The sequence below is a fragment of the Spinacia oleracea genome, chromosome 3, assembly GCF_020520425.1.
Source record: "Spinacia oleracea cultivar Varoflay chromosome 3, BTI_SOV_V1, whole genome shotgun sequence".
NCBI classification, from domain to species: domain Eukaryota; kingdom Viridiplantae; phylum Streptophyta; class Magnoliopsida; order Caryophyllales; family Amaranthaceae; genus Spinacia; species Spinacia oleracea.
In genome coordinates, this window is record NC_079489.1 from 74,611,876 (window position 1) to 74,756,054 (window position 144,179).

Sequence of the window (144,179 nt, forward strand, 5' to 3'; positions counted from 1 at the left end):
ATTTTTATTCTTGGAGTAATAAGGGGCAGGGTGATATGAGAATTAGCTCTAGAATTGACAGAGCATTGGGAAATGCAAGCTGGCACCTCATTTTCACTGATGCAATTGTTGATTATCTGAATCCTGGTCTTTCAGACCATTCCCCTCTTATATTGTCTTGCAATATCAATGTTACTACAGGAGGAAGGCCATTTAAGTTTTTCAACTATATGGCAGAGCATCCTAAATTCTTGCAGACTGTCCAAGATGGGTGGAACACTAATATTCATGGAAGTGGGAAGGGGCTTGCTCAGGTGTGGGCTAAGCTTAAGGTGATTAAACAAGGTCTTAAACAACTTCATCAGCAGGAATTTGCAAAGTTGGAAGAAAGAATTGAACACATTAGAGCTGAGTTGAGTCTTGTTCAAACTCAGCTGGCTAACAACTTCACAGATGCATTGTTACAAGGGGAAGAGAAGGAGTGTACTGAAAAGCTGAAAAAGTTCCTTCATGTGCAGGAATCTGCTTATAGGCAGAAATCCAGAATTCAATGGTTGCAGGCTGGTGACTCCAATACAAAATTCTTCTTTAGTGCAATGAAGGAAAGGCAATCCAGAAACAGCATAGATGTGTTGTATGACAGTACTGGTAAAAAACTAACAACTGTGGATGAAATCAAGGGTGAGATCTGTCAGTTTTATAAAGGGTTGATTGGCACTGCTGCTCCTTTCTTAACTGGGATTGATGTGAATATAGTCAGGAAGGGTAAACAATTGTCTCCTAATGAGGCTGATGCTTTGATTCAACCTGTTACAGAAAGTGAGATTGATGCTGCATTGAAAGGAATTGATCCTAATAAGGCTCCAGGAGTGGATGGCTTTAATAGCCTTTTCTTTTTGAGGGCTTGGGGAGTTGTTAAAACTGATGTGTACAGGGCTGTACAGGAGTTCTTTATTACTGGAGTTATGCCAAAACATGTTAATAACACCTCTGTTACCCTCATTCCAAAAGTGCAGAATGCTTCAAATATTAAAGACTTCAGGCCCATTGCTTGCTGTTCAGTTTTATATAAAATTGTCTCTAAGATTATTACTTCTAGAATGCAGAAGGTGATTGGTGATGTTATCAGTCCATCCCAAGCTGGTTTCATTCCTGGTAGGAACATTTCAGATAATATCTTATTGGCTTGTGAGCTGGTAAAGTGTTACACCAGAAAGAATATTTCCCCTAGGTGTATGTTGAAGGTGGATATGAAGAAAGCTTATGATTCTTTGGAGTGGTCTTTCTTACAAAGTATGCTTGCTGAGTTGGGCTTCCCAACTAAATTCATTGGTTGGGTGATGCAATGTTTGAATACAGTTTCATATTCTATTTTGATCAATGGCATCCCTTCTCCTCCTATTTCTGCAAAAAAAGGCTTAAGACAAGGAGATCCAATGTCTCCCTATCTTTTTGCTATAGGGATGGAGTATCTGTCAAGATGCTTAGCTGAGCTCACCAAGAACAAAGCCTTTAAGTTTCATCCTAGATGTAAGAGAGTTGATTTAACCCATATGATGTTTGCAGATGATTTGCTGCTCTTTTCTAGAGCTGATATCCCTTCTGTGTCAGCTTTATTTGCTGCTTTCACTCAGTTCTCAAGAGCTTCTGGGTTGGAGGCTAATCTTCATAAAAGTGAAGTATATCTTGCAGGGGTTAATGATCAGATGGGGGATCAGTTAGTTGCTCTCTTGGGGATTGCTAAAGGTACTTTTCCAATTAGATATTTGGATGTACCCCTCACAACCAGGAAACTAAGCTACAATGAATGCAAACCTCTCATTGAGAAAACATTTACAAGAATTAAAGGGTGGTCTGCTAGATTTCTCTCTTATGCTGGTAGGCTGCAACTTATCAAGTCTGTTTTGTTTGGTGTCCAACTGTATTGGTGCCAAATTTTTGTGATGCCTAAAAAGGTTATGAAAGAAATTCAGAGGTTGTGTAGGAGTTTCTTATGGACAGGCAATGAAGTTGGGTCCAAGAAGGCTCCTGTTGCTTGGGAAAATCTCTGTCTTCCCAAGACCTGTGGTGGTTGGAACTTGAAGGATCTCATTACTTGGAACAAGGCTGCTGTGCTGAAACACTGTTGGGCTTTATCTATGAAGCAGGATAGGCTCTGGGTTAAATGGATGCATACCTACTATATACAGCAGAGAGATTTCTGGACCATGCCAGTTCCTAATGGTCTTACTTGGTCAATGAGGAAAATTTGGCATCAAAGGGAGTTGTTGCTGCAAGTTGGAGATGGAAGTCAGTTTGTGGTAGCTGGTAAATTCAAGATTCATAAAGCTTACAAACATCTGCATCAGAGTGGTGTTCAGGTGCCCTGGAAAAGATTGGTCTGTAACAGTAAGGCTAGCCCTAAGAGTACATTTGTTGTGTGGTTAGCAGTCCAAAATAGGCTTGCTACCAAAGATAGGCTGATCAAATGGAATGTTAGTGTTGTTAGTACTTGTGAGCTGTGTCAGCAGTATGATGAGGATCTGAATCATCTATTCTTCTCTTGCAAGTATTCTTCTGAAGTTTGGCAGTTGGTTCTGAATGACATGGGAATTCACAGAAGTGGTTTACAGTGGCATGAAGAAGTGGATTTGGCAGTTAAGAAGAGTAGGAGCTCAAGGAAGACTGATGCTACCTATGCTATGGCTTTCATTGAGACTGTTTATGGTATTTGGTTGCAAAGAAACTCCCAAATTTTCTCTAGCAAGGTGGACACTCCAAAGGTGGTTGCTAACAGGATTCTTTTCTGTGTAGCTTGTAGACAGTAGTTCCTCTTGTTTAGTTGTTTTTGTTGTTGTTTGTTGCTGTTGTAAGGAGGTGTGTGGACTTGGTGTTTTTGTCTCTTTTGGTAAATCAATATAATCTCTATTTGCCAAAAAGAATCTAAAATTTTAAATCGTTCTAAACATTTAAATTTCAGATTTTTACCAATTTGGTTTAAGTGTTGATTAAAATTAACGAATCTAACCATAATTTTAATCCAATAATTTTTAAAAAACTTCCACTTTATATGAAATTATATTCCCTTTCCCAATTAACCAAATTTCCAGATCTAAATTATTTAAAAAATCAAGTAGCGATCTAAAATTTACAAATTTGGGGAAAGTGAAATTAGAATTTATACTTAACATTTATGGCCGAAATTTTTACCATAATTTGAAAATATACCCAACAGCATTAGGGAAAAATTTCAATCAATTCCGAGTAGTTTAGGTCGACCAATTAATTGAAAAACTTTCCGAATTTGTTAATTTTAATTCGTAAATTAACAAAAATGCCCAAAACTCATACTTCCAGGCCTGTTTTTGCAATTCCGTTCATAAGAGTTGATCTTACAAAATCATTTTCAATCAGATTAGGGTCAGAAAAATCGAAATTTCGACAATTTTTGAATTCAAAACTGTTTCCTGCTATCTATCCAATAATCTAGAAACATTCGAAAAAATTACGAAAAATATAAGAAAATTCAACAACATGCAAAAACATATAATCATGCTAAAAATGCTTGGAATACATAAGGCTCATGATACCACTGTAGGGGAATACAGTTAAATACATATAACATGTGCGGAAGATCCCCAAAGCCAGGAAACATGTATAAAGCACAGATTAAGCAAACTTACATTCAAAGCGTGTTTTCCCGAGTTTAGTATCAACGAACATGAACAAAGAACTCCAATTGTTGTTCCTCTATTTGGTTCACCGACACGTTCAGATCCGTCTTGATAATCGTAGTTTAGACAATATTCAAGAGTGTTTGCTTTTGGGAAGAACAGTTTTGTGTAGAGAGCAAAACTGAAACAACGTAATTTCAGAATTAGGTTTTAGGTTGGAAAACTGATTAGTGTTTGTGGAATATAATCCTAAGGTTATATTTGTGTAACCGGCCAAGACACAAGGCCTTGACCGACCACACACACACACACCGCAAGCCACACACACGCAAGCCCACTGCAAGCCAAAGCCCACAGCAGCCGAGCAGCAGCGATGGGCCGCGGGCCTCGCTTGCTTGCTCGCTGCTGCCCCTTGTGCGCGCGCACTTGTGGAGCGGGCCGGCTTGCTTGCTGCACGCGAGCTTGCTGGCTCGTTGGACCTTGCGCGCATGCGCGCTTGGCTTGACGGGCCGGTAGCTCCATTGCGGCTCGTATTCGCGGCAAACGCCTTATGGCTATTATTTATTGTATCGTACACGACAAATCACCGCCGTACGACATACGATTATTCGTTTCGCCCAGCTTACTAATATTCGTGATACGACATACGATTCCGATGCAACGTCGTATCGTATATTAAGTTTTTCCGAACTAATTCCGAAAAGCTATTAAATGAATTTCCGATTTATTTAATCCGCCGATCTGTTACATGCCATTGGTGTGACCTTATAGGTTCAGTCAAGAGTAAGCGGTGAGTCTAATATAGATCAGAACTCACTGATCGGAAGCATTGCTCCAGCTAGCTGTTCCGATCACTTGATCTCACTGAATTAATTGTTCGTAATTAATCTGAACCTTGGTATTAGACTTAATGCACCTTGGGTGAAGGACACATTTCCTTCAATATCCCACTTGTCATTCAGACAAGTGTGCATTCACATTCCTTTGTCGCTTAGTGTTACTTAATGAACATAAGGTAAGATCCAAGCCATCCTTATTAGGTCCAGAAGTGTTTCTCAGATTACTAAGTTCAATTGTTAAACTTTTATAGAAGGTTAAGCCTTAACCATTCTGAGCACGGCCATGCATTTTCACAGTATCTAACTCTCCGAGAGGCCTTGTTACACAACAACACCATATCCTATCAAAGATAGGATAGGAATCGGAAAATATTGTCGGGATCGGAAATATTAACGGAAACGTCAATATTGTTCGGATCGGAAAAAAATTCCGGAATCGAAAAACGAATCAGAAGCGCGACGTGCGAATGCTCGACAAATGAGCTTGCGAGACGCAAGGCCCAGCCAAGGGTCAGGCCCAGTGCCAAGCAAGCCCGCGTAGAGCAAGCAAGCTTGGGCCGAGCAAGTGCAGCAACGCCCAGTTCTTGGGCCGCGTGCTATGGCTTGACGCCAAGCATTACGCAACAACGTGGGCTTAGGTCACACGCTGCAAGGCCTTTGGTCGGTCGGTTGCTTGCATGCTAAGCAAGCTTGTGCGCCAAGCTACTTACGAGACAAGTAGTTTGGGCCGGCCACAAGTTATATTTTTCCTAATTCTACTAAAATTAGACATTAAGGGTAGATCTGAAATACTTAGTATTTGATTGTCCTTAGAATTCTAATATTATTAATTAACTAGAGTCCTAATAGATTTAGTTAATTGATTCCTAGTAGGATTGTAATTCCTTATTTCCACCCTATAAATAAGTGATTCATGGTCACAATTTATGAACTCATTCACAACCATTCCAACACATTAAATTCAAGGGAGAATTTAATACTTGCCTATCACCGTTGTGAGTTTCCCGAGTGCACATAAAACCTTAGAGAATATTCTAGTTGGTTGAATCTAAGGCGGATACGAACGTGCTGTGGACTATCTACGGAGGGGCGACAATTAGAGTCTTGTACTTGTTCTTGTTCGGTACGGGAGCAGCTAGGGAAGGCACACATCACATTGTATGTCACCTAAATTATGCTAAATTGACTATGTGGCAATTAATTTGAATTCCTGGCTTTATGGTTTTTCCGTATGAATTATATTGTTTATATTGTTCATAACCTAACAGTGGTATCACGAGCCTCTAATTAATTCCATAATCAATTATAGTTAACATGACTAAATTTTATAAATTTTGAATGAATTAAAGGGGTGATTAATTCTGTGTATGTAATTAATTGCAAATTTGTGCGATTATTTGATTATATGTTCGCATGATTTTTTGGCAGTTTTGTCAATAATGGTCGAAATCTTATGTTTTTATAGTGAATTTCGCATGTAAACGACGTTTTAAAATTTTGACAAAAATCAAAGATTTGACGCCGAACCCAGAATTCCCAAATTCGAAGCCTAACTATGACTTTTCGGAGGTTTTAGTTCTTCGAATGCAAAATTTGTAATTTTTATGATGTTAAATTAAATATTTGTGAATCTTGTGTGTAAATATTGAATCTATGATTGACCTATTGTATATGTTTAACAATTTTAAGGCCTAATCTTGTTAATTATACAACCTAATTTGTAATTGTAATTAATTCGTTGAATTTCAAATAATTTAGAATTTGTTTTGCATTTCTTAATTAATTGATAATTTAATTAGGATCCTATGATTAAAAACCACCATAAAATTTGTTAAAATTGAAAAGTTTTAAAATTTTATGACCCAGATTTTAATCCCTAAGAATATATGTAATCGGAAAATAATTTGAATAATAAATTTTCGATTTTTTCGCCAAAATTTAGTGAAATTAATATGGATTATTAATTTGTCGTTAAATTTAAATATAAAAGTTATTAATTTTTATAAATCGGTCACCAATCTTGCACGCACGAAGCAATGGAAGCTAAGTGTTACCCTTAAGGGGTGTTGCATAGTGCGGGAATGCGACGACGAGCAAGGGAGCTCGTCGCCCATGCGGTACGAGGCAGCGAACAAGCACGAGCATGCGCGCGCGGGCACGGGCCTGTGCGGTGTGTGTTGTGCGGGTGATCGAGCAAGGCGACGATGCGTCGTAGCGCAAGGCAAGAGGTAGGCCAGCAACACAACGAGCAAGGGAGCTAGCGTGCCACCGCGCCAAGCCCCCTGCCCAGCGCACAGCAGCAAGCACAACAAGGGCTATTGCGTTGCTTGTTGTGGTGCATCACTCGGCCAGCAACAAAGCAGGCCATGGGAGCTGCACTTGTGAATGCGGCCCATGGGCGCTGCTGTGTGGCTTGCTTGGGCGAGGCGTGGGCTTCGGCCTACGGCCTTGCCTTGGCACGTTGGGTCGTTTATTTGATTTTCGGTTGAAAACAATTTTAATTAAATATAATTTCGTAAATTAATTTTTCTCGAAATTTAATTTTAATTAATTTAATTATTAAAAATTATTTTATACTAATTATTTTAATAAAATTAAAACCTTGATAAAATTATAATTAATTAATTTTAATCAACTGAAAATAATATTAAGGGATTTAAAATTATTTTATATGAGCTTTAAATTTTAATTAAATTTGTAAGTTTCCGGTTGGACTAGGAAATACAATTTTATATTTAAAATTTGTAAAGCATGTAAATTCTTGATTTTAGTAGGATCTTTTAGTCATTAAACTCTTGATTAGGTCTACATTCCTTTAAGGTTAAAACAACTTGATTAGAACTAATAAGGTTGAATAATTTGTAGATTGTTGGAACCTTTGATTAATTGCTGCAAATGTTTATGTGATGCATGATTTTTCTACTAACTTGCTATGTGAGCCATTCATTGATAAATGAATGGATGAATGGTATATTGTAAATGGAAAGTAACTAGTATGTCCCAAATAGGATAGTAAATATGGTATGCGTACCATTAATTTGAATGTAAAATTGGTCTTATGCACCAAAGTTTTTATTTAAATATGGTCTGCGTACCATCAAATAGTTGTAATTAGTTTTAATTATAGCATATCCTTTTTTAAGAAAATGGCGCCTCCCATGGTGAAATTCAAGACGGAGTTTCCAATCCATTTTCAAAGACGAAATTTGAAGTTGAAGTTTCAAGATGAACTCGGGCCATACTAGATCACATTTAATCTTATGCATGCTTTAAGTTATTTATTGCTTTAAATATGTCTTAATAATGCATGAGATTATGGCTTGATTATGTTGCATGATTAAGGATTTTAGTTCACTTAAAATCTAACCAACATAGTAAGACCTTAAGTTCCAAACTTTAAAATTTGAGTTAAAAGGTGCCATTTCAAAATAACGCTTACTTGGATAACCTTTACATCAATCTAAGTAATAGTTTTCCGCCATAGCTAGGTGTTACTTGTTGATTCTAAAGGGGTAAGGTACACAAATAATTGTGAGTACATGTTAGTTTTGGTGAAACTCAACGATATAAGAAAGGAGTCCTTTTATGTCCTGGCAAATGGGATAGGTTTACCTAATAAGTTCTTAGTGTTAGGTTATGATACATATGAAAAACATAAATCATGCGGAAAAACCTTAATGCCAGGAAACATATTATTTACACATAATCAGTTAGCATAATTTAGATGCATACACTTTGTAGCGTGCCCTCCCTAGCTGCGCCCGAACCGAACAAGAACAAGTCTTTAGGACTCCAAGTGTCGTCCCTCCGTAGATAGTCCACAGCACGTTCGGATCCGCCTTAAGATTGACCAACTAGAATCGCCCTTAAGGTACTATTATTTTCGGCTAATATGGGCAAGTAATGTGACTGATTTTTCTGCTTAAAAATCACAGCTTTTATTGTATGAATACTTGTTAAAAAACTCGTGTATAAATTTATGACCCTAGGCATATATTTATAGAACCATGGAAAAGGATTTCAAATCCTGTTAGAATACTAATTAATTAATTAGAATCCTTTTAGAACTCTAAATAATTAATTTTATCTTTTAGGATTAGGATTTAATCATAGCACGAATTCCGATAGCTTTAGGATTTGTATAGCACGCACACGAGCACCGCACGAGCACCGCACAGCCCGCGCGCATGCCTCGCGGCCCACGTGATCTGCACGGTGCCTGGCCCATGCTCGCAGCCCACCTGATCTGTGCGCGCGCGCCAAGCCTTTGTTGGGCCTGGCCTTGCGCTGGGCCTGGCGAGGCTTTGGCGTGTGTTGATGCGTGTGGCTTGCTGGGCGACGGCCTGGCTTCGTGCTGGGCCTTCGTCTAGCAAGCCTCGTCCGATGCTAATTCGTACGATACGCTTCCGATTAAATTCCCGATTCCGGAATTCATTTCCGATACGAACAATATTTAACATTTCCGATTCCGGAATTAATTTCCGTTTCGAACAAATATTTAATATTTCCGTTTCCGGAATTATTTTCCGATTACGATAATATTTCCGACTCTGACAATATTTCCGTTTCCGGCAATATTTCCGATTCCGGCAATATTTCCATTTCCGATAATATTTTCCGATACGTACCATGTTTCCGTTTCCGGCAACATCTACCACTTGGATAATATTTATATTTCCGATACGATCCATATTTCCGTTTCCGGCAATATCATCGTTTCCGGAGTATTCATTTACTTGCCTTTGACGATCTTAGCTCCCACTGAAACCAAGATCCGTCTCTTCCGAATATCTATAGATGGAGTATTTAATGCCATTAAATACTTGATCCGTTTACGTACTATTTGTGTGACCCTACGGGTTCAGTCAAGAGTAAGCTGTGGATTAATATCATTAATTCCACTTGAACTGAAGCGGCCTCTAGCTAGGCATTCAGCTCACTTGATCTCACTGAATTTATTAACTTGTTTAATTAATACTGAACCGCATTTATTAGACTTAACATTAAATGCATACTTGGACCAAGGGCATTATTTCCTTCAGTCTCCCACTTGTCCTTAGGGACAAGTGTGCATTTCCTAATTCCTTTGTCGCTCGATGCTTGCTCTTGAACATAAGGTAAGAGTTGTCATCCTTATTATGTCCAGAGGTGTTTCTCGGTTTCAGAGTTCAACTGATCAAATAAATAGATAATCATAGCCTATGATTCATCTGAGCACGGCCATGCATTTTACAGTTTCTAGCTCTCCGAGTGGCCTTGTACAACTTTCAGCATCTCATCCCAATTTATGGGAGGACAATCCCAATCTTGCGATCTTGAGATTAGACTTCGTTTGATAGGTGATTACCTGAGCGTTGCCTTTATAGCCTCCTTTTACGGTGCGACGGTTGACAACGTCAAAGTAAGCAGTTCTCAAACAAGTAATCTCAAATCACTCAGGTATTGAGGATTAGTGTCTAATAATTTAAATGAAATTTACTTATAAAAGATTTTCATCTCTTACAGTAAAGTTTCATAGGTCTGTCTGATACTAGTCTTCCCAAAGTAAGTATCTATGCAAATGATTACGACATTGCCATTTCCACATAGTTCAAGAAACAGAACTACTAGTCATCTTGCATTCTAGTCGTCTAACGTTTTCTATGCGTCCATCTTTATAGAAAACTACGACCAGGGACCATTTTTAACTTTTGACATTCAAGTTCACTTAATAGACATTTCTTAGTCACAGGACTAGTCCTGACAGTCTATCTTGAATATATCGTCAAATTGAAGGGACTCATCATTTAATACTAAACCAATATTAAATGGAATATGAAAATATATTTCATATATGATAAATGTTGAACCCCAATGTTTTACAACCATGGGCATCAAACCCATCTTTGAAACAGTTCATGAAATTCAAAGCTATGCTTGATTTCCAGTGCTACAACGTGAGTGTTGTTCCTCACTTGTTGTATAGGTTTAGTTATCATGCTTTGCCAATCTTAATATCCTTTTCATCGAATGTTCTTCGAGATAGATGATAAGATCTTTTGAGTGTGTTTATTTTGTGATCTAGTCTTTCTTGCTACAATAGTGGTTCTACACATTTCGCAATGAAGAACCATCAAGTCAGCAGACATGTGATTCACCCAAGTTCAGAGAAGAACTCTTTAACGTAAAAAACCCTGTTTTATTGCTTCTTAGGCAATAAGTACTTTTACTTCAACTGTTTAGGTTGCTAGTGATGCTTTGTTTGGATTTACTTATCCAAGCAGTCCATAGATATGTGGAAGACTTTCCAGCTGTATCTTAGAACATAGAAATTAATATTTAATTTCCCACGCAACAACTCATGGTCTCCAATCCATGTTGCCATTTCAAAACACGATGCTCTTTAGCTCGTCCTTGCCAATGGATAACTCCAAAGGAATCTTGCTTGATCCTTTGCTAGTATTTATGCGTGTAACATCAATTATTTAGCATATCTTTGTTTCCTTGAATCAAAAACTAATCTTATGTACCTTTTCAAGTACCATAAGTTTTTCTTGATCTCAATCTAGTTGATCTTCACTTAGATCAATTAGAGACTGGTATATGTTCGTCATGCCTAAAGTCATACGATACGTTTTTAGCGATCCTCATATTATATCATACATGATAAATGAAGGAAATAATGCCCTTGGTCCAAGTATGCATTCTATGTTAAGTCTAATAAATGCGGTTCAGTATTAATTAACAAGTTAATAATTCAGTGAGATCAAGTGAGCTGAATGCCTAGCTAGAGGCCGCTTCAGTTCAAGTGGAATTAATGAACTTAATCCACAGCTTACTCTTGACTGAACCCGTAGGGTCACACAAATAGTACGTAAACGGATCAAGTATTTAATGGCATTAAATACTCCATCTATGGATATTCGGAATCGACGGATCTTGATTTCAGTGGGAGCTGAGATCGTCACAGGCAAGAAATGAATGCTCCGGAAACGAAGATATTGCCGGAAACGGAAATATGGATCGTATCGGAAATATAAATATTATCCAAGTCGTAGATGTTGCCGGAAACGGAAACATGGTACGTATCGGAAAATATTATCGGAAATGGAAATATTGTCGGAATCGGAAATATTGCCGGAAACGGAAATATTGTCAGAAACGGAAATATTATCGGAATCGGAAATTAATTCCGGAATCGGAAATATTAAATATTGTTCGTATCGGAAATGAATTCCGGAATCGGGAAATTAATCGGAAGCGTATCGTACGAATTAGCATCGGACGAGGCCTGCCAGACGAAGGCCCAGCACGAAGCCGGGCCATCGCCCAGCAAGCAAGCGCGCCACAACGCACCAGCCAAGGTTGCGCCAGGCCCACCGCAAGGCAGGCCCAGCGCGCGCAAACGTTGCGGCAGCGTGTGGGCCTCGCAGCAATGGGCTGCGAGCTCGCGGGCTGCGCGCGCGCGCATGGCGCCCCTCGTGGGCTGCTGTGCGTGCGTGTGTGTGTTGGTGTGCTATACGAATCCTAAAGCCATCAGGTTTCGACTAATGATTAAATTCCTAAACCTAAAAGGATGAATTAATTAAATAAGAATTCTATTAGGATTCTAGTTTAATTAATTCGTATCCTAATAGGATTACGATTCCCTTTCCATACCTCTATAAATAAAGGCCTAGGGTCATTAATTTGTATCGAGTATTCAAGTATTCAAAGTGATTTTTGAGAGCAAAAATTCAGTCATATAATTGCCTACAATAGCCGAAAATTCTAAGTACCTTAAGGGCGATCCTAGTTGGTCAAGCTTAAGGCGGATCCGGACGTGCTATGGACTATCTACGGAGGGACGACACTTGGAGTCCTAAAGACTTGTTCTTGTTCGGTTCGGGCGCAGCTAGGGAGGGCACGCAACAAAGTGTATGCATCTAAACTATGCTAAATGATTATGTGTAAATAATATGTTTTCCTGGCTTTATGGTTTTTCCGCATGATTTATGTTTTGTCATATGAATCATAACCTATCAGTGGTATCACGAGCCTCTTATTATTTTCATAATCTAAATTGCATGAACATGGTTAAATATTACAAATTTGCAAGAATTAAAAGGGGTGATTAATTTTCGTAATTGTTAATTAATTGCAAATTGCGTTTATTTAATTATACGTACGCAGTTTTTCGGCAGTTTCTTCGTTACTCATCCAAATCGAGTGATTATTGTGTCAATTCCGCATGTAAAAGTCATTCTAAAATTTTGACAAAAAGAAATATTTTTCGGCCGAACCCAGAATTCTCAAATTCGAAGCCTAACTATGACTTTTCGGAGGTTTTAGTTTTTCGAATGCAAAATTTCGTAAATTTAAGATGTTAAATTAAATATTTGCGATTCTTGTTGATAAATCTTGAATTTTTTATTGACCTACTGTATATGTTTAACAAGTTTGAATGCCTAGCCTTGTTAATTATGCAATCTAATTTGTAATTATGATTAATTTGTTGAAAATTGGAATAATTTAGAATTAATTTGATTTTCATAATTAGTTATAATTTAATTAGATACCTATGATTAAAAACCACCATAAAAATTTAAAATTGTAAATTTATGTTAAAATTTTAAATTTTTATGACCTAGACTTGAATTCATGTTAAACGGAAATCAATTGAATAATAAATTTTCGATTTTTCGTCCTAAAATTATGAAATTAATATTATTTATTAATTTGTCATTAATTTTGAATATAAATTTTTAATTTTTTATGCGACTCGCTCATATAACTTGCACGCACAAAGCAATGGACGCTACGTGTTACCCTTAAGGGGTGTTGTATAGTGCGGGCATGCGACGACGAGCAAGGGAGCTCGTCGCCCATGCGGCACGAATGCAATGAGCAAGGCCATGGTGCACGAGCACAAGGCAGCAGCCCTGCCTTGTGTCGTGGGCTATGTGCGATGGGCGAATGGGCGAGGGCGAGAGCAAGGCACGAGCAGTCGCGTGTGGGCAGCAAGCGAGCTGCGCCACAGCGCGCACTGCCTCGCGCAAGCGTGCGGAGCCTCGCGCGCAGCGAGCGCAAGCTCGCGTGCCACGAGTGCTACGCCCAGCATCGACCGCTCGCGTGCAGCGAGCGCTGTTGTGCGTGCGACAAGCGCTGCGCCCAGCGATGGCAAGCAGCGTGCTTGTTGCGACGTGCGACGAGCGCTGCGCCCAGCGATGGGCTGCGGCAGCATGCTTGTTGCGTCGAGCGCTGGCGCGCGCAGCGAACACCAGCTCGCGTGATGCCTTGTGATGGTGAGCAGCAGCAATGCGACGCAGCGCATGGGCTGTGCGCACATGGCCAGCGATGGCTGTGTGCGTGTGGCCCATGGGCGTGCGTTGTATAGGATTGTTGCGTTGCGATTAGATCGTTTTGAAATTTTAATTTGAAATTTTCAGTTTACGTAATTTTAATTAATTTTAAAATTAATAATTTAAATTATTTTCTTGGATTTTAATTTTGAATATTGTAATTATAATAAATTTTATTATAACTAATTATTTTACTAAAATTAAAATCATGAATTAATTTAAATACGACTGAAATTAAATTAAACTTTTTGGATTCAATTATAAATTTATATGAGCTTTAAATTTTAATTAAATTTGTATGTTTCCGGTTAGACTAGAAATACATTTTTATGTTTAAAATTAGTAAAGCATATGAATTTATTGGTTTAAGTGGGAGCCCTTTTTTAGTCATAAACTCTTGATTAGGTCTACAAATCCTTAAGGTTAAAACAACTTGATTAGAATTAATAAGGACTGAATAATTTGTAGATTATTGGTGCCCTTGATTAATTGCTGGAAATGTTTATGTGATGCATAATGTGTTTTACTAACCAGCTATGTGGGCCATTCATGATAATGAATGGGTGAATGGTATATATTGTATATGTACTGTTTTGCAGGTTATGAAGTGACTAGTATGGCCCAAATAGGATAGAAAATATGGTCTGCGTACCATTAATTTGAATGTAATTGGTCTAAAGTTCCAAAGTTGTTTTTCAATTCAAATATGGTCTGCGTACCATCAAATAGTTGTAATTAGTTTTAATTATAGCTTATCCTATTTGAAGAAAATGGTGCCTCCCGCGGAGATTTTCAAGACGGACTTTGAAGGTAAAACTTCAAGATGAAGTCAGGCCATACTAGATCACATTTATCTTATGCATGCTTTAAGTTATTTATTGCTTTAAATATGTCTTAAATATGCATGAGATCAAAGCTTGATTATGTTGCATGATTAAGGATTTTAGTTCACTTAAAATCTAACCAACATAGTAAGAGCCTTAAGTTCCAAACTTAAAAAATTGAGTTAAAAGGTGCCATGCCAAAATATACACTTGCTTGGATATCCTTTACATCAATCTAGTAATAGTTTTCGCTCAGCGAGGTGTTACTTATTGGTCCTAAAGGGGCAAGGTACACAAATAATTGTGAGTACATGTTAGTTTTGGTGAAACTCAACGATATAAGTAAGGAGTCCTTTTATGTCGTGGCAAAATCGATAGGTTTACCTAATAAGTTCTTAGACGTACCTATCAACCAAGAATAGTTTCTAGACTATTAGCAAAAGGCTTTTGCTTACCTAAGATGTTTTAGGATTAAGTCGACAAACTGTTCTTAATTCTTCAATGATTTTAGGATCTTGGAATCATTTTATTCACACCTGCCGGAACAATAAATTCGAATAAAATGCTAATAACTTGTTTAAATTGCATGATTGCTTTTCAAGTTATTACTCATGATAAATGTTTAGACTTTGCATGCTTTAATGTATGTTTTAATTATTGTTTATAATTAAATATCTTGCACTGCAATAAATCCTTTTAGAAAGGTAACAGTAAATTTCCTCGATTGGTAGTGAATCCAAGAACGATTCACGGAAATGAGAGAAAATGAGCAATTTAAAATGTACGTTTCTTATATCGACTTTTATGGTTGTTTTCGAATATCAAAATCGAATGGCAAACCAATTGGTGCTTGTGAATTCAAAATACAATGTAGTTTTGAGATCATAAAGCATTGAGTTTAAACGCTCAGCTTTACCAATGGTTAATAACCTAAAATATTTTTTCCATTTAATTCTCGAATGAGTCTAGTCCCTAGACATTCGAGTAGATCGATGCTTAGAGAACTTTAGAAGCTTCTAGTAAGATCATCTAGTTGAAACAAAATATTCAACATAAATTAAAATGGTAAAGAACCTTGTTGGTGACATTGGACATGTCTAACAAAGTATAAAAGTCAACACTAAAGAATTCAATTCTTAAGACTATAAGAAAGGGTACAAGAAATAGGAAAACGAGGAACAAATGAAAGGAATTTACGATTCCGTTTCTACCTATAAGTTTATGTTTAAAGAAAAGTGACCTAGCAATCAAACTTCCTTTGTATCATATACCGCTTGAGGTTCTTACTTCGGTAATAACTCAAACAATGGAAGCTAGGCTACACTAATGACCTACAAGTGGGAAATGAAGCATGGCAATGCTACATTAGTTGTAGGGTCATCTAGTTTGTTTTAAGTCCTTTCAAGGCTGGAACTTAATGGCTATTTTGTTCCATAATCAGCATACCTAAATTTCTGCTTCAAACACAGAAAGACTCACATTCAGAAGAACAAAAATAATGCTTGTGTGTTTGTTTATTTGAATAAAATGGTCATTTACGGGTTGAGTCAATATGCTTGATTAAAACAAACAACTCTTTAAAGAACTTTACTAGGTTCAAATCAACCCCTTGATTTGAGTTCCACTAATCTTTGGCATTGTTGCTTAGACCATATCAATAAGTTAACATTCAAAAGCTCTATTTTGATGGACTTTTGAAAGTTCATTGATTTCTAAATCAATTTAAGACAACTAGTCTTACTTGTTGAAAGTAACAAAAGATATGAACTATTGTTAGAACGCCTAGACAGTAGAGTTCAAAGCTAAAAAAGATTTTATGACTTTATTATTTCACATGGATTTGAGTGAATATAGTTTTATTTACTCAAATGTGATATAAGTTGAATCTGTTTGGCTAGTTCAAAGATTCAGAAGTATAAAATCCACTTGGCAAGAAATCATAAAGATCTAGGTTAGATCATGTTGATGATTACTTGAGACCAAATATGATCATCAATGATTGTGTGTTGTAATTTCACAATTTAGCTCCATAAGATATGGCATATCTACGTTGGAATGATCGAAGTCAATTAGTACTTGATTCGATCAATGATGAATCATAAAGACTTTTCCTATAATTTCTAAAACAAAATTCTCAACTACCACCAAACTAAACCAAATTCGTCAAAGCTATTGAAAAGAAATTTCAGAATAACTTTTCAGAAAATATATCTAGAGAGTTGCAAAACTCAGTGGGAGCTTAGTGTTTGTCATTCGACAAACTAAGGCCCAAGTATAGATATATGTTTCATTGTGATTTATTCAAATGAGGCACAAGGGTATTGTTTCTACCACGAATTTTGAGAACATAATGTTTGTTTGCTCGAAATAATGTCCTTTTGGAGATTCGTTTCCAAAATGACAAGTGGGAGAAAATAGACCTCGAAAGTCTTCGAGGCGAACAACAAACATAAACGGACATTCCGGAGGCTTTTCGAAGTGCTTCAGAAAATCCGAACTTATTCTTTAAGGACTTTAGAAGTGGCTTTAAAGAATAGACATCTCTTAGAAGACTTTACAAGTACTTCAAGGAGAACAGAATATTCAAAGGACTTTCAAGTGGCTATTGATATTCTATTGTTTGATGTTCTATACCCTAGTAGGCATAGAGTTCAAGTCACTGGAACTATGAGATTCTTCTATTAGATAGTGAAGAAACATGGAGTTCAGGTCATTGAAGCTATGCGATTCTTCCATTAGATAGTGAAGAAACCTACAACTTGCAGTCAAACTATTATCATGTAGATTAATGAGTTTGTGACCTGTAAGAAAGCTATGACGAAACCCAGATTCCCTAAAATGGTTAGAGGCCATATATAGACTCAAATGTTTTAGATGGTTAAAGGCCATAAAACATAACCAATGTTTTGATGACAAAATTGAAATTTTGTTGATTTGCAAGAATAGTTTCACACCTATTGGTTGCAAGTTTATTTTAAACCATAAAACATGGAATTGTGTTCACACACAAAGCTAAATTAGTTGCTAAAGGTTACAAGCAAATTCATGGCATGGATTGTGTTGAAACCTCATGCATAATCGTAATGCTCAAGTCTATAATTCAAGCAATGATTGCACATTGGTACATATGACAACTGGATGACAAAACGTATTCCTCAGTCAAATGTTGGAAGAAACTATGTACATGGTATGTCATAGGATTTGTGGATCCAAATAATGCTTGAAATGAATGTTAGCTTATGAAATCTAAGTATAGATTTAAGCAAGCAATTGGGAATTGGAATTGTATTTTAGTGAAACTAATAAGTATTTTAGTTTCATAAAATGTACATGATTCTTATAAATATATAAGAAGTTTAGTGGGAGTACATAAAAACTTGATTGGTCCTATGTGTATCACACACATATCTCTCTATTGTGAAATAACATTCAAATGATAATGACTTAGATTTGAAATTATTCATCAATGATGGACCAAGGCGAAACTTAGAACATACTGGGTATTAAGATCTATTTACAAATATCTTATATTAATGTTTTAGATTAAGTAATGGAATTTACTAAATCAAACATGAAAGACTCCATTGGAGATATTCGACCCATGTGAATAAATCTAAGTAAAGAATGTTTGAACTATGTATAAGCATTTACTAAGTTAAACATCAAAGGATCTAAGTAAGATTCTTAACCTATAAGAATTTAGCTGGATTTAGTATCTACTGAAACTAGATGAGCTAAACTTACATGAATAGAATTCAATTGGGAATTATTCTGCAAAAGAATTTATCATGTATGATATAATATTAGGATCGCCAAAAACGTATCGTATGACTTTAGGCATGACGAACATATACCAATCTCTATTAATCTAAGTGAAGATCAACTAGATTGAGATCAAGAATACTTATGGTACTTGAAAAGAGTACATAGGAATAGTTCTTGATTCAAGGAAATAAAGATATGCTAAATATTGATGCTACACACATAAACACTGGCAAAGGATCAAGCAAGACCCTTTGGAGTTAACCATTGATAAGGACGAGCTATAGAGCATCGTGTTTTGAAATGGTAACATGGATTGGAGACCATGAGTTGTTGCGTGGGAAATTAAATATTAATTTCTATGTTCTAAGATACAGCTGGAAAGTCTTCTACATATCCGTGAACTGCTTGGATAAGTAAATCCAAACCAAAGCATCACTAGCAACCTATACAGTTGAAGTAGAAGTACTTATTGCCTAAGAAGCAATAAAACTGAGTTGTTTACATTAAAAAGTTCTTCACTGAACTTGGCTGGATCACATGTCTGCTGACTTGATGGTTCTTCATTGCAAAATGCGTATAACCACTATCGAAGTAAGAAAGACTAGATCACATACTAAACAAACTCAAAAGATCTTATCATCATATCTCGAAGAACATTCGATGAAAAAGGATATTAAGATTGGCAAAGCATGATAACTAAACCTATGCAACAAGTGAGAAGCAACACTCACATTGTAGCACTGGAAATCAAGCATAGCTTTGAATTCCATGAACTGTTTTAAAGATGGGTTTTGAGGCCCATGCTTCTTAAACAATAGGGTTGAACATTTATCATATATGAAATGTATTTTCATATTCCATTTAATCTTGGTTTAGTATTAAATGATGAGTCCCTTCAATTTGACGATATATTCAAGATAGACTGTCAGGACCAGTCCTGTGACTAAGAAATGTCTATCAAGTGAACTTGAATGTCAAAGGTTGAAAATGGTCCCTAGTCGGAGTTTTCTATAAAATTGGACGCATAGAAAACGTTAGACGACTAGAATGCAAGATGACTAGTAGTTCTGTTTCTTGAACTATGTGGACATGGCAATGTCATAATCATTTTCATAGATACTTACTTTGGGAAGACTAGTATCGGACAAGACCTATGAAACTTTACTGTAAGAGATGAAAATCTGTCATAAGTAAATTTCATTAAAATTATTAGACACTAAATCCTCAATACCTGAGTGATTTGAGATGACTTGTTTGAGAACTGGTTGCTTTGACGTTGACCAACCGTCGCACCGTAAAAGGAGGCTATAAAGGCAACGCTCAGGTAATCACCTATCAAACGAAGTCTAATCTCAAGATCGCAAGATTGGGATTGTCCTCCCATAAATCGGGATGAGATGCTTAAAAGTTGTACAAGGCCACTCGGAGAGCTAGAAACTGTGAAATGCATGGCCGTGCTCGGATGAATCATAGGCTATGATTATCTGTCTATTTGATCAGTTGAACTCTGAAACCGAGGAACACCTCTGGACATAATAAGGATGACAACTCTTACCTTATGTTCAAGACCAAGCATCGAGCGACAAAGGAATTAGGAAATGCACACTTGTCCCTAAGGACAAGTGGGAGACTGAAGGAAATAATGCCCTTGGTCCAAGTATGCATTCTATGTTAAGTCTAATAAATGCGGTTCAGTATTAATTAACAAGTTAATAATTCAGTGAGATCAAGTGAGCTGAATGCCTAGCTAGAGGCCGCTTCAGTTCAAGTGGAATTAATGATATTAATCCACAGCTTACTCTTGACTAAACCCGTAGGGTCACACAAATAGTACGTAAACGGATCAAGTATTTAATGGCATTAAATACTCCATCTATGGATATTCGGAATCGACGGATCTTGGTTTCAGTGGGAGCTGAGATCGTCACAGGCAAGAAATGAATGCTCCGGAAACGATGATATTGCCGGAAACGGAAATATGGATCGTATCGGAAATATAAATATTATCCAAGTCGTAGAGTTTGCCGGAAACGGAAACATGGTACGTATCGGAAAATATTATCGTAAATGGAAATATTGCCGGAATCGGAAATATTGCCGGAAACGGAAATATTGTCAGAAACGGAAATATTATCGGAATCGGAAATTAATTCCGGAATCGGAAATATTAAATATTGTTCGTATCGGAAATGAATTCCGGAATCGGGAAATTAATTGGAAGCGTATCGTACGAATTAGCATCGGACGAGGCCTGCCAGACGAAGGCCCAGCACGAAGCCGGGCCATCGCCCAGCAAGCCAGCGCGCCACAACGCACCAGCCAAGGCTGCGCCAGGCCCACCGCAAGGCAGGCCCAGCGCGCGCCAACGCTGCGGCAGCGTGTGGGCCTCGCAGCAATGGGCTGCGAGCTTGCAGGCTGCGCGCGCGCGCATGGCGCCCCTCGTGGGCTGCTATGCGTGCGTGTGTGTGTTGGTGTGCTATACGAATCCTAAAGCCATCAGGTTTCGACTAATGATTAAATTCCTAAACCTAAAAGGATGAATTAATTAAATAAGAATTCTATTTGGATTCTAGTTTAATTAATTCGTATCCTAATAGGATTACGATTCCCTTTCCATACCTCTATAAATAAAGGCCTAGGGTCATTAATTTTTATCGAGTATTCAAGTATTCAAAGTGATTTTTGAGAGCAAAAATTCAGTCATATAATTGCCTACAATAGCCGAAAATTCTAAGTACCTTAAGGGCGATCCTAGTTGGTCAAGCTTAAGGCGGATCCGGACGTGCTGTGGACTATCTACGGAGGGACGACACTTGGAGTCCTAAAGACTTGTTCTTGTTCGGTTCGGGCGCAGCTAGGGAGGGCACGCAACAAAGTGTATGCATCTAAACTATGCTAAATGATTATGTGTAAATAATATGTTTTCCTGGCTTTATGGTTTTTCCGCATGATTTATGTTTTGTCATATGAATCATAACCTATCAATAAATTCTTTTGCAGAATTATTCTCAATTGAATTCTATTCATGTAACTTTAGCTCATTCAATTTCAGTAGATACTGAATCCAGCTAAATTCTTTGACATATAATATAGGTTTAAGAATCTCACTTAGATCCTTTGATGTTTAACTTAGTAAATGCTTATACATAGTTCAAACATTCATTACTTGGATTTATTCACATGGGTCGAATATCTCCAATGGAGTCTTTCGTGTTTGATTTAGTAAATTCCATTACTTAATCTAAAACAACATTATAAGATCTTAAATAGATCTAAATACCCAGTATGTACTAAGTTTCGCCATGGTCCATCATTAATGAATAATTTCAACTCTAAGTCATTAGCATTTGAATGTCATTTCATTAGCAGATATGTGTGTGATACACATAGGACCAATTAAGTTTTATGTACTCCCACTAAACTTCTTATATATCTATAAGAATCATGTACATTTTATGAAACTAAAATACTTATTAGCTTCACTAAAATACAAATCCAATTCCCAATTGCTTGCTTAAATCTGTACTTAGATTTTATAAGCTAGCTTTCCTTTTCAAGAATTTATTTGGATCCACAAATCCTATGACATACCACGTACATAGTTTGTTCCAACATTTGATTAAGGAATACGTTTTTTCATCCAATTGCCATATGTACCAATATGCAATCATTGCTTGAATTATAGACTTTAAGCATTACGATTTTGCATGAGGTTTCAACACAATCCACACCGTGAATTTGCTTGTAACCTTTAGCAACTAATCTAGCTTTGTGTGTGAACACAATTTCATGTTTGATGGTTTTTATCCTTAAAACAAACTTGCAACCAATAGGTGTGAAACTATTCTTGCAAATCAACAAAAATTTCAATTTTGTCATCAAAACATTGAGTATGTTTTATGGCCTCTAACCATTTAAAACATTTGAGTCTATATATGGCCTCTAACCATTTTAGGGAATCTGGGTTTCGTCATAGCTTTCTTACAGGTCACAAACTCATTAATGATAATAGTTTGACTGCAAGTTGTAGGTTTCTTCACTATCGATCTAATAGAAGAATCGCATAGCTTCAGTGACCTGAAATCCATGTTTCTTCACTATCCAATAGAAGAATATCATAGTTCCAGTGACTTGAATTCTATGCCTACTTGAGTATAGAACATCAAACAAATAGAATATCAATAGCCACTTGAAAGTCCGTTGGATATTCTATTCTCCTTGAAGCACTTGTAAAGTCTTCTAAGAGATGTCTATTCTTTAAAGCCACTTCTAAAGTCCTCAAAGAATAAGTGTTCGGATTTTCTAAAGAACTTCGAAAAGCCTCCGGAATCTCCGTTTTATGTTTGTTGTTCGCCTCGAACACTTTCGAGGTCTATTTTTGAAGGAAATAATGCCCTTGGTCCAAGTATGCATTCTATGATAAGTCTAATAAATGCGGTTCAGTATTAATTAACAAGTTAATAATTCAGTGAGATCAAGTGAGCTGAATGCCTAGCTAGAGGCCGCTTCAGTTCAAGTGGAATTAATGATATTAATCCACAACTTACTCTTGACTGAACCCGTAGGGTCACACAAATAGTACGTAAACGGATCAAGTATTTAATAGCATTAAATACTCCATCTATGAATATTCGGAACCGACGGATCTTGGTTTCAGTGGGAGCTGAGATCGTCACAGGCAAGAAATGAATACTCCGGAAACGATGATATTGCCGGAAACGGAAATATGGATCGTATCGGAAATATAAATATTATCCAAGTCGTAGATGTTGCCGGAAACGGAAACATGGTACGTGTCGGAAAATATTATCGGAAATGGAAATATTGCCAGAATCGGAAATATTGCCGGAAACGGAAATATTGTCAGAATCGGAAATATTACCGGAATCGGAAAATAATTCCGGAAACGGAAATATTAAATATTTGTTCGAAACGGAAATTAATTCCGGAATCGGAAATATTAAATATTGTTCGTATCGGAAATGAATTCCGGAATCGGAAAATTTAATCGGAAGCGCATCGTACGAATAAGCATCGGACGAGGCCTGCCGGACGAGGCCCAGCACGAAGCCAGGCCATCGCCCAGCAAGCCAAGCGCGCCGCACAAACAGCGCAAGGCCAGGCCCAGCGCAAGGCCAGGCCCAGCAGGCTGCGCGCAGCGCGCAGCGCGCACAGCACGCGCAGCGCACAGCGCGCACAGCACGCGCAGCGCGCAGCGCGCGCGGGCGCTGAGTGGGCTGCTGCTCGCGCGCACGCATGGGGCCCATCGTGGCTGCCGTGCGTGTGTGTGCAAGTGTTTGTGTTCGTGCACGTTTCCTAAAACATGCAGAGTTCGGTTAATGATTAAATTCCTAATTCTATTTGATAAATTAATTAAATTAGAGTTCTTGTAGGATTCTAGGTTTAATTAATTTGTATCTGAATAGGATTTCGATTCCCTTTCCATACCGCTATAAATATGAGGCTAGGGCTCACAATTTATAACACAAGTTTTTCAAAGTATTCAAAGTGAGTTTTTGAGAGAAAAATTCAGCCACACATCTTGCTCAAAAGTGCCGAAAATTCTAGTACCTTAAGGGCGATTCTAGTTGGTCAATCTTAAGGCGGATCCGGACGTGCTGTGGACTATCTACGGAGGGACGACACTTGGAGTCCTAAAGACTTGTTCTTGTTCGGTTCGGGCGCAGCTAGGGAAGGCACGCAACAAAGAGTATGCATCTAATCTATGCTAAATGATTATGTGTAAATAATATGTTTTCCTGGGTTTATGGTTTTTCCGCATGATTTATGAATTGTCATATGTATCATAACCTAACAGTGGTATCACGAGCCCCTTATTATTTTCATAATCTAAATTGCATGAACATGGTTAAATATTACAAATTTGCAAGAATTAAAAGGGGTGATTAATTTTCGTAATTGTTAATTAATTGCAAATTGCGTTTATTTAATTATACGTACGCAATTTTTCGGCAGTTTCTTCATTACTCATCCGAATTGAGTGATTTTTGTGTCAATTCCGCATGTAAAAGGCATTCTAAAATTTTGACAAAAATAATATTTTTCTGCCGAACCCAGAATTCTCAAATTCGAAGCCTAACTATGACTTTTCGAAGGTTTTAGTTTTTCGAATGCAAAATTTCGTAAATTTAAGATGTTAAACTAAATATTTGCGATTCTTGTTGATAAATCTTGAATTTTTGATTGACCTACTGCATATGTTTAACAAGTTTGAATGCCTAGTCTTGTTAATTATGCAATCTAATTATTAATTATGATTAATTTGTTGAAAATTAGAATAATTTAGAATTAATTTGATTTTCATAATTAATTGTAATTTAATTAGAAACCTATGATTAAAAACCACCATAAAAATTGTAAATTTACGATAAATTTTAATTTTTTATGATCTAGACTTGAATCCATAACAATCGGAAATCAATTGGATAATAAATTTTCGATTTTTTCGCCCTAAAATTATGAAATTAATATTATTTATTAATTTGTCATTAATTTTAAATATAAATTTTAAATTTTTATGCGATTCGTTCATAAAACTTGCACGCACGAAGCAATGGACGCTTCGTGTAACCCTTAAGGGGTGTTGTATAATGCGGGCATGCGACGACGAGCAAGGGAGCTCGTCGCCCGTGCGGCACGAATGCAATGAGCAAGGGCGTAGTGCACGAGCACAAGGCAGCAGCCCTGCCTTGTGTCGTGTGCCACGACCAATGGACGAATGGGCATGGGCGTAGGGCGAGCCAAGGCAGTCGCGTGTGGGCAGCAAGCGAGCTGCGCCACAACGCGCGCTGCCTCGCACAAGAGCGCGCAGCCTCGCGCGCAGCGAGCGCAAGCTCGCGTGCCACGAGCGCTGCGCCTAGCATTGCTCGCGCGCACAGCGAGCGATGTCGCCCGCCCAGCGAGCGATGTCGCGCGCCCAGCGAGCGATGGCTCGCGCGCCCAGCGAGCGATGTCGCGCGCCCAGCGAGCGATGGCTCGCGCGCCCAGCGAGCGATGTCGCGCGCCCAGCGAGCGATGTCGCGCGCCCAGCGAGCAATGTCGCGCGCGCACTGCGAGCGATAGCCCGCGTGCGATGAGCGCTGGCGCGCACAGCGAGCACCAATGCGTGCGGAGGCTTGCGATAGGGATGCAGCAGCTATGCGACGAGCGCATGGGCTGCGCGCGCATGGCCAGCGATGGCTGTGTGCGTGCGGCCCATGGGCGTGATACGCGTAGGGTGTTTGCGTTACGATTAGATCGTTTTGAATGTTTAAAATTTCAGTTCACGTAATTTTAATTAATTTTAAAATTAATAATTTAAATTATTTTCTTGGATTTTAATTTTGAATATTATAATTATAATAAATGTTATTTATTCTAATTATTTTACTAAAATTAAAATCATGAATTAATTTAAATGCGACTGAAATTAAATTAAACTTTTTGGATTCAATTATAAATTTATATGAGCTTTAAATTTTAATTAAATTTGTATGTTTCCGGTTAGACTAGAAATACATTTTTATGTTTAAAATTGGTAAAGCATATGAATTTATTGGTTTAAGTGGGAGCGCTTTTTAGTCATAAACTCTTGATTAGGTCTACAAATCCTTAAGGTTAAAACAACTTGATTAGAATTAATAAGGACTGAATAATTGGTAGATTATTGGTGCCCTTGATTAATTGCTGCAAATGTTTACGTGATGCATAATGTGTTTTACTAACCAGCTATGTGGGCCATTCATGATAATGAATGGGTGAATGGTATATATTGTATATGTACTGTTTTGCAGGTTATGAAGTGACTAGTATGGCCCAAATAGGATAGAAAATATGGTCTGCGTACCATTAATTTGAATGTAATTGGTCTAAAGTACCAAAGTTATTTTTCAATTCAAATATGGTCTGCGAACCATCAAATAGTTGTAATTAGTTATAGCTTATCCTATTTGAAGAAAATGATGCCTCCCACGGAGATTTTCAAGACGGACTTTGAAGTCAAAGCTTCAAGATGAAGTCGGGCCATACTAGATCACAAATATCTTATGCATGTTTTAAGTTATTTATTGTTTTAAATATGTCTTAAAATGCATGAGATCAAAAGCTTGATTATGTTGCATGATTAAGGATTTTAGTTCACTTAAAATCTAACCAACATAGTAAGAGCCTTAAGTTCCAAACTTAAAAATTGAGTTAAAAGGTGCCATGCCAAAATATACACTTGCTTGGATATCCTTTACATCAATCTAGTAATAGTTTTCGCTCAGCGAGGTGTTACTTATTGGTCCTAAAGGGGCAAGGTACACAAATAATTGTGAGTACATGTTAGTTTTGGTGAAACTCAACGATATAAGTAAGGAGTCCTTTTATGTCGTGGCAAATTCGATAGGTTTACCTAATAAGTTCTTAGACGTACCTATCAACCAAGAATAGTTTCTAGACTATTAGCAAAAGGCTTTTGCTTACCTAAGATGTTCTAGGATTAAGTCGACAAACTGTGCTTAGTTCTTCAATGATTTTAGGATCTTGGAATCATTTTATTCACACCTGCCGGAACACATAATTTGAATAAAATGCTTAATAAACATTGAATTATGCATGTATGCTAGAATTTAAAGTTTATTAAGAGAAACTGTGAATGGTTATTTATTTGTTTATTCTTTTCAATTGTAGTTTTAATATGGCAAACAACAATCAAAACATCATCATGGGTTCTGAGCTTATGGTCAAGCTGAACCTGACAAATTTTCTTGAATGGGAAGCTAAGCTAGTTGAAATAGTCAAACTCAATGGGCTTGAGTATGTACTGTCACATCCCATGCCAAGCTACTATGCCAGAGACATGACCCCTGAGAGATTTTACGCCTAGGATGCGGATCTCAAAAAGGTTATGAGTCTCATGCTGAACAATATCCCTGATGATTGGGCTAGAAGGTTTGTAGCCTATGAACCTTTTACGCTCATCAAAAATCTGAGGGATATCTGTCGTGGAAGTACGGAGGACAGGGACCTGAACGTCCATGAGTTGATTGAATCAATGTCTGGTCTAAAGGTTAGTTCTCCCAACAGGTGTTATAGGATGGAGGTCCAAGAAACACATGTTCAGCTCCTTCGCACTAAACAAAGGGTAGGCGTCCCACTGAGGTTCCATGTGGATCTTATGTGTTCATATTTTGATCGCCTAAGTCTACTAGGAACACCAATAAGCGAAAGGATGGCAGTCTCTGTCTTTCTCAATTCACTACACAGTGGGTTTGGTCGCTTCAAGCAACTATACCTAAGTGAACCAAGAGAAGAAACAGTTGCAGAATTTATTTACCTTGTCAGAAAGGCTGAAATAGTACTGGACTGTGAAGCCAAAGATTTACTCAAGGCTAGAAAGAGACCATTCAAGAAAGGTGGAAAGTCCAAGGGCAATGCTAAATCAAAGCAGGACAAGTCCACATCAAGGTGTCTTTATTGTGATGGAATAGGCCATTACAAAAGAGAATGTCCAAAGCTAAAGGAAGATCAGAAGAACGGAACAGTCGTTCCATCTTCAGGTATTTTCGTTATAGACTGTATACTTGCTAATTCAACTTCTTGGGTATTAGATACAGGTTGTGGCTCACACTTATGTTCCAATCCACAGGGACTAAGAAGAAGTAGAAAGTTAAGCAAGGGTGAAGTCGACCTACGAGTGGGAAATGGAGCACGGATTGCTGCATTAGCTGTAGGAACTTACTATTTGTCGTTGCCCTCCGGGCTAGTTTTGGAACTGGAAGAATGTTTCCATGTTCCAAGTCTTACTAAAAACATCATTTCAGTTTCTTGCTTAGATGCTAAGGGATTTTCCTTTATAATAAAAGACAATAGTTGTTCGTTTTATTTTAAAGAGATGTTTTATGGATCTGCTAGATTAGTCAATGGACTTTATTTATTAGATCACGACAAACAAGTATATAACATAAATACCAAAAAGGCCAAAAAGGATGATTCAGATCTCACCTATCTGTGGCATTGTCGATTAGGCCATATAAACTTGAAACGCTTAGAAAGACTTCAAAGAGAAGGAATTCTAGAACCATTTGACTTAGAGGATTATGGTAAATGCGAATCATGTTTACTTGGCAAAATGACAAAGCAACCTTTCTCTAAAGTTGGAGAAAGAGCAAATGAACTATTGGGTTTAATCCATACAGATGTATGTGGACCAATGAGTACAAATGCTAGAGGTGGTTTCAGCTACTTTATCACTTTCACTGATGACTTCAGTAGGTATGGTTATGTCTACCTAATGAAGCATAAGTCTGAATCCTTTGACAAATTCAAGGAATTTCAGAGTGAAGTAGAGAATCAATTAGGCAAGAAGATTAAGGCACTGCGGTCTGATAGAGGCGGTGAATATCTGAGCTATGAATTTGATGACCATCTGAAAGAATGTGGAATTCTATCAGAATTGACTCCTCCTGGAACACCACAATGGAACGGTGTGTCAGAACGGAGGAACAGAACCTTGCTAGACATGGTCAGGTCAATGATGGGTCAGGCCGAACTTCCATTAGAATTTTGGGGACATGCACTAAATACAGCTGCACTCACTATAAATAGAGCTCCGTCTAAAGCTGTCGAAAAGACTCCATACGAATTATGGTTTGGAAAGCCTCCAAATGTGTCTTTTCTTAAGATTTGGGGATGTGAAGTATACGTCAAACGATTAATTTCAGACAAACTTCATCCAAAATCTGACAAATGTATCCTTGTGGGCTATCCAAAGGAAACAAAGGGGTATTACTTCTACAATACATCTGAGAACAAAGTGTTTGTTGCTCGAGATGGTGTCTTTTTGGAGAAGGATCACATTTCCAAAATGACAAGTGGGAGAAAAGTAGACCTCGAAGAAATTCGAGTCGAACAACAAACTCTAGAGAATGCTCAAGATGACATTCAGGATGAAACTCAGAGATCTTTAGAAGAATCTGGTGAGAATCATGGTCAATCTAGAAATGTTACCCCGCGTAGATCGCAAAGATATAGATCTCAACCGGAAAGGTACTTAGGTATTTTGACGAACGAGAGCTATGACGTTCTATTACTTGAAAGTGATGAACCTGCGACTTACAACCAAGCTATGACGAGCCCTAGCTCCAAGCAATGGCAAGAAGCCATGCAATCTGAATTAGACTCCATGTCTGAAAACCAAGTATGGGATTTGGTCGATTTGCCAGATGGCTACCAAGCCATTGGAAGCAAATGGGTTTTCAAACTGAAAAAGGACAAGGATGGGAAACTTGAAGTTTTCAAAGCTAGATTGGTTGCAAAAGGTTACAGGCAAGTCCACGGTGTGGATTACGATGAAACCTTTTCACCAGTTGCAATGCTAAAGTCTATTCGAATAATGTTAGCAATCGCTGCATATTACGATTACGAAATATGGCAGATGGATGTCAAAACTGCTTTCTTAAACGGCGTTTTAACAGAAACTGTGTTTATGACACAGCCTGAAGGTTTTGAGGATCCAAAGAATGCTAAAAAGGTATGCAAGCTAAAGAAGTCAATCTACGGATTGAAGCAGGCATCCAGGAGCTGGAATATACGTTTTGATGAAGCAGTCAGTGACTTTGGTTTCATCAAGAACGCGGACGAATCTTGTGTATACAAGAAGGTCAGTGGGAGCAAAATTGCTTTCCTAGTATTATATGTCGACGACATATTGCTTATCGGAAATGACATTCCTATGTTGAACTCTGTCAAGATTTGGCTTGGGAAATGTTTTTCGATGAAGGATCTAGGAGAAGCACAGTACATATTGGGCATCAAGATTTACAGAGATAGATCTAAAAAGATGATTGGACTTAGTCAAAGCACTTATATCAATAAAGTGCTTGATAGGTTCAAGATGGCGGACTCCAAGCGAGGCTACCTACCCATGTCTCATGGAATGACTCTAAGCAAGACTCAGTGCCCAAAAACACTTGATGAGCGTAGACGAATGAATGGGATTCCATATGCATCATTGATTGGTTCAATAATGTATGCTATGATATGTACACGCCCGGATGTTGCGTACGCACTCAGTGCTACGAGCAGATACCAGTCAGACCCAGGAGAGGCGCATTGGACTGCTGCCAAGAACATTCTGAAGTACCTGAAAAGGCACAAAGATGACTTCCTGGTCTATGGTGGAGATGATGAATTAATTGTTAAAGGCTATACGGACGCAAGTTTCCAAACCGACAAAGATGATTTCAGATCACAGTCTGGGTTTGTCTTCTGCCTCAACGGAGGAGCAGTAAGCTGGAAAAGTGCTAAGCAAAGCACCATTGCGGATTCTACAACTGAAGCGGAGTACATTGCTGCACATGAAGCAGCAAAGGAAGCTATATGGCTAAGGAAGTTCATAGGAGAACTTGGTGTAGTCCCCTCCATTAAAGGTCCAATAGCCCTGTATTGTGATAATAACGGAGCTATTGCACAGGCAAAAGAGCCTAGACACCACCAGAGAGTCAAGCATGTACTTCGTAGATTTCACCTTCTACGAGAGTTCGTTGAAAGAAAAGAAGTCGAGATAAGCAAAATTGGAACTGATGACAACATATCAGATCCATTAACTAAACCTCTGCCGCAGGCGAAGCACAACTCGCACACTGCAGCTATGGGAATCAAGCATATTGGAGAATGGCTTTGATGTCTCTGTTTAATGTTTTAAAGTTTTAGAGTTTAAATCTTTGTAAAACATTATTGGTTAATCATTCACAATAAATGAAAAGAATTCATTTTTCCATTTAATTTGTGGTTTATTAAATGATGAGTCCCTTCAATTTGACGATATATTCAAGATAGACTGTCAGGACCAGTCCTGTGACTAAGAAATGTCTATCAAGTGAACTTGAATGTCAAAGGTTGAAAATGGTCCCTAATCGGAGTTTTCTATAAAATTGGACGCATAGAAAACGTTAGACGATTAGAATGCAAGATGACTAGTAGTTCTGTTTCTTGAACTATGTGGACATGGCAATGTCATAATCATTTGCATAGATACTTACTTTGGGAAGACTAGTATCGGACGAGACCTATGAAACTTTACTGTAAGAGATGAAAGTCTGTCATAAGTAAATTTCATTAAATTATTAGACACTAAATCCTCAATACCTGAGTGATTTGAGATTACTTGTTTGAGAACTGGTTGCTTTGACGTTGACCAACCGTCGCACCGTAAAAGGAGGCTATAAAGGCAACGCTCAGGTAATCACCTATCAAACGAAGTCTAATCTCAAGATCGCAAGATTGGGATTGTCCTCCCATAAATCGGGATGAGATGCTTAAAAGTTGTACAAGGCCACTCGGAGAGCTAGAAACTGTGAAATGCATGGCCGTGCTCGGATGAATCATAGGCTATGATTATCTGTCTATTTGATCAGTTGAACTCTGAAACCGAGGAACACCTCTGGACATAATAAGGATGACAACTCTTACCTTATGTTCAAGACCAAGCATCGAGCGACAAAGGAATTAGGAAATGCACACTTGTCCCTAAGGACAAGTGGGAGACTGAAGGAAATAATGCCCTTGGTCCAAGTATGCATTCTATGTTAAGTCTAATAAATGCGGTTCAGTATTAATTAACAAGTTAATAATTCAGTGAGATCAAGTGAGCTGAATGCCTAGCTAGAGGCCGCTTCAGTTCAAGTGGAATTAATGATATTAATCCACAGCTTACTCTTGACTAAACCCGTAGGGTCACACAAATAGTACGTAAACGGATCAAGTATTTAATGGCATTAAATACTCCATCTATGGATATTCGGAATCGACGGATCTTGGTTTCAGTGGGAGCTGAGATCGTCACAGGCAAGAAATGAATGCTCCGGAAACGATGATATTGCCGGAAACGGAAATATGGATCGTATCGGAAATATAAATATTATCCAAGTCGTAGAGTTTGCCGGAAACGGAAACATGGTACGTATCGGAAAATATTATCGTAAATGGAAATATTGCCGGAATCGGAAATATTGCCGGAAACGGAAATATTGTCAGAATCGGAAATATTACCGGAATCGGAAAATAATTCCGGAATCGGAAATATTAAATATTGTTCGTATCGGAAATGAATTCCGGAATCGGAAATATTAAATATTGTTCGTATCGGAAATGAATTCCGGAATCGGAAAATTTAATCGGAAGCGCATCGTACGAATAAGCATCGGACGAGGCCTGCCGGACGAGGCCCAGCACGAAGCCAGGCCATCGCCCAGCAAGCCAAGCGCGCCGCACAAACAGCGCAAGGCCAGGCCCAGCGCAAGGCCAGGCCCAGCAGGCTGCGCGCAGCGCGCAGCGCGCACAGCACGCGCAGCGCACAGCGCGCACAGCACGCGCAGCGCGCAGCGCGCGCGGGCGCTGAGTGGGCTGCTGCTCGCGCGCACGCATGGGGCCCATCGTGGCTGCCGTGCGTGTGTGTGCAAGTGTTTGTGTTCGTGCACGTTTCCTAAAACATGCAGAGTTCGGTTAATGATTAAATTCCTAATTCTATTTGATAAATTAATTAAATTAGAGTTCTTGTAGGATTCTAGGTTTAATTAATTTGTATCTGAATAGGATTTCGATTCCCTTTCCATACCGCTATAAATATGAGGCTAGGGCTCACAATTTATAACACAAGTTTTTCAAAGTATTCAAAGTGAGTTTTTGAGAGAAAAATTCAGCCACACATCTTGCTCAAAAGTGCCGAAAATTCTAGTACCTTAAGGGCGATTCTAGTTGGTCAATCTTAAGGCGGATCCGGACGTGCTGTGGACTATCTACGGAGGGACGACACTTGGAGTCCTAAAGACTTGTTCTTGTTCGGTTCGGGCGCAGCTAGGGAAGGCACGCAACAAAGAGTATGCATCTAATCTATGCTAAATGATTATGTGTAAATAATATGTTTTCCTGGGTTTATGGTTTTTCCGCATGATTTATGAATTGTCATATGTATCATAACCTAACAATTTTCTCCCACTTGTCATTTTGGAAACGAATCTCCAAAAGGACATTATTTCGAGCAAACAAACATTACGTTCTCAAACATTCGTGGTAGAAACAATACCCTTGTGTCTCATTTGAATAAATCGCAATGAAACATATATCTATACTTGGGCCTTAGTTTGTTGAATAACAAACACTAAGCTCCCACTGAGTTTAGGAACTCTTTAGATATATTATGAAAAGATATTCCGAAATTACTTTTCAATAGCTTTGACGAATTTGGTTTAGTTTGGTGATAGTTGAGCATTTTGTTTTAGAAATTATAGGAAAAGTTTATATGATTCATCATTGATTGAATCAAGTAGTAATTGACTTCGATCATTCCAACGTAGATATGTCATATCTTATGGAGCTAGATCGTGAAATTACAACACACAATCATAGATGATCATATTTGGTCTTAAAGTAATCATCGTCATGATCTAACCTAGATCTTTATGATTTCTTGCCATGTGGATTTTATACTTCTGAATCTTTGAACTAGCCAAACGGATTCAAACTTATATCACTTTGAGTAAATAAATCCATATTAACTCAAATCTAGGTGAAATGATAAATTCATAAAATCTTTCTTTAACTTTGAACTCTATTGTCTAGGTGTTCTAACAATAGTTCATATCCTTTGTTACTTTCAACAAGTAAGACTAGCTTGTTTTGAATGATCTAGAAATCAATCAACTTTCAAAAGTCCATCAAAATAGAGCTTTTGAATGTTAACTTGTTGATATGGTCTAAGCAACAATGCCAAAGATTTGTGGAACTCAAATCAAGAGATTGTTTGAACCTAGTAAAGTTCTTTTTGTTTAAATTGTTGTTTGTTTTAACCAAGCATATTGACTCAACCCGTAAATGACCATTTAATTCAAATAAACAAACAAACAAGCATTGTTTTTGTTCTTCTGAATGTGAGTCTTTTTGTGTTTGAAGAAGAAATTTAGGTATGCTGATTATGGAACAAAATAGCCATTAAGTTCCAGCCTTGAAAGGACTTAAAACAAACTAGATGACCCTACAACTAATGTAGCATTGACATGCTTTATTTCCCACTTGTAGGTCATTAGTGTAGCCTAGCTTCCATTATTTGAGTTATTACCGAAGTAAGAACCTCAAGCGGTATATGATACCATGGAATTTTGATGGCTAGGTCACTTCTCTTTAAACATAAACTTATAGGTAGAAACGGAATTGTAAATTCCTTTCATTTGTTCCTTGTTTTCCTATTTCTTGTACCCATTCTTATAGTCTTAAGAATTGAATTCTTTAGTGTTGACTTTTATACTTTGTTTAGACATGTCCAATGTCACTCCAACAAAGTTCTTACCATTTTATGTTGAATATTAAGTTTCAACTAGATGATCTTACCAGAAGCTTCTAAAGTTCTCTAAGCATCGATCTATTTGAATGTCTAGGGACTAGACTCATTCGAGAATTAAATGGACAAAGATATTAGGTTGTTAACCATTGGTAAAGCTGAGCGTTTAAACTCAATGTTTTATGATCTCAAAACTACATTGTATTTTTGAATCCACAAGCACCAATCGGTTCGCCATTCGATTTTGATATTCGAAAACAACCATAAAAGTCGCTAAAAGAAACGTACATTTTAAATTGCTCATTTTCTCTCATTTCCGTGAATCGTTCTTGGATTCATTACCAATCGAGGAAATTTACTGTTACCTTTCTAAAAGGATTTATTGCAGTGCAAGATATTTAATTATAAACAATAATTAAAACATACATTGAAGCATGCAAAGTCTAAACATTTATCATGAGTAATAACTTGAAAGTTAAAGCAATCATGCAATTTAAACAAGTTATTAGCAATTTATTCGAATTTATTGTTCCGGCAGGTGTGAATAAAATGATTCCAAGACCCTAAAACCATTGAAGAATTAAGCACATTATGTATTTAGGCTCAATTCTAAAATCTTTTAGGTAAGCAAAAGCCTTTTGCTAATAGTCTAGAAACTACTCTTGGTTGATAGGTACGTCTAAGAACTTGTTAGGAAAACCTATCGAATTTGCCACGACATAAAAGGACTCCTTACTTATATCGTTGAGTTTCACCAAAACTAACATGTACTCACAATTATTTGTGTACCTTACCCCTTTCGGATCAATTAGTAACACCTCGCTATGGCGGAAAACTATTACTAAGATTGATATAAAGGTTATCCAAGTAAGTGTTATTTTGGCATGGCACCTTTTAACTCAATTTTTAAACTTTGGAACTTAAGGCTCTTACTATGTTGGTTAGATTTTAAGTGAATTAAAATCCTTAATCATGCAACATAATCAAGCCACAATCTCATGCATATTTAAGACATATTTAAAAGCAATAAATAACTTAAAGCATGCATAAGATAAATGTGATCTAGTATGGCCCGACTTCATCTTGAAGCTTCAACTTCAAAGTCCGTCTTGAAAATTGATTGGAAACTCCGTCTTGAATTTCACCGTGGGAGGCGCCATTTTCTTCAAATAGGATAAGCTATAATTAAACTAATTACAACTATTTGATGGTACGCAGACCATATTTGAATTGAAAAAACAAACTTTGGTGCATTAGACCAATTACATTCAAATTTAATGATACGCAGACCATATTTTCTATCCTATTTGGGCCATACTAGTCACTTCATAACCTGCAAAACAGTACATATACAATATATACCAGTCACCCATTCATTATCATGAATGGCCCACATAGGTGGTTAGTAAAACACATTGTTATGCATCACATAAATATTTGCAGCAATTAATCAAGGGCACCAATAATCTACCAATTATTTAGTCCTTATTAATTCTAATCAAGTTGTTTTAACCTTAAAGGATTTGTAGACCTAATCAAGAGTTTATGACTAAAGGCTCCCACTTAAACCAATAACTTTATATGCTTTACTAATTTTAAACATAAAAATGTATTTCTAGTCTAACCGGAAACATACAAATTTAATTAAAATTTAAAGCTCATATAAAATTATAATCGAATCCAATTAATTTATTTTCACTTGAGTTAAACGAATTTAAATTAATTCAAGGTTTAATTTTAGTAAAATAATTAGTATAAATTAAAATTTTATAATAATTATAATATTCAAAATTAAAATCCGAGAAAACAATTTAAATTATTAATTTTAAAGTTATTTAAAATTATTTCCGAACTGAAAATTTCAAATTAAAATTAAAATGAACCAATCGTGTCAAGACAAGGCCATGGGCTTGCGCCCATGCCTCGTCAAGTCCAACAAGCAACAAACCCCTTGTCACTCGATTGATCGTACAGCAAAGCCCAAGCAACAAAGCACCAATGTGTCAGGCCCAGCGAGCCACGCTTGCGCGCAGCCCACTCGCCCATCGCCTTGGCGCGCTGCTGGGCAACGCTTGCTGGACAAGCCAGCCAACGCTGTCTGCGTGCACGTTGTGCTGCGCTTGTCGCTGCCTTGGCTACTGCCTTGGCGTGCTGCTGGGCGAGGCAACGCACGTTGTGGCGCAGCATCCATCGCTGCCCACGCGTTCTTGCTTTGCTCGCTGCACTTTCTTGTCATCGCCCCACACGCGTAGCACACAGCCCCTAGGCAGTCATTGCCTTGTGCATTCCACGCTCGTTGCTCGCTACATTCGTACCGCATGGGCGACGAGTTCCCTTGCTCGTCGTCGCGTGCCCGCACTATACAACACCCCTTAAGGTTAACACGTAGCTTCCTTTGCTTTGTGCGTGCAACAATTATGAGCGTTTTTCATAAAAATTTAAAATTTTTAATTCAAAATTAATGACAAATTAATAAATCATATTAATTTCATAATTTTAGGGCTAAAAATCGAAAATTTATTAATCAATTAATTTCCGATTAACATGGATTCAAATCTAGGTCATAAAAATTTAAAATTTATCACAAATTAACAATTTTTATGGTGGTTTTTAATCATGGATACCTAATTAAATCATTAATTAATTATGAAAATCAAATCAATTCTAAATTATTCGAATTTCAACAAATTAATCATAATTACAAATTAGGTTGTATAATTAACAAGTCTAGGCATTCAAAAATTTTAAACATATACAGTAGGTCAATCAAAAATTCAAGATTTATCAACAAGAATCGCAAATATTCAATTTAACATCTTAAATTTACAAACTTTTGCGTTCGAAAAACTAAAACCTCCGAAAAGTCATAGTTAGGCTTCGAATTTGGGAATTCTGGGTTCGGCCAAAAACTAGTATTTTTGTCAAAATTTTAGAATGCCTTTTACATGCGAAATTGACACAAAAATCACTTTATTTGGATGAGTAACGAAGAAACTGCCGAAAAACTGCGTACATATAATTAAATAAACGCAATTTGCAATTAATTAACAATTACGAAAATTAATCACCCCTTTTAATTCTTTGCAAATTTGTAAAATTTAACCATGTCATGCAATTTAGATTATGTAAATAATAAGAAGCTCGTGATACCACTGTTAGATTATGATATATATGAAAAACATAAATCATGCGGAAAAACCTTAATGCCAGGAAACATATTATTTACATATAATCAGTTAGCATAATTTAGATGCATACACTTTGTAGCGTGCCCTCCCTAGTTGCGCCCGAACCGAACAAGAACAAGTCTTTAGGACTCCAAGTGTCGTCCCTCCGTAGATAGTCCACAGCACGTCCGGATCCGCCTTAAGATTGACCAACTAGAATCGCCCTTAAGGTACTATTATTTTCGGCTAATATGGGCAAGTAATGTGACTGATTTTTCTGCTTAAAAATCACAGCTTTTATTGTTAAAAAAATCGTGTATAAATTTATGACCCTAGGCATATATTTATAGAACCATGGAAAAGGATTTCGAATCCTGTTAGAATACTAATTAATTAATTAGAATCCTTTTAGAACTCTAAATAATTAATTTTATCTTTTAGGATTAGGATTTAATCATAGCACGAATTCCGATAGCTTTAGGATTCGTATAGCACGCACACGAGCACCGCACGAGCACTGCACAGCCCGCGCGCATGCCTCGCGGCCCACGCGAACTGCACAGCGCCTGGCCCATGCTCGCAGCACACCTGATCCGTGCGCGCGCGCCAAGCCTTTGTTGGGCTTGGCCTTGCGCTGGGCCTGGCGAGGCTTTGGAGTGTGTTGATGCGTGTGGCTTGATGGGCGACGGCCTGGCTTCGTGCTGGGCCTTCGTCTAGCAAGCCTCGTCCGATGCTAATTCGTACGATACTCTTCCGATTAAATTCCCGATTCCGGAATTCATTTCCGATACGAAGAATATTTAACATTTCCGATTCCGGAATTAATTTCCGTTTTGAACAAATATTTAATATTTCCGTTTCCGGAATTATTTTCCGATTCCGATAATTTTTCCGATTCTGACAATATTTTCGTTTCCGGCAATATTTCCGATTCCGGCAATATTTCCATTTCCGATAATATTTTCCGATACGTACCATGTTTCCGTTTCCGGCAATATCTACGACTTGGATAATATTTATATTTCCGATACGATCCATATTTCCGTTTCCGGCAATATCATCGTTTCCGGAGTATTCATTTACTTGCCTTTGACGATCTTAGCTCCCACTGAAACCAAGATCCGTCTCTTCCGAATATCCATAGATGGAGTATTTAATGCCATTAAATACTTGATCCGTTTACGTACTATTTGTGTGACCCTACGGGTTCAGTAAAGAGTAAGATGTGGATTAATATCATTAATTCCACTTGAACTGAAGCGGCCTCTAGCTAGGCATTCAGCTCACTTGATCTCACTGAATTTATTAACTTGTTTAATTAATACTGAACCGCATTTATTAGACTTAATATTAAATGCATACTTGGACCAAGGGCATTATTTCCTTCACTTAGACGTACCTATCAACCAAAAGTAGTTTCTAGACTATTAGCAAAGGAATTTCTTACCTAAAATATTTTAGAATTGAGTCAAAATACATAATCTGCTTAATTCTTTAATGATTTAAGGATCTTGGATTCATTTTATTCACATCTGCTGGAACAATAAATTCGAATAAAATGCCAATGACTTGTTTAAATTGTGTGGTTGCTTTAATTTTCAAGTTATTACTCATGATAAATGTTTAGACTTTGCATGCTTCAATGTATGTTTTAATTATTAATAATTAAAACATACATTGAAGCAATATTGTTTATAATTAAATTTCTTGCACTGCAGTAAATCCTTTTAGAAAGGTAACAGTAAATTTCCTGGATTGGTAGTGAATCTAAGAAACATTCACGGAAATGAGAGAAAGTGAGCAATTTAAAATGTACGTTTCTTTTAGCGACTTTTATGGTTGTTTTCGAGTATCAAAGTCGAATGGCAAACCGATTGGTGCTTGTGAATTCAAAATACAATGTAGTTTTGATATTATAAAGCATTGAGTTTAAACGCTCAGCTTTACCAATGGTTAACAACCTAATATCTTTGTCCATTTAATTCTCGAATGAGTTTAGTCCCTAGACATTCGAATAGATCGATGCTTAGAGAACTTTAGAAGCTTCTGGTAAGAGCATCTAGTTGAAATAAAATATTCAACATAAATTAAATGGTAAGAACTTTGTTAGAGTGAAATTGGACATGTCTAACAAAGTATAAAAGTCGACACTAGAGAAGTCAATTCTTAAGACTATAAGAAAGGGTACAAGAAATAGGAAAACAAGGAACAAATGAAAGGAACTTACGATTTCGTTTCTACCTATAAGTTTATGTTTAAAGAATAGTAACCTAGCAATCAAACTTCCTTGGTATCATATGCCGCTTGAGGTTCTTACTTCAGTAATAACTCAAACGATGGAAGCTAGGCTACACTAATGACCTACAAGTGGGAAATGAAGCATGGCAATGCTACATTAGTTGTAGGGTCATCTAGTTTGTTTTAAGTCCTTTGAAGGCTGCAACTTAATGGCTATTTTGTTCCATAATCAGCATACCCAAATTTAGGTCGAGCTCAGATGACACTACAACAAAAATATTAATTAGGAAAATTTGGTAATATTAATCCAACCTTTGGCCGATTTTCTTTTATTAATCCTACCTACGACATATTTTTTAATAATCCCACCTTTACTACCCGACGACTTTTATTGGGCTTAAGTGGCCGGTAATCGGTGAAAAAGTCAACGAGATGGTGATGAATTGATGATGATGACTGAATATATCGAGAGAGAGTACTGCCATGTAGAGAAATAATGCCGCTTACAACAGTTTTATGACCTGTTGGGCCCAATAAAAGTTGTTGGGTAATAAAGGTGGGATTATTAAAAAATATGTCGTAGGTGGGCTTAATAAAAGAAAATCGGTCAAAGGTTGGATTAATATTACCAAATTTTCCTATTAATTAACAGCGTCTAATTAATAGCGTTTATCAAAAAGCGCTATTATTTATAACAAATAACAGCACTTTATTTTATATTGTTGTTAAAAAAGCAATCTTAATTGTAAACTTTTTTTTTTTTAGCATCTATCTTAATTGTAAACTTAATATAATACGTAGCTTTTCTTTAAACTATGTGATAAATTGTTACGCGCTCCCTTTCTCAAAAAAAAAAAAAACCACCCAAATCTCCCCTCACAATCTCCTCCTGAATTAAAACTGCTAGCCCCATTTCTCTCACTTTCTTCCGTACAAAACGAATTCGAAGTTCGCCCTTGCTCGGCGATTGTTCACTATCCTCACCCACCCTTTCCCCCCTCCTCTGTCGCGCCGCCGCTGAGCTCTGCTTGTCCTCCTTCCCCCCACCGCCGCCACACTTCTCTCCTCTTATGAATTTTAGGTTTGTAATTTAAAACTTTACTTTTTATTGAATTATTCTCTGCTTTCTTTTTTTGGGTGGGATTTTTGTTGATGAGCTTCTGCGATTACGGTGGTGTTGGTAGCTGCAGACTGTTGTCGGTATGTTGTGCTGTTGGCCAGGTTGCCGCTACATTTATGTTCTTAATTGTGCTTTTGCAAATGCATCATGTGAAGGTTGAATACCTCAAGTTTAGGCTTTACTATCTTTCTCAATTTCAACCTTGCTAGCTACTAAAGCCAATACTATGGCCCGTGAATTTATTTTGGGTATTCCCCCCTCTGACCTCTTATTAATCAAACCGATTAGTTTGTGGGTGGTTTCGTTGAATGGGATTTTTTTATATTTTACTCCTGTTTATAACATCTGATATGGTTGAATTTTTGAAGATTTTTCTTGCATTTGGTGATTTCTGACTGAATATAAATTCATATTGTTGTTTTGATAGCTTATCCTAAGTCCTAACCCACGATAGGTAAGCTGTATATAACTAGACTTTGCAATATTTGCGAATACTGAGAAAGTAAATTTACCTTAACCAGTAATACAAAAGCAAAGTAAACAGTTAACGAGAGATTAGACCCTAGATATTAGGTAATTTCATTAGACTTAGATGCTACTGCTTGATGGCATTCACAGTAACAACAATTTGACTGCTATCCCTGAAATCACCTTGTAGTGGGCTCTTGTTTTTCAATTTAGGAGCTTAAGGTACTTCACCTTAGACAATGTAGAAGTTTTTGGTAGATTATTAGGCTTTCTTAGCATTGGCTTTTCTCGAGTTTTGACACGTTTTATTCTATGTTTCAGGTTACTTACATTCTTGAAAGTGTTGGTCTTGAAGGACTATGCTATACTTCCATTCCGAAGTAATATTTTAAGGTAATACCCCACCGTGGATATTATTATTGCCTAAATTAACAAATTGTGATAAACCGTAACCAACACTTATCGAGTTCTTTTTGTCATTTTGGTAGTGGTTGGTTGAATGTGCTGGATATTGTGAAGGGTTGAATCGAGCTCTAAAACTGATGCTTGTATTTTGCCAAAGGTTTCAATTTAAGAAAGGATCTTTCCATGTAGTGGAAGGGTTATTAGAGGAGGTGGTTCTAAAGATCAGTTGTTTCTTTTAAAAGACAATCTGCCACTGGATTAAAGTGCTAAGTAGCTTAACTCAGGGGAATATGATAGTTGATCATGTAGATGAGGAGAATTTGTCTTTACTTTGGGGAACCATATGTTGCATCTCGTATCTCTTACCTGTTGAGGGGAATGTGCAACTGATGGGCTTGGTGGATGTGATTGATCAGCTATTGATAGCTAAAGTAGGTACAATTTTAACTCTATAGTTTGAAATGAGCTACAGAAGCTTGTTGAAGGACTATGTTTGGATTCTTCCCCTTAAGAATATCAATGGGTAGTTACAACTTACAACTAGGTTAATGCCTTTTTTCCCCTTCATTCTATATTAATGGGGAAAGGGGACCAACTTCATTACCAGGCTGCACCTCAAAAGGCCTAGTTTTGTGGTTTTCCTACATTATGTTAATGGCTACTCAGTTTGAATGAGGAACTGTGACAACAGCTACGCAAAATTTTTATGTTTTTTATGCAAATAGTTGAAAGCTCTAACTGTGATTCGTAACCTTATAGTTTTTATTGTCATGTGCAATGAAAAAAAACCTTATAGTTTGTATAGCCTTATTTCGGTGACAGCCTGTGTTGTGGTCTTAGTGGAAGTAAATTGTTTAGTCAAAATTTGGTTCTTGAGTTGAGAACAAATGATAAACCAAAAGAAACTAAAACTAGCTTTTTTCACAATTACCACAAAGTTTCACTTCTCCATATCTAAAGACGATTGTATTAATTTCTCATAGGCATCGAGTTTCATTGCATAATTGGTGAGTTAAGTGGATATGCTATCAACATATCACTAAAGAGTATTGATCTCAGCTGGCATCTCGACAATTTGTGGTGTTTGTTCTTCTATTTGATATTTTTTTGATTTTTCTAAATGATGAAGCTTTCGAACTTTTCCTTCTTTTCTTCCTTGCCCCCCCCCCCCCTCCCTCTCCTGAGGTGGCCATTATTCAGGCCTCATTGAACACAAGTATTTCTGCACACCTGATATACGTGCGCTCACGTGTTATTTTATTATATATTATAGAAGGTCTTTTACCATGTAATATTTCACTGCATAATCTTGAGCTTAGTTGTAGACTCTTACTTTATCTCTAAGTTGGCTTTTCTGTAAGATTTTGGACCTTGTGTTGTCAATTCATCTATTTTTCCTGACCTTATAGAAATGGAGCTTATTATTATTTTGGGTGTTGCTCAGGTGGCTTGTACATAGGCATCGAGGCTCAAGACTAATAGGCATTGGCAAGGGATTCTTCTACTAGAGCCGACAGATACTGGCTTGTTGTGTTCCATTCCATATTTGCAGTCTTTCCCTCACATGTTTCTTTCAAATATGTTTCTCACATGAAAATAAAGTGTTGCATGACTCTCTGGATACTGTGTTTAGCATTTAGTCCTAAGTTTTAGCTGACCAAAGGAGAGCCTTGAGGTTTAAACTTAATGTTTTTTTTTCAGATGTTGTTACTGGGGTTCCCAAAAGAGTTTGGCAGGCTTTAATTGGTGCTGCTTTACACAGTTATCACAACAAAGGAAGACCTCAAAAATGTGAACTTGAAAATATCAGTAATATTTTGCGTCTTGGAAAAAGTTATAAATCATCCCAACAAATACTGTCAATTGTTGCAGATTATTTGGATTCGAGTTGCTGGTAAGCAATTTGGTTATGTTACCCTTATAATCAGCCATTTAACCTTATTCTACTTTGATGTTATTTGCAGTTTTAACACAGCTGACATTCTGTCTCATAATGCATATGCAAATGTCAGGTCTAGTAACAACAATATTGTGATAAGACATCCAAAGCTTGAAACAACATAAGTGATAGATGCTTTGAATTATTTTCAGAAAACTTGTGCAATCGTAACAAGGAGCTTCATGTCATTATGAACTCTTAAGTCATGAACTGCATCAGATGAATGCATGAGTTTCTGAAGAAATTTAGACAAAGTTATTTCTGCATCAAGAGACCATTTTGATTTTAAGGTTCGCTTCCTTTATTCCTTATGTAAACTTAACCGAATCCTTTTAATTTTCCATCTTCGGCTCTTGTTTAAGTCATTAGCTTATTTTACAGATCAAGTGTCACACTTTCTTCATCAGTCCTCTGCCCCAAAAGAGGCTATGAACAAGAGAGATTTTTATGGACAAAATTTTGGTGCTTGATCTGAACATATAATAACGCAAATGACATATGCGGAATTTTTATTTCTATTTCAATAGGACTAGTTGATTTAGTACATGCCGCAACCTTACATGCCGATTTATAATTGCAGGTATTATTCACTGGGCTCGGTTTGGAATACAACATAGATGGGCTTACGTAAGGGAATATCGTATAATTAACCGTAGTATTTTTTTTTGTTCAACAACTCTACAAGATAATATTAGCATGGTATCCAACCATCCATAACATTTGGGATTGATATATGCAAGGGAATCACTTTGGAGAGTCATGGACTTGTATATTATGCTGGTCAACAAGGGCTTCACAAGCAACATGATCTTGTCGAGGAACTATTACTTATTAAAAGTACTATGACACAAATACTTGTTACTTTTTCTATTGTTTTTTTTCTAGTATGTTGATAACATTTCATATGATTTTAAGTTGCGAGACATTGAGAAGTTTTATGATAGAAATGAAATTGGATGTTATTTTTTTTTCTTTTTTTTTACTATTTTTATTTGTGGGAGCAACATATATGTATATTCACTCTAACTCTTACATTACTGGCGCTAAAATAGTTGTTTTTAATTTTTATTATAGGTATTTAAAAATTAAAATTAAAAAAGATCCTGTTAAAAATTAAAAACCGCCTCTAATAACAGCGCTTTTTAGTAAAACACTACCAATTAATTTAAATTAAATTAGTTGTTCGGTGTAAAAAATTCCCGCCATAACCAGAGCTTTAATAGCGCTCATATATTGAATGCTGTCAAATTAGACAATATTAACAACGCTTATAAAAAGCGCTATTATTCTTTTAATAGCGCTACTATTTAACAGCGCTTTAAAAGCGCTGTCTTTAATTGAAAAAATCGCTATTAAAAGCTTATTGTGGTGTAGTGTGAATCATAGGCTATGATTATCTGTTTATTTGTTCAGTTGAACTCTGAAACCGAGAAATACCTCTGCACATAATAAGGATGACTACTCTTACCTTATGTTCATGAGCAGGCATCAAGCGACAAAGGAATTAGGAAATGCACATTTGTCCCTAAGGACAAGTGGGAGACTAAAGGAAATAATGCCCTTGGTCCAAGTATGCATTCAATTCTAAGTCTAATAAATGTGGTTCAGTATTAAGTTAATAAATTCAGTGAGATCAAGTAAGCTGAATGCCTAGCTAGAAGTCGCTTCAGTTCAAGTGGAATTAATAATATTAATCCACAACTTACTCTTGACTGAACCCGTAGGGTCACACAAATAGTACATGAACGAATCAAGATTTAAGTGAATATATTATTCATTAAAGTACTCCATTTATGAATCGGAAACGACGAATCTCGGTTCTAGTGGGAGCTGAAATAGTCAAAAGGCAGAATAAAGAATACTCCGGACATGATGATATTGCCGGAAACGGAAATATGGTTCATGGCGGAAATATGAATATTATCCAAGTCGTAGATGTTGCCGGAAACAGAAACATGGCTCATATCGGAAAATATTATCGGAGATGGAAATATTGCCGGAATCGGAAATATTGCCGGAAACGGGAATAGTACCCGAATTGGAAATATTATCGGAATCGGAAATATTGTGGGAAACAGAAATATTACCGGAATCGGAAAATATTGTCGGAATCGGAAATATTAACGGAAACGTAAATATTGTTCGAATCGGAAAAAAATTCCGGAATCGGAAAACGAATCGGAAGCGCGGCGTGCGAATGCTCAAAGAACAAGCTTGCGAAACGCAAGGCCCAACGCAAGCGCCAGGCCCATCGCCAAGCAAGCCCGCGTAGAGCAAGCACGCTTGGGCCGAGCAAGTGCAGCAGCGCCCTGCTCTTGGGCCGCGTGATGTGGCTTGACGCCAAGCATTACGCAACAACGTGGGCTTAGGCCACACGCTGCAAGGCCTTTGGTCGGCCGATTGCTTGCACGCTAAGCAAGCTTGTGTGCCAAGCTACTTGCGCGGCAAGTAGTTTGTGCCACAAGTTATAGTTTTCCTAATTCTACTAAAATTAGACATTAAGGGTAGATCTGAAATACTTAGTATTTGATTGTCCTTAGAATTCTAATATTATTAATTAACTAGAGTCCTAATATATTTAGTTAATTGATTCCTAGTAGGATTGTAATTCCTTATTTCCACCCTATAAATATGTGATTCATGATCACAATTTATGAACTCATTCAAACCCATTCCAACACATTAAATTCGAGGGAGAACTTAATACTTGCCTATCACCGTTGTGAGTTTCCCGAGTGCACATAAAACCTTAGAGAATATTCTAGTTGGTTGAATCCAAGGCGGATCCGAACGTGTTGTGGACTATCTATGGAGGGGCGACATTTGGAGTCTTGTACATATTCTTGTTCGGTTCGGGAGCAGCTAGGGAAGGCACGCATCACATTGTATGTCACCTAAATTATGCTAATTGACTATGTGGCAATTAATTTGGATTCCTGACTTTATGGTTTTTCCGCATGAATTACATTGTTTATATTATTCATAACCTAAAACTAACCACCACCGCCGGTCACCACCTTTGGCCACCATCGCTGGCCACTACCATCACGTCGTAGGCGACAAAATGGCCAAGTCTTGAAAAGAGTTTTTTTTTTGTCCAGAATTTTTTTTAGAAACTTATGCATTTTTAGCTTGTACCATGGTACAGGCTTATGAATTTTAAGCTTGTACCATGGTACAAACTTATGAATTTTTAGTTTCGACCATGGTATTGACTTATGTAGTTTAACCTTGTACCATGGAAGGAGCTAAATTTTCATAAGCTTGTACCATGGTACAAGCTGAATATTCATAAGTCAATATTATTTAAGATTTTGATTTGTTGTTGCATTTGATTGAATGTAAATGGAAAAATAAGTGGAGACTTATGAATTTTTAGCTCCTTCTATGATATGGGCTTATGAATTTTAAGCTCCTTCCATGGTACAAGCTTAAATTGCATAGTCAATACCATGGTCGAAGCTAAAAACTCATAAGTCTGTACCATGGTACAAGCTTAAAATTCATAAGCCTATACCATGGTACAAGCTAAAAATGCATAAGTTTCTAAAAATAATTCGGAAAAAAAAAAACTCTTATGAAGACTCGACCATTTTGTCGCCTACGACGTGATGGTGGTGGCCGGAGGTAGTGGCCGGCAATGGTGGCCGGAGGTGGTGGGGTGGTGTGAGAGAATTGGAAAGTAAGATTAAGTAAGGGTACTAATGAAAAATAAGGGAAAATTGTGGGGCGGTTTTGAGTAATATGGGGCGGCTTTTAGCGCTTCACTTTTTGATTTTGTAAATATCTATTCTCAATTATCCAACTTTTTGGAAAGTTATATTAAAATTACATGCGTAACGAAAATTATATTTCAACTATATTTTAGCCCGTGCGATGCACGGATTCTAATAAATTGTTATGTTAAAATAAAGCTTTTATATATACCAACTACTATTTGGCATCTGCAACTGCTTGGCTAAGGGATTGGAACTAGCCAGGGACCTCGACATCAAGAAGCTGAAGGTGCAAATGGATAATATGGTTTGTATTCAAGCTCTTAATACCAAGGACAGTGGTGGTGGAGAATGTGCTCATATGCTACAGCGTTGTATCAATCTGATTGAAGAACATGACTGGACGGTGGAGATATCACATGTCTACCGTGAAGGAAACCGGGCAGCGGATTGGCTTGCGAATCAAGGTGTTGTCCAACACATTCGAGTTCAAATTTTTCTTTTGCTCCTTCTAAGCTTGGTAGAATTCTAGTAGAGGATTCTAGGGGTGTGGCATTTCCACGCCTAATTCCTCCTTAAGTCTGTTGTTCTAGCTTTAGTTTAGTAGTTTGTGTTTTTTCTCTTTGCCCTTTGGAATTGGTTTCCTCATTTGAAGCAAAAAAAAAAAAATACTATATTTATATATTAGATTAGATTATTTTTTATTTTGGATTGAATTTCATTTTAGATTTATTTTTTTAATTATTAGAGTGTTTGATTTTGGATAAAATTGTATATGCATAATATTAATAATTAATTAATAAAAATATCTATGTGGCGCCTAATTATTTATCTACGTGGCACTCGACTTTTTTAATTCAGAAATAATTTCAAAATATTATTTTTCATTGGCCGAAAGCATTAGATTTCCTACGTGGCGCTCTAATTTTGGATTAGTGTTTGATTTTATATTTAATTTTATTTTAGATTAGTGTTTGATTTTGGATGAATTTTATTTTAGATTAGTGTTTGATTTTAGATGAATTTTATTTTAGAATTATTTTTTTAATTATTAGAGTGCTTGATTTTGGATGAAGTTGTATATATTAGTAATTAATTAATTAAAATATCTATGTGGCACCTAATTAATTATCTATGTGGCACTTGATTTTTTTAATTCAAAAATAAATTAGAAATCTTATTTTTCATTGGCCGAAACCAATAGTAATCCTAGGTGGTGCTCTAATATTTCAGCAAATATGTCTCCTTTATATATATATATATATATATATATATATACTAGATTTAAGCCCGTGCGATGCACAGGTTAATTTTCATTTAGATACGAAATATTACTTACGTAATTAATAGAGTAGTAACTCGATCATATACTAATATCTATACCTAGTCTATACCTAGTATTTAAAAACCTAAACCATGTACACCATATTGACACGTGTCATTATACACCATATTGACACGTGTCATTCTCTTTGTTCATCATTTTTTTCCTTTTCCCCGTAAACTCTTTCCCTTCCTGTGATGTCACTTCCTACCCGTATCATCTATTCATCTCCCACCACTTCCATCTTCTAGCTCCTTCAACCTTCAAAATCAATTCCCCATTCAATTCAAATATTCCTTCAACAATCAAATTACACAATTTATTTAATTCAGTTCTCATTTCTTTGTCTCTTGAGTACAACTTAACCGTTTTCATAATTGAATTGGAACTATTAATTGATTCATTAAGGGACATGAATTAGAAACCCTTAGTATTTTGACGGTTTCTTCTTTATTTTTAGCCATTTAAATCCAATTTTGTACATTCAAGTTTGATTAGGTACATTTCTTTGCTTTCATCTGTTGCCACAAATGATTTTAATTATTCTATTGGGTTATTTTTCAGGCAATTATATGAATTTGAAAAGGTGAAGCTAGCTCAACACATACCGATATTTTCGCCAATTTGGGATTCAAACCTTCTTTAATTTCTCCACTAAACTCTATATCAAGTTCAGCTTTATATATATTTGAGTATATTTGGAAATTTGCAACTTCAGGTGAATATATGATGAACAATGTATTTTTCTTGATTGGTTTTTCGGATGTTATACTTAGTATCTTTATTAAATTGAGGTTCTTGCATATTTGATTATTAGTTATTTGGTAGCTTTTAGAATTTTATTTAAAATTTAGCTAACATGCCAAGTTTTGTATCTGGAATGGGTTTATGATGAATCAATAATAGGGTATACGGTGAAGAAGAATGGCACAAACCATCGATGGCTCTCTGAACTCGTAGCGACTGAATTAGTGATTTATTTTATCTGAGTTGTAGGGGCTTCTCACTTTATATGATGGCTAACTTCCTCTTTAATTGATCTGATTTTATTAGCTAACTTCCTCTGTTGTCGTTGTTGTGCAATATTGTTGATTAGGTACTAACTCCACTATAGCTACATTATGGGCGTTGGGTACTTCTGCACCCATTGTCTCATTGCAAGATGATGTTTTTTCCAGATGCCAGTTTAAATTTTATTTATTTATTCGTCTTATAAATTAATTTGGATATGTGAATTCATATCCTAAGATTTTTACCCATTTTTCTTCTGAGCTAAATCCTCATAATCAATTTTTGTTTCTAATCCAGTCAAGTTGAAAAATGCCGCAATAGCATCAAATCTTATAGCTACTACAAAGTCCTCACAATGTACAATATATGTATTTATATATGCTACTACATATTTACATTGTTTAGCTTTGGCAAATAACGTGTATAAACTGCAAAGACTACTTTGTATTAGTGGAATTTAACCTTGAGGCTTAAGTTCCATTTTTCGGTGTAAACATGTTAGTGTTGGTGGAACATGTTCTGCATGCCTAGGTATATAAATAGCCCGTTCATCGAACGGGCCAAAGAACTAGTTTAAATACAAAAGAACTCCATGAATTTCTATCAAATCTTATCCCAAGTTTTGATAAATTTTGTAAACCAATTATTTTCTATCGATTTTCTATCAAATCTTATCCCAACTTTTGATGAATTTTGTAAAGCAATTAATTATTTTCTAACGATTAATGTACATATTAAGCTTATTTTGAATTGTTTATTGATTAAATTCTATGTTTCATTTATCCTAAAATCTAAATACAATAATATCTATATTTATCCCAAATCCAATTTGATCTCATTATTTATCATTTAAATATAAATTAATGTTTGATTATTTGGCTGGACAATCTTACGTGGACGCTTTAAACGCTCTCCAAAAAACTCCCATTTATATATATAAATACTAGATTTAAGCCCGTGCTATGCACGGGTTTACATTGCTAATCAAACCATAGATCTCATAAATATTTTTAGTTGTTATAGGAATATTTATTGTACCTATTTCATAATTAAATTTTATTACTTTATCTTTTAACTCTATGTTAATTATATCATTAATTTTTTTCTTTATTCTCCGTGTAAATAAATAACAATCTTTGCCTACATTATTGTTGATAGTTTGAACAGTATAATTGAGTTTTTATTAATCTAGTTCTATAAATATCATCTTTACTCTCATTTTTCAAATCTTCCTATGTTAATTATCTCATTGTACCTAGTCTTTATCTTAAAATATTTTTTTGATGGAAATCTTTATCTTAAAATACTACTTCCTCTGTTCTTAAATATTAGTCTCATTTTGACTTTTTAGTCCATTTCAACTCATTATTTAAACGTAAATATCTCCAAGTACGTATGTTAAAGAAATATAAAAATTTGATATTAATAAACTACACATTGAGACGAACAAAACAAGATCTCACATGAATATATTTTGAAATACATATTGGAAAGAAATTACAAGATTCTCTTCAATTGTAAATTCCAAAAGGGACTAATAATCGAGAACGGAGGGAGTTTTGTATATTATTACTTTGTATATCTTATTAAATTCTCGTATAAGATTGCATAATTGATAGTATAACTTTAAATAACTTATAATTTAGGTAATAAAAGATAAGTAAAATAATTGTGAGAACCTTTAACCTTCATATAGAACTTTTTGATGTTTTTCGAAACATATGAAAGCATATAATGTAATGTATTGTCTTCCCCATGGAGCTTCCCATCGCCTACTTCATCATGTATCCCTTCATTTGTATATTTGTATATAGAAGTACGTCGTACTTATTTTTTGGTTTCATCTGTGTGTGGAATTGTACAATGATTTACTCATTCACATACATCAACCATATATATTTCGTGACACTAATTGATCGTTGTCAACCAAATAATAAATTAAGATACTAAATTAGAAGGATAACGTGCATATAAAGTAGTGTATAATCAACAAATTTTCAATCACTAATGGAACTATGGAAGGACGTAAAGACAGTTACAGAACTTCAAAATTAATTAACAAAGTAATGCTGAAGAAGTGGATCATGGTAGTGCAACCGAAAATTGGAAAAAGCCATGATCTCTCTTGTATACGTTCAATATATATTGGGTAGAGACTATCTTATACTGAAATTCTTAGAATTTTAATTTTATCTCATTATCCTCAATACTTATCTTATACATCAGTATTGATGCCCGTGCGATGCACGGGTTTGTATCTTATGTATGAACTTAAAATAAAATTAATTTTGATTATGTGACTGTACAATCCTACGTGGACGCTCTAAATGTTCTTTAAAAATCTCCCCTATATACTAGATTTTAGCCCTTGCGATGCACGAATTCTATTAAATTGCTAAGTTAAAATAAAACCTCTATGTATACCAACTTCTCTGTTTTATACGAAGTATATTAGATTAGATTAGTTTTTTATTTTGGAATAAATTTCATTTTAGATTTATTTTTTAATTATTAGAGTGTTTGATTTTGGATGAAGTTGTACATGCGTAATATTAGTAATTAATTAATAAACATATCTACGTGTCACCTAATTATTTATCTACGTGACACTCGACTTTTTTAATTCATTTCCGAAATCTTATTTTTCATTGGTCAAAACCATTAGATTTTCTACGTGGCGCTCTAATATTGGATTCGTGTTTGATTTTGGATTGAATTTTATTTTAGATTAGTGTTTGATTTTAATTGGATGAATTTTATTTTAGATTTATTTTTTAAATTATTAGAGTGATTGATTTTGGATGGAGTTGTATATATTAGTAATTAATTAATTAAAATATCTACATGGCACATAATTAATTATCTACGTGGCACTCAATTTTTTTAATTCAAAAATAAATTAGAAATCTTATTTTTCATTAGCCGAAACCATTAGTAATCCTACGTGGCGCTCTAATAATTCAGCAATTATGCCTCCTCCAATGAGAAGATCCTTATAATAGGAAGAATGAGAAGGAATCTCGATCGTACATTGAAATCAATCATACGACTACTATTTCGCGCGTGCTACAAAAACAAAACAAAACCTAATTGTTTCGTGCCGGCTCCAAAAACCGAAGATTGAACATTTAATCCCCAGTAAAATAAAACCCCACCCGTTATCTCTCCTCCATATTCCAGTCTTCTCCTTTCATTTATCAGACCCTTCTTCTTTCTTCCATTAAAAATTCTTTCTCTCTCCTCCATTTTTACATCCTTTCTAATAAATCAAACACAAAATGAGATCTTCTTTTCTTTCTTGATACACCTACTGATGTTTCTCTACCCCAAGACAACCCATACATTTGATTTTTTATTATTATTAGTTTTGTTATTTTATTAAGCTATGGAATTATTAAGAGATGGGAAAAATTTGAGCAAAACAATCGGCTTATTAAAGTAGGACCTTGATATATCTCACTCTAAGGTTTCACAAATGCAGATGATTTACTTGTAATTAGCTATTGATATCTTTTTGCTTAACTTTTTGCATTTTCTCTCTCCTCTTTTGTTTGTTTGATAAAAGTTGAAATGGTGTTGAATTAGGTGTTTCAATCTCGACTACAGAATTTGGTTTATGGGTCTAAATTTGTTGAGGTTTTGTCTACAATGTAATAAAAAATTATGGGAAATTTGTTAGTATTATTTTGTGTTGGATATGATTACATTTGTCGTCAAACTATGTGAGAAATCTGACAAATTTGAAGTGATTTAGCTTGGGGAAAACGACACATTAACAATTAAAATTGTTTGTTAAAAAATAGTCAGAATGAAAAAAAAAAGTTCATTATTGTTCTTCCCTTCTCTACTAAATATCACGAATATATTTCTTATATATTTGCTCATTTACACAATTGAGTAAAAAAATATGTGCTCATTTGCACAAATGATAAAAAAAAAAAAAATTACCCATTATCACAAATCAGTATTTTATTTTTTAGTACTTCACAAATAAGTAAACTTTATTCGCTCATATGCGGAAATGAGCAAATTTCTTTTAAAATTTTACTCATTGTTTCTAAATGAGCAAATATTTAAGTTTGGATTTTAAAACTTGGCTCATTATTTTTAAATGATCAAATATTTTAGTTTTGATTTTAAATTTTACTCGTTGTGTCTAAATGAGCAAATATTAAAGTTCGGATTTTAAAGTTTTGTTCATTGTATCTAAATGAGCAAATATTAAAATCCGAACTTTAAACTTTTGCTCATTTGTTTCTAAAAAAGCAAATATCATAGTTTCGATTTAAAATTTTGCTCATTGAGTCTAAATGAGCAAAAATTAAAGTTTAGATTTTAAAATATTGCTCATTGTGTCTAAATGAGCAAGTATTAAAATCCGAACTTTAAAATTTTGCTCATTGTGTCTAAATGAGCAAATATCATAGTTTCGATTTTAAATTTTTGCTCATTGAGTCTAAATGAGCGAATATTAAAGTTTGGATTTTAAAATATTGCTCATTGTGTCCAAATGAGCAAATATTAAAATCCGGACTTTAAACTTTTGCTCATTGTGTCTAAATGAGAAAATATCATAGTTTCGATTTTAAAATTTTTCTCATTGAGTCTAAATGAGCAAATATTAAAGTTTGGATTTTAAAATATTTCTCATTGTGTCTAAATGAGCAAATATAAAAATTCGAACTTTAAACTTTTGCTCATTGTTTCAAAATGATCAAATATTAAAGTTCAGATTTTAAAATTTTGCTCATTATGTCTAAATGAGCAAATATTAAAGTTCAGATTTTAAACATTTGCTCATTACTTTTAAATGAGCAAATATTATAGTTTCGATTTTAAATTTTTGCTCATTGTGTCTAAATGAGCAAATATTAAAGTTCAGATTTTAAATTTTTGCTCATTGTTTCTAAATGAGCAAATATTAAAGTCCACATTTTAAAATTTTTGCTCATTGTGTGTAAATGAGAAAATATTAAAGTTCGGATTTTAAACATTTGCTCATTGTTTTTAAATGAGCAAATATTATAGATCCGATTTTAAATTTTTGCTCATTGTATCTAAATGAGAAAATATTAAAGTTCGGATTTTAAACTTTTGTTCATTGTATCTAAATGAGCAAATATTAAAATCCGAACTTTAAACGTTTGCTCATTGTGTCTAAATGAGCAAATACTAAAATTCGAACTTTAAACATTTGCTCATTGTGTCTAAATGAACAAATACTAAAATTCGAACTTTAATATTTGCTCATTGTGTCTAAATGAGCAAATATTAAAATCCGAACTTTAAACGTTTGTTCATTGTGTCTAAATGAGCAAACGTTTAAATTTTTGCTCATTGTATCTAATTGAGCAAATATTAAAGTCCGAACTTTAAACGTTTGCTCATTGTGTCTAAATGAGCAAATATTAAAATCCGTACTTTAAACATTTGCTCATTGTGTCTAAATGAGCAAATACTAAAATCCGAACTTTAAACATTTGCTCATTGTGTCTAAATGAGCAAATATTAAAATCCGAACTTTAAACTCTTGCTCATTGTGTCTAAATGAGCAAATATTAAAGTTCGAATTTTAAAATTTTGCTCATTGTGTCTAAATGAGCAAATATTAAAGTTTGGATTTAAAAGTTTTGCTCATCGTGTCTAAATGAGCAAATATTAAAATCTGAACTTTAAACTTTTGCTCATTGTGTCTAAATGAGCAAATATTATAGTTTCGATTTTAAATTTGTGCTCATTATGTTAAATGACCAAATATTAAAGTTCAGATTTTAAACATTTGCTCATTGTTTTTAAAATGAGCAAATATTAAAGTTCAATTTTAAACTTTTGCTCATCGTGTCTAAATGAGTGAATATTATAGTTTCGATTTTAAAATTTAACATCTCATATTACTCAAAGTCTCCAATGACTATTGTTTGGATATAATCTTGATGACAAAAGGAACACAGGAATAGGAATCGGTCAAATGACTATTTGTTTCGTTTTTCTTCTTCTTCAAGTATTAATAATGCCTATTAGCACAATAATCTCACAAAGATATAGGTTTGATGCAACTCTTTGTTTAAAAAGTAAAAACGTTTTCTCATTTGGGTAAATGAGCAAAATAAATTTACTCATTTGTGCAAATGAGCAGAATAAATTTAATCATTTATACAACTGAGAAAAATAAATGTACTCATTCATGCAAATGAGCAAAATAAATTTACTCATTTTTGCAAATAAGTAATTTTACTCCTAGTTGGATGTACTGCCTTGGGATGTCGGTGGCATTTTAGGAACACAATACATTCATAGAAACTTAGCTATACGACTGCATTAAAGACAACAAAACGTCCCATTACATATATATAAACTTTTAGGAAAGACGGTCTAACGGTTAGAACACTTTTATGCATGCACTTTAACTAATTAGTTAACCGCTAAAACCAATTAGTTAAATTTGAAATTTAATTAGTTAAGCAACGAAACCAAGTAGTTGTTACATATAAAACTCAAAACATGATTACCTGCATGCAGCTTAGAATCTTAGGTCAAGAACTTCGTAACAATGACTCGCCCAAATAATTTGACCAAAAAAAAAAGAACAACCCCTAAAAAACCCCACACACCTTTTCTCTTTCATCCACATTCCTCCCAAATATACATCAGTAACTCACCCATTCTTTCTCTCTCCTCCATTTTCAACTAAGCTTGAAGAAGAACCTTGTGTAAATATAATCATTGATTAATTTATGGTTGTTCTTTGAAGTTTGGAAGAGGTAAAACAGGGAACTAATTATTATGCTTGGTTGATTTCAATTCATTCGCCCAATTTTTTTTATCAATATTATGTTTAATTTTTTTTTCTTATTTAAAACAAATGAGTAATTTGTTTTGCTTATTTAAACAAATGAGTAATTTGTTTTGCTCATTTGGACAAATGAGTAATTTTTTTTTTCTCATTTGAACAAATGAGTAACATTTTTTGCTCATTTAAAAAAATGAGTACTTCAATTTTTAGGGATAATTATCCTTGATTAATTTTGTTATAATAGTGAGCATAGGATGGTGGGTGGTTGCGTGGAGGAGAGAGAAAAGGAGGAGGATGAGAAAGAGGACAAGGGAGGTGCATTGATATTGAAATCAATGGAACTAATTACTGATCATGCGCTGTTGTTTGATGTTTTTGTTTGATTAATATTCATCTCTTCACCCATTTCTGGTATATTCCATAGATGATCATGCGCTGGTATATTCCATAGAAAACTAATTACTGGTCATGCGCTGGTATATTCCATAGAAAAATAGATTTAAATTAGAGGAAGAAGAAATGGGTTTTGAATTTCGATCAACGTCAAATTTGAATCAGTAGAATCGGGTTCACATTGGATAAAGAGAGGAGAGAGATAAAAATGTGAAGCCTTTTGGCGTGGCTTGATTAAATCACGTGAGAGTGACAACTACTGTATAACTGGACATAAATGAGCAATAGTGGGATACAGTTTTCCAATAAATTACTAAAGTGCCATTAGTGAAACAAATTCAGCGCGTTGTTTGTTAGATGTAAATGATTGTTGACCATCTGATCTCATAAGACTCAATGATCAGGATTCTTTCTCATTCTTCTCAATTTAAGCTCCCTTCTCATTTGAGTGTAAATCTATATATACTAGTTACATTATTCAATACTTACTAGTTACTACAATACTCACTACAATTTGTACATCGCTCGGGCTAATAAGACGATAATGTTTGAAAAAAAATTTACTTAAAAGAAAAAAAAAAGCAACCAAACGAAGGACTATAAAAATGATGGAAGTTTCAACCAAGGAAAAACACTTTTTTCACAGGGAACTCTAAACTTTGAAGTCTGAACTCTCAACGAGTTTGGGGACAATCAAAATCTGGTTTCGGAAAAATCCGACATCAAAGACGAGGAGAGAGAAAGACAGTGGATTTCAACGAGCAAACTCCCTTGCTTAACACCCTGTTTGTCTGTTCATGTTTCTAATCGGAGTTTTACCGTCAATTTCAGAGACATAATTGTCCTAAAAGCATTCAAATTTCCGTTTCCCCGAAATCCAAACTCACATTTTCGTCCTTCACAAAGCCGCCCTTCTTTCTGCAGGGTTTATCCCTAACAAGGGTCACTCTGAAGCTGTTCAGAGTGTTAAACCCTAGAAAAAATCATCATACTTTTTTCTAGGGTTTTTCCCGCCATGAGTCCTATTCAGAATTTTGAGCAGCATTCTAATCTCCTCATTGATCATGACCTCCGTACTTTCTCTCTCTTCCTCTCTTTATCTGTCCTCATTTGAATTGCTTTTAATTTTGGTATAATTCGCTTTGTTTGCTTGTTTGCTTGCTTGATTGTTTTGAATTTGTAATTTAAAGTTTGCATTTTTATTTTGAATAATGCTAAGCCATAGAAGTAATTCAATCGAATTCTTTCCTTGTTTTCATATGTGCCAATTCTGTTTGGGGTATTTCGGGGTGGAAGTGATTACGAGGCTGTGTTTCATTATGATTCCCCACTTCATTTGTGCTATGGATATTACGCTTCTATGAGAAAAAGAAAAGGGTTGTATGACCGAATTGATAAGAATCTGTATTTGTATGGTGTACGTTTTCATTTCATTTGTGCTATAATACATTTTATTTGCATTATTTTCTTCTTATTTATTCAAGAGAGACCAACTTGATTTTTATCCCTTGTCTGTTTTGGGGTCATAACAGCAATTCAAACAAGACTACAGATGGCGATGGAAGTACGGGATAGTCTAGAGATAGCACATACGGCCGAGTACTTGAATTTCTTAAAGTTCTACTTTAGGGCGTTCTCAGTGATTCTTATTCAGATAACGAAGCCACAGTTCACTGATAGTCCTGAACATAAGCTCCGCAACATTGTGATCGAGATCTTAAACCGTTTGCCACATAGTGAAGTGCTTCGACCCTTTGTTCAGGACTTGTTAAAGATTGCAATGCAAGTGCTCACCACCGATAATGAAGAAAATGGATTGATCTGTATTCGTATCATTTTTGATTTGCTTAGGAATTTCCGGCCTACCCTTGAGGCTGAAGTACAGCCGTTTCTAGACTTTGTGTGTAAAATATATCAGAATTTTAGATCAACAGTGAGCCATTTCTTCGAGAATGGGGGTTCAATGGCTGCAGTTCCCTCTATTGGCACACCTGGAGGTGGAGATGATATTAAGACAATGGATACATCCGATCAGTTTACTCCTTCCTCGAGTGGCAGCATGCTTAGTGGTGCAGGGTATCATGGATCTGGTCAGCTAAATCCAAGTACAAGGTCATTTAAAATTGTTACAGAGAGTCCGTTGGTGGTCATGTTTTTATTCCAATTGTATAGTAGGCTTGTTCAGACGAATATCCCTCACCTGCTGCCACTTATGGTAGCAGCTATTTCTGTTCCTGGCCCAGAGAAAGTGCCTTCCAATCTGAAGACTCAATTCATTGAACTAAAGGGCGCACAAGTTAAGGTAAGGAATTCTTATTTGAGGTTCTTGAAAATCTTGATGGGAGTGTTTGCCACACCACCCTCAGCAGTTTAACATTTGATTATTATTGATCCCCTTTCTAACTTGCAGTTAAGGGGATTTTCTGAATGCAACAAATGAAATATCAACTAGTTCACGTACTATAAAATTGGGATGTGTTTCTGCTATACCTCTCAGGTGTCATATTAATTTTGTGTGGTTCCTTTCGGTTGCATAGAAATTCTTTGATGGGACAAGAAAAGAAATAGGTGTAGAAGTATTTTTAAGGATTTTTGAAATGCCTGCTTAGGATTTTTGAAATACCACGAAATGCCTCTAGCGCAAAGAGTTACTCCTTCCGCCCCTAAAAGATTGCCCCATTTGACTTTCCGCCGTCTACAAGACACGACTTAAAATGTAAATATCTCTAGCTCCAAACGCTTAAAAATTATGAAATATTGATATTCCAAAAATACGCTTAAAAATTATGAAATATTGATATTCCAAAGATATGTATTGAAACGAATCTAACAAGATCCCTCATGACTATACTATTTCTTATAGGCTAATGAAAATTAATGGTCAAAGTTTTCAAAGTTTGACACAAAGAATTGCAATAGTGCAATCTTTTAGGGACGGATACAGTACTAGTTTTTTTTTCCCGATGAATATAAAGAATTCCATCAGTAAGACCATATTCGTCGGGAAAAATAAAAACTAGTACTCTCTCCGTCCCTAATGGAATTGTGTTTGTTGTTTATTTTGGAGCCATTTTCCTATGGCATAGAGTTTTGAGAATGTACTTAAGACTTGGGTAGGGGGATGGCCATTATGGGAATAATTGCATTTGCTGTTCATTTTGAAGATTCTTCTTATGGCATAGAATAGTGAAAAAGTAAAAGTTTATACACTAGTTATGGAGTACACCTATTCGTTAAACATATTTTATGTTGATAATCGGATGTCTAGGAGCATTGATTTTAGAGCATTCACTGTTAGTTTCGTCAGAGGAGGGCCTCCAGGCGTAGCCTTACCTTCACCAGTAAAACTTTGTTCGGATTCTCAAAATCATTGAATTGACTTTGAGAATTAATTTTGGTTCATTTTTTATCTACAAAGATTTAGAACCTCTCATTTCATCATGAATAACAAGATAAGATGCTAGAAGGTATATTTCCGCCATTGCTTAAGAAGTATCTCAATTAACCATTTATGATTTTATTCCCTTAATGGGATCATGTTTCCAAACTTTTCACTTTATGAAACATCATGTTGCAAGTTTGTTACTAACCAACTTCCCCATCTTGAAGTTACTTATTCGTTTTTCGCAAGACCTATTGATTGTTATATACTATGTTACTCCGACACTCCATTTGACGGTGGGTGTCGGTGTCGACACGACCCGATCCGCGACACGACACTCGACACGTGCCTGGGGAGGTGTCGACACCAGTGTCGGAAAAGAGTCCAATTTGAAGTGTCGAAATCGGGAGTAGAAAGAAAAATTCGAAACCCTAGATCTAGAAATTGAAGGTGGGGAGAAGCGAGAGAAGAACAATTATGTTGGGGCTTTTGTTGTTGAAGAAAAAACGCCTAGATTGCACTCTTTGATTCTGATTTTCACCGATAATTGACTGTTTGAGAGTCTTCCATGGTTGTCTTCGTTTCCTTCCGGTCATTTTTCTGCCTTATGCTGAGTTATGCGTTGTTGGTGATGGTGAGTGACTGAGTGGTGGACTGGACTTTCCAAACTTATTCTTTTTTTTTACCCTTTTTCAAAATACCCTAGGCCTACCCGTATACTTCGTAATAAATAAAAGAAAGGAAAAGATGGGAAGTGGGGAACAAACCCACGTGCTCACTGATAACTTTACAAAAAGTTAGCATTTTCTTTTTTTTTCATTTGTTTCTTACTTTTTCAATTCTTTGTACTTTTAAACTCTTTAGGATAGATTTTATCCTGCTTTAGAATTTTAACTTAAACTTAATTAATATTTTTATTTTCATTTTTTTTTATATAATTATATTATTTAACACTATTTTTGTAGTTTTTATTAAAAGTGTCGATTTTTTTTCCGACACTTGCAAGCGAACCGTGTCTAAAAAAAAGGTCAAGACACTCCTTTGACCGTGTCGGAGTGTCTGCAAATATTTGGATCGGAGTGTCAGATACTCCGACACCTTGTCGGACACGACACCGACACCCGTGTCTGAGTAACATAGGTTATATATATGCTGTTTGGTTCTTCTGAAAGATAGTAATGTCCTTTCTACTGTTGCAGACTGTTTCTTTTTTGACGTACCTGCTGAAGAGTTTTGCTGATTATATTAGGCCACATGAGGAGAGCATTTGTAAAAGTATTGTGAACTTGCTTGTGACCTGTTCTGACTCCGTTTCGATTCGGAAGGTGTGTTCTAAATTTTTCACTGACGTTCATTATTCAATTATGTGTCTCCCTTTTTTCTCTTTTCATGTTGATTGAATTCTCTACTGATATAAATGCAGGAATTATTGGTGGCCCTAAAACATGTTCTTGGAACAGATTTTAAGAGGGGTTTGTTTCCCTTGATTGACACATTGTTGGAAGAGAGGTATTTTTTGAACTAAGTTTTTGTGGTTTTCCAATCTAACACAATTGGAAGATTCGCTGACATCATATTATGATAATGAAGGTGTTGTGCACTCATGTTAGTCATGCTTTTCACTTCAGCTCAAAGTCCCCTGCTCAACTTTATTTACCTTAAACATAATAATACTTGGACATCCCAGATTGTAAAAGCATAAGAATTCCTTGCTCTGGTAGAGGTAAAGCACGTGACAATGTTGTCACGTGCTGACTATATTGTCACGTGCTGACTATTTTGCTTAGTCCTTTGGCCTAGTCATGCACCGTGCGCAACTCTCCAAGCCGCAATGCTTGGTCGATACTTCCCCAACGATGGCACAACTCCTAGTGCCTAAGTTTGCCTCGCAGCACAACCCCTTAGTGCTAGAGATAACAATGATACCAGCACACTTCCCTCGGTGCCTAGCTAGCTGTTTACGTCACCCCTTGGTCGTAGGAAGATGAGCCTTAAGTCTAGAATATTCACACTCTAGAATATTCTATATAATTCCTACAAGGAAATCCCTACCAGTTTCTAGAACGTTCCCACCTCCAAGAAAACTTCCTATACGAGGAGGTACCTAAACCCTTCCAGATACTTACACACATATACAAGAGTGTTCTAGAATTTTCCTATCTAGAACCTTCAAGCCCCACCCATGCTAGAATGCACAAGAACACCATAGAGCATTCCTGGGCCCATCCGCTATTGTTCTACTGCTTCATTGGCCCAAAACTGGTGGGACCCCCAAGTTTCAGCCCAAATGGATATCGTTTGGCCCACCAAATGGCCCATGCGACCGTGGGAGAGACGACCCGTGACAACATGGATAATTTCTAGAGAGAAACCCTAACCTAAGTTGTATGTTCCAGGTCCTTAAGTTTCCAACTAATACTTTTGCTGTCTATTTCATATTTTTGCATAAGAAGGATATAATTTGCGGTCAACAACCCCCCCCACCCCCCCCCCCCCCAAAAAAAAAGAGCCTTGGTTGGAAAGGTGGATATGCTTGGGTTTAGTGTGCTTGATCATTGAATCAAATTAAACGGCAACTCTCTTGTGATTTTCACATCTCTCAGCGTGTGATTAAGACATAGGACTTCATCATTGAATCAAATTAGAGACCTGTGATTAAAAATGTTTCTTTTATTTATTTATTGACCCTAGGAGAGACTTGTATGTTAGAGTTAATCCCAAACTCGATGTTTACTTTTATTTGTTCACAAATCACATTATGCTTGATAATAAATACCCTTGATAATACCATTATTTTAATATAGCAATCTATGCTTCTGTACCGAGATATTCTTTTTAAATATAGTTATCCTGTTAAAGTCTAACTGTATGTATAGTTATGAATTGTCATGGTTATGACTCTTCAACTATTTCAAAATGACAGTTGACTTAGCTTATGTACAGTTGTAACATTACTACTGCGACGTGAGATTATTGTTTAGGTCTTTTTCCTGTTTTAATGGTTTTTTTGTGTTGTGTGTTTTTGCTTTTAGGGTTCTTGTTGGGACTGGACGGGCATGCTACGAGACATTGAGGCCACTGGCTTATAGCTTACTAGCAGAGATTGTTCATCACGTTCGATCAGATCTCTCCCTGCAACAGGTCTTTGCTTTATGCAGTATTGTCTTATTTTTCAAATGAGCTGTAAAATATTTATTGTTCGCTATGTGTTTGTTCCTGTGTTTACTATAATTGAAGTTGCTGTTTCTTTTTGCTGCTGCAAGGGAAGTTGCTTGTTGCATGTATTTAAATGGAATAAATTCTTTGCAGTGTTTGAAGTCTTGTATATGCAGTTGCTGTTTTGTAATCTGTTGGCAGGTTTGTGATTGTTGCTAGTTTAGTTTCCACAAACTGACACTTTTCATGTCTTCCCTACATCAATATCGTTTTACAACTGAATTGACAGTAGAGCGCTGTACCAGAGGTTATAAAGGGTGATTTGGATGAATTGGGTGACTGTGCTAACTACTTAATTTCTTGTTCACGGGGCTTTTATAGTTGTATGTTCAAGGTGCTTCAAAACCAGTAATTGGCAGGCTTAAAAAGTCAAATGCAATTTTACCTGATGGGCCTAGAATAAAAGATTGCTTTTGCAACAGCAGGATCTACTTTAGGAAGGTATGGACATGACTGTTGCACGGGCTGCTGCCCCGATTGGTCCCCTTTCCTCTATAACCTTTTAGGATATTTCGTAAAAGGAATTTAAGTGAGTATTTAAAACTTTTAGGCTTGGAAGGTTTAATCTCATATTGTTAATAGTGCTAAATGACTAGTTTCCAATAGTTTTCCCCTTCAATTGACTCCAAAGGTTACTGTAAATTGTCATGAACAAAAGAAGTAACTTTTTAGTGGTTTAGAGAGAATTGAATGCGTGTTGGGCTATGGGGCTGCCATCGAAGAAGCTTTACGGTGATCATTGTTTATAGTTGTTCGCATAAGCATCTTAATACCTTTAAGGAGACACCCTCCAGGACAGAATAAAATGAATACTATAATACTATATGTTGAAATGTCTAACTTAGAAGGCAATTGTGCTGCATTGTCAATAATAACGGAGGTGTAAGTTTTCCACTCTCCCTCCTTGAAAGGTAGCTATGCCTCTTGTATTTACAGTGACTGCATTGTGTTTTATTTTCCGAGCTATAATTTTGTTTAAACCTTTTTGGTTTAGTACTTCTTATGTTTTTATGAAAAATTGATGAAGTCAACTCACTCACCCTCTCCAGTCTCCACAAATACACACTAACACAATTGGAGAACTATAATTTCACATGTCTTGGCTGTTGATATTTGTGTGGCTTTCCATTGCAGCTGTCACGTATCATTTACTTGTTCTCAAGCAACATGCATGACGCCTCACTAACATTGAGTATTCACACCACATGTGCTCGCCTGATGCTGAATCTGGTGTGTGCTATCTTAATTTAAGGGCATTGGGGTAGCTCAGTAGCTATTCAATATTTTTTTGATCTTCATTCTCTGACACGTGGTTTGCCACTTGTTATCATCAAGTTTTGTTTTCTTATGTTCATTCTCTTGGATTTTCAGGTTGAACCAATTTATGAAAAAGGGGCTGATCAAACTTCAATGGATGAAGCACGGATTTTGCTGGTTTGTATTTGTAAATTTGTTGATTCTAATGTCTTTGTTCTTAATAATTTTGGTTAGGACACTTTTTTGATTTCTTTGACATACTTGCCTTTCCCCTTTGTTTTAGTTCTTTAGATTGAAATCTATCAGCAACTTTTGATTTCCCTGTGTTACGCTGGTTTATTTTTGTAGCTTTCTTATGGTCATCTTGTATTATTGATATGACATATGCTGTGTTGGAATTAGTGAAAATTTATATCTTATTGTTTTTACAAGTTTTCTCTAGCCCTGAGGGATTTATCACGTGGTTTTTTCAGGTCCAGATATTGGATTCTTTTGTTGGGAAGTTTAGTACCTTTAAGCACACAATTCCCCAGGTAAATATTGTTGTTTACTATTGACTATTGAGTACAAGTGTAATTTGCAAATATACTGTGGCTTATCGTAATGTTGTTACATAGTGTGCCTGTCTGCTGTATGTTAGATGTTTAATTTGGGTTAGACTTGTTTATGTCACTGACTTCATTGTTATAGTAATGAGCAGATTGTCCTAGCTACTAAATCTCTTAAGTTTTTTTTTTCCACAAGTGGTGCATTTGTTATAAGATCTGGTCATCTAGCAATCATTTAATTGCCAATTGGAGACTATACTTGTGATGAATTCGCGATATGCCTCCTTTTAGTTTATTAATCTTCTGGCCTTGTTGAAGTTTCATAACTTATATTCATATTTTTGGTCACTTCAAATTTCTCAATGTCAGCTTCTTAAATTTTTTGTTTTTGATGTTCTTGGGTTTTAGCTTCTTGAGGAGGGTGAGGAAGGAAAAGATCGAGCTTCATTGAGGTCAAAGCTGGAGCTTCCAGTTCAGGTTTTTCTCTTTTCAACTTTTCTCTGAATTTTCTTTTATGCTGCTTCTTTACGTAAAAAAGAATTCCTAATTTGATTTGTAAACAAGGTTGTTTGACTAATTTATTGGAAGACATGACTCCAACACTGTTACTTATTCTAATATGAATCACATGGCGCTCAATTGAAACTTGAAGTGTAACTTGCTCCACTAAGGGGTCATCGATTGAAAGAACATTTAGTGGGTAATTGCTCATTTCTAAGGTTTGGCTCATTAATAATCTTTACTCCCCTAACAAGACATTTAAAGGCTCAATGTCTCAATCGTTATCTTCAAGAGCTTACAAATAAGCACCACCATCCATAGGGGTGAAACTGGCGGCGACCACCATAGAATTAGTGGTTTTGGATGTTAGTGATATCAACATGCACGAAATCCGAATCTAATGTCAGTGGTAGAAATTGTTTTCCCAAATTCCTCAAACAATTTTGTAGATCTACAAAACTCAATTTGAATGATAGAACAAGGGAGAATCGTAAGTGATGATGGAGGTTGTAGATTGACAAATCCAATTTATAATTTAGTGATGTGCCTAAACAAGTGCCTATGATGATCATTAGTCGACGACAGCGACAAATTGGTGTTGAGGATGGATGTTAACATGGCTTCGACAAACGGGTGTTGATGACAGTGGCGACAAGCTGGCGTTGATGACGGCGGTGGAAAGCTGGTGGCAATGACGGTGGTGGCAAACTGGTAGAGATAGTTGTTGTGGACAAGTTAGATGATGCTGGAGAGAGAAAATGACTGATATGAGAGAGAGGATGAATTATTATTATCCTGGAGAGTATTACCCTGGGGGGCTAGGGTAATTATTTCCCCCCCTATATAAGGGGAATAAATTACTCCATGGTTTTTCTCCCACAATAACATTAAAAATCCCAGAATAATTACTCCTTTAATCAAATCTCCTCCTTTTACTCTCATTCCAGGCGACCCCTAAACAGTAATGGAAATATTGGAAGTTTAAAAAAAGACTCCCTCTGTTTTTTCTCAAGTGATACACTTTGACCTGTTCAAGAATACTCCCTCATTTTTTTAAGTGTTACACTTTGACCGGCTCATAGTTTCAGGAGGTTGAGTAGAATTTGTTAAAATAATATGTAAGTGGGTTAATCCTTTATTAATATGAAATTGATAGTGAGTGAATTATTTAATGTGAAAAAGATGTGAGTATGTGTGAGGACCACGAGTGAGAGAGAGATAAATATAACTGGGAGTGAGACCATGAGAGGAGAGAGATATAATTAAACAGTGTAGAAAGTTTCCAATTATGGAAGTGAAACACTTAAAAAAATGGCTGATTGAGGGAAGTGTAATATTTGAAAAAACAGAGTTATATTACATTAATTCGGGAATTTCCAGAATGAAAAAAAAACTTGTCCTGGTAGGGAGCGAGTTTGTTTGTGAAAAAGAAATTTCTGAGCTTTACCATGGCTGAGACATTGTGTATTTAATGGCATATTATCATCTTTATTGCTTTTGACCTGAAATAATAATCTCATTTTGTGTATAATGTTATGGTGCTGATCTGTAATCTTAGGTTGTTGTAGAACTTCAGAGATGCTGCAGAAACCAGATGGAAATATTTATTTTTGTAGCACCTATATATCTAAATTAGAACACTGTCCATTTAGTGTATTTTCCCATGAAACAAGAAATTGCCGCTATGCTCTTGTTACTTTTCATGCTGGTACATCGTGCAGGTCTTTTGAATATAGTGTCTGTACAATTTACTATCGGTTAGGTCATGGGCGCATGGCTGTGCAGTATGTACAGTTTTAATTCAGAGACATTACTAGCAGCAAGATGCATGCCGAGGGCCTTTCTTTACTGCATGCCCTGAACGAAATATGTACTTGAAACATTGAACCTCAACATGTCATACAAATCTGAGAGTTGGTATTTAGGCATGTAGACTTGAGATTTTAGGGGGCCTGTTTCTTAGTCTCATCGGAGGCTTACCTTCATTTTTGTGTGTGTATAGAACACAGTCCCTAGAAGTTGTTACTTGTTACTGCTGTGTATACACATACCAAGCATAAGTTTGTCATTCTATTTCTAATTATCAGTTTTTTTGGGTGGTTCAGGAGGTTTGATTTGGAAGTTTAAGTGAACTAGGATTAAGGATTAGGAATTATTTTCAATGATCATCCTTTATGACGAGGCAGGAGTTTCTATGGGAGGAGTCTTTGCTTTCCTGTTTACTTGTATATGAAGTACTTTTGTCCTTCATGCTAAAGTCCTTTTCTATATCTCAACATTTTCTGCAGATTGATGCATGTTATGGCTTAACATAATTACTACTACCTCCGTTTCTATATGATTTAACATTTATTATTTGCACAAATAATAAGACAAAGGGGAGAGAGTGTTGGTGTGGTGATTGGTTGTAAGAAAAAGGTGGATAAAGTAAGAGAGAGAAAGTGTATAAAGGTGGGTGGGCGCAATGTATAAAAAGGCTCAAGGCGCAACAAGGCGATTTGGAGTTCCTGCGCCTCGGTGCGCCTCATTGAAGTGAGGCGCCCTAATAAAAAGTGAAAAAAAAGTGAAAAAATGGTGTCTCTTGGTAGGTGCGCCTTTTTTGCGCCTTTTTGCGCCTCAAAGTGCGCTTTTTTGCGCCTTGGTGCGCCTTTTTGCGCCTTAGGTGCGCCTCATTGAAGTCGCCTCGCCTAGACAATAAAAGGCGCTGGCTCCAATCGCCTTGCGCCTCAGAGCCTAGGTGCGCCTTTTTATACACTGGGTGGGCGTAAAAAAAAGGTGGGTAAAGTAAGAGAGGGAGTGGAAAAGTGTAAATGTTTTGGGGTAATATGATAAAGGGGCATGGCAAAAGTAAAATAAAGCAAGCTTTTAACTGCTTTTAGAAAAGGACCGAGATGAAATTTTATCATTTAGAAACGGTGGTAATAGTAATGTAAAACAAGCTCAGAATTGGATTTTATGGGATGGACTTTCATACTTGAAATTAAAGCGTAGTACTGCTGATTTTATAACTTGACTATAGTTGTTGACTATGATGCCCGGGTACGCCCGGGAAGTACCGTTTCCCGTACCGGGTACGGTTACGGGACGGGTACGCCCAGGAAACGTCCCCATGCCGAATCCAAAATCTGGGTACGCGGGTTGAATTTGGGTACGGATGGGTACGCGGGTGAGGACGGGTGGGTACGTTTTTGGGAAAGAAACCACGTTCCCAAACAACTATTAGTGAAGTTTTAACCCAAATTCAAATTTTAGGGTTTAATTTTCCAAATTCCTCTTTCTCTCTCACCTTTCTTCGAAGCATTACTCACCGACGATCGCGGCCCGCCGGTTGTGTCCCTCGCCGGTCTTCTTCCTTGCGAACTGGACCGTCGAATGTGACGAACCCGACGCTAGATCCGAATTTATCTTATATTTAGTAATGCTTTAGTTTTTTGGTTCTATGTCAAGTTGAAAATTGAAGCTGGTTAATGGTGGTGGCGTTGAAGAAGACGAACTGTCATATTGAAGATGAGATGAAGGCATTTTTTGGGTCTTTATAGTACAGCTGTTATACACTTATAGTGGTAGACCGGTAGCTTCCAGTAGTAGACCGGCTGGACCCATCCCCCTTTATTAACTTTTTAGTATTTTCATTTTTCTTTTATTTATTATATTGTATACATCTGGCTGTTTTTTAAGGGTATTTATTATTGGTTGATAAATGTGGAATCTTACCCAATACTCCCTCTGTCCCGGAATACTTGACCTGTTTTCCTTATCGGACCGTCCCTTAATACTTGACCTGTTTCTAAAAATGGAAAGAATATTATATTATTTCTCACTCCACCCCTATTAACCCACCTACCCCCTACTCCATACAAAAAATAATTAAAAATTCAATCCCTACTCTCCCCCAACCCCACCTCTTAACCCACCTCCCACTAACTACATTAAAATAATACCCCACTATCAACTACTACCTATTAAATTAAATAAGTCAATTCAAGTCCCTTAAACTCTGTGCCGGTCAAACCGGGTCGAGTATTCCGGGACGGAGGGAGTACATCTTACCTACGATGACATCATACAAGATAGATTTACAATTATACAATCAGAATGTGTTATTTATTTATTTTTTATTTCTTTATGGTTTTAATTTTCACTGCTTCTGATTTTTTTTTTTTTGCCGAATCCATGCCGTACCCGTTTTTTGTAATTTTGATTTTGCCGTTTTCCGTCTCGGTACTCGTCCCCTTACCCGTTTCCGTGCAACCTAGGTTGTTGCTTGTGGTCATTAAAAATTATCCTTCCTATCCGTGGTCCTTCAAAGTTTAAATATACTTCTTCCGTTCTTTTTTATTCGCAACGTTGATCACTTACACACATGCCAATGCACAACGTTGAACATTAATATCTTTAATTCTCTTTAAATAAAAATTCTAAAAAGTTGATATTTTGAAAAAACACATTGAGACGAATCCAACAAGATTCCATATGACTATGTTTTATATTACATACAAGGACAAATTGCTTTTACCACATAAAAAAATCGAAAAATTGTTTTTTACCACCTTAAAAAACTAAAATTTGTATTTTACCACCTAAAAAAATAAATTAAAACTGGTTTTTTACCACCTAAAAATGGAAAAAGTAGATGAAACCGTTATGTGGAGGGTCAATATAATGGTAGTATATCTAATATTTTCTCTTCTTCTACGATTTCATGTATTTAACTCCATTCTCTTCTCTTTCTTCATTTTTTTTTATGAATTCACATGATTTTTTTCTCTCGTTAATCCACAAAATTAACAAAATTCAATGAAAATGAAGAGAGGAGGGTGAAGGAGTTAAAGAAAATCGCAGAGGAAGTGTATACAATTGGAGGGAAATTGAATTAGTAAGCCCCACATAACGATTTCAATTTTTTTTTTTTTTTTTCCGTTTTCAGGTGGTAAAAAACAAGTTTTAATTTATTTTTAGGTGGTAAAATTCAAGTTTTAGTTTTTTGGTGGTAAAAAACAATTTTTGGATTTTTTTAGGTGGTAAAAAACAATGTCTTACATATAAATCACCAACAATAGTCAAAGTAGAATATGTGAATAGTGTAAAAAGTCCAAACGTTGCTAGTATTAAAAACCGGAGGAAGTACTATTTTGTCTTAGCTTTTAGGGGCGTTTGTTGTTTTGGTAACCTTTTCTTCATTGGAGGACTATAGAATGAATTTGAGAGAGGACAACCCCCCAGAAAGGAAAATGTGGTTTGAAAGTGATAAAAAGCGGGGGGGAGGGGGGGGGGGTTTGGAGAGGAAAGAAAACTGAATCACATTTATAAAGCTTAGGTCTCCATTTGATTTCTTATAATTGCGTACCTAGGAGCTTAGGACTTCCATTAGATGTGCCTTATCTGAATTTCAGAAAGAGAACCCTCAATTGAAGGTAACAAATCTGTATACTCGTGTTTCACCTGGGAAATATACAATAAAAATCTTCGTACTTTTCATGTATTCTATACCTTAGTATTCCTTGGTTTGAAGTACTAACAGCATCCTAGACCGGGAATCATGAAGAAATCTTCTCTGTTAGGGAAACCCCTTGGGTTGACATGATGTTAGTATGTTACTTATAAAATCTACTTTTTGCGGCTTTTTACGCATTGAATTATTGAAGCATCTCTGACCTCCCTCTTGTTATTGTTACAAGCTAAAATTCTGTTTCATCTAGTCACTTGATCATATTTGTAGCTGCTAAGCTATGAGTCTGGGTTAACCTACTTTAGGTCCTTGATTCTCGTACAATGCTGCTAGACAACGAGTTAAATGTTTTAACCATATTTCATTATTTATGTTGTGGGATAGAGTCATATAGTCGCTCACATTGACCAATAGGGTCCGAGGTTTTGAGTATTTTTAGAATTGATTTATAAGTTGAGCTGCCTTTGAATATTCTCAGAGAGGGGGTTCGTTCTTCCTCTGACTAGACTTTTTAATTTGTTTGTAGGCTGTTTTAAACTTACAAGTGCCAACTGAACATTCCAAGGAAGTCAATGATTGCCGACATCTGGTCAAGACTTTAATTATGGGTAGTCCTTCTTTTTCACTGTTGTCAGGGATATTGTCAATCGATTCCCGAATTGCTCTAAGAAACGCTCTTTTCTGTGTGTGCAGGAATGAAGACTATTTTTTGGACAATAACTCATGTTCATACTCCACATACACAGGTGTTCTGATTTCTTGAAAACCATGTTAAGTTGTGTAATCTAATACCTTCTAATCTTGTTTTCTGAAATTCATTTTCAGGCTTCAGCTTCTCATGGGGCACATCAACAGATGATGCCAAATGGGTTGCCTGCATTCAAAGGCTTGAGAGAAGATGAGGTATTAATATGAAGTTTCGAGTTAATGTGCTGGTTGAGAATTTGAGATCGAGTTGGTCTGACCTTTTGTTTTCTCTTCTTTTTGTTGGTAGGTGTGGAGAGCCTGTGGTATTCTGAAAAGTGGTGTACATTGCTTAGTCATTTTTAAGGATACTGATGATGAGAAGGATATGCTTGGGCACTTCTCCCAAACTTTGGCTATTTTGGAACCTCGAGATCTGATGGATATGTTCTCACTGTGTTTACCAGAGCTCTTTGAATGCATGGCTTCTAACAATCAGCTGGTTCTTATATTTTCAACGATGCTGCAAGCAGCCAAGGTTTTCCGTCCATTTTCAGATGTTCTGATCAATTTCCTTGTTAGCAGTAAGCTTGATGTTTTGAAACTACCAGATTCTCCATCTGCAAAATTAGTCTTGCACCTCTTTCATTTATTGTTTGGAGCTGTTGCAAAGTTCCCATCAGATTCAGAGCGTATACTGCTGCCTCTTATGCCTGTTATTGTTGAGGTGTGCATAAAAAATACCACTGAAGTTGAGAAACCTATAGGCTATCTTCAACTGCTTCGAACAACGTTTCGTGCACTTGCTGGCGGAAAATTTGAACTTATATTGCGAGACTTGATGCCCCTGCTACAGCCTTGTCTGAATATGTTACTTGCCATGCTTGAGGGACCAGCTGGTGAGGACATGAGGGAACTTCTATTGGAATTGTGCTTAACTTTACCTGCACGTTTAAGTTCTTTGTTGCCATTTCTTCCCCGTCTTATGAAGCCACTGGTTTTATGCTTGAAAGCGAGTGATGAACTTGTTAGTTTGGGGCTGAGGACTCTAGAATTCTGGATAGATAGTTTGAATCCCGACTTTCTTGAGCCAAGTATGGCAAATGTTATGTCGGAGGTAATCTTAGCCTTGTGGTCTCATTTAAGACCCGCACCTTATCCTTGGGGTGGAAAATGTTTACAACTTCTTGGTCAGTTAGGTGGACGTAATAGGCGCTTTTTGAAAGAGCCACTTGCACTGGAATGCAAGGAAAACCCAGAGCATGGGATTCGTGTGATTCTAACATTTGAGCCTGGAACCCCATTCTTGGTGCCTTTGGATCGGTGTATAAACCTTGCTATAGCTACTGTTATGCAAAAAAATGGACACGTTGAACTGTTCTATAGAAAGCAGGCCTTAAAGTTTCTTCATGTGTGCCTATCAGCTCAGCTGAATTTGCCAGGAAACATTTCTGATGAAGGCTTTACACTGGACAAACTATCAAAAATTTTATCATCATCTGGGGACTTGTCTTTGCGAAGGTGCGAGTCTACGGATATCAAGGTTAGTTTTCTTCGTTAATGCTTTGCTTACGAACATCTCATATTTGGAAGATTAGCTCAGTGTTAGAGAATACACTTTTTTTTTTGCTCAACTTTGGTATTTTATGAGCATTCTTTCTCTCTGGCTCTTTGTAGGACTCTTTTGCCTGCATTCTATTCAGTTCTACCTATTTTGAAAGGTTGTTCAGTTGTCTCTCTATCTTCCTCTTCATCCTGTGATTGCTTTTGTTAAACAATTTTTTTTTTTCTAAATGAAAATTTTGAAAGGTTGTTCCGCTTTGATATGCTGCTTTAAATTTTTGAGGCATGAGGAGTTGGAATTTCCCGAGTTCTACCCCCACCCACCAATAATGAGGTTCAATGTTAAAACATTATGTTCTTCACTCCCATTGATGTTCTTGTCAGGTGTATGCAGAGTTCTTTTTGTTATTTTTAGTGTGTGTTTGTGTTTTTTTTTCTTCTTGGGGGGGGGGGGGGGGGGGGGGGAGTTCTCTATGGGTAGGATATAGAGTTCTGATTTTTGTATTAGTTCTAAAAGTTCTAACAAGTGAAGGTTTTATTTCAGGCAGAGTTTGGTGTAAAGACAAAGACTCAGCTTCTGGCTGAGAAGTCTGTTTTCAAAAGTCTTTTAATGACTGTCATCTCATCCAATGCCGAACAAGACCTTTTTGACTCAAAGGATGATTTTGTAGTTAATATCTGTCGGCATTTTGCTCTGATGTTTCATGTTGATCATTCCTCCACTAATGCTTCTACAACATCAACAGTTGGGGGTCCTATGCTTTCATCTAATACAAACATAGGTTCCAGGCCAAAAAGCAGTACAGGCTCGAATCTTAGAGAGCTGGATCCCTTAATATTTTTAGATGCCTTGGTGGATGTGTTAGCAGATGAAAATAGGCTTCAAGCAAGGGCTGCTCTAAATGCGTTAAACTCATTTTCTGAATCCCTCCTATTCCTGGCTCGATCAAAGCACAATGGCGTGCTAATGTCAAGGGGAGGTCCTGCAACACCTATGATTGTCTCTAGCCCATCGATGAATCCTGTTTATTCTCCACCTCCAAGTGTCCGTGTCCCTATCTTTGAGCAACTTTTGCCTCGTCTGTTGCACTTGTGCTATGGAGTTACATGGCAAGCTCAAATGGGAGGCGTTGCTGGACTTGGTGCTCTGGTTGGGAAGGTCACTGTTGAGACTCTCTGTCAGTTTCAAGTTAAAATAGTACGAGGACTGATTTATGTCTTGAAAAGGCTTCCTATATATGCAAATAAGGAACAGGAAGAAACAAGTCAGGTGTTAATGCAGGTGCTTCGTGTGGTGAACAACGTTGATGAGGCAAATAGTGAATCCCGGAGGCAGAGCTTCCATGGTGTTGTTGAGTATCTTGCATCAGAGCTGTTTAATGCAAATGCATCAGTAAATGTGAGGAAAACTGTGCAGTCATGTTTAGCCTTGCTTGCTAGCCGGACAGGTAATGAGGTATCTGAATTGCTTGAGCCTTTGTATCAACCTCTATTTCAACCCCTCATCATGCGCCCTCTGCGTTCAAAGACAGTTGATCAACAGGTAAACACGGCTTGTCTATTTTATGTTGGAGATGGTTTTTCTTATTTTCCATGTTATGACCCCACCCCTTCTTGTTGCATGCAGGTGGGAACAGTTACTGCATTAAATTTCTGTTTGGCTTTAAGGCCACCTCTCCTGAAATTGACCCAAGAACTCGTTAATTTTCTTCAAGAGGCTTTGCATATTGCTGAGGCTGATGAAACTGTGTGGGTTGTGAAGTTTATGAATCCCAAAGTCGCAACATCTTTGAATAAGCTTCGCACAGCTTGCATTGAGTTACTTTGCACTGCAATGGCCTGGGCAGATTTCAAGACGGCAAATCATGCTGAGCTGCGTTCAAAGATCATATCTATGTTCTTCAAGTCCCTGACATGTCGTACACCAGAAATTGTTGCTGTTGCGAAAGAAGGCCTAAGACAGGTAGTCCTTATTCTTTAATCCTGGCCTAAGGCAGGTTGTCAATCCACTTGTGTCACTTAAGCATTGTGATACTGAATTCTGGAGTGTTTCTAACATTGAGAGCATTGAAATATTGTTCTTTCCTATATTCTGTACAGGGCATGATGCATGATAAATTGCGAGGGTCTTGCTCTCTGAAGTCTGACCGTTCTAAATATTTTGGATCATGAAACAGATGGGGATTTGTATTTTTGTTATTTGTGCGCCATAACTGTTCCATGCTGACATTACATTATTTAGGATTCTGCAATTTTGGTTTGGTTTTTTAAGAATTTTGTGAGGTTTTCTTTATCTACCCATGGAATGTACTCAGTTTTGGGGTCAACGTGGATAGTACCATTACCTGCCTCCCACTGTCATTGCCAAAAAATCGTGTTAAAAAATATTGCCTAGCAGCTATATGGTCATAAAATTTTGTGTCTGTCTAGTAATGGTTTTTCTTCATTTTATACTTTCTCTGCTCCAAAATGTATGCATAAGTTGACTATCAACTAACATGCCTAAGATTGAACCATCAATGTTGCATTGGTAATGTTAATGACTTGTGCAGAAACCATGCAAACATTTTGGGACGCTTTAAAATGAATAATAGGAAATAGTACACCCCTGTTTCTATGAATATTAAGGAAGTATTTCATTTTTGTATATGAATGGAAGTAAAATCCATTGAATTAATCTGTGTCCGTATAATATTATTCTAAGATATTATAACAGCCGAACGCATTTTGTTTTTTTTTTTTTTTTTTGTATCAAGATTACGGAAAAGAATGTTCTTTTGTCTGTTTTAATTAAAATTTGTTTCTCTAATCCAATATCGAAATACCTTAGTGCCATTCTTCCTCAATTGCTAGACATGGGTGTAGGAGTCTCTTTAGATGCATTGTATGTGTATGTACACTGTGTGTAGATTTTACCTCTTCCTCATTTCTTAATTCTTATTCCATTATTTAGGTTATTCAGCAGCAGAGGATGCCTAAAGAACTTTTGCAGACCAGCCTCAGACCCATCTTAGTCAACTTGGCTTATACCAAAAATCTTAGTATGCCTTTGCTGCAAGGTCTTGCCCGTTTGCTCGAACTTCTATCTACCTGGTTCAATGTTACCCTGGGTGGTAAATTGTTGGAGCACCTGAAGAAGTGGTTGGAACCTGAAAAACTTGCACAGAGCCAGAAATCTTGGAAGGCTGGTGAAGAACCAAAAATTGCTGCAGGTGAATAGAAGTTTATTGAATGTAAATTACATTATCATTGGCTTGCGCATTGATTAAGGTTTACTTACTGTGTTACAGCAATTATCGAGCTGTTTCACCTTCTCCCCAGCGCTGCAGGAAAGTTCCTTGACGATCTTGTCACTTTAACTATTGACTTGGAAGGGGTTCTCCCACCTGGGCAATTCTACAGTAAGATAAATAGTCCATACCGCCTTCCGCTTACAAAGTTTTTAAATCGCTACCCAACAGCTTCTGTTGAATACTTCCTCGCTAGATTGAGTCAGCCAAGATATTTTAGACGGTAAGTTTAAGATGCTGAGTTTCCTTATGCTGGACATCTTGTTTGCTATGTATCATGAATAATTAATCATTCCTGGTTTTTGTGTACATAGGTTTATGTATATAATAAAGTCTGATGCTGGACAGCCTTTGAGAGAGGAACTTGCAAAGTCCCCTCAGAAAATAATAGCGAGTGCCTTTCCTAAATTTCTTCCAAAAACAGAGCTATCAACTGTTCAAGGATCTGCTGCTACACCTACCACTCAGTTGGGAAATGAAGCCCTTAGCGCTCCTCTTCCTGAAAGCTCTGGCGTACCTTCTACTAGCACTGGAGGATCATCAGATGCATTCTTTCAAGGACTTGCTTTGATCAAAACTCTCGTAAAATTGATGCCTTCTTGGTTGCAGAGCAACCGTAATTTGTTTGATGCTCTTGTACTCGTTTGGAAGTCACCTGATAGAGTGACCCGTTTGAATAAGGAGCAGGAGCTAAACCTAGTTCAGGTAAGTTCTTTTGTAATGTAAAGGTGTGTGATTTTGGTATATATGTGGTTTTCTTATGTTTGAAATATTTTGTACCTTCTTGGCTCCATTTTTCTTCCACGTGAGAATTAAAGAAGAAGGCTCTATTTTATTATGGCAGTGGCTGTCTCCATGGAGCTGCTTTCACCAGTCCTGCTCCCTTGATCATGAATTCTAAAGCCATGTGGAATCTTATTAGATTCGCATTGATGTATATTTTTAGAATATCTACGTTTTATGATTTTTACGTGTATAGAACTGGAGGTATTTCTGTTTAAGTTGTGTTCTGGAGACCTTGAAAAGTCAAATGGAGCAATCTTTAAGGGACGGAGAGAGTACTCATTAGTCATTATGTATAACTGAAATTTACCTTTACTGAATCTGCTTAGTTAGGATTTGGGAGCATCTGTCTCATGCTGAGAACCTGATATAGCTAGTTCTGTTTTGGGATTCTTTGGTTATTATTAGCTTTAATTGATTTGTTTTGGCAACATCTCCGAGTGCATGTGGCTGGAGTACAATGATAATTTTTTACAAGTGTGCCTTGATGTTGAAGTAGTTTTTGTACGTATCCAAAGGGAAGGAAATTTATTCTGGGACAAGGACAGATGTCTTTTGGCGACTGATTTGCTTTGATTTATTTTGTAATAACGTTAATAAGGTTTTCTGGAACTCGTATGCAGGTCAAAGAAAGCAAATGGCTTGTAAAATGCTTTCTGAATTATCTGCGGCATGAAAAAACTGAAGTGAACGTGATATTTGATATTCTTTCCATATTCTTATACCACTCACGCATTGATTATACATTTCTGAAGGAATTTTATATAATTGAGGTGAGTTTCTCCAGAAATTGTGTCTCTGGTATTACGAAGTTATGTATCCTCCTCCTTTATCCTGGAATAGAAATACAATTTTAGATCCTCCTACTTCTTTTTTCATTTGTTCGTATGGAATAGACAAACTGATATCTTATTTCCTGTTATCTTTTTTAACCTATGCCGATCTTTCAAATTCTCATCCAGGTTGCAGAGGGCTATCCTCCTAACTTGAAAAAAAACCTTCTGTTGCACTTTTTAGACATTTTCCAGTCAAAGCAACTGAGTCATGAACATGTGGTGGTGATTATGCAAATGCTTATTTTGCCAATGTTAGCTCATGGCTTCCAGAGTGGTCAAAGCTGGGAGGTTGTTGACCCGGGTATCATTAAAACAATCGTCGATAAACTTCTTGATCCTCCTGAAGAGGTGATAATCTGATACTGGCTGGTTCCTGTTATTTGATGTTGTTTCAATTGTACTGATCCATCATTATGTTATATGATTTTGTGATATTATATTAAGAATAAATGCTATTTCCTTCCACTAGATAAATATTTTATGTTCCCTTCTTGTACAGATTTCTGCCGAGTATGATGAACCATTACGAATAGAACTGTTGCAGATCGCAACACTGCTTCTGAAATATCTTCAGGGCGACCTTGTCCAGCATAGAAAAGAGCTTATTAAATTTGGCTGGAATCATCTTAAACGTGAAGATAGTGCCAGTAAGCAGTGGGCATTTGTCAATGTTTGCCATTTCTTAGAAGCATATCAGGCCCCAGAGAAAATCATACTCCAGGTACTTCAAAGGGATAATAATCTTTCTGGTGCTTCGATACTTCTGTCCCAATATCACTTCAGTATTGTGTTATTCTCAGCCAAAATCCAGTGTCTTGTAACAAGTTCATCTTTAATTCAGAACCCCGGACTTGTGTATTGATCTATTGTTCTTAAATGTCATATTTCTTATATTTGATATCAGGTATTTGTTGCTCTTCTGAGAACTTGCCAACCGGAGCATAAGATGTTGGTGAAGCAAGCACTGGATATATTGATGCCAGCATTACCACGAAGATTACCTCCTGGAGATAATCGTATGCCTATTTGGATACGTTATACTAAGAAAATCCTTGTTGAAGAAGGCCACTCAATTCCAAATTTGATTCACATTTTCCAGCTCATTGTTCGTCATTCAGATCTTTTCTATGCCTGTAGAGCACAGTTTGTACCTCAAATGGTAAACTCTCTTAGTCGGTTAGGCCTGCCGTACACTACAACTGCAGAAAATCGGCGTCTTGCTATTGAACTTGCTGGGTTGGTTGTGGGTTGGGAAAGGCAGAGGCAAAGTGAAATGAAAGCTGTTGCCGGGACTGATACACCGACCCAAAATTCTGATGTACTAAGTTCAGGTACTGCTGGTGTAGATTCTAAACGTTCAACAGAGGGATCAACAATTTCTGAGGATCCAAGTAAGCGCGTAAAGATTGAACCTGGAATCCAATCCTTCCCTGTTACATCTCCTCCAGGTGCTGCTTCTATACCAAACATTGGAACCCCTGGATCTGCCACTCAGGCAGATGAGGAGTTCAAGCCAAATGCTGCAATGGAAGAAATGATAATTAATTTTCTCATAAGGGTAAACCCTCTTATAACTACTCCCTACTTGGTTTTTCTATTGTTTTGAAACTGAAATGAAATTCTTTATTCTTGTCACTGACAATTTATGGACTGCCATGGGTATCTCGTCATGCTTGCTACTGCCTTTGTTCTGCTCTCTTATCCTATTTTTAGTAGTCATATTGACTCTATAGTTCAGGCTTTGACTCCTTTGCATTTGTCATTATGACTAAACAAATTTTTTGTGGTGATACCCAATGCTGAATATGACACTAGGTTTTTCATTGTAACATGAATTAGGCCCTGTAGAGATGAGATGAGATGAGATGAGATGAGATGAGATGAGCTTAGCTTAGCTTAGCTTAGCTTAGCTTAACTTAACTTAATAATAAATAATATATAATATATAATAAATAATAAATAATAAATAATGATTAATAAATAATAAATTAATAATAATAAATGATAACTAATTAAATATTAATAATTAGTAATCTTTAGTTAATTACAAAATAATAATAAAAAATGTTAATTAATAACTAAAGAATACTACGTAATTAATAATTAATAATTAATAATAATAAGTAATATATTATTATTATTATTATTATTATTATTATTATTATTATTATTATTATTATTATTATTATTATTATTATTATTATTATTAAGTTGAATTGAATTTAGTTAAACTTAACTTAACTTAACTTAACTTAACTGAATTGAATGCTCCTGAACTGAACTGCGAAATAAGTCCTGAAACTGAAATTAAGCCAAAAAGAACAGGGCCTTAGTTATCAGAATTTGCATAAAGTCAAAATTAACATATGCTCCGTAAAAAGGATTGGGGGATTAAAAATTTTGTCATCTTATTTTGGGGGTGGCTCAAAAAATTTCCCACTTTTAAAAAGAAAGAATCAGAATTTAAAGGACAAATTTGCATTATGGTGTGAAAGGATCAGGAAAAAGATATGTGAATGCATTAAATTTTTCATTTTTTCGGAACCTTTAACCATCTAGAATATGATACTTTACCAATGATGGTAATTTTAAGTTTGATGTTCCTCTATAAATTTTATCATAGTTGGTGTCTTTTGGTAGGATATACTTTACACACCTTTCCTCTGATGTGGGAATTTGAATTGGTGTTAAATATGTCGTGAAATCTCCTTCCTTAGATGTGAAATCCTTACCAAGTGTGTTTTTACTTGATAAACCAGGTGGCCTTGGTGATAGAGCCCAAAGACAAGGAAGCAAGTTTGATGTATAAACAGGCTCTAGATCTACTCTCACAAGCTTTGGAAGTGTGGCCACATGCTAATGTGAAATTTAATTATCTTGAGAAACTTCTCAGCAGTATTCAGCCTTCTCAATCAAAAGATCCATCCACTGCCCTTGCTCAGGGCTTGGATGTCATGAACAAAGTATTGGAAAAGCAGGCACACTTGTTTATAAAAAATAACATCAGCCAGATATCTCAAGTAGGATAATCATTACACACTACTTTTCCTTGTTGGTTCTTTGCAATTTTCAGTCTTGTTATTCATATATTGTTTCAATTTACTGCAGATTCTAGAACCATGTTTCAAATATAAGATGTTAGATGCCGGAAGTTCATTGTGCTCCTTGTTGAAGATTGTGTTTCTCACATTTCCCTTGGATTCTGCCAGTACTCCATCTGAAGTGAAGATTTTGTACCAAAAAGTTCAAGATTTGATAGAGAAACAAATTGCAGCTGTCACCGCTCCTCAAATATCAGGAGATGATACAGGGGCCGACTCTATCAGCTTTGTGCTTTTGGTCATTAAGACTTTAATGGAGGTACAAAAAAACCTAGCTGATCCCTCCCTATTGGTCCGAGTTCTTCAGCGTCTGGCACGTGATTTTGGATCACTGGCGGGTACTCAAGCAAGACAGGTATCTTCTCTTCTCTAATGCCGTCTCTCCTCTGTAACCACCTTTCATCTGTTTCATTTTGTTTGTACTTTTGATGTCTTATTGATTGTTTTTCCATACTTTGGCATTCATGCTGGTGATTTTTTTGTTTAATTCAGGGTCAAAGACTGGATCCAGATTCAGTCACCTCATCTCGTCATGGTGCTGATGTCGGAGCTGTCATCTCTAATATTAAATTGGTCTTGAAACTTATTGGTGAAAGAGTCATGCTTGTGCCTGAGTACAAGAGATCTATTACACAAATTCTGAATTCCCTGCTCTCAGAAAAGGTTACCGATGCCAGTGTACTGCTATGTATATTAGATATGATAAAAGGGTGGATCGAGGATGAGTTCAATAAACCAACTGCAACTGGAACGATGACTACTTTTCTTAATCCCAAAGAGATAGTCTCTTTTCTTCAGAAGCTTTCACAAGTTGATAAACAGAATTTCACCCCAAGTCAACTTGATGAATGGGACAAGAAGTACCTGGAGGTTCTTTATGGAATATGTGCCGATTCAAACAGGTATTGAAAACTATTTTCAACAGGTAATGGGAACATCAACTTATTAACAATTTCATCCTTTGCAGATATCCTCTTCCTTTGCGTCAAGAAGTATTTCAGAAAGTGGAAAGGCAGTTCATGCTTGGTTTGAGGGCAAAGGATCCTGAAACTAGAAAGAAGTATTTTTTGCTTTATCATGAATCTCTTGGAAAAACATTATTTGCTAGGCTGCAATACATCATTCAAATTCAGGACTGGGATGCTCTAAGTGATGTCTTTTGGCTTAAACAAGGCCTTGATCTTCTTCTGGCCTTGTTGGTTGAGGATCAGTCTATTACACTTGCTCCTAACACCGCAAGATTGCAGCCTCTTGTTACATCAAATAATAGTCCTGATCCTTCTGCGATGCAGCAGCAGGTTGCTGATTTTTCCGAAGTTTCAGATACGGTTCCATTGACTATTGAAGGGCTTGTTAACAAGCATGCTCATTTTCTGAATAAGATGAGCAGACTGCAGGTGGTCTCTCTCTCTCTCTCTCTCTCTCTCTCTCTCTCTCTCTCTCTCTCTCTCTCTCTTTCTCTCTCTCTCTCTCAGCCTATGCCTAATTACAGGTAAACCTGAGTTTGGAATCTTAAACTTTGGAATATCCTGTTTTGCTACTATGTGCACCGATAATGCTGTACTCGTGCTGGTCTTTTTATTTGGTGTCTGCGGCTCTGCGGCTGGATTCATTTTGTCAGAACAGAAGGCGAATTTTCCATTTAGCCATTCATTGTTTTATGTTCATTCGACTCCCCTGCCTTTCTTACACTCGATCCCTGGCCCTCGCTGTATGGATTGCCTGAGCCCCTTTTTCCTTCGCAATTGAGGTCAACCAATTTGTGCATGGCTCCTTTTTTGCAATTTCCTCTCCCTCCTTATTAGCCCTCTGCGGCTCTGCCCCTCCATTACAGGGATTGAGGCCTCAACTATCATCTGGGTTGGCAAGACCTGTAAAGGCTTAACAACTCTGGTCTCTGGGTGACAGCCTACCAGCTGACCTCCCTTTTCTCAGTTTTTGTTTTCTTCGTCTCTAGTTTTCCATCTATTATTCTCTGTCTCTTTGGTTCGAGTTTTGCTTCCTCGAGCTACCGGTGACAGGCCTTCAATCCTCCCTTTCTTACAAGACCAGTAAAAAGCTTTTGCCTTCTGCTCTGAATTTGTAATTGATTTAGATATAGTGCTTCTACTCACAGTTGCTGGCTGAATCTACATTTCTCTTTTCTGCTGTTTTTCGTTGCAAATTAGTGGTTGCCACAAACTGGGCTAGTGGAAAAAGTGAGGAGGGTAAATCGAGTGCGTGATAGAGTACGTAGCATTTACTTAGTTTCTCATTAATGTATTGAAAAAATGTATGAGAAAAGCTTAATTAGTTTCCACATAGACTAGACCTGGAGATGTCTAGAGGGCATACTAATGCGCTAAACAGTCGAGCACCGTAAGAAAAGATGCATCTGAGAGACTTGCATGTACATTTTCTCAAACGATTCAGTGTAGAGACCTTAAATACTAATTTTAGTTTTCGTTTACGGAAGAGAGTGGGAACTGGTGTTACCTAATACCCGCAACGGGTACGCGAAAGCAATTCGCTACCTAATTATACTAAATTAGCCCAAAAGTGTTATGCGGTACAAGTACGCGCCCAATATGCGTGTTCCCGAGACGCAATTCTCTGGGGGGAACTGGTGTATTAGGCAACACTTTGAGAAGCATAAAATCACCATTGTAAATAGTAAAAGGCCCTAAATAACAACAACAGTAACAATAACCAGAATAGCAGTAACGGCAGTAGCATTGACATTAATAGTAGTGGTTGCAGTTTCAGAAAACAATGCGAAGGTCAAGATTATAATTGAAAAAGTTGCAATGTTTTTTTAAAACAAGTAATCAAAATAAATTTTCTATGTTCTATTTTTTCATTTTCATTCAGTTCTATTTGAATTTGTTTAGAAAATTTTAGTTCTATTTTTTTGTCCTTAATTTCTTCTATTCTAACTTGTTATATTCTAGTCAATCAAAGTGGTTTAATTGTTGTTCATATTGAAATGAATCGAGATTGATAAGGAGTTGGTCAATGATACTCGAGCATGTACTTGTTTTGAATGCTTTTTTATTTCTATCGGGATTTATGGATTAGTCTCGAGTCAAAATTTAGTTCGCGCTCTTATGTGTGTTGAACTTATATTGAATGCAGTTAATCTAAATTTTGTAACATATTCTGATTTTTTTGATAGTCGCCAATTAAAGGGAAACATTTTCTCCATTTTTGTTATAGCCATTGCAACAGCTGAAGCAACTATTGGACCGGCTATTGTTTCTTCAATTTATCGTAACAGAATTCCATTCGTATCAATCAATCGAATTTATTGAATAAATAGTTATAGTATTTTTTATTTTTGTTATAGTAAATTCGATTCTAAAATTTGAAATTTTAATATTCATCAATTCAAATTATATTACTAGATCTTGCACCTCAAGATATACTTTCGAAAATGTAATTAATCAAAGTATTTTGGACCTCTTTTCCATTTCTCCCCCCGAAATAGACTGATTCCCAAAATAATGGGAAATCATTGATTCGTCTGGTAGTTAAATATGTATTTCATTTACTTTACTAGAGACCCAATGTCACATTCAGTTAAGATTTATGATAAATGTATAGGATGTACTCAATGTCTTCGAGCTTGCCCCACAGATGTAGCTATATCTATTGCTCTTCATCACACCCTGCTTGGTATTTTCAGTTATTCTGTGTCCCTGAAGCAAAATATGCAAGCAAATCTGTCTATGAAACAGAGTTTGTTGCCTGCTTCGTAAACCTCGATATCTTGTTATTTAAGCTGTTGGAACAGTATTAAATTAAAATCCGTTTCCTATTGCAGGTGGCTGATCTTCTTGTTCCATTGAAAGAGCTTGCTCACACAGATGCAAATGTTGCATATCATTTGTGGGTATTGGTATTTCCTATTGTCTGGGTAAGCTTAAACAAAGAAGAGCAGGTTTTACTGGCTAAGCCTATGATTTCTCTCTTATCAAAGGATTGTCACAAGAAACAACAGACACATCGACCAAATGTTGTGCAAGCTCTTTTGGAAGGACTTCAGCTTAGTCATCCACAGCCTCGGATGCCTAGTGAACTCATCAAATATATTGGAAAGACTTACAATGCATGGCATATTGCATTGTCCCTGCTAGAAAGTCATGTCATGTTGTTCATGCATGATACCAAGTGCTCTGAGTGTCTTGCTGAGCTATATCGCCTGCTAAATGAAGAGGACATGAGGTGTGGGTTATGGAAGAAGCGGTCTGTTACAGCAGAAACTAGAGCGGGGCTTTCCCTTGTGCAACATGGCTACTGGGAGCGTGCTCAAAGCCTGTTCTATCAGGCTATGGTTAAGGCAACTCAAGGTACCTATAACAATACTGTTCCTAAGGCTGAGATGTGTCTATGGGAGGAGCAATGGCTTTATTGTGCTGGCCAACTTAGTCAATGGGAGGCCCTGGCAGATTTTGGCAAGTCCATTGAAAATTATGACATTTTACTCGATAGTCTATGGAAAGTTCCTGATTGGGCTTATATGAAGGATCATGTTATCCCTAAAGCTCAAGTAGAAGAAACTCCAAAGCTCAGAGTAATTCAGGCATACTTTGCACTTCATGACAGAAATATTAACGGTGTCGGAGATACTGAAAATATTGTTGGGAAAGGTGTTGACCTTGCCTTAGAACAGTGGTGGCAGTTGCCTGAAATGTCTGTGCATGCTAGGATACCTCTTCTGCAGCAATTTCAGCAGCTAGTTGAAGTCCAGGAATCTGCTAGAATTCTTGTCGATATTGCAAATGGAAACAAGCATGCTGGGAACTCTGGTGTTGGTGGACATGGGGGACTTTATGCAGATCTAAAGGATATTCTCGAGACTTGGAGATTGAGGACACCAAATGAATGGGATAACATGACAGTTTGGTATGATTTGTTGCAATGGAGAAATGAAATCTACAATGCTGTCATAGATGCTTTTAAAGATTTTGGCTCAACTAATCCTCAACTTCATCACCTTGGTTACCGGGACAAAGCATGGAATGTCAATAAGCTTGCTCATATTTCACGCAAACAGGGTATTTATGATGTGTGTGTCACCATACTTGAAAAAATGTATGGTCACTCTACTATGGAGGTGCAGGTATGTGACATAATCTTGGCTTTTGAATGCATTGTGATCAATGTTGACAGTGACCTTCATAGTTGAATTTCTAATCTCTACTGGATTCTCTTTGCTCCACCTCATTTTACTCTAATATTATGACCTACTATTCTTTCCGCCTATTATTGTTCACAACAAAAAGGGAGGTTTTCTGAAAAAAACATTTTTGTCTCTATTTATATGTTAGTTGAGTGAAAAACATATAACTCACGAAACTTGAATGATCTCTTACGATTTTAGTTTATACAGCGCTGGAGTTGGATCGTTATATGACCTAATAATATGCAATATATTCCAATGACCTTAAAAATCACCTATAGGGAACTTTTTAGGCTCATGGAAGGAGGGATAGTCTATGACGTCTCCAAATATAGCCAATGTCGATGCTCTTAAAGGCATATATCATTGTCCATTTAAGGACTGGCGGTTACAAGGCGCCTATCTTTCAAAGTGTCCCCAAGATATTAGAGCCTCCCAAAAGTCTCTCCTAGACATAGATCTTCACATGGCGTTTAGATAGGAGAAATGATGGCATCTTATTGACTTATTGCTTACTATAAATGTCTGCAGGAGGCGTTCGTCAAAATTAGAGAACAAGCAAAAGCCTATCTTGAAATGAAGGGAGAGGTAACCAGTGGGCTGAATTTGATCAATAGCACCAATCTTGAATATTTTCCTGTCAAGCACAAAGCAGAAATTTTCCGCCTGAAGGGAGACTTCTTATTAAAGCTTAATGACTGTGAATCTGCTAATAGAGAGTATTCAAACGCTGTCAATCTATTCAAAAACCTGCCAAAAGGATGGATTAGTTGGGGAACTTATTCTGACATGGTATGGTTTGTCGTTTTATCTTATAGTGTGAATATTATTTAATGGTGCTTATTGTGTGCAATTTTCTGCCCGTTTCTTAGGCTTACAAAGAAACACATGATGAAATATGGTTGGAGTATGCTGTCAGTTGTTTTCTTCAAGGTATCAAATTTGGTATTCCCAACTCAAGAAGCTATCTGGCTCGTGTTCTTTACCTTCTCAGTTTTGACACCCCTAATGAAGCTGCTGGGAGAGCATTTGATAAATATTTGGATCAAGTACCTCATTGGGTCTGGCTTTCCTGGATTCCTCAGTTGCTGCTTTCATTGCAGCGAACAGAAGCACCCCACTGCAAGCTAGTCCTTATGAAAATTGCCACAGTATATCCACAGGCAAGTTTCTGTGTTTCTTTAGAGTTTAAGATATAAAATCCCCTGGTTGTTTAACTATTTTCCCTTAATTTCTGTGATACTTTAAAGATGGAAAGTAGTTCTCCCTGGTTGTTTTACTATTTTTCCTTATTTCAGGCTTTGTACTATTGGCTGCGTACTTATTTACTTGAACGTCGTGATGCGGCTAATAAATCAGAAATTGGGAGATTAGCTATGGCTCAGAACAGAATGCAGCAGAACCCTTCTGCTGGTGGTTCTAACTCACTTGGATTGAATGATGGGTCTGCAAGAATGCAGAGCCATGGTGTCATATCTTCAGAGAATCAGGTTCATCAAGTGACTCAATCCGGTAGTGGTATCACCTCTCACGATGGTGGAATTATGAATGGCCAAGATTCAGAAAGGTCTACCACTGGGGAAGGAGGAGGAGCAGCTTCCAGTGGTGAACCACACGTGCAACAAAATTCTTCAAATATCAGTGATGGTGGTCAGAATGCACTAAGGCGTAGTGGTGCTTTGAGTTTGATGGCTTCTGCTGCCAGTGCTTTTGATGCTGCAAAGGATATAATGGAGGCTCTTAGGAGCAAGCATACTAATCTTGCTAGCGAACTTGAGGTGCATTATTTTTTATATTGTTTCTGTAGTGGGTACTTTGCATTCTTTTAATCCTTAACCTAACATCTAATATGCTGCTCTTAGAAATTAGAATACCTCCATGTCATCACACATATTTTGTATGTGGCTACTGTTTTGTTAATTCTTGCTAGTACTCATGTTGTCCCTATCTACATCAAGGTTAACATAATGATTTGTTTCTCTTTCTTCTAACTACAGTTTGCTGTGCTCTGGATTGTGAGTTCTAAATCTCTAAATGCATCTGATTTTTTTTGTTTGTTTAATATTCGAAAAATATTGCAGATTTTGCTTACAGAGATTGGATCAAGGTTTGTCACTTTGCCAGAGGAGAGACTTCTAGCTGTAGTTAATGCCCTGCTCCATCGGTGCTACAAGTATCCAACTGCAACTACGGCAGAGGTGCCTCAGTCTCTTAGGAAGGAGCTTTCCGGTGTTTGTAGGGCATGCTTCTCAGCAGATGCTATAAACAAGCATGTTGATTTCGTACGAGAGTACAAGAATGACTTTGAACGTGATCTTGATCCAGATAATTCCGATACCTTCCCAGCAACACTTTCTGCACTGACTGAGAGATTGAAGCATTGGAAAAACGTTCTGCAAAGCAACGTTGAGGACAGATTTCCTGCTGTGCTGAAGCTGGAAGAGGAAAGCAGGGTTTTACGTGATTTCCATGTTGTTGATGTTGAGGTTCCAGGACAGTATTTCACTTATCAGGTATGAATAATGCTCATTAGAAATGGAATCCTCTATTGAAATAGTGATTTTTGAAGTTTCCTCTGTATTTTTTCGCTTAATTTGTCAGCTGAAACGTTTCTATTTCCTTAGGACATTCCACCTGATCATACAGTGAAGTTAGATCGAGTTGGTCCTGACATTCCAATTGTACGAAGGCATGGTAGTAGTTTCCGTCGCTTAACACTAATCGGATCAGATGGTTCACAACGTCATTTTATTGTTCAAACATCCCTAACTCCAAATGCTAGGAGTGATGAACGCATGCTTCAACTGTTCCGTGTGATGAATCGCATGTTCGATAAGCATAAAGAGTCCAGGAGGCGGCATATATGCATTCATACTCCAATAATTATTCCTGTTTGGTCTCAGGTGATTATCATTACTGATTCATTATTTCTCATCTTATAGAAGTACTAATAAGTTGCTTGCACATTCACTTGGAAGCTGCAAATGGCCGGTCCTTCTAAAACTGTGGTTTAGTGGGCCGAGCTATTGACTTGTTAGTGATGTCATGATGTTTTCTTGATATATGTCGCTTCCATCATCCACACTAACATCACTATTGCTTGCTATGGATCAGGTTCGCATGGTAGAAGATGATTTGATGTATAGTACGTTGCTTGAGGTTTATGAGAACTATTGTGCAAGAAATGACCGTGAGGCTGATCTTCCTATTACCCTTTTCAAGGAGCAGCTTAACCCAGCTATGGGTGGTCAATTATCAACAGATGCTATTATTGATCTCCGCCTCCACGCGTATAATGAAGTAACAAGGACTCGTGTGCCTGACAACATACTTTCACAGTTCATATACAAGACATTGCTAAATGGAAACCATATGTGGGCTTTTAAGAAGCAATTTGCAACCCAGTTGGCTCTCTCGTGTTTCATTTCATACATGCTGCAGATTGGGGGACGGTCCCCTAACAAAATTCTATTTGCTAAAAACACGGGCAAGATTTTTCAGACAGATTTTCACCCCGCGTATGATGCTAATGGGATGATTGAATTTAATGAACCTGTGCCGTTTCGTCTCACTAGAAATATGCAGGCTTTCTTTTCTCATTTCGGTGTAGAAGGGCTAATCATCTCTGCCATGTGTGCTGCAGCTCAAGCTGTCGTCACGCCAAAGGTTAGAAACCCAGTCTTCATCTGTTTATATAACAACAAAGTGGGAATTTTAAACCAAATACAGTACACATGTCTCACTTTCCCCTCTAGCTTTCGATGTTGATAGTTAATGTAGAGACGTATATTGATACAAAAGCATAAACATGCTATTTTGGGTTCCTTTAGTTTATCAGGGTAGGAGGATCCCATTAAGTTGAACGGTTGAATGCTGCAACAAAATAGTCAAAATGATTATTGCAATTAAGCTATGATGGACTTGATCCCTGTGAAATGTCAATGTATATCACTTAACTTAAATCATATGTAATATGCAGCAAAACCAGCATTTGTGGCATCATTTGGCTATGTTTTTCCGTGATGAACTGTTGTCATGGTCTTGGAGAAGACCACTTGGAATGCCTTTGGCTCCCGTTCCCGGAGGTGGTTTAAGTCCAGCTGATTTCAAACATAAGGTGACGACAAATGTTGAGCATGTTATTGATCGGATCAACATAATAGCACCCCAGAGCTTATCTGATGAGGTAATGGGACAGTTTCTCATTTTTGTTTTCAGAATCCTTACTATATGATGCTTGACTGGTATAGTATAGTTGATTGATAGATTATTGGATGAGTATATGATCATTGTTGACTGCCTTATTCCCGAAACATACCCAAATCAAACACTGATTGATCTGTATTGACTGTTAAAGAAAAGATGAGTGTAGGGATATTAAATTGGTTTTGTGATGCATTGCAGGATGAGAATGCCATGGAACCCCCGCAGTCTGTCCAAAGGGGTGTGGCAGAGCTTGTTGAAGCTGCATTGAGCCCGCGAAGTTTGTGCATGATGGACCCAACTTGGCATCCATGGTTTTAAACTTGTAATCTTTGCACCCCATGTACAGATTTGCTAAAATCTTGTTCATGTTTCAAATAGGCTAACGCCAATTGTAAATATCATGTACATATGTAATCCTGTAGTTTGAACTAGGTAACTTGCAGAATTACATATTTAATGTTACATAATTATGAGGAATGGGCTTGTCTGTGTTACTTCGTCACTCCTCTTTTGGGCTCATACCCGTGTCGGGTCGACACGACACTGATCCGGGTAATTATTAATGGCTGCATAGGTATGCACGCATTTTTATATGCATATCACATAAAACGACATCGTTTCATAAGAATTACGCTCCATTTCTATTCCCTGCCCAAATTTTCGCCATTTTCTCTCTCCTCTAACCTCTTTCTCTCTCCTCTAACCTCTCTCCTTTTTCTCTCTCTAGAATTTAGAATTCCTTCCCGAAGAAATTGCGGATGAATTCGTCGGAAAATGCTCGGACTATTGCCGTATGTTCAGATCTACGTTTATGTTAGGGTTTCGAAGGTTTCAAGCAATGTAGAACTCGACGACGGCAGAGAACGTGTTTGCTAGATCGGAGTCGTTTCGAGCTGGAGAAGAAGATGAAGAGGAGCTTCGTTGGGCGGCGCTACGGTAGCATTGTCGGCAGTGCATGAGACTGCTGAAGATCCGGAGGCGGCGAAGGACAGTTGGGATCGGGTTCGCAAAGAGGCCATTGTGTGGGAAAGGAGAAGGTTGAGGACGGGCTCGGGTTGAAACACACGCCCCGGGCCACAAATGGTAAACATACACCAAATTGCTACTCGTATTATTACTACTTTTCTCTAGTACTGTATAGCTCTCTTGTTCTCTCATCTATACCTAGTATTTAAAAAGCGAAACCACATTTGATTAGATGACACGTGTCACCATATTTGATTCGATGACACATGTCATCCATTATTTCCTCTATCAATTTGGTTATTTTATTTTATGTTTTCTTTGTTGTTTGATATATTATACAACTTCAACCGCCTCTTTCATTTCATCTTCCTCATACAACATCATTTCACCAGTCTAATCATTCAACATATTCCACTCCATCTTCTCGTTTAACACTCAATATTAATACACTATTTAATTTATGTATTCTTTCGACCTTGAAATTTCACCTCTATTTAAATCATATATTCTCTCTAAAATTACAAGAACAATAAAATAAAAACTTAAAAAGATAGACTAAATAACCACTGTAAAACCGCTTGTTCTTTGAACGGGCTCAAAAGCTAGTTCACTTTAATTAATTTCTCCAAATAAGATAAAATAGGCAGCTTCTTAGAGGAGTAGATAGAAAGCAATGATTTTTTTTGGTAAACGATTAAGAATTACAAGTGAGATTAGAATGAACTACATTTGGTGATAACTACATTTGGTGATAACTACATTTTGATGTTGTTGTTGTTGTTGTTGTTGTTGTTGTTGTTGTTGTTCAACTCATAAGAAAGGATGTTCACAAATAATGGAGTTGTTTTTGTTGTTCAACTCATAAGAAAGGATGTTCACAAATAATGGAGTAATATTTTTGTTTGACGTTCTGTGTTTTTCAACTCTCGTGTTCAATTTATAAAGAATCATGTCCAATTTACATAAAATCATGTTCAATGACATTTAACTTATAAAACTAATATATCTTCAATGGTTTTGTGTGATGTTCATTTTCTCAAGTCTCATGTTCAACTTATAAAAAATTATGTCCAACTAAATTTAAATTATATAACTTATAAAGAATAATGTACAAAATCATGTTCAACTAAATTTAACATATAAAACTAATACTACGTGTATTTTAAATACGATTAGTTTACTAATATTACTCCCTCCGTCCCGGAATACTCGACCCGGTTTGACCGGCACAGAGTTTAAGGGACTTGAATTGACTTATTTAATTTAATAGGTAGTAGTTGATAGTGGGGTATTATTTTAATGTAGTTAGTGGGAGGTGGGTTAAGAGGTGGGGTTGGGGGAGAGTAGGGGTTGAATTTTTAATTATTTTTTGTATGGAGTAGGGAGTAGGTGGGTTAATAGGGGTGGAGTGAGAAATAATATAATATTGTTAGAATATTTCCATTTTTAGAAACAGGTCAAGTATTAAGGGACGGCCCGATAAGGAAAACAGGTCAAGTATTCCGGGACGGAGGGAGTAGTTCACTTTTTTTAATACGATTAGTTTACTTACTTTCCTCTTGAAATGCAGACCTAAAAATAGTGAGCCGACAGTTAAAGGCCCTGGAAATGATGAACTCTATGAAAGTAATCTAGCTTCGGTGTGTAAGTTGTAAAGGTATATATGTCAAATGTTCCTGCTGTGTCTTTGAAATTTAATCATGTTCGATTTTTTTAAGTACATGTTCATTATTTTTACTTAATGATCTGAAGTTGATGTGGCCTAAAGTAATAGACTGCCACATGGCTTTACTAGGATGGCCAAGAAGGAAGACAAAGGTTCTTCAACATAAATATCCCGAATTCATACTAAGCCCATATCCGCATCCAGACCCAGGGCCCATCTCTAAGGCCCATGGCCCCATTTGATTGGTAGAGTCCCTAGTCAAATCATGTCTAAAAGACCAAAGCCAACGTGCAAAGGGCCCAACAGGTCTAATTAGACCTCCTATTATCGGACATATGTCCTAATCTCAGAAAGCATCCAATCATGCAGCCAGGGTTTAAGGATCAAATCACAAGAAACCCTAGCTAGGTAAAAGGGGCATTCAATTCATTCCCACCTACCCTAAAACTACCTTTGCTCTGCCTTCTCTCTACAATTTACTTCTCTCTCTAGCTTATACTTACTTAGGCATCGGAGGGAATATTCCTACGGGAATATTCTTGTTTTGCAGGTTGCAGGAAGATCGTGCCAGCGCATACTTGATACCTCCGAGGAACGCATGACACATCATCACCATAAAAGATCCCACAACACTTGGCGCCGTCTGTGGGGAGGTATAGTACCATGGCTGAGCCGCAATCTGAAGGAGAGTATAATGGTGAAGTAGAGGAGAGGCGGTCCCGGAAAAGGAGTCAACGCCATATAGAGGAAGCAAACTGAGTTGCAAACGCTGGAAGCACCCGCGCCGAGTTTAGGAGGCCGAGGTAATTGTGGAGGAGGAACCAGACTTAGAAGCACCTCCACCAGGCGGCCATCTAAGCCCCAGTGTCCGTGACGCTGTGCTGGATGAGAATTTGGACTTGTCTGTCTCGGTGGGATCACTGCGTGAAATCCTGGCAGGATTCCAACTACAAATGAATCAAACTTTCCGACAGCAGATGAGTGCCACATTGCAGGATGAAATACGAAGGAACAAGTTGATATACAACACTAAAAGGGCGGCTTCGCAGAGGCCTCTCACTCTTGGCGTCATTCGGATAAACAGAATGCCACTCAGATCCAACGTACGGAGAGCCGAAGAAAGTTCCCGTCCACAAGCTAGCCGAGGAGCCAGTCCTTTGGCAGAACGATCGGAAATCGACCGCGGCCATCAAGCCTTTCTACCTCGGCGAGAGCAGGCCACGCGGCCACCTTCTAGGGTAAACCCACCGGCCATCTTGCGGCCATCCTCGAGACGTCAGGAACACTATGAAGCTGAATCTGAACTATCAGACACTGGATCTACTCCAGTTATGGAAGATCCCCCATTTTACCCCTCTACTCGAGGGAAAACCCAGATGATGCCCAACAGAGTGAGCATGCGTCCTCGTATGATCTCCAGCCGTCGTGAACCAACTTATCATATCCAACAGGGGTTGAATAACCTGACGTTGAGGCACATGAGCACTCCCTTCTGTGAGGACATAATGAACGCCCCGAAAGAACCTAAAGTCAAAACTCCTACTATTGAAGCTTATGACGGCACCACCGACCCATACATGAACCTAGTTGCATACCATCACCACATGTATGTCCAAAGAACCAATGATGCCACGTGATGCAAATACTTTCCAGCCACCCTTAAAGGAGTGGCGTCCAAATGGTTTGAACGACTGCCCCCGGGATCAATTGCCTCTTTAAACGAGCTACAAACCTTGTTCTCCACCAAGTTCATGGCATACAAGGAAGAAAGGAAAACAAGCATGCACTTGGGACGCATTCAACAAGGAAAAGATGAGTCGTTGAGAAGCTATGTTAAGCACTTGAATCTAGAGGCCGGACAGATCCCAGATCTTCCCGATGGCGTCTCCTTCGATGATTTTATCAGAGGATTGAAGAAAGGGTCATTCAAGTTTGACTTGGTTAAGAAGAGTGTTCGGACTATGGCTGAAGTCTTGGACGAGGCCGAAGCATTTATCCATGCAACGAAATATACAGTGCGTCCAAAGATGGAAAGGCTGCTGTGGCGACTAATTCCTCAGGGAAGAAAGAGAAGATAGACAGGAAAGCCCCACGGGTAAATGGTACTTGGGCTCTTTCGAAAGAGCATGATACCAATTCTCCTGGACAGAAGAGAGGACGTCCACAAGAAAGAGAATATTTCGAATACAATATGGACCTTCTCACGATCCTAGTAGACGTCGGGACCAGGTTCGATCTTGATCGCCCTTCCCCATGAAATCTCCTGATGAGAGTCGAGATCCTAAGCTGTATTGTCAGTTCCACGAAGATATAGGGCATGACACCAAGGATTGCAGAAGCTTGAAGAGAGCCCTGGACAGCCTAGCCTCCAAGGGGCACCTAAAGAACTACCTCCAAAGGAGTACTCACGACACATGGAAGAATCAGTACAAGAAAAACAAGTCACCCGTCTCAACTACAGAAGGAAATCACAGCGAAGGGGGATTTGTAGCCGTCATATCAGGAGGACCAGCCGCTGGGGGACTCACCATGAGGGGACAGAAAGATTATGCCCGCCGTCTAGGTCAGGTAATGTTATCAGGGAAGTCACTAGTGGATCCATTCCCTCGGATAGAGATATGTGAATCGGATGCTGGACGAGTAGCCACCCCGCATGACGACCCCCTCGTGGTCGAGATCAAATCTCCAACATGAGAGTAAAGCGCATCTTGATAGATATAGGAAGTTCATTTGATATAATGAGCATGGAGTGCCTAAGCCACCTAGCTCACGATCCTAAAACGATAGAAAGCATACACTACCCTATCATTGGCTTTGGAGGAAGCATCATACATCCAATAGGCGTCATCAACTTGCCGGTTCGGATTGGAGAGCGTAAATATGGACGAAAGATGGGGGTGGACTTCCTAATCGTCAAAGACTTAACGGCATACAATGTCATTTTGGGACGTCCCACCCTGAACAAGATTAAGGCAGCGGGCAATATGGACTATACATGGAGATCAACAGCAAGCGAGAGACTGCTACCTCACCACTCTTAACCCGTCAGCATGGAGGAAAGATCCGGCCGGGACCAAAGGTAAAAGGAAATATGAAGAGGACCCACCCACTGCCAGCGAGAGTATCCCAGTCAAGCTAGAGAAAAGTGGCTAAAGAGTAGAATGTCACTAGACTAGTCAGAATACTTTATGAAATGAGCCTACAAAACGGCTAGAAATTATGTAAGAGCCAACAAAACGGCCTGTAATGCTTGCCTACAAAACGGCCAGCTTATTTTCGCTACTTAGCAACATGTTAACTTTATGACAATGTTCCCCTCATCAAAAAATCTGATGAACTCATGGCCCAATAAAGCCACTCAAAATCATATAACAAACGCAAAAAAGTGAAGTTCCCCACTTTGACGAGCCCCAACTAGACGGCGTCACGAGTGGTTAATTGAACAATGGCCTTAGAAGTGGCCTAAATTAATTAACACTAATAAAGACGTGAAAGCGCAAACAAGACTGAACAAAGTAGTCATTTAATATGGACGCCCTCTTCTTAGAAGGCGTCACAAAAGACTAATCGGTTGACGGCCTGAGTAGTGGCCCAGATTAGCGCCCCAAATTAGGCTGATCACCTAAAACACTGGGGTAACCTTCCACAATTGGACCAGAAAGTATGTTCCTGAAAAGTCAGTATAAAACTGAAATGGAATAAAGACACAAGTGCACAGGAGGCACAAAATATTCATACATGCGCACAAGGCGCAACAAACCCAAATTAAATAATGCCCAAGGGAATCAATGTTATTACAAGTGCTTACGGCGCCACAGAAACCAGCATTAAAATAAATCAGTCTACGGATGAGGGGCCGTCGAGCTTCCGTCCTGGACGTCCTGATCTTCGAGAGAATTCACCTCCTCTTCTTCTGCGTCCTCATCCTCCCCCTCACTAAAAAACTCGGGAGGATCAAGACCAAGGCGTCGAGCAGCCGAGACGACCATCTGGTACGAAATCCGGCGCCTAAACCCGGAAAAGTCCTGCCCATCCATCGACTGATCCCAAGCCCGCCGAGCATTCTCTAGGATGGCCTCCTCCCCAAGCTTGAAAGAACTAGCGACTTCCCCCCGAATAGTTTCGATCTCGTCCTAGGTGGCCTTGAGCATCTTCTCCAAGGCGTCCACCTTGGTAGAAAAGTTGGCGACTCGCTCCGAGACGGCAGAATACCCAGTCCTTAGCGCAGTCAACTTCTCCTCATGCTCTAGCAGCTTCCTTTCATAATTCTGGGGATCCTCCTCAGCCTTCCTCAGGGGAGCCGTCTCCGACCTGATCTGGACATCCGCGTCCTCATTGATCTTTCTAGCCTTTTTCTCAGCATACTTCTCATGATTCATAATCTGGTCCTTGTGCTTCAACATCTCTTGGTGCATGTCAAAGAGGTAATGCCTACCCTCGGCACAACGGATGAAGAGCTGCCACGAACCAAAACAGACTTAATTCACTTCCAAAACATGAGGAGAATTAAAGAAGGTGTAAAACTAAACTTAAAAAATATATACTTATGTCAAGTATGAGGGACTGCATGGCCCCAAAGTAACCTTGGTAAATTCCAGGCAGAGAGTTCACATACTCCTCGGGAATAGCAACGTAGACGGCCGAAAGGATCTTGTCCTTTTCCTCTGAGCTAAATCCGCCAGATGGGGGAATATACGCCACCTCGGCCCGCCTCATCCGTTCGAACATATCACCTGAGCCAATATCTATATATCAATCAATATATCAAACCACTAAATTATCAAGGCGTCCTAAGTATTAAAAAACTAACCAGTCGACGGAGCAGGAAGAGGCATTGACGCATCCCCAGCAGGAGAAGGGTCTTTGGACTCCTTGCTCTTCCTCTCTCTCGACGAGGAAGTAGTAGCCCGGCCAACATCCGCAGCGGCGCCAGGTGCATAAACCTTACCAGTGCCCGTCCCAGTAGCGACCGCCTTGGCCACGGAACCACCATCGTCTGCCGCCTGGGGAGACGCCTCCTTTGCTTCAGGAGGAAGGTCGGACCCTTGAGGAACAGGGGCTCCCTCTCCCCCAACCGAAGGAGCTGACGGCTTCATCACTGGCGGTTTCGCCACAGCATTGGTACTGTCCAGCTTCTTGAAGAAGGGTCACTTGGGCTTAGAGGCCACCGCCGAAGAGGCAGGACGCTTCTTCGTAGCCGATGAAGTGGGCTCCTAAAAAAAAAAAGGTGAAAAAACCAGCATAGACTTTAAAGATTACAGAAATACGTCGAATTGAAAAAAAAAAAGGTACCTTAAAAGCGTCACCTGAAACCCCCTCATCAGACTTCTTCAAAGATTCTTTCTTCTTGGCTTCCACGGCCTTGAAGACATCGTCAGTATACACCTGGGACAACCAGGTGGGCACGTTCACCAATCCCTTGTCTTTTGGGGACATACGACTCATAGCAGAATCTACACAAACCAAGGGGATCAGTGCAATAAGAAAACAAGGTTACTTGCGAAAAATAAATGCAATACTACCTCTATGCAAGTAAGGGCAGAGACCAACGGCCGCAAGAAAGACAATGTTGGTGAACTGACCACATGGGGAAGCCAACTATTAGGCACCCAGGCGTGACTCTTCGCAGACAGCCGATACATTTCGGCCTGAAATAAAGGCTTTATGAGCCTCCATTCTCTTGACAGAAGGCGAGGATAGGCATCACTCTTAGACAAGAGGCGAGGCCGGTAATTCCAGCGCGAAAGACGCTCGGAAAGAGGGAGGTCCTCCATTCGGATAATAGACCATTTAGTCCTCCACCATACCCAGCTAGAGGACTTACCCACTACCGTCTTATAACCCCGCCGGCTATACAAGGTAAACCATCCCTGGGGAGAACGAGAAAAAGGAGCGATGTCTACAAGTCTAACAAAGGAATAAAAGGAGGGGGTGACGTCACTCAACACACACTTGGCGATATAACCAAAGACATTCGCCCAAGAATTAGGGGTCAGCTGGGCTAGGCCAATGTCATAACCATCCAAAACGTCCATTACAAAAGGGTGCAGGGGAAACCTAAGGCCCAATCTGAAGGTGGCCGTATAGACATCAACCTCTCCCAAAGAAAGACCGTCTACAGTACTATGAGGACGACGACATTTAAAACTAAATCCACGAGGCAAGAGAAAGCAACGTTCAAAGTCACGTCCTTACTCCCTTAGGTATCTCAACCATTTCCTGCTGGGGAGGATGTCAGAAGGAAACAAGTCCACATCCTCTTTTCCACGAACCATAGGAGGAAGATTTTTTGCAAACTCCTCGTCCGAGGAGCTGGAAGAATCATCTTCAAAATCTCACGTGGGATACGAGGACGACAAGCCACACTCTTTCTTCTCCTAGCAGAACGTGCCGCCCTGGAACCCCCGTCTCCTGAATGATGGGAGGAACTAACTCCACCCCTATTTCCATGGGACGAGTTCGAAAAAGGAACCCTGCTATCCCTCTCTCGTGGTGCTCCCCATGCACCTACGTTGGTTGTCTGCTTAATACGAGCCATGCCGTCCTGCATAAGGAATAGGACGTCTGACTGAAGAAAAGAGGAAAAAGAAAAGAACGGGTACGCCGTCCAGATGCAAGAGAAGCGGCAACTGACATGACGTTTCCCCAAGAAATAATAGCATCAAGAAGAATAAAAAATTTCAAATACATGCAGAAACAGGAAACTAACAAAAACACTTACCAATAAGTGATCAAATTGTTGAAATGGTCAGGCAAATTGTCCAAACTCCAAGAAAAACGAACAAAGAATCTAAGAACACTCAATACAAACACAAGAAGATCTTCGAAGGGAAATTGCTCTCTCTCTCTCTAGAAATCTCTTTGAAAATAACAAAAGGCAAATGAGGGAAAACAAACGATTTATGAAGATTTTAAAGGCAAAGATCAGGCTCCGAAAAGCAACCACACGTGGCACTCCACCATGATAAGAAGGCTACCCCACCTGTGCAAGGGGCACCCTCCTTGAGGGGCAAATGATGTGGCCTAAAGTAATAGATTGCCACATGGCTTTACTAGGATGGCCAAGAAGGAAGACAAAGGTTATTCAGCATGAATATCCCGAATTCATACTAAGCCCATATCCGCATCCAGACCCAGGGCCCATCTCTAAGGCCCATGGCCCCATTTGATTGGTAGAGTCCCTGGTCAAATCATGTCTAAAAGACCAAAGCCAACATGCAAAGGGCCCAACATGTCTACACAGACCTCCTATTATCGGACACATGTCCTAATCTCAGAAAGCATCCAATCATGCAGCCAGGGTTTAAGGATCAATCCCAAGAAACCCTAGCACTATAAATAGTGCAAATCCCTAGGTAAAAGGGGCATTCAATTCATTCCCACCTTCCTTAAAACTATCTTTGCTCTGCCTTCTCTCTACAATTTCTTCTCTCTCTAGCTTGTACTTACTTATGCATCGGAGGGAATATTCCTACGGGAATATTCTTGTTTTGCAGGTTGCAGGAAAATCGTGCCAGCGCATACTTGATACCTCCGAGGAACGCGTGACACGTCATCACCATAAAAGATCCCACAACAGAAATGGTGTTGTATAAAATTTGTCATGTTCAAATTGTAACAGTAGATGTTCAAATTAATATTGTTGATGAAATTAATAATAACAAGATGTTCAATTTCTCAAGTCTCATGTTCAACTTATAAAGAATTTTGTTCTACTAAATTCAACTTATTAAACTATGATATGTTTATAAATAAGAACACTTTTGTATGATGTTCAGTTTTTCAAGTCTCATGTTCAACTTATAAAGAATCGTGTTCAACTAAATTCAACTTATTAAAGAAATTAGTGTGATTTGCATTGGAATTGAAATTTAAGGAGTTATGAAATTGTTGATGGCGTTTGCTTTGATAATATAAACTGAGAATTTTGTGTAAGGCAGTGGATGATTGTAAGGATACTTTTTTTTTTGGGTGTTTTCCTCGTAAGATGAATATGCCACTAAAAAGTGATCCCCGTTTAGTTTATAATTTATCATGTTCAACCTATAAAACTATGATATGTTCAACTCTTTTGTGTGATGTTCAGTTTTTCAAGTCTTACGTTCAATTTATACAAAATTATGTTCAACTAAATTTAACTTATAAAACTAATATATATTCAATACTTTTGTTTGATGTTCAATTCAGTTTCTCAAGTCTCATGTTCAATTTATAAAGAATTATGTACAGAATCATGTTCAACTAAAATGCAAGCAGCAACAGTAATAAGAAGATGTTTGTTATTCTTTACTAAATGATCAAAAGTGGCGTTGTCTAAATATTGTCATGTTCAGTTTATAATTTTTCATGTTCAACTTATAAAATATAAAATTCAATTTATAAAAGATGATGTTCAGAAATAAGAACACTTTTGTGTTCAGTTTCTCAAGTCTCATGTTCAACTAAATTCAACTTATTAATTAAACTATGATATGTTCATAAATAAGAACACTTTTGTGTGATGTTCAGTTTCTGAAGTCTTATGTTCAACTTATACATAATAATGTTCAATTAAAAACATTATGATTTTCCTACAGGAAGAAAAAGTTTAATAAAAATGCGACAACAAAAGAAAAAAGACTGGTTTAGAAATGGAAGATATGGTATTAAGAGAGGCTGTAAGAATTGAAGGCAGAAGCAACCAAAAAAGAATCTACAAATACGGAAGAAAAAGAAAGAGAAAAGAGACCGTTGTAGCGAAAAAAGTGGAAGTCAAAAGGAAGGAAGCTGAAAAATTAGAAGTATAGAAAGAGAAGAGGCAACAACCTCTATAATAGAGGAAGGAGATAGAAAATAAATGTCATGTTCATTTTCTGATGAATGTTCATTAAATTACTTTAAATGTCCATTTGTTTGTTCCTTATGTGTGCTTACAACTTACTAAAATAATAAGATGTTTTTTTAGGAAAACAGGCGTGATAAAAAATTTCAAAAGTAAATCATTTTTTTCATTATTATTATTTTTTTAAAAAAGGAAACATAATAATGCACTAGAAAAAGAAGGCCGAAACTACTAAAACGAAGCATTGAAGCTCATATGCATGCAAAATTGCATGCATAGCTACGCAGCCAAAAATTTGGGTTGATCCGGGTATGGAATCCGTACCGGATCCTTGGCCGGTCAGTCAGACATGGCTGGTCAGCCCCTGCTTTAAGAAGATTTCCAATCTAGTTTTAATTAACCCTAGATCTGTTAATTAGGTATAAAATTCCGCTTTTTTTTCTAAGTTTTCTTGGCCGTTTAGGCGGAAATTAGACTATGTTTTACCCTTCTTCTTGCATTTTATTGTTTTATTTTCATGCTTTGTCTTGTTTTGGTTTCTTTGTCATTGATTTGTTCCCAATTTATTCTTGGGTTGTTCCCAATCTATTTGGGTTTTTCCTAGAGTGTTCTAGGTTCTTGATTCTCATTCATCGATCAGAATTTGTTTAGGGTTTCAATAATTGGGAAGGAGATTGAGATTCATACAGGTTTAGGGTTTATTATCAACTCGTCGATCAGAATAATTCATGCGCAGATTGCGAAGGTCTCTACTTGGAAAGATGTGAAATCATCGAAAATCACTGCTCGCATCAAGCTAGAAGCGGTGGAGTACGAGATGTGCTTTAGGATGCAGAATAGTAATTGTTTTGATTGTAACAGTTGGAAATTTCTTTGAATCTGTGGTATGCAGATCTATTTTGTCATTGTTGATGCCGTATGGCTTATTATTAATGATATTGTTCTTCCCCCGTCAAAAAAAATAAGAAAACTTTTTCAATTCTTTTTTTCAAAAGAAATTAATTCTTATTTTCTTTTTCTTTAACTTATTAAATTTTCTAATAACATTTTTCCATGACCCATACCCGTGTCTAAAATTAGGACGGGGTCCCCGTGTGTTGAAATTTTAACTTTATCGGGTATGACACTCGGATCCATACCCATGTCTGACACCCGTACCCGAGTCCGAGTAACATAGGGGCTTGTTACTTGCCTATTTTAGTCAAATTGTATCTACCTTTTTGGTTGCTCATTCTGTGCACAAGGATATAACAGATTTGAATATCATCTCCAACGTGGACTTATGAGTCATAAAAAATTGACGAACGTTATTTTTGATAACTTTTCTCAAAAGGTTTTTTTCTTAATAAAGAAAAGTTTTGTTTTTTTCTTTTTTGAAAAGGAAATAATAAATGAGAAGTGAGTTTTTATAGTCTCAACCATTGATATTTGAGTCTTAAAATAAGCGTAAAAAATAAAGGATTTTTTTTGGTAATTATCACCTTTAAAATTTCCAATATTTATAATTACCACCTTATATTTATTTTTTCTTTCAAAATTACCCCATTAAATTTACAAACGTTTTCAAAATTACCACTTGACAGAAAATGTTAAGTATGTCGTTAGTGGGCCCATATCAACGACTTCCTCCATTTATCATAATGTTAGAATAATGCCTTGAATCGTTCAAGCCTCTTACTGCAACGCCCCACCACGGGGATCTCGCTGCTCGGTCAGCGAGTCGGGATCCAAGGACGCAACGTGGTCCCCGATGGGGGTTTGGGGGCAACGCCTCCGAACTATACGGTATCTGTTATTCTGGAATAGTGTTATCTGTTTTGGGCCTATTTTCTGGGCTTTTCCGCATCTGTCTAGAGAGTACTATGTAAACTCTCTAGGTCATAACCTAGTTGTATTCTGTAATCAATACTCCTCAAGATCAATAAAACTTTCCTCCCCTCTACCTGTGGACGTAGCTAACACATTGTTAGTGAACTACGTTAAATCTCTGCGTTCTTTATTACGTTATTTTAATCTTTCTTTGCATCCGTTATAACAAACTGGTATCACAGCCGGATCTGTTCTAGGGTTTGAAATTTCGTTGAGAAAGATTTCTAGTATTAACGTGAAGGTCGAGAAATTTACCGGGAGTAATAATTTTAGTTTATGGCGGATCAAGATGCGAGCCTTGTTGAAACAACAAGGAATGTGGGCACCGCTTGCTAGGAAGCCGGCAGATCCAATCACCGATGAGAAGGTCATTCTGGAGGAGAAGGCACACTTGACGATTATGTTGTGTCTGGCTGACGATATCATCACCGAGGTCTCGGAGGAGGAAACCGCGCAAGGTCTGTGGGTTAAGCTCGAGAGCATATATATGACAAAGTCCTTAACCAATAAGTTGCTTCTGAAGCAACGTATGTTCAGTCTGCAAATGCAGAAAGGTATGCCTCTCCGAGATCACTTAGATCAATTAAACACAATTTTATTAGAATTGCGTAATATTGATGTTAAAAATGAAGATCAGGGCTGCTTTAATTCTGTTAGTTTCTTCACCATTATCGTATGAAAATTTCGTGAATCGTTTATTGTTGGTAGAGATACTATTTCTCTAGAGGAGGTTAGATTGTCCCTCCATAATAGAGAGCTGCGCCATAGGGCGACTGGTACAGGTACAGATAATCAGGTTGTTGGGTTAGTAGCCAGTGGGAGTTATGGACATGGAAATTCGGGGAAGAAGAAATTCAAGAAACCAGTTTCTAAGGGTCCTAAACCTAATGAGATGTCTGTAATTAATATAAGGAGAAGGGACACTGGAAATCTGATTGTCCCAAGAAGAAAAGGCAACAGGATAAATCATCAGGTACTGTTGCGGTAGCTGATACCAATTCTGAAGAGGATATTTCTCTAGTTGCTGATGAGCACACGCATCACAATGATGTGTGGATCCTTGATTCTTGAGCGTCTTATCATATATGTCCGCGCAGGGAGTGGTTTACAACCTACGAGCAAGTAGACAGTGGCAATATTTCTATGGCTAATACTTTTGTTTGTAAGGCGGTTGGAGTAGGCTCGATTAAAATTCGGACACATGATGGTAAATTCTGCACATTGAATGAGGTTAGGCATGTTCCACTTATGACAAAGAATATGATATCTTTGAGTATGTTAGACAACAAGGGTTTCAGTTTTCAAGGGGAAGGTGGAGTTTTACATGTCTGCAAGGGTTCGAATGTGGTTCTGAAAGGTGTAAAACGTGGTACCTTATATTTTCTTCAAGGCTCTACGTTATCAGGTTCTGTTTTTGTTTCATCCTTGGAGATTGATAAGGAAAACATGACCAAGTTATGGCATATGAGGCTTGGTCATATGGGTGAAAGAGGGATGCAAATTCTGTCAAAAGCGGATCTTCTTTGTGGTCACAAGGTCACGGATCTTGAATTCTGTGAACATTGTATTTTTGGGAAGCTACATCGCAGCAAGTTTTCTAAAGCTATACACAGAACAAAAGGCACACTTGATTACATCCATTCTGATTGTTGGGGCCCTTCCTGTGTTGAGTCTTTAGAAGGTCACAAATATTTTGTGTCAATGATTGATGATTTCTCAAGGATGACTTGGGTGTTCATTATGAAGCATAAAAGTGAAGCCTTTAAGAATTTCAAGCAGTGAAAGGCATTAGTGGAGGATCAAACAGGGAAGAAGATCAAAAGGCTGCGAACTGATAATGGTCTGGAATATTGTCGGTCTGAGTTCGATGAGTTCTGCAAGAATGAAGGGATTGCAAGCCATCATACAGTCAGGGATAAGCAACAACAGAATGGTGTAGCAGAACGTATGAACCAGACACTTATGGAGAGAGCTAGGTGCATGCTTTCTAATGCTGGACAAATTAGAAGATTCTGGGCAAAAGCGGTTAGTATAACATGTTATCTGATAAATTGTGGACCTCACACAGGTATACATCTCAAAACTCCTATTGAGGCGTGGTCTGGTAAGCCTGCTGATTACTCTAGTTTAAGTGTACTGTTTTTTATCATGTAAATGAGGGTAAATTAGAGCCACGAGCTAAAAAGGGAGTATTTGTAGGTTATGGGGATGGGGTTAAAGGGTATATAATTTGGTCCCCATCTGAAAAGAGGTTATACTAAGTAGAAATGTATTCTTTGATGAAAATTCTATGATTTAAACCTACTATGAAGTCTATTCTTGTGTCATAAAGTGGAAGTGTTGAGAAACAGGCGGAGCAGCAAGTCCCTCTAGATGAGAGTGAACCACAACAACCACAGTCAGAATCAGAACCATCAGGTTTTTCATTACCAGTAGAGAATCAACACAGTTTGGCTCTTGATCGATCAAAGAGAGCTAATTATGGGATATCTCCCAAGAGATATGGTTTTGAAGATATGGTGGCCTATGCATTACAGGTTGGTGAAGAGGTGGTTCCTGGCTCTGATGAGCCATCCACCTACAAAGAAGCAGTTAGATGTACTAAGTCTACGCAATGGCTTGCTGCAATGGGAGATGAGATGGAGTCACTTCATAAAAATCAGACTTGGAAATTAACCATGAGACCTCGAGACAGAAAGATAGTCACTTGTAAATGGGTCTACAAGAAGAAGGAAGGAGAAACATCTGTGGAGGGTATCAAGTATAAAGCTCGAGTAGTAGCTAGAGGGTTCACTCAGAGAGAGGGAGTAGACTACAATGAGATTTTTTCACCAGTGGTCAGACACACTTCCATCAGGGCGCTACTAGCAATAGTTGCACATCAGGATCTGGAGCTTGAACAACTAGATGTGAAGACAACTTTTCTGCATGGAGAGCTGGAAGAGGAGATATACATGAACCAACCAGATGGTTTTCAGGTTCCTGGTAAGAAGACTATGTTTGAAAGTTGAACAAGTCTTTGTATGGACTAAAGCAGTCTCCGAGGCAGTGGTATAAGAGATTTGACAGCTGTATGATAGATATTGGCTACACCAGAAGTCCATATGATTGTTGTGTTTACTACAGCAAGGCGACAAATGGTTCCTTGATTTATCTGGTCTTATATGTAGATGATATGTTGTTACCTGCAGAGAACAAGTCTGATGTTCAGAAGTTGAAGGATCTCCTTAGTCCTGAGTTTGAGATGAAAGATTTGGGTGCGGCTCGGAATATTCAGGGGATGGATATTTATAGGGATAGAAGCAAGAAGAAACTCTTCTTATCACATAAGGGATACATTCAGAAGATTTTGTCAAGATTTGGCATGTCTATAGCAAAACCCATAGTTACTCCTAGTGTTGCAAATGCACATCTGTCTGTTGCTTTTACACCTATGTCTGCTGAGGAGAAGGAGTACATGTATCGAGTTCCCTATGCTAGTGCAGTAGGAAGCTTGATGTATGTGATGGTCTGCACTAGACCTGATCTTGCACAGTCTGTTAGTGTTGTTTGTAGGTTTTTGGGTGAACCAGGAAAGGAGCATTGGCAAGGTGTGAAGAGGATTTTTCGGTACCTAAAAGGTACATATGATGTTGGTCTCATTTATGGAGGTGATACAGAGTGTTGGTGACAGGGTTTTCAGACTCTGATTATGCTGGAGATATTGACAGTAGAAGATCTATGACTGGTTATGCTTTCACTCTTGGTGGTTCAGTTGTCAGTTGGAAAACTACTTTGCAACCTAGTGCTGTAAGATCCTTACAAAATAATTAAAATTTAACCAAAGTTCAACTTTAACTTGTATGTTAATGTAACACCCTGATAATTCCTTATATTTATAATTTCATTTTCCGACTAATATAAAAGAATTACCAAGATATTTACCAGAATTACGCAGCGGAAATTAACGGCTAAGGGTATTTACCAGAATTACGCAACAGAAATTAACTAACTTTCAAATCATAATAAATAGTTAATGGTATGATTACAAAGTCGGAACCGTTACGACCCAAAATTAAAACCGTTAAAATCCTTTTAACTAATAGTTAAATAATTGGTTTAGTCATGACTATAAAGTAAAATAGAGTTTATAAAATACGAAAGTAGAAAACTTAAACTCTCAACACAATCCCATGGAAACTTCTTCCGCAAGTTATCTCTAACAACCTGTTTATTCAAAATCTACTCCCCAACAATGCAAATGCAATGGTGGATCATCATAGGGTCATTAAAGCAAAGGCCATGACCAAAAGACATGAAGCACGAAGTCAGCAAAAGTTGAGTACGAACAAGCTAGAATAACAATCTATCCTAACATGCTCCACTCGAACAATAATAATCCACATGCAAAAGCCATTTAATAACAAGTAGACATGGACACAAGACTCGACACTTGACACGACTCTTGACTCACATATTATTTAAGAAGTAGCTTCGAACGGGTAAAAGAAAATATCCATACAAGGAAAGATAAAGGTGTTAGGAGCCCTCGAACCACCAAATTAAATAAAGGTCGGACTCTTACCGACAGTCGGTCCATACCGACGGAATTCCAGTGAATAAAAGCATAAAAAGAAAGAATGAAACAACGTCTTGTATAATTCAAGGAGTACAAGTTTTCCGGCAAGACTCCCCCCATTGTTCATACTCAAGGTATATACGTTTCAAGCGTTTTGAAGCTCATTCAGGGTTGCACGTTACGTTAATTAATATTTTATGTTCAATGCGACTCAAGACTCAACAACAAGACAAGCAATCAGCCATTAACACCTCATTTTAATCCTTTAGAACTTGTGATCAAACATAGGACACAAGTGTGAAGGAAATAATGCCCTTGGTCCAAGTATGCATCTAATGGTAAGTCTAATAAATGCGGTTCAGTATTAATTATACAAGTTAAATAATTCAGTGAGATCAAGTGAACTGTATGCCTAGCTAGAGGCCGCTTCAGTTCAAGTGGATTAATGATATTAATCCACAGCTTACTGTTGACTAAACCCGTAGGGTCACACAAATAGTACGTAAACGGATCAAGTAATTAATGGCATTAAATACTCCATCTATGGATATTCGGAATCGACGGATCTTGGTTTCAATGGGAGCTGAGATCGTCAAAGACAAATAAATGAATACTCCGGAAACGATGATATTGCCGGAAACGGAAATATGGATCGTATCGGAAATATAAATATTATCCAAGTCGTAGATGCTGTCGGAAACGGAAACATGGTACGTATCGGAAAATATTATCGGAAATGGAAATATTACCGGAATCTGAAATATTGCCGGAAACGGAAATATTGTCGGAATCGGAAGTATTATCGGAATCGAAAAATAATTCCGGAAACGGAAATATTAAATATTCGTTCGAAACGGAAATAAATTCCGGAATCGGAAATAATAAATATTGTTCGTATCGGAAATGAATTTCGGAATTGGGAAATTAATCGGAAGCGCGTCGTACGAATTAGCATCGGACGAGCTTGCTAGACGAAGGCCCAGCGCGAAGCCAGGCCCACGTCCAGCAAGCCTGGCGCGCCTCACAGCAGCCCAAGGCCACGCCAGGCCCAGCGCAAAGGCCAGGCCCAACGCGCGCCTAGGCTGCGAGCACAAGGAAGCAACGCGTGGGCTTCATAGCTGCGTGGGCTTTGCGTATGCGCGGGCATGGCCTGCGCGCATGCGGGTCATGCTCGTGTATGCTTGCGTACGAAACCTAAACCATGTAGGATTCTTTTAAAGATTAAATTCCTACGTCTACTAGATAAATTAATTTATAGAGTTTTAATTAAATTCAGATTAATTAATTCGTTTCCTAGTAGGATTCCAATACCCGTTTCCATACCTTATAAATAGGTGATCAATGCTCACAATTTATAACGAGTTTTCTAAGTATTCATAAGAGTTTTAGGTATAAAATTCAGTCACTTATTTGCCTCATAATAACCGAAAATACATAGTACATTTGGCGCGATTCTAGTTAATTAAACCTATGGCGGATCCGGACGTGTTGTGGACTTTCTACGGAGGGACGACACTTGGAGTCCTAAAGACTTGTTCTTGTTCGGTTCGGGCGCAGCAAGGGAGGGCACGCTACAAAGAGTATGCATCCTAAATTATGCTAATTGTTATGTGGCAATTAATTTGGAATCCTGGCTTTTATGGTTTTTCCGCATGATTTATATTCATTTATATGTATCATAACCTAACAGTGGTATCACGAGCCTCTAATTAATTCCATAATAATTTCTTAACACGGTTAAATTTTATAAATTTGCAAGGAATTAAAAGGGGTAATTAATTTTCGTAATTGTAATTAATTGCAAATTTGCGTTTATTTAATTATATGTACGCAGTTTTTCGGCAGTTTCTTCGTTACTCAACGAAATCGAGTGATTTTTGTGTCAATTCCGCATGTAAAAGACATTCTAAAATTTTGACAAAAAGAATATTTTTCGGCCCAACCCAAAATTCCCAAATTCGAAGACTAACTATGACTTATTGGAGGTTTTAGTTTTTCGAACGCAAAGTTTGTAATTTTAAGATGTTAAATTTAAATATTTGCGATTCTTGCTGTTAAATCTTGAATTTTTGATTGACCTACTGTATATGTTTAACAAATTTAAATTCCTAAGCTTGTTAATTATACAAACCTAATTTGTAATTGTAATTAATTTGTTGAAATTCGAATAATTTAGAATTGATTTGATTTTCATAATTAATTGACGATTTAATTAGGTATCCATGATTAAAAACCACCATAAAAATTGTTAATTTATGATAAATTTTAAAATTTTATGACCTAAATTTGAATCCATGATAATTGGAAATTAATTAATTAATAAATTTTCGATTTTTCACCCTAAATTTATGAAATTAATATGTTTTATTAATTTGTCAATAAATTTGAATTAAAAAGTTTTAATTTTTATGAAATTTACTCATGATTGTTGCACGCACAAAGCAAAGGACGCTACGTGTTACCCTTAAGGGGTGTTGTATAGTGCGGGCACGCGACTACGAGCAAGGGAGCTCGTCGCCCGTGCGGTACGGATGCAACGAGCAACAAACAAGAGGCGCGCGCGCGAGGCTAGGGAGCTGGGCGTGTGTGACTCGATGGGCGATGGGCGATGGGCAATGCGAGTGCCAGGCGAGCAGTCGCGTGTGGGCAGCAAGCGAGCTGCGCCACAGCGCGCGCTGCCTCGCCCAGCGAGCAGACCAGCAACGTTGAGCAATGCGGGCTGCGCGCAGCGTGGCCTGGCATGGCTGCGATGCGTGTGGCCTGCTCGTGCATGCCGCGCATTCATTCGATAGGGCGCTACTGCATCATGACTCGACGGGGCTTAGGCGCAAGCCCAAGTGCCTCGTCGCTTTACGATTGATACGTTTTGAATTTAATTTTGAATTTTCAGTTCGGAAACGATTTTAATTAACTTTAAAATTCGTAATTTAAATTGTTTTCTCGGAATTTAATTTTGAATAATCTAATTATTATAAATTCTAATTTATACTAATTATTTTACTAAAATTAAAACCTTGAATTAATCTAAATTCATTTAATTAATTCAACTGAAAATAAATTAATGGATTCAATTATAAATTTGTATGAGCTTTAAATTTTAATTAAATTTGTATGTTTCCGGTTAGACTTGGAAATACATCTTTAAGTTTAAAATTAGTAAAGCATGTAAATTTATTGGTTTAAGTGGGAGCCTTTTAGTCATAAACTCTTGATTAGGTCTACATTCCTTTAAGGTTAAAGCAACTTGATTAGAATTAATAAGGATTGAATAATTGGTAGATTATTGGAAGCCTTGATTAATTGATGCAAATATTTATGTGCTGCATAATATGATCTACTAACCAGCTATGTGGGCCATTCATGATAATGAATGGGTGAATGGTATATATTGTATATGTACTGTTTTGCAGGTTAGGGAAAGTGGCTAGTATGGCCCAAATAGGATAGAAAATATGGTATGCGTACCATTAATTTGAATGTAATATTGGTCCAATGCACCAAAGTTTTTAATTTAAATATGCTTTGTGTACCATCAAATAGTTGTAATTAGTTTAAATTATAGCTGATCCTATTTGAAGAAAATGGCGCCTCCCATGGTGAAATTCAAGACGAAGTTTCCAATCCATTTTCAAGACGGACTTTGAAGTTGAAGCTTCAAGATGAAGTCGGGCCATACTAGATCACATCTATATCTTATGCATGTTTTAAGTTATTTATTGCTTTAAATATGTCTTAATTATGCATGAGATTATGGCTTGATTATGTTGCATGATTAAGGATTTTAGTTCACTTAAAATCTAACCAACATAGTAAGAGCCTTAAGTTCCAAACTTTAAAATTGAGTTAAAAGGTGCCATGCCAAAATAACACTTACTTGGATAAACCTTTACATCAATCTTAGTAATAGTTTTCCGCCATAGCGAGGTGTTACTTATTGATCCTAAAGGGGTAAGGTACACAAATAATTGTGAGTACATGTTAGTTTTGGTGAAACTCAACGATATAAGTAAGGAGTCCTTTTATGTCGTGGCAAATGAGATAGGTTTACCTAATAAGTTCTAAGACGTACCTATCAACCAAGAGTAGTTTCTAGACTATTAGCAAAGGCTTTGCTTACTTAAAATATTTTAGAATTGAGTCTAAATACATAATATGCTTAATTCTTCAATGATTTAAGGATCTTGGAATCATTTTATTCACACCTGCCGGAACAATAAATTAGAATAAAATGCCAATGACTTGTTTAAATTGCATGATTGCTTTAATTGTGAAGTTATTACTCATGATAAATGTTTAGACTTTGCATGCTTCAATGTATGTTTTAATTATTGTTTATAATTAAATATCTTGCACTGCAGTAAATCCTTTTAGAAAGGTAACAGTAAATTTCTTCGATTGGTAGTGAATCCAAGAACGATTCAAGGAAATGAGAGAAAATGAGCAATTTAAATGTACGTTTCTTATATCGACTTTTATGGTTGTTTTCGAGTATCAAAGTCGAATGGCAAACTGATTGGTGCTTGTGAATTCAAAATACAATGTAGTTTTGAGATCATAAAGCATTGAGTTTAAATGCTCATCTTTACCAATGGTTAACAACCTAATATCTTTGTCTATTTAATTCTCGAATGAGTCTAGTCCCTAGACATTCGAATAGATCGATGCTTAGAGAACTTTAGAAGCTTCTGGTAAGATCATCTAGTTGAAACTTAATATTAAACATAAATAAAATGGTAAGAACTTTGTTGGAGTGACATTGGACATGTCTAAACAAAGTATAAAAGTCAACACTAAAGAATTAAATTCTTAAGATTATAAGAAAGGGTACAAGAATCGTGTTCAACTAAATTCTTAAGATCATCACACAAAAGTCTCATGTTCAACTTATAAAGAATCGTGTTCAACTAAATTCAACTTATTAAAGAAATTAGTGTGATTTGCATTGGAATTGAAATTTAAGGAGTTATGAAATTGTTGATGGCGTTTGCTTTGATAATACAAACTGAGAATTTTGTGTAAGGAAGTGGATGATTGTAAGGATACTTTTTTTTTTGGGTGTTTTCCTCGTAAGATGAATATGCCCACTAAAAAGTGATCCCCGTTTAGTTTATAATTTATCATGTTCAACCTATAAAACTATGATATGTTCAACTCTTTTGTGTGATGTTCAGTTTTTCAAGTCTTACGTTCAATTTATACAAAATTATGTTCAACTAAATTTAACTTATAAAACTAATATATATTCAATACTTTTGTTTGATGTTCAATTCAGTTTCTCAAGTCTCATGTTCAATTTATAAAGAATTATGTACAGAATCATGTTCAACTAAAATGCAAGCAGCAACAGTAATAAGAAGATGTTTGTTATTCTTTACTAAATGATCAAAAGTGGCGTTGTCTAAATATTGTCATGTTCAGTTTATAATTTTTCATGTTCAACTTATAAAATATAAAATTCAATTTATAAAAGATGATGTTCAGAAATAAGAACACTTTTGTGTTCAGTTTCTCAAGTCTCATGTTCAACTAAATTCAACTTATTAATTAAACTATGATATGTTCATAAATAAGAACTCTTTTGTGTGATGTTCAGTTTCTGAAGTCTTATGTTCAACTTATACATAATAATGTTCAATTAAAAACATTATGATTTTCCAACAGGAAGAAAAAGTTTAATAAAAATGCGACAACAAAAGAAAAAAGACTGGTTTAGAAATGGAAGATATGGTATTAAGAGAGGCTGTAAGAATTGAAGGCAGAAGCAACCAAAAAAGAATCTACAAATACGGAAGAAAAAGAAAGAGAAAAGAGACCGTTGTAGCGAAAAAAGTGGAAGTCAAAAGGAAGGAAGCTGAAAAATTAGAAGTATAGAAAGAGAAGAGGCAACAACCTCTATAATAGAGGAAGGAGATAGAAAATAAATGTCATGTTCATTTTCTGAACATGAATGTTCATTAAATTACTTTAAATGTCCATTTGTTTGTTCCTTATGTGTGCTTACAACTTACTAAAATAATAAGATGTTTTTTTAGGAAAACAGGCGTGATAAAAAATTTCAAAAGTAAATCATTTTTTTCATTATTATTATTTTTTTTAGGTTTATTTACTCAAAGTGATATATATATTTGGCTAGTTCAAAGATTCAGAAGTATAAAATCCACTTGGTAAGAAATCATAAAGATCTAGGATAGATCATGTTAATGATTACTTGAGACCAAAAATGGTCATCAATGATTGTGTATTCACGATCTAGCTCCATAAGATATGGCATATCTATGTTGGAATGATCGAAGTCAATTAGTGCTTGATTCGATCAATGATGAATCATAAAGACTTTTCCTATAATTTCTAAAACAAAATTCTCAACTACCACCAAACTAAACCAAATTCGTCAAAGCTATTGAAAAGTAATTTCAGAATATCTTTTCAATAATATACATCTAAAGAGTTGCTAAACTCAGTGGGAGCTTAGTGTTTGTTATTCAACAAACTACGGCCCAAGTATAGATATATGTTTCATTGTGATTTATTCAAATGAGACACAAGGGTATTGTTTCTACCACGAATTTTTGAGAACATAATGTTTGTTTGCTCGAAATAATGTCCTTTTGGAGATTCGTTTCCAAAATGACAAGTGGGAGAAAATAGACCTCGAAAGTATTCGAGGCGAACAACAAACATAAACGGACATTCTGGAGGCTTTTCGAACACTTATTCTTTAAGGACTTTAGAAGTGGCTTTAAAGAATAGATATATCTTAGAAGACTTTACAAGTGCTTCAAGGAGAACAGAATATTCAAAGGACTCTCAAAGTGCCTGTTGATATTCTATTGTTTGATGTTCTATACCCAAGTAAGCATAGAGTTCAAGTCACTGAAACTATGAGATTCTTCTATTTAGATAGTGAAGAAACATAGAGTTCAGGTCAATGAAACTACGAGATTCTTCTATTACATAGTGAAGAAACCTACAACTTGCAGTCAAACTATTATCACGTGGCCGGATTAATGAGTTTGTGACTTGTAAGAAAGCTATGACAAAACCCAAATTCCTTAAAATGGTTAGAGGCCATATATAGACTCAAATGTTTTAGATGGTTAAAGGCCATAAAATAGAATCAATGTTTTGATGACAAAATTGACATTTTGTTGATTTGCAAGAATATGTTCACACCTATTGGTTGCAAGTTTGTTTTAAGGATAAAAACCATCAAACGTGGAATTGTGTTCACACACAAGCTAGATTAGTTGCTAAAGGTTACAAGCAAATTCACAGTGTGGATTGTGTTGAAACCTCATGCAAAATCATAATGCTCAAGTCTATAAATCAAGCAATGATTGCATATTGGTACATATGGCAATTGGATGACAAAATGTATTCCTCAATCAAATGTTGGAAGAAACTATGTACATGGTATGTCATAGGATTTATGGATCCAAATAAATTCTTGAAAAGGAAAGCTAGCTTATCAAATCTAAGTACAGATTTAAGCAAGCAATTGGGAATTGGAATTGTATTTTAGTGAAGCTAATAAGTATTTTAGTTTCATAAAATGTACATGATTCTTATAGATATATAAGAAGTTTAGTGGGAGTACATAAAACTTAATTGGTCCTCTGTGTATCACACACAAATCTCTCTATTGTGAAATAACATTCAAATGCTAATGACTTAGATTTGAAATTATTCATCAATGATGGACCAAGGCGAAACTTAGTGCATACTGGGTATTAAGATCTATTTACAAAGATCTTAGAATATTGTTTTAGATTAAGTAATGACATTTACTAAATCAAACACGAAAGACTCCATTGGAGATATTCGACCCATATGAATAAATCTAAGTAATGAATGTTTGAACTATGTATAAGCATTTACTAAGTTAAACATCAAAGGATCTAAGTGAGATTCTTAACCTATATTATATGTCAAAGAATTTAGCTGGATTTAGTATATACTGAAACTAGATGAGCTAAAAGTTACATGAATAGAATTCAATTGAGAATTATTCTGCAAAAGAATTTATCATGTATAATATAATATGAGGATCGCCAAAAACGTAACGTATGACTTTAGGAATGAAGAACATATACCAAACCTCTATTGATCTAAGTAAAGATCAACTAGATTGATATCAAGAAAGACTTATGGTACTTGAAAAGGTAAATAAGAATAGTTCTTGATTCAAGGAAATAAAGATATGCTAAATATTGATGTTACACGCATAAACACTAGCAAAGGATCAAGCAAGATCCCTTTGGAGTTAACCATTGGCAAGGACAAGCTATAGAGCATCGTGTTTTGAAATGGCAACATGGATTCGAGACCATGAGTTGTTGCGTGGGAAATTAAATATTAATTTCTATGTTCTAAGATATAGTTGGAAAGTCTTCCGCATATCTGTGAACTGCTTGGATAAGTAAATCCAAACAAAGCATCACTACCAACCTAAACAGTTGAAGTAAAAGTAATTATTGCCTAAGAAGCAATAAAACAGAGTTGTTTACAATAAAGAGTTCTTCACTGAACTTGGGTGGATCACATGTCTGCTGACTTGATGGTTCTTCATTGCAAAATGCGTAGAACCAATATTGAAGTAAGAAAGACTAGATCACATAATAAACAAACTCAAAAGATCTTATCATCCTATCTCGAAATACATTCGATGAAAGGGATATTAAGATTGGCAATGCATGATAACTAAACCTATGCAACAAGTGAGAAACAACACTCACATTGTGGCACTGGAAATCAAGCCTAGTTTTGAATTCCACTAATTGTTTTAAAGATGGGTTCGAGGCCCATGGTTATAAAACATTGGGGTTGAACATTTATCATTATGAAATGTATTTTCATATTCCATTTAATCTTGGTTTAGTATTAAATGATGAGTCCCTTCAATTTGACAATATATTCAAGATAGACTGTCAGGACCAGTCCTGTGACTAAGAAATGTCTATCAAGTGAACTTGAATGTCAAAAGTTGAAAATGGTCCCTGGTCGGAGTTTTCTATAAAGATGGACGCATAGAAAACATTAGACGACTAGAATGCAAGATGACTAGTAGTTCTGTTTCTTGAACTATGTGGACATGGCAATGTCATAATCATTTGCATAGATACTTACTTTGGGAAGACTAGTATCGGACAGATCTATGAAACTTTACTGTAAGAGATGAAAATCTGTCATAAGTAAATTTCATTAAAATTATTAGACACTAATCCTCAATACCTGAGTGATTTGAGATTACTTGTTTGAGAACTGCTTACTTTGATGTTGTCAACCGTCGCACCGTAAAAGGGGGCTATAAAGGCAACGCTCGGGTAATCACCTATCAAACGAAGTCTAATTTCAAGATCGCAAAATTGGGATTGTTCTCCCATAAATCGGGATGAGATGCTGAAAGTTGTACAAGGCCACTCGGAGAGCTAGAAACTGTAAAATGCATGGCCGTGCTCAAATGAATCATAGGCTATGATTATCTGTTTATTTGATCAGTTGAACTCTGAAACCGAGAAACACTTCTGGACATAATAAGGATGACAACTCTTACCTTATATTCAAGAGCAAGCATCGAGTGACAAAGGAATTAGGAAATGCACACTTGTCCCTAAGGACAAGTGGGAGACTGAAGGAAATAATGCCCTTGGTCCAAGTATGCATCTAATGGTAAGTCTAATAAATACAGTTCAGTATTAATTATAAAAGTTAAATAATTCAGTGAGATCAAGTGAACTGTATGCCTAGCTAGAGGCCGCTTCAGTTCAAGTGGATTAATGATATTAATCCACAGCTTACTGTTGACTAAACCCGTAGGGTCACACAAATAGTACGTAAACGGATCAAGTATTTAATGGCATTAAATACTCCAATTATGGATATTCGAAATCGACGGATCTTGGTTTCAATGGGAGCTGAGATCGTCAAAGGCAAATAAATGAATACTCCGGAAACGATGATATTGCCGGAAACGGAAATATGGATCGTATCGGAAATATAAATATTATCCAAGTCGTAGATGCTGCCGGAAAAGGAAACATGGTACGTATCGGAAAATATTATTGGAAATGGAAATATTACCAGAATCTGAAATATTGCCGGAAACGGAAATATTGTCGGAATCGGAAATATTATCGGAGTCGGAAAATAATTCTGGAAACGGAAATATTGAATATTCGTTCGAAACGGAAATTAATTCCGTAATCGGAAATGTTAAATATTGTTCGTATCGAAAAATGAATTCCGGAATCGGGAAATTAATCGGAAGCGCGTCGTACAAATTAGCATCGGACGAGCTTGCTAGACGAAGGCCCAGCGCGAAGCCAGGCCCACGTCCAGCAAGCCTGGTGACAGGCGATTTTCGCGTCGTTATACGAAAACCACCTAATCAAACAATATTTATAAGAACACCTAACTAACCAACTATATTGATTATAGTGGCAAGTTCGGGATCGTCCCAAGAGAATGAATATGTTTGACTCTTCAATCTAATGCGTTCAAAAGCTAATTCGAATGGAAAATGAGTTTGAGTATTAAACTAATGAAAGCAAGAAAAGCACGAAATACAAACAAGTAAAGAAATTCTAGAGATTTCGGGAATCGGCAATGGAAATTGAATTAAGGGAAGAACAAGGTCAAAACAATCATGATTATGCAAAGACTTGATGCATAGGGGAATATAAACTAATGACGTGCTCGCCACCTCTCGGATAGAGCACGCGAAGCATCCAATCTATGGAAAAGCTTTCGTATAGTCCTAAACTAGACCACTTGCATATAGGACCTACTATTCACTTGCATAAAAGAGGTTCACAATGTCTTGCCAAACCTAAACTATGCATTCTAATCAACTAGCATTTGCAACTACTACTTAATTAGTCATGGATATCCTATCGTCAACTCACATTTAATCACAACATCGATCATGAATTTCCCTATAATTTCCCAAATTCAATCCCAAGGCTTCACCCTAAATCTCTAGACTATGAACTATTCAATTAGCATAATTAAAACTAGGATTAAACTAAAACGAATCCTAATCATGAAACTAAATAAGGAAATCGAACTAATTCAATCAACTAAATCAAACATGAAAATTCAAAGCCAAAATCCAACAAAACTCAATTAAAATATTCAATCTAAAATCAAACAACGAAATCATAACTAATTAAACAATAGGAATAAAAATAATTAAAGAGAGAATTTAGGAACGAAAGAGAGAAATTATACCATTAGAAGTTGAAATTGAAGCCCAAAATTGAAGAACACAAAAACTGAAAATGAAGAACAAAACAAACCGAAAAGGGGAAAATAATCTGAAATTTGAGTTTAATTCCTAAAATCCGAAAATATGAGGCATGAATTTCGATTCTAAGTTTCTCTAATCCATTCCGAAATACGCTATTGCTGTTGCTCCTCCTATTCTAATTGCTCGAACAAAAGAAGAAAACCCAAACTGCAGAAATTAGAAACGAAAATGCGAAATAGAAATCAAACAAACTGGAAACGAAATTCAAATTAATACTACCAATTCATTCTGAATATTTACTCTAATCCTAACTACGCTACCTTATTCTATTATCTAAATCGCCGCTCGAACGCAACTCTAAAAACCTAATTTTGAAAACCAAAAACTAACTACTTACTACCGAAAAATCGCAGCAGCTGTTATATAGGGTTGCCGGTGCGGGCGCGGTGGTCGGAGGTGCGGGCGCACCGCAAGGGAACTCCAACTTCTTAATCCATGGCAGGAACTTTTCAACCTCAAGATTGGTGAGTGTGCGGGCGCGGCGAGTTCAGGTGTGGGCGCACAACCCTTCGGGCGCGGCGGTGTGTGTGTGGGCGCACCGATCTGCCAAGGCTGCCACAGCTTGTTGCTCATGGCCTACAATGATGTGGGCTTGGTGCTTCCGTGCTATGGGGCTGTCTTGCTCGTTGCTTGGTCGTCGCTGCACATTGGCTTGTTGTTGCCCATCGTCTAGCAAAGCCATGGCTCGTCGCTGCACACTGCAATTCATTGTATAGCACACAATGATATCGCCGCTGCACAAAATAAATCATCGTATATCTCATTAGAAAATCTCCTAGCATATTACAAAATCGTATAGCACAACGACAATTCGGATAGCACGTTATTAATTCGGAAAACACATTATTAATTCGTATCCCTTTTTTTACAAACCGTAAATCATTTCAATCGTCGTCTAAGGTTAAATTCACAGTACATAACACGTTAATACTCCAAAGGACCCTACGCTATGTAAATGAGCATAAAAGGCACATTTAGAGCAAAAACGGCTAAAATATATGCAAGATGAGATAATGTTACGATTAATGCAAAAACGCGATAAACAAACTAAAAATGATAAAACTAAGTAAAAATAATAATAAAATGCTAATAAAATGAAATAAAATCCTAAGCTAAGAGCGACATAAATGTCTCTCATCAAACTCCCCCAAGCTAAACCTTTGCTTGTCCCCAAGCAAAGCTAGAATGAAAAACGGGAAGAAGAATGAGCTCATTTATTTGAAATCAAAATTACGAAAATAAGAAGAACAAGAATGCACACTAACTCACTGTCGCAGGAATCACGGTTGCATTTAAGCACATGCAACAAGCTCTTTGAACCCCACAATCGCTCATGAGGGCAAGTGGGATCTCGCAAGGGTTTCCAAAGAGTTTAACCCATAACTCTTCCAAAAACTCAATCAAGGCAAGACCTAAAAGGAAAACAAACCAAGAAAAAGGAAAGAAAAGAAAAAAAAAAAAAAGGAAAGGAAAAGAAAATAGAAAAGAAAGACAAATAAAACTACAAAATTCAAGAAAAGGACCTTTATTATGGAACGAGCACGAAAGAATGCTAATATTACTAATCAAATAAACGAATGCACGCTAACCAATGTCCTAAGTCGAGTGAAGGATTCAAGTGCCAAGCAAAGAGAACTAAGGGTTCGCACTTATCAATTCCCCTTCAACCGAGCATACCACGTCAAATCTCTAGATCCCATCCACCCTTAAGAATTGTTTCTCATGATGCCGCGAAGGCGCCGGAAAACAAGAATTGCAAGGGAGAAGAGAAGGTTACCCGACATCTTAGCATGATAATCCCATTCCATAAATTTGACCAAATCTTCCCTCCACCGACAAAGACTCAACTCAAAAGGGTCAAGAGGACTTTTTAGGGTGTATCGTTAGGCTAGGGGTAGGGCGTGGAACAGTTTTGGAAATTGGTGCTCAAACCTAAAGTGAAGCGCAAAATGAACGTACTCTAGCAAATCGAACCAAAACAAACTCATACCACTAATTTTGGGGCACCCCCAAGCTTATTCAACAACAAAACTAAACTAAAACTCTTTTTGAACTTTTCTTGATTTGATTTTCTCTTTTTTTTGTGTTTCAAATGAAACTTTTCTCATTGCCTTGTTTTTCTCTATTTTTGGCTTTTTTTTTCTTCAGAACTTTCCTTTCTCTTTTTGCTTTTGCTTATTCATTCACTATATACAACATAATTCCCAAAACTTGCCATTCATTCCAATCAACAATCATTCCTCAACTTTGCATAATCATTCAAAACCATCAAGCATCATAACACAAAGCTTCACTATCACTTCTAAGGGTGAAAATAAAACAAAGGCTAATAGGCTTGTAATGAGGTTATAAGAAATGAAGGGGAAAGGCTCAAATGGTTAGCAAGGGGGAAAATGCAAACAAAAATATATGAGAAATAGAAAATAAAGTCCTAAACTAAAACGAAAAATAGTCACCGAAAGAAAATGCCTCTATCGTCCCCTAAAGTAGTTCGGTCGCGGTCTCGGGAAGGAAATAGTCAAACTCGGGAGATAAGAAAGTCAATGCCAAGGATCCATGCCACTCAATATGTGTAAAAAATGTGTTTGGGCTAATGTGAACATGATCCTCATATGGGAGCAAATACTACTCTCTTCGGTTTCAAGTCACTAGAGAGATCGACACCATCTTACCACAAGCCAAGGGTTCAAGACGCATGCTACCCAAAGTTCAACCAACTTTCTTGACACCTAAATCCTAGATTCGACCCAAGACATTGAAAACCGTGCAAACATCTACCAATTAGGAATAAAAGAATTCTAACCTACAAGTTCCAATTTTATTTGCCCAAATCAAGAATAATGCTTAAAAGCTAGAAAAAACTTGCCTTGACAAAGATCGAAAAGAAAAAAGAAAGAAGGAGAAAAGAGAAAGAAAATAAGGAAAAGAAAAGGAAATAAAAAGAAAATAAAGAAAATCAACTAAACTAATCAAGAAATATGCACAAAATCGCAACATATTCACAAAATCAAGCAATCCATCACATGGAGATCAAAGTAGCAATCCAAACAATAAAATCTCCCCCCAAGCTTGAATTAGGCCATGTCCTCAAGGCCTAAAATGAAATTAGGAGGGGCACAACTACCCATCCAACCAATGCCCCGCAAGAAATATGGCCGATCCCAAAGAATGCATGAGAGTTAGAATGATATTACAGGAAATGTCGTGGGAGCAAGTCCCGCAAAGAACCGTAATAACGAACGAACTCACCAATAAGAATAGCCGGACATGGCAAAGATGGATGCAAAGATTTCCACATCAAGAAAGCTTGAGGCACACAAAAACTTCAAAAATCAAGAAAAAATAGTATACATGGGCCAAATGGCCAACACCCACGGGTTGGCTCCCGAGAAGCGCTCTTTTTACGTCATTAGCTTGACGACTTTTACCTCTAGTAAGTACCCCGACAATGATTGCAATAGTTTGTCATATGCAATGGCAAACATATCCAATAGTAACAAGTAGGCAAGAGTCAAATGAGATGCAAACACAAAGTAGAATGCAACTCTATGCCTACGGGGTGTGGGGTGCCAAGAGTAAGAAAAATCAAAAGGAAAAGTAAGAAAATAAGAAGAAAAATCAAAAGAAGAAAGAGAAAAAGGGAAAAGAGAAGCCTCATGCTCCTCAACGAACTCTTTTTGGGTGGCAAGAGAGCCAATTTCCTTAATATTGTTCAAACAAGGCATAGGGGAGTGAATAGGGGGTGGAAAATCCTCAAGTGGTGGGGTTCGGAGAAAATAAGGAAGTGAGATGGGAATGGATGGATAAATCTCGAGTTTCTTGATTTGGAAAGGGGTATGAGGGAAGGGAGTGGGAACACAAGTTTCACAAACAACTTCACTCACTTCACAAGGAGCACAAGAAATCTCAACAAGGGATCTTTCAACCAAACTCTCATCATCGACTTCATTACAAATCTCGGAATCATCCAAAACCACCAAATTAGGTGCTTCACACTCAATGACATCCTCACTAGAACTATCACACCCCAAATGAACCAAATCATTCTCAATATTCAATGGGCAATCATCAATGGGGTGAGAGTCACTTTCGCTCAAGGGAGGGGAGGTGGGAGAAAGAGGAACAACCTCTAAGTTCAATGCCTCACCATTTTCAACATCATTCCCATCACTAGATTGATTATCATCCTTAGAATAACATGAATCATAATCGTAATCATAATCATCATCATCAATATAATTGCGACACGGACAAGATTTTGAAAATTCACAATGCAAGGAGTTTTGAGAATCAACATGGGGAGAGTGGTTGTCATCAAGCTCATGAGAATTAGCATTAGAAACATGAGGGAAATCATTGAAATTCATGCAAGGATGCGAAAGATCACAAGAATAAGCATGAGAGTCTAAATATTGAACTCTAGCAAACCACGTAAAGAAAGGCATGGCATCTCTCAAATGCATGTGTTGAAGCTCTCCATTACAATTGGATTGAAGAATCTCAAATGTTTCCCTATTTACACCATTATATATGACATTACAAGTCTCCCAAGCCGTTAAACAATTAAGAGTTCCATGGGTGCGACGATATTCAATCACCGCATTTACTCTATTAAAATACATCCAAAATGGTTCATGAACACCTTGAGGAAATGAGAAAACTCTTGACATTTTTTTTTTGATTTTATATGAAAACGAAAAGAAAAGAAAAAGAACTAGACTAGTGAACTAGAATGAAAAATCAAACAATGATGCCATTCCCCGGCAACGGCGCCATTTTGACAGGCCATTTTCGCGTCGTTATACGAAAACCACCTAATCAAACAATATTTATAAGAACACCTAACTAACCAACTATATTGATTATAGTGGCAAGTTCGCGATCGTCCCAAGAGAATGAATATGTTTGACTCTTCAATCTAATGCGTTCAAAAGCTAATTCGAATGGAAAATGAGTTTGAGTATTAAACTAATGAAAGCAAGAAAAGCACGAAATACAAACAAGTAAAGAAATTCTAGAGATTTCGGGAATCGGCAATGGAAATTGAATTAAGGGAAGAACAAGGTCAAAAAAATCATGATTATGAAAAGACTTGATGCATAGGGGAATAGAAACTAATGACGTGCTCGCCACCTCTCGGATAGAGCACGCGAAGCATCTAATCTATGGAAAAGCTTTCGCATATTCCTAAAACTAGACCACTTGCATATAGGACCTACTATTCACTTGCATAAAAGAGGTTCACAATGTCTTGCCAAACCTAAACTATGCATTCTAATCAACTAGCATTTGCAACTACTACTTAATTAGTCATGGATATCCTATCGTCAACTCACATTTAATCACAACATCGATCATGAATTTCCCTATAATTTCCCAAATTCAATCCCAATGCTTCACCCTAAATCTCTAGACTATGAACTATTCAATTAGCATAATTAAATCTAAGATTAAACTAAACCGAATCCTACTCATGAAACTAAACAAGGAAATCGAACTAATTCAATCAACTAAATCAAACATGAAAATTCAAAGCCAAAATCCAACAAAACTCAATTAAAATATTCAATCTAAAATCAAACAACGAAATCATAACTAATTAAACAATAGGAACAAAAATAAATAAAGAGAGAATTAAGGAACGAAAGAGAGAAATTATACCATTAGAAGTTGAAATTGAAGAACACAAAAACTGAAAATGAAGAACAAAACAAACCGAAAAGGGGAAAATAATCTGAAATTTGAGTTTAATTCCTAAAATTCGAAAATATGAGCCATGAATTTCGATTCTAAGTTGCTCTAATCCATTCCGAAATACGCTATTCCTGCTGCTCCTGCTATTCTAATTGCTCGAACAAAAGAAGAAAACCCAAACTGCAGAAATTAGGAATGAAAATACGAAATAGAAATCAAACAAACTGGAAACGAAATTCAAATTAATACTACCAATTCATTCTGAATCTTTACTCTAATCCTAACTACGCTACCCTATTCTATTATCAAATCGCCGCTCGAACGCAACTCTAAAAACCTAATTTTGAAAACCAAAAACTAACTACTCACTACCGAAAAATCGCAGCAGCTGTTATATAGGGTTGCCGGTGCGGACGCGGTGGTCGGAGGTGCGGGCGCACCGCAGGGAACTCCAACTTCTTAATCCATGGCAGGAACTTTTCAACCTCAAGATTGGTGAGTGTGCGGGTGCGGCGAGTTCAGGTGTGGGCGCACAACCCTTCGGGCGCGGCGGTGTGTGTGTGGGCGCACCGATCTTCCAAGGCTGCCACATCTTGTTGCTCATGGCCTAAAATGATGTGGGCTAGGTGCTTCTGTGCTATGGGGCTGTCTTGCTCGTTTCTTGGTCGTCGCTGCACATTGGCTTGTCGTTGCCCATCGTCTAGCAAAGCCATGGCTCGTCGCTGCACACTGAAATTCATCGTATAGCACACAATGATATCGTCGCTGCACACAATAAAGCATCGTATATCTCATTAGAAAATCGCCTAGCATATTACAAAATCGTATAGCACAACGACAATTCAGACAGCACGTTATTAATTCGAAAAACACATTATTAATTCGTATCACTTTTTTTACAAACCGTAAATCATTTCAATCGTCGTCTAAGCTTAAATTCACATTACATAACACGTTAATACTCCAAAGGACCCTACGCTATGTAAATGAGCATAAAAGGCACATTTAGAGCAAAAACGGCTAAAATATACGCAAGACGAGATAATGTTACGATTAATGCAAAAACGCGATAAACGAACTAAAAATGATAAAACTAAGTAAAAATAATAATAAAATGCTAATAAAATGAAAGAAAATCCTAAGCTAAGAGCGACATAAATGTTGCTCATCACCTGGCGCACCTCACAACAACCCAAGGCCACGCCAGGCCCAGCGCAAAGGCCAGGCCAGCGCGCGCTTAGGCTGCATGCACAAGGCAGCAGCGCGTGGGCTTCATAGCTGCGTGGGCTTTGCGTATGCGCGGGCATGGCCTGCGCACATGCAGGTCATGCTCGTGTATGCTTGCGTACGAAACCTAAACCATGTAGGATTCGTTGAAAGATTAAATTCCTATGTCTACTAGATAAATTAATTAATAGAGTTTTAATTAAATTCAGATTAATTAATTCGTTTCCTAGTAGGATTCCAATACCCGTTTCCATACCCTATAAATAGGTGATCAATGCTCACAATTTATAACGAGTTTCCTAAGTATTCATAAGAGTTTTAGGCATAAAATACAGTCACTTATTTGCCTCATAATAACCGAAAATACATAGTACCTTTGGGGCGATTCTAGTTAATTAAACCTAAGGCGGATCCGGACGTGTTGTGGACTTTCTACGGAGGGACGACACTAGGAGTCCAAAAAACTTGTTCTTGTTCGGTTCGGGCGCAGCAAGGGAGGGCACGCTACAAAGAGTATGCATCCTAAATTATGCTAATTGTTATGTGGCAATTAATTTGGAATCCTGGCTTTTATGGTTTTTCCGCATGATTTATATTCATTTATATGTATCATAACCTAACAAAGTGATAATACACCCATTGTTCCTTCTCAAAACACCGTTGAGATAACCTAACATTGCCAGTTAACAAGCGGGGTGTGCCCAAAGCACGAATAGTCCTTAGTTCAATCCACATAAACTTCCCAAACATATTCTACTCGGCGGTAGAATAAATAATGCGATGCGGCATATCCATTAGGCTCAAAGTATGCAAGACATTCCGTACAATAGCATAACCATAAAAACTTGCATGAGAAACACTCATACATGCATAAAAACTTGAACAACATGATGGACATAATTTAACGATTATAAAAGATCACAACATGATTGTTCACATGGGCTTCATAAATCAATAATAAACCATAACATCCTTGTTCACACATCAAACATGAATTATCAACACTTCAAGTTCACATGATTCACAATTAATAAACATCATAAATCCTCATGGAATAGGTGGTCACCCTAGACATGTACGTACCTGGAATACCTAAGTACCGGGGACACTTTGCGAATCACGACTCAAAGCTAGAAATCACCTCCAATACTTAAAATAAGGAAACTTAATTATTATTCATGTTTACTAAATTTCCAGTAACTTACATAGATTCTAAAATCTTTGTTTTGATTAGTAATTAATCGTTCATTAATAAATTAATAGTCTCAATTGGTCAATTAAAGTCCTAGTACACAAACATTGAATTTTGGCCTTTAAAGTCATTAAAAATCAACACTTTAAGGCTTTATATTAAATCTGAAAATTAAGTTTGATTCCCATAATTTAAATCATTATTAAATTATATAAATCAATTACCTATTAAGTTGGGATTAAAACCCTAGTAATAAACAATCATAAACACTATGTTTTGGTAAAAAAATTGACACTTTATTATTTTATTAAATCTGAAAATAATAACTCTTCTAATTAAAATCATCCTCATGAATCCAAATACGAAAAACATCACATACGGTGTTCATAACCGTTTCCAACAGTTTAAATAATCAAAATCAATAATAATAATATAATTTTAAAATACGAAATTGAAATAGAATATGAAAGGAAGAAGAGAATTATACCAAACCGGCCTATAGCACGGTACAATCACGAATTTGATGTGATTGGGCGAAAAAGGGCCAAAAATATACAGAGTATACGGAACACAATAACACACAACACACACAATGGTGTGTTGCGTGCGGACATCAACAACGAACAACAGTAGGGGCGCACGAGCGCGGGGAAGGGCGCGCACGAGAAGCGATGGCGAGCGAAGGCACGCGAGTGCTGGGCGCTGCACTCGTCGACCACACCACACGGCACACATCAACAGCTCGTTATTGTGCGTGTGCGAGGGTGAGCGAGAGCGAGAGCGAGAGCGAGAGAATTGAAAAAGAGAGGGGTGAGGCGAGTGGTGTTGTGCGAGCAGCGCACGAGCACGCAACAAGGCACAGAGAGTGCGGGCTGGCGAGGCAAGGCACGGGCTGGCGAGTGCTCGTGCTTGCGGACAAGGGACCGGAAGAAGGAGAGAAAAAGAGAGAGAGGGAGAGAGATTTCTTAAATTTAAGAGGGGATCAAGAGAAGGGAAGGGTTATAGCACGGTACAATCACGAATTTGATGTGATTGGGCGAAAAAGGGCCAAAAATATACAGAGTATACGGAACACAACAACACACAACACACACAATGGTGTGTTGCGTGCGGACATCAACAACGAACAACAGTAGGGGCGCACGAGCGCGGGGAAGGGCGCGCATGAGAAGCGATGGCGAGCGAAGGCACGCGAGTGCTGGGCGCTGCACTCGTCGACCACACCACACGGCACACATCAACAGCTCGTTATTGTGCGTGTGCGAGGGTGAGCGAGAGCGAGAGAATTGAAAAAGAGAGGGGTGAGGCGAGTGGTTTTGTGCGAGCAGCGCACGAGCACGCAACAAGGCACAGAGAGTGCGGGCTGGCGAGTGCTCGTGCTTGCGGACAAGGGACCGGAAGAAGGAGAGAAAAAGAGAGAGAGGGAGAGAGATTTCTAAAATTTAAGAGGGGATCAAGAGAAGGGAAGGGTTATATTTATAGGTTCCTAGTCCTCATGGGCTTAGGTTTTTAGGAAATTGAATTGGGCTTGCAATTGGGTTCAATTAAAAATAATTACTAGTAAGCTTAGTTGGGTTTACCAACGGAATTGGATTGGGCTCGGAATATAATTAAAATAGTTTTGAAATACGACCCAACAATTCCCGAATAAAAAATTCATTTAATTTATTTAATAAAAATCCGGTTTTTATAAATAATTAATAATTAAATTATCTAAAGTAAAATACATTTAAATCATATTAAATGTAATTAAATTCATAAAATCCTTTAAAAATACATTAAAATATATTTATAAATTCCGAAAAATACGAGGTATTACAGTTAATACCAATTAGCTAAGTTTTTATTGGTAATTTTTATGACAAATACATGAACTCCCATGAAGAAATGGGATACAGTATATGGTGATAAGGTGCTTCAACCATGATAGTTGGCACACTTCGAATATAACTTACGTATTTTCAAATAAGCCACATTAGTTTATAAACTCGACCGAGTGGCCTCTCAAAAATGATTTTAATCATAAATTTGAGTGAATGTTGTATAATTGTTGTTCCTTTTTTCTGTTTTTTTTTACATAGGCTCCTTTTGCATAAATAAAAAGTTATTACACAACTACAAACTACATACTAAAACTACATTAAGAACTTTATAGGCCATTACTATAACACCCTGATAATTCCTTATATTTATAATTCCCTTTTTCGACTAATATAATTGAATTACCAAGATATTACCGCCACCGTGATAACGGTTAAGGCTATTTACCAGAATTACGCAGCGGATATAACTAACTTTCAAAACATATTAAATAGTTAATGATCATTTAACAAACTGGAACCACTACGGCCAAAACCAAAGCATTAAATAGTTTAAAACTAATTAACTATAGTTTAAGTAATAATAGTAGTAGTCATGACTAGAAATAAAAGTAGAGTTTATATACGGAAGATTAAATAGTCTCTCAACACAATTCTCATGATAACTTCTCCCGCAAGTTATCTCTATCAACCTGTTTATTGAAAACTACTCCCCAACAATGCAAGTGCAATGATGGATCATCATAGGGTCATTAAGGCAAAGGCCATGACCGGAAGACATGAAGCACGAAGTCATCAAAAGCTGAGTAAGAAAAAGCTAGAATAACATCCTAGTCTAACATGCTTCACTCGACAACATAATAATCCACATGCAAAAGCCATGTAATAAAACAATTAATCATGGAGACAGACTCGATACTCGACACGACTCTTAACTCACAGATTAATAAGAATTAGCTTCGAACGGGTAAAATATAATAACAAACCCACTGAGGGAAACAACCACTGAGGGAAAGATAAGGGTGTTGGGAGCCAACCAAGCACCAAATAAACAAGGTCGGGCTTTCTACCGACAGTCGGACCATACCGACGAAATTCCTGCGCATTACAAGCAATAAAACCAAAAGAATATATGAAACAACGTCTTGTATCATTCAAGGAGTACGAGTTTCTCTGACACGACTCCCCCCATTGTTCATACTCAAGGTATATACGTTCCAAGAGTTTTGAAGCTCATTTTCGGGTTACACTTTACGTTATTTAATATGTTATATTCAAGCGACTCAAGACTCAACACAACACATAACATGCCAACAATTAAACAATTAAACAATGACACTTCATTTTATTCCTTTAGGACTTGTGATCAAACATAGGACTCGAGTGAATTTACTCCCATTGTTCCTTCTTAAAAACACTGTTTGAGATAACCCGACATTGCCTGTTAACAAGCAGGATCTTCCCTTAGCACGAATAGTCCATAGTTCAATTCACATAAACTTCTCAAATGTATTCTACACTTGCGGTAGAATAGCGATGCACTGAGGCAATATGATAAACGATGCACTAAGGCAATATTCAATAGGCTCATTGTATGCTAGACATACCGTACAATAGCATAATCATAATAACTTGCATGCGAAACACTCATACATGCATATCAATTTGAACAACATGCTTGACATAATTCAACGATTATCAAAGTCCATAACATGATAGTTCAATAGAATCTATAAAGCATTAACCAATCCATAACATGCTCATTCATGTAGGATACATAGATTCAATAACAATTCCCAACATGCTTGTTCACACATCAAACAGGATTCCATAATAATAATAACATGTTCGTTCCCAATATCAAACGTGAATCCAGAATAATAACATATTCATTCCCAATCATCAAACATGAAATCTCAACACTTTAAGTTCACATGATTCACAATCAATACACTTCATATAATCCTCATAGAATAGGTGGTCACCCTAGTCATGTATGTACCTGGAATACCTAAGTACGGGGGCCACTATGCGAATCACGACTCAAAGCTAGAAATCACCTTCTATAAACACAATGGAGAAACTTAATTATTATCCATGTTTACTAAATTTTCAGCAACTATTTAAGATTCTAAAACCTTTTTTTAATTAGAAATTAATCGTTATTCATTAAATTGATAGTCTCAAATAGTCAACTCAAGTCCTAGTATAAAAACATTGACTTTTTGACCTTAAAATCATTAAAAATCAACATTCTAAAGCTTTATAATAAATCTGAAAATTTAAGTTGATTCCCATAATTTAAATCGTCATTAAATCATGTGAATCAATCGCCTAAGCAATTGGACTTAAAGTCCTATCAATAGGTCCTCAATAAAATCATGTTTTGACCATAAAAATTGACACTTTAATTAATGTTAAGATAAAAATAGTAAACTCATATTTGAAGAAGAGTATTTTAAGGAAAACTTATCTTAATGTTTTGTTGTTTGTTAAAGATTTAGAGAAAATTCTTATGGTAGAAACAATGTGAATCATTGTTTCTTTAGAGGTAAAATAAATTACCATTCATTATTTTTAGCATATAGGATTATATAAATTGTAATCACCTTGAAGTTAAATTCATCATTACGTTCATAGTCATTTCATATTTATTTAGAGTATTATATTTTCTTAGCTATTATAGATATATTCTTCATTATTTCCAATTTCAAATATAGTCATCAAGCACCCTAATTCCCTAACAGTGGTATCAGAGCCAAGTTAGTTACGGGTTATTGTTCACGGTGAATAGGGAAGCCGGTTCAAGGTCGACTCAAGTGTAGTCGGAAAAAAAAAAATTGACGGCAAAGTTTGAAATTGAGAAGTTTAATGGGAACAATTTCTCATTATGGAAAATGAAGATTAAGGCGATCTTAAGGAAAGATAATTTTCTAGCGGCAAATGAAGAAAGGCCAACGGAGATCACTGACAATGTCAAGTGGAATGAGATGGATGGCAATGCAATTTCTAATCTACATTTGGCATTGGCCGATGGTGTATTATCTAGTGTAGCCGAGAAGAAAACAGCTAAAGAAATATGGAATACTCTTACGAAATTGTATGAGGCAAAATCTTTACATAATAAAATTTTCTTAAAGAGAAGACTCTACACCTTACGTATGATGGAGGAGACTTCGATGACTGACCACATCAACACCCTTAATACTTTATTTTCACAACTAACAACAATGGGGCATAATGTAGAGACGGGTGAACGTGCCGAAATTTTACTTCAGAGTCTACCTGATTCATATGATCAACTCATCATTAATTTAACTAATAATGTAGAAACCTTAGTCTTTGATAATGTTGCGGCTGCAATTCTTGAAGAAGAGAGTCGGCGCAAAAATAAAGAAGATAGGGCCGGAGGCTCACAACAAGCTGAGGCCTTAACGATGATGAGAGGAAGATCAATGGAACGTGGCTCTAGTGGGAGTCATTATCAGAATAGATCAAAATCTGTAAGTAAGAAAAATGCCAAATGTCATCATTGTGGAAAGAAAGGGCACTATAATAGGGAATGTTGGCTTCTCAAGAAGAATGAAAATGACAAAGGAAATAAGCCCGAGTCATCAAAAGCTCAAGGCTGTGTTGCAATTACTTCAGATGATGGTGAAATTTATACAGTGAGGCAAGTACTATTATAGAATGCAGAAAAAGTTTCACTGATGTCTGGCTTATGGACTCAGCAGCTACATGGCATATGACCCCACGAAGAGAATGGTTTCACCAATATAAACATGTCTCAGGAGGATCTGTATTCATGGGAGACGATCATGCTTTGGAGATTGCCGGTATTGGTACCATCAAATTAAAGATGTATGATGGTATATTTCGGACCATCCAAGAAGTACGACATGTAAAGGGCCTAAAGAAAAATATATTGTCTCTGGGACAATTAGATAATAATGGGTGTAAAACCTATGTCCAAGATGGGATCATGAAGGCAGTAAAAGGCGCGCTTGTGGTGATGAAAGCAGAAAAGCTAGCTGCGAATCTATTCATGCTTAAAGGAGAAGCACAACAGGAAGGAGAATCTTCAATTGCATCATCAAATTTAACCGATAAACTAACAATGTTGTGGCATTGTAAACTTGGCCACATGTCAGAACGAGGTTTGAAGATTCTAGCGGAACAAAAGCTTATTTCGGGGCACAAAAAGGTTTCATTACCCTTTTGAGAGCATTGTGTTACTAGTAAGCAGCATAGATTAAAGTGTTAGGTTATGATACATATGACAATTCATAAATCATGCGGAAAAACCATAAAGCCAGGAAAGCATATTATATTCACATAATCATTTAGCATAGTATTGATGCATACATGTTGTAGCGTGCCTTCCCTAGCTGCGCCCGAACCGAACAAGAACAAGTCTTTAGGACTCCAAATGTCGTCCCTCCGTAGATAGTCCACAGTACGTCCGGATCCGCCTCAAGTTAGACCAACTAGAATCGCCCTTAAGGTTGCTAGGATTTTCGGCTAGTGTTTGCAAGTGTATGGCTAATTTTATTTCAAAAACTTACCCTTTGAATACTTCAATCGTTCCTGCAAATAATGACCCTAGGCCCTTATTTATAGAGGTATGGAAAAGGAACTGGAATCCCATTAGGATACTAATTAGTTAAACTAGAATCCTAGTAGGACTCTAATTAATTAATATTTATCCTTTTAGGATTAGGAATTTAATCATCAAACAAATCCTATACAATTTAGGTTTCGTATGTGAACACAAACTCTACACGAGCATGACCTACGAGCGTGCAGGCCATGCCCGCGCACATCCCACAAGGCTCCTCGGCCCACGCGAGCCGCAAGCCCACGCGAGCAGCAACACAGCTCGCAGCCCATTGCTGCGCGCGCTGTGCGCGCTGCCACGGCCTGCTGGGCCTGGCCTTGCGCTGGGTCTGGCGTGGCCTTGGCTGTTTGTGTGGCGCGCTTGGCTTGCTGGGCGACGGCCTGGCTTCGTGCTGGGCCTTCGTCCGGCAGGCCTCGTCCGATGGTTATTCGTACGATACGCTTCCGATTAAATTCCCGGTTCCGGAATTCATTTCCGATACGAACAATGTTTAATATTTCCGATTCCGGAATTAATTTCCGTTTCGAACAAATATTTAATATTTCCGTTTCCGGAACTATTTTCCGATTCCGATAATATTTCCGATTCTGACAATATTTCCGTTTCCGGCAATATTTCCGTTTCCGGCAATATTTCCGATTCCGGCAATATTTCCATTTCCGATAATATTTTCCGATTCGTACCATGTTTCCGTTTCCGGCAACATCTACGACTTGGATAATATTTATATTTCCGATACGATCCATATTTCCGTTTCCGGCAATATCATCGTTTCCGGAGTATTCATTTCTTGCTTGTGACGATCTCAGCTCCCACTGAAACCAAGATCCGTCGATTCCGAATATCCATAGATGAAGTATTTAATGCCATTAAATACTTGATCCCTTTACGTACTATTTGTGTGACCCTACGGGTTAAGTCAAGAGTAAGCTGTGGATTAATATCATTAATTCCACTTGAACTGAAGCGGCCTCTAGCTAGGCATTCAGCTCACTTGATCTCACTGAATTTATTAACTTGTTAATTAATACTGAACCGCACTTATTAGACTTAACATAGAATGCATACTTGGACCAAGGGCATTATTTCCTTCACTTACTTCGGTAATAACTCAAACAATGGAAGCTAGGCTACACTAATGACCTACAAGTGGGAAATGAAGCATGGCAATGCTACATTAGTTGTAGGGTCATCTAGTTTGTTTTAAGTCCTTTCAAGGCTGGAACTTAATGGCTATTTTGTTCCATAATCAGCATACCTAAATTTCTGCTTCAAACACAGAAAGACTCACATTCAGAAGAACAAAAACAATTCTTGTTTGTTTGTTTGTTTATTTGAATAAAATGGTCATTTACGGGTTGAGTCAATATGCTTGATTAAAACAAACAACTCTTTAAAGAACTTTACTAGGTTCAAATCAACCCCTTGATTTGAGTTCTACTAATCTTTGGCATTGTTGCTTAGACCATATCAACAAGTTAACATTCAAAAGCTCTATTTTGATGGACTTTTGAAAGTTCATTGATTTCTAAATCAATTTAAGACAACTAGTCTTACTTGTTGAAAGTAACAAAAGATATGAACTATTGTTAGAACGCCTAGACAATAGAGTTCAAAGCTAAAGAAAGATTTTATGACTTTATTATTTCACATGGATTTGAGTGAATATAGGTTTATTTACTCAAATGTGATCGAATCAAGTACTAATTGACTTCGATTATTCCAACTAAGATATGCCATATCTTATGGACCTAGATTGTGAAATTACAACACACAATCATTGATGATCATATTTGGTCTCAAGTAATCATCAACATGATCTAACCTAGATCTTTATGATTTCTTGCCAAGTGGATTTTATACTTCTGAATCTTTGAACTAGCCAAATAGATTCAACTTATATCACATTTGAGTAAATAAACCTATATTCACTCAAATCCATGTGAAATAATAAAGTCATAAAATCTTTCTTTAGCTTTGAACTCTATTGTCTAGGCGTTCTAACAATAGTTCATATCTTTTGTTACTTTCAACAAGTAAGACCTGTTGTCTTAAAATGATCTAGAAATCAATCAACTTTCAAAAGTCCATCAAAATAGAGCTTTTGAATGTTAACTTGTTGATATGGTCTAAGCAACAATGCCAAAGATTAGTGGAACTCAAATCAAGGGGTTAATTTGAACCTAGTAAAGTTTTATTGTTAAAGAGTTGTTTGTTTTAATCAAGCATATTGACTCAACCCGTAATTGACCATTTCATTCAAATAAACAAACAAACATTGTTTTTGTTTTCTTGAATGTGAGTCTTTCTGTGTTTGAAACAGAAATTTAGGTATGCTGATTATGGAACAAAATAGCCATTAAGTTCCAGCCTTTGAAAGGACTTAAAACAAACTTAGATGACCCTACAATTAATGTAGCAATGCCATGCTTCATTTCCCACTTGTAGGTCATTAGTGTATCCTAGCTTCCATTGTTTGAGTTATTACCGAAGTAAGAACCTCAAGCGGTATATGATACCAAGGAAGTTTGATTGCTAGGTCACTTCTCTTTAAACATAAACTTATAGGTAGAAACGGAATCGTAAATTCCTTTCATTTGTTCCTCGTTTTCCTATTTCTTGTACCCTTTCTTATAGTCTTAAGAATTGAATTCTTTAGTGTTGACTTTTATACTTTGTTAGACATGTCCAATGTCACCCCAACAAGGTTCTTACCATTTAATTTATGTTGAATATTAAGTTTCAACTAGATGATCTTACCAGAAGCTTCTAAAGTTCTCTAAGCATCGATCTATTCGAATGTCTAGGGACTAGACTCATTCGAGAATTAAATGGACAAAGATATTAGGTTGTTAACCATTGGTAAGGCTGAGCGTATTAAACTCAATGCTTTATGATCTCAAAACTACATTGTATTTTGAATTCACAAGCACCAATTGGTTTGCCATTCGATTTTGATGTTCGAAAACAACCATAAAAGTCGCTATAAGAAACGTACATTTTAAATTGCTCACTTTCTCTCATTTCCGTGAATCGTTCTTGGATTCACTACCAATCGAGGAAATTTACTGTTACCTTTCTAAAAGGATTTATTGCAGTGCAAGATATTTAATTATAAAAAATAATTAAAACATACATTGAAGCATGCAAAGTCTAAACATTTATCATGAATAATAACTTGAAAATTAAAGCAACCATGCAATTTAAACAAGTCATTAGCATTTTATTCGAATTATGTGTTCCGGCAGGTTTGAATAAAATGATTCCAAGACCCTAAAACCATTGAAGAATTAAGCACAGTTTGTCGACTCAATTCTAAAACATTTTAGGTAAGCAAAAGCCTTTTGCTAATAGTCTAGAAACTACTCTTGGTTGATAGGCACGTCTAAGAACTTATTAGGTAAACCTATCGATTTTGCCACGACATAAAAGGACTCCTTACTTATATCGTTGAGTTTCACCAAAACTAACATGTACTCACAATTATTTGTGTACCTTGCCCCTTTAGGACAAATAAGTAACACCTCGCTGAGCGAAAACTATTACTTGATTGATGTAAAGGATATCCAAGCAAGTGTATATTTTGGCATGGCACCTTTTAACTCAATTTTTAAGTTTGGAACTTAAGGCTCTTACTATGTTGGTTAGATTTTAAGTGAACTAAAATCCTTAATCATGCAACATAATCAAGCCACAATCTCATGCATAAGTAAGACATATTTAAAGCAATAAATAACTTAAAGCATGCATAAGATAAATGTGATCTAGTATGGCCCGACTTCATCTTGAAGCTTTAACTTCAAAGTCCGTCTTGAAAATCTCCGTGGGAGGCACCATTTTCTTCAAATAGGATAAGCTATAATTAAAACTAATTACAACTATTTGATGGTACGCAGACCATATTTGAATTGAAAAACAACTTTGGTACTTTAGACCAATTACATTCAAATTAATGGTACGCAGACCATATTTTCTATCCTATTTGGGCCATACTAGTCACTTCATAACCTGCAAAACAGTACATATACAATATATACCATTCACCCATTCATTATCATGAATGGCCCACATAGTTGGTTAGTAAAACACATTATGCATCACGTAAACATTTGCAGCAATTAATCAAGGGCACCAATAATCTACCAATTATTCAGTCCTTATTAATTCTAATCAAGTTGTTTTACCCTTAAGGATTCGTAGACCTAATCAAGAGTTTATGACTAAAAAGGGCTCCCACTTAAACCAATAAATTCGTATGCTTTACTAATTTTAAACATAAAAATGTATTTCTAGTCTAACCGGAAACATACAAATTTAATTAAAATTTAAAGCTCATATGAATTTATAATTGAATCCAAAAAGTTTAATTTAATTTCAGTCGTATTTAAATTAATTCATGATTTTAATTTTAGTAAAATAATTAGAATAAATAAAATTTATTATAATTACAATATTCAAAATTAAAATCCAAGAAAATAATTTAAATTATTAATTTTAAAATTAATTAAAATTACGTAAACTGAAAATTTCAAAATAAAATTTCAAAACGATCTAATCGCAACGCAACAATCCCACGCAACGCACGCCCATGGGCTACACGCATACAGCCATTGCTGGCCATGTGCCCGCAGCCCATGCGCTGCGTCGCATTGCTGCTGCTCACCATCGCAAGGCATCAATCGAACACGCGAGCTGGTGCTCGCTGCGCGCGCCAGCGCTCGCTGCACGCGAGCCATCGCTCGCTGCGCTCGCTTGCCAGCGCTCGATCCATGCGAGCCATCGCTCGCTGCGCGCCTGCCTTTCCCGCACGCGAGCTTGCGCTCATCGCACGAGGCAGCAGTATGCGAGCTGACGCTCGCTGCGCGCGAGCCATCGACGCTGTGCGTAGCGCTCGTGGCACGCGAGCTTGCGCTCGCTGCGCGCGAGGCTCTGCATGCTTGCGCGAGGCAGTGCGCGCTGTGGCGCAGCACGCTTGCTGCCCATACGCGACTGCTCGTGCCTTGCTCTCGCCCCTGCTCATACGCCCATTGCTCACAGCCTACGACACAAGGCAGAGCTGCTGCCTTGTGCTCGTGCACCATGCCCTTGCTCGCTGCATTCGTACCGCATGGGCGACGAGCTCCCTTGCTCGTCGTCGCACGCCCGCACTATACAATACCCATTAAGGGTAACACGTAGCGTCCATTGCTTTGTACGTGCAAGTTATATGAGCGAATCGCATAAAAATTAAAAATTTATATTCAAAATTAATGACAAATTAATAAATAATATTAATTTCATAATTTTAGGGCGAAAAATCGAAAATTTATTATCCAATTGATTTCCGATTAACATGGATTCAAGTCTAGGTCATAAAAATTTAAAATTTATCGTAAATTTACAATTTTTATGGTGGTTTTTAATCATAGGTCTCTAATTAAATTATAACTAATTATGAAAATCAAATTAATTCTAAATTATTCTAATTTTCAACAAATTAATCATAATTACAAATTAGATTGCATAATTAACAAGACTAGGCATTCAAACTTGTTAAACATATGCAGTAGGTCAATCAAAAATTCAAGATTTATCAACAAGAATCGCAAATATTTAATTTAACATCTTAAATTTACGAAATTTTGCATTCGAAAAACTAAAACCTTCGAAAAGTCATAGTTAGGCTTCGAATTTGAGAATTATGGGTTCGGCAGAAAAATACTCTTTTTGTCAAAATTTTAGAATGCCTTTTACATGCGGAATTGACACAAAAATCACTCGATTTGGATGAGTAACGAAGAAACTGCCGAAAAACTGCGTACGTATAATTAAATAAACGCAATTTGCAATTAATTAACAATTACGAAAATTAATCACCCCTTTTAATTCTTGCAAATTTGTAATATTTAACCATGTTTATGCAATTTAGATTATGAAAATAATAAGAGGCTCGTGATACCACTGTTAGGTTATGATACATATGACAATTCATAAATCATGCGGAAAAACCATAAAGCCAGGAAAGCATATTATATTCACATAATCATTTAGCATATTATTGATGCATACATGTTGTAGCGTGCCTTCCCTAGCTGCGCCCGAACCGAACAAGAACAAGTCTTTACGACTCCAAATGTCGTCCCTCCGTAGATAGTCCACAGTACGTCCGGATCCGCCTCAAGTTAGACCAACTAGAATCGCCCTTAAGGTTGCTAGGATTTTCGGCTAGTGTTTGCAAGTGTATGGCTAATTTTATTTCAAAAACTTACCCTTTGAATACTTCAATCGTTCTTGCAAATAATGACCCTAGGCCCTTATTTATGGAGGTATGGAAAAGGAACTGGAATCCCATTAGGATACTAATTAGTTAAACTAGAATCCTAGTAGGACTCTAATTAATTAATATTTATCCTTTTAGGATTAGGAATTTAATCATCAAACAAATCCTATACAATTTAGGTTTCGTATGTGAACACAAACTCTACACGAGCATGACCTACGAGCGTGCAGGCCATACCCGCGCACAGCCCACACGGCTGCTCGGCCCACGCGAGCCGCAAGCCCACGCGAGCAGCAGCACAGCTCGCAGCCCATTGCTGCGCGCGCTGTGCGCGCTGCCACGGCCTGCTGGGCCTGGCCTTGCACTGGGCCTGGCGTGGCCTTGGCTGTTTGTGTGGCGCGCTTGGCTTGCTGGGCGATGGCCTGGCTTAATGCTAGGCCTTCGTCCGGCAGGCCTCGTCCGATGCTTATTCGTACGATACGCTTCCGATTAAATTCCCGGTTCCGGAATTCATTTCCGATACGAACAATATTTAATATTTCCTATTCCGGAATTAATTTCCGTTTCGAACAAATATTTAATATTTCCGTTTCCGGAACTATTTTCCGATTCCGATAATATTTCCGATTCTGACAATATTTCCGTTTCCGGCAATATTTCCGATTCCGGCAATATTTCCATTTCCGATAATATTTTCCGATACGTACCATGTTTCCGTTTCCGGCAACATCTACGACTTGGATAATATTTATATTTCCGATACGATCCATATTTCCGTTTCCGGCAATATCATCGTTTCCGGAGTATTCATTTCTTGCTTGTGACGATCTCAGCTCCCACTGAAACCAAGATCCGTCGATTCCGAATATCCATAGATGAAGTATTTAATGCCATTAAATACTTGATCCGTTTACGTACTATTTGTGTGACCCTACGGGTTCAGTCAAGAGTAAGCTGTGGATTAATATCATTAATTCCACTTGAACTGAAGCGGCCTCTAGCTAGGCATTCAGCTCACTTGATATCACTGAATTTATTAACTTGTTAATTAATACTGAACCGCACTTATTAGACTTAACATAGAATGCATACTTGGACCAAGGGCATTATTTCCTTCATAAAGTTTCATAGTTCTAATGATAGAAGTAAAGCTATTTTAGAACTAATTCACTCTGATTTTTGGCAAGCACCGGTTCTGTCCCTAGGAGGTGCAAGATACTTTGTATCTTTATTGATGATTACTCCAAGAGATGTTGGGTGTGCCCAATTAAGAATAAGTCAGATGTATTTCTAGTTTTCAAAACATTCAAAGCACGAGTGGAGCTTGAATTAGAAAAGAAGATCAAGTGTTTAAGGTCAGATAATGGAGGAGAGTATACCAGTGATGAGTTTGATAGATTTTGTCGACAAGAAGGCATCAAAAGGCAGTTCACTATAGCATACACTCCACGACAAAATGGAGTAGCAGAGCGGATGAACAGAACCTTGTTAGAAAGAACAAGAGCGATGTTAAGAACTACAGGAATGGCCAAATCATTTTGGGCTGAAGCAGTTAAGACCGTTTGTTATGTGATCAATCGGTCACCATCAACCGCAATTGATCTAAAGACTCCAATGGAAATGTGGACTGGTAAGGCAAGTGATTATTCTTGCTTACATACATTTGGAAGTAATGTATACGTTATGTACCACGCACAAGAAAAGTCAAAGTTGGATCCGAAATCCAGAAAGTGTCTTTTCTTAGGGTATGTTGATGGAGTTAAGGGATATCGCTTGTGGGATCCAATTGCCCACAAAGTGATAATTAGCAGAAATGTGATATTTTTGGAAGATAAAGTACAAGGAGAAGAAAATGATAGCACTTTAAAAGAACAACCAAAGATTGTAACAGTTCAAATTGGAGATCAACAGGAACTAGATGCATCTGAAGCACCACCTGAACACGAAGGACAAGAAAAAGCTGAGTCTATTGCTCAACAAGTCCGAGTATCAACTCGAGAGAGGAGAAAACCAGCTTGGCATTCAGACTATGATATGGAGGGAAATATTGCATCAACTTTCCATGAGGCTACAAAAGGCCAAGATGCTTCTATGTGGATGACAGCAATGCAAGAAGAAATGGAATCTCTGTATAAGAATAAAACCTGGGATCTTGTTCCACTACCACAGGGAAGGAAGGCCATTGCGAAAAAATGGGTCTATAAGATCAAACGAGATGGCAATGATCAAGTGGAGAGATATCGTGCTAGATTGGTGGTAAACGGATTTGCTCAGAAAGAAGGCATTGATTTTAATGAATTTTTTTCTCCAGTTGTTAGACTTACAACGGTTCGAGTGGTATTGGCAATGTGTGCTACATTTGACTTGTACTTAGAGCAGTTAGATGTGAAAACTGCATTTCTTCACGGAGAACTTGAAGAAGAAATTTATATGCTCCAACCAGGAGGATTTGAAGAAAAAGGAAAAGAGAACTTGGTTTGTAGGTTAAACAAGTCTCTATACGGTCTCAAGCAAGCACCAAGATGTTGGTATAAGAGATTTGATTCCTTCATTATGAGCCTTGGATATGAGAGACTTAATTCGGATCCTTGTACTTACTACAAGAGATTTGGTGGTGGTGATTTCATTGTTTTGTTATTATATGTTGACGGCATATTGGTAGCAGGCCCCAACAACGATCGCATTAGAGAATTAAAGGCTCAACTAGCTAGAGAGTTCGAAATGAAGGATTTAGGACAAGCAAATAAGATTCTAGGAATGCAAGTACATCGAGACAGGAATAATAGGAAGGTTTGGCTTTCTCAGAAGAACCACTTTAACAAAATCTTACGAAGCTTTAACATGCAAGATTGTAAGCTAATCTCTACTCTTCCCATTTATTTCAAGTTATCCTCAGATATGAGTCCTAATAGTGAAGCAGAGAGGATTGAGA

At 37.1% G+C, this 144,179-nt stretch overlaps 2 protein-coding genes and 1 long non-coding RNA gene across 3 annotated transcripts; all 3 read left to right on the forward strand.

Moving 5' to 3' along the window:
• Positions 1-40,940: 40,940 nt before the first annotated feature.
• LOC110803900 (uncharacterized) lies at positions 40,941-44,997 on the forward strand. The gene is made up of 5 exons (XR_002537604.2): positions 40,941-41,184; positions 42,013-42,084; positions 43,541-43,990; positions 44,109-44,325; positions 44,616-44,997. It is a non-coding gene; the product is annotated as an uncharacterized lncRNA (long non-coding RNA).
• A 12,900-nt stretch (positions 44,998-57,897) lies between these two features.
• Positions 57,898-91,743, forward strand: LOC110803898 (transcription-associated protein 1). Its single transcript, XM_022009437.2, has 35 exons — positions 57,898-58,345; positions 58,805-59,574; positions 61,854-61,979; positions 62,078-62,163; positions 63,687-63,795; positions 65,005-65,100; positions 65,242-65,304; positions 65,601-65,660; positions 66,084-66,152; positions 72,152-72,233; positions 72,319-72,371; positions 72,451-72,528; positions 72,620-73,852; positions 74,417-75,415; positions 75,500-75,835; positions 76,826-77,084; positions 77,163-77,385; positions 77,477-77,867; positions 78,569-78,718; positions 78,908-79,129; positions 79,281-79,502; positions 79,686-80,339; positions 81,541-81,801; positions 81,890-82,237; positions 82,375-82,784; positions 82,850-83,279; positions 85,685-86,983; positions 87,575-87,835; positions 87,916-88,206; positions 88,342-88,821; positions 89,125-89,556; positions 89,668-89,946; positions 90,158-90,709; positions 91,023-91,229; positions 91,448-91,743. The coding sequence occupies exons 1-35, from the start codon at positions 58,288-58,290 to the stop codon at positions 91,565-91,567; spliced, it is 11,709 nt and encodes a 3,902-aa protein (XP_021865129.2). The 5' UTR covers positions 57,898-58,287; the 3' UTR covers positions 91,568-91,743.
• Positions 91,744-96,134: 4,391 nt separating this feature from the next.
• Positions 96,135-96,575, forward strand: LOC130469781 (uncharacterized). Its single transcript, XM_056839254.1, has one exon. It carries the CDS (start codon positions 96,135-96,137, stop codon positions 96,573-96,575), a length of 441 nt encoding a protein of 146 aa, XP_056695232.1.
• Positions 96,576-144,179: the final 47,604 nt, after the last annotated feature.

Coding starts and splice junctions, on each gene's coding strand:
- LOC110803898 (XM_022009437.2), top strand. CDS start 58,288: ATGAGTCCTATTCAGAATTTTGAGCAGCATTCTAATCTCCTCATTGAT. Junction 83,280..85,684: donor ATAAGATGAGCAGACTGCAG/GTGGTCTCTCTC, acceptor TTCCTATTGCAG/GTGGCTGATCTTCTTGTTCC. Junction 87,836..87,915: donor GGGGAACTTATTCTGACATG/GTATGGTTTGTC, acceptor CCCGTTTCTTAG/GCTTACAAAGAAACACATGA.
- LOC130469781 (XM_056839254.1), top strand. CDS start 96,135: ATGAAATCTCCTGATGAGAGTCGAGATCCTAAGCTGTATTGTCAGTTC.